The sequence below is a fragment of the Electrophorus electricus genome, chromosome 12, assembly GCF_013358815.1.
Source record: "Electrophorus electricus isolate fEleEle1 chromosome 12, fEleEle1.pri, whole genome shotgun sequence".
NCBI lineage: Eukaryota > Metazoa > Chordata > Actinopteri > Gymnotiformes > Gymnotidae > Electrophorus > Electrophorus electricus.
Genome location: NC_049546.1, coordinates 17,519,639 through 17,660,766, shown reverse-complemented (window position 1 = coordinate 17,660,766; position 141,128 = coordinate 17,519,639). Strand labels below are relative to the sequence as shown.

Sequence of the window (141,128 nt, the reverse complement as noted above, 5' to 3'; positions counted from 1 at the left end):
TCCAGCTTTTCTCCTTGATTCCCTCCCTCCCTTCCCTGCGAGCTCACGTTGGAAAAAGTCGCACCGAGGGCTGACATCCTCCCCACAAAGAGGCCGCGATGACGGCCGCGGGGGCAGAGTCGGCTGCCTGAGGCCAGGGCTCGCTGCCTGGGACCGGGTCTGTGATGCAGCCCTGACTTGCTCCTGCGCTTGTACCCTCTTATCGTTTTGCAGGGTTTATGCATTTGGACTCGCCGTCCTGATTTAATTAGGCAACCCACATCGAGTCCAAATGAAGGATGCTGCTGTAGACCTGCATGCTTCAGCCACATGCATGCACCAACGCGCAGCTCATCATGTCTTCGTCTTTTTCTCTGTTTCTCTCTCGCTCGCCCTCTGTGGGTGCCGGCACGCCTCTGTTTCTCCTCCCCTCCCCCCCTCTGTGGGTGCCCCCCTTTCTCTCCCTACTCCTGCAGGGTTACGAGGACTGGTTGCGGCACAAGGCCGACAGCGAGGTGAACAAGTACCCAGTGAGGGTGCTCGAGGACGGCCAGCCTGCGCGTAAAGACAGCGAGAAGATCAAGGTACCGCAGCCGTGGAGCACACCCCCACGGGTGGGCAGGTGGGTGGTGTGGTTGGTTGGTGGGTGGGTGCGGGCGGAGGAAGGAGAGCGACTGAGAGACGGGGAAGGCACACGCATGTGTGCTGGGTTGCTGTTTTTAGATTTTCAGGTTGTCTTTAATCATTTTCACGGGGGAGAAAGTTTAGCTCGAGCCGCGACGCGGGAAGCCGGAGGAGCCGCGGCACGCTCCTCGGCCGCCGGCTTGCTGGCTGACGATGCTGTTCGCCGTGCAGGTGGGCGACATCGTGGAGGTAGTGGAGGACGAGACCTTTCCCTGTGACCTCATCCTGCTCCAGTCCAGCCGGGACGATGACACCTGCTTCGTCACCACGGCCAGCCTGGATGGCGAATCCAACCACAAAGTGAGCGTGGCCCCGCTGGGGCCCTTACAGAGGGGGCCTCGCGCCGCCCAAGAGGCTCAAATGTTTGCACTTGTCTAAATCGTTCCACTGCTTAAAATAGTCGACCCACATCCTGTAACCACCCAGTCACTCACCATCTTCCTGCAGCCCCTCATGGAGATTTATGTGGGTGTGGGTGTATTGTAGTTTTGACCATGGCCTGGAATCTTTACCCAATGTTCCTCTCTCTCTGTGTTAGACACACTACACAGTACCAGACATGGAGAAGGACCTACAGTCTCTCAGCGCCACCATTGAGTGTGAGCAGCCTCAGCCTGACCTCTACAAGTATGCACTCATCTCTCTCACGCGCGCACACACACACACACACACACACACACACACACACACACACACACACACACACAGGCTCGGGCCAGACGCTTTGAGCGCTGAATGTTTTGAGTTAACCTCAGCTGAACCTGGCCTGTCCTCTTGGACGTTAGTTTACGTTCTAAATCAGAAACGTGAGCCAGTAGGCTGTCAGACAAAGCACGCGTCGGAGCCCCACAGCTTGGCTGCAGCTCCGGCAGAACACTGCGTTTATAGCCCGTCGTCCCGACAGCTGCGGTGAGTGCAAGCAGTGGCGGGCAGGAACGGGCGTGCTCTCCTGCACCTCCTGTTGGCCGCTCACTCCCAAGCCTCCTTCATTCATGAGCGACAGGTGCTGTCCAAACACCCCCCCACAGCAGCATGAAGAGTGCCAGCATGAGGGAGCCAGACTGCCAGGTCGCCACCAATCAGCGTCTCGCCTGTAATTGGTGCATTTCCCACGAGGCTTATTTGCATGCACCACATCTTTGGAACACAGATACTGTCAGAGGGTCTAATGGATGCGCATAAATGCAGCAGCACAGGCTGGCTTGCTGCTCCCTGCCAGCTGTTTACACCTCTGATTTCAATGATATTGAGCAAATGGCCACATCTAGTGCACTGATTGCCCATGCTCTCTCTCTGTGTGTGTGTGTGTGTGTGTGTGTGTGTGTGTAGGTTCGTGGGCCGAATGCACATTTACAAGCCTGAGCATGATCCAGCAGTGAGGTGAGGCTCCTCATTGGACCGCTGATCTGGTCCAAGCCCCGCCCCTCATTCTCATCACTCTTCCATTGGCCCCAGATGAGCGCTGAGGCAGTACTAGCCAGAACACCTAACGTGGCCTGCAATAATACAACTCATGCTTGTGTCTTCTGTTTAGATCTTTGGGCCCAGAGAACCTGCTCCTGAAAGGTGCAACCCTGAAAAACACCAAGAAGATTTATGGTAGGTGCGAGCTTCCCATGGCAACACAAAAAACGGAGGTTTCCCTCACCTCATGCCTTCTCGATCAGCCAAGACGGTTGATGTCTGTAGCTGGATTCTTTCGATTTGCACCAAAGCCGCAAACAAGGTTTCCTTGTTAGCCACATTCCCCTTTGGGATAAAACCAGGGAATTCGTTTTCCCCTGAATTACGGCCTTAAGTGAGGGAAGTCTGGTGTGCCGCTGCCCTGCTTTCACTCGCTGCTCGCTGTCTCCGTTCGCAGGCGTGGCTGTGTACACGGGCATGGAGACCAAGATGGCCCTCAACTACCAGGGCAAGTCTCAGAAGCGCTCCGCCGTGGAGAAGTAAGTAGCGGCAGAAGGCAGACCACCAACTCCCGCCCGCTGACTGCTCTTATAGGCCTGTGTGTCTCGCTCCGCAGGTCCATCAATGCCTTCCTGCTGGTGTACCTGTGCATCCTGATCAGCAAAGCAGTGGTGTGCACGACCCTGAAGTACGTCTGGCAGAGTCAAGATGGCCAGGACGAGCCCTGGTACAACCAGAAAACCGAGAAAGAGAAGGGCACCATCTTGGTTAGTAGGGCATATCAAAGTACCTCTGTGGAACCAGCATGTTCTGAGAGGAGAGAGCGATCGTTGTACCTTATGAAGATGATCAGGGCTGGAATCTTGTAGGAGAGGGAAGCTCCTCCATTTCTTTGTTCACTCAGGCACTTCATCGCTGGGTTTAGGGAGATGAACTCGTCTTCTGTTTCTTAGTTTCCTCATTTTTGCTTTCTTTTTTTCCTCTTCATAGTATGTGAAGATGTTCACAGACTTCCTCTCCTTCATGGTCCTCTTCAACTTCATCATCCCCGTGTCCATGTACGTCACTGTGGAGATGCAGAAGTTCCTTGGCTCCTTCTTCATCACCTGGGACCGGGACTTCTTTGACCCCGAGATCGAGGAGGGGGCGCTGGTCAACACCTCGGACCTGAACGAGGAGCTGGGTCAGGTACGGCCTTCCTCCTTTAGCGTCCCTTCCTCATCGTCCAATAGCTCGCAGCCTGACCACTAGGGGGCATAGTGGCTTATACTACAACTACTATACAAGGAAACCCAGCTGAGTAGTTCTCATCAGAGTGGGCGTCATGGGCTAATACACCTTTAACTCTAGTAATATGTACTGTATTTAGCTAATATATATTAACTAGACCAACATAAGGGCTCATCGCAGAATCAGCGGCTTGGGCTGAGGGCGGGGCTTGGTCACCAGCCTGCGAGTTGAGCACGTCCATGGGTCAGTCGTGGTTGGTTGGACTCATGATTGTTCCAAATTGGGTGACGCTTTGTTAAGCTGATTTGCATGGACGGTTTGTGGGAGTCTTAAATGTGTGTTTGTGTTTGTGCGTGTTACTCTCCTCTCCCTGCAGGTAGAGTATGTCTTTACAGACAAGACGGGTACGCTGACCCAGAACAACATGGAGTTCATCGAGTGCTGCATCGATGGCTTCCAGTACACGGCCTTCAGCAGTGAGCTGGACAGCTTCTGCGTCACGGACGGCCCAGTGAGCACGTTCCAGGAGAAGGCCGGTCGGGTGAGGGCACGTCTCTTCCACGCGCTGCACACTTGGCATGCGTACGCCTCTCCTGTGCTGTTGTAGAGTTCAGAAAACGCCACCTCTCTGTTAACTGGGAGCAACTCTCACCTGTACCAGTTCTAGAGCTATAAGGATCTTCCCCAGGTGTGAATTTATACTTTTGGCATACACGCCCCCTTCTGACACTCACTGGTGGTTCTAATCAAAGTCGTTGTATGAAAGCCCAGGGGCAGAATGGTTCAGGTTAACGGCTGAGCATCTCACCTGGTGTCTTTCCAACTCCCTGTGCGAGCCGGCCACCCGCACCGTAATGCCACCAGCCACACACTCTCAGAGCTTATTCTGCCGTGAGGTTTGCGTGCGCTTACGGCCCGTGCATGGCATCTGCCGTGTTGAGGGTGCATGTTTGACACATTCCCTCTCTCGCTCTGTCAGGAGAAGGAGGAACTCTTCCTGCGGGCCCTGTGCCTGTGTCACACGGTGCAGGTGAAGGAGGCGGGGCCAGACGAGCTGGGTGGGGACCAGGTGGACGGGCCGGCCAGCGAGCCGCTGCGGCCGGCCGAGCAGAGGGGCTTCATCGCTTCCTCGCCGGACGAGGTCGCGCTCGTCAAAGGCGCCATGAGGTGAGGGAGGGGCCGGCCAAGGGGCAGACAGAGCGAGTGAGCGCCGGCAGGAATAACACTCCCCTCTCTCTCTCTCTCTCTCGCTCTCGCTTGCTCAGATACGGCTTCACCTTCCTAGGATTGGAGAGTAAAACTATGAAGATCAAGAACTGGCAGAACGATGTTGAAGAGTGAGTTGTGTCCTCTCCCCCAGGGAGCTGGAGCGTTTTCCGAGCCCAGCCTGAGGGCTTCCTTCACCGTGTACCCACGTTAAGCTTTGGCTTCTAAAAGTGTGGCGTGCTGGCGGTTCTGTGCTTTCTGGGGCAGGGGGCAGCCGATGTGGAGGCATGGTGAGTGTGTTCATGGTGCGCCTTTGTATTGAATTGCGCAGGTACGAGTTGCTTCATGTGCTGAACTTTGACCCTGTGCGGCGGAGAATGAGCGTCATAGTCAGGAGCAAGTCGGGTGAGTTAATGTATCATGAGTGATTTGTTAATCATTGACCTTGAACATGTTGACCTCTGACACTGGGTGGTGTTCTGTCTCTTTCCGGTGGGGGGGGGTGCGGCTTCAGGGGACACGCTGCTGTTCTGCAAAGGTGCAGATTCCTCAATATTCCCCCGCGTCAGGCCAGAAGAGGTGGAGCGAATTCGCATGCATGTGCAGCGCAGCGCCACGGTAACCCCCAACACCCACCCCCGCCCCATACCAAAAAAAACCAAAGTTGTTTGCTCACTGTGTGTGTGCTTGTGGTCAGGAGGGCTACCGGACGCTGTGTGTGGCCTACAAGCGGCTGAGCGTGGACGAGTACGCAGCAGCGGATGCCGGTCTGCGGGAGGCCCGTCTGGCCCTGCAGGATCGGGAGGAGAAGCTGATGGCCGTCTACAACCAGGTGGAGACGGCCATGAGTCTGATTGGTGCCACTGCGGTGGAGGACAGGTGAGTGGGCCCGGCCTCCACTCTCATCACCTACTCCACTTCTCGCCGTTGCTGGAGATGGCCGGGGTTCTCGCCGGGCTACACAATCTAGATCCTGCATCCTTGTTTAAATGGCAATCCTCACTGACTCTTGTTTGCAAGAAAAACACCCCTGTTGGGTCTCTTTGGTCTGCACTGCTCCTCACTGACAGTGTTGTACAGTGTGAAAGTAGAGACCTTGGATAGACAGCCAAAAAAATCCAAAAAACCCTGATAACAGCTGAAAATGAAGTTGTTGACCTAAAACCTTGATTTTTTTTTTTTTTAGGAAATGGGCCATTCCACCTTCCCACTCAAAGCGTTAGCGTCACAGAAGCAGCCCGTGCGCGGCTGGGGGATTTCCGGGTGGGCGGGCGGGCGGGTGGGCTTGACTGGGTTACGGTATTCCGTTCCATCTCGAACCAGGCTGCTCTCCGAGGCAGGGACGAGCTGCTCCCTGACCTGACGTACACTTGCGCCCTCTGCAGGCTACAGGAGGAAGCGGCGCAGACCATGGAGGCCCTGCAGGGTGCCGGCATGAAGGTGTGGGTGCTCACCGGCGACAAGATGGAGACGGCCAAGTCCACCTGCTACGCCTGCCGCCTGTTCCGGCGCAGCACGGAGCTGCTGGAGCTGACGGTGCGCACCCTGGAGAGCGGCGGCCGCCGGCGCGAGGAGATGCTCCACGACCTCCTCTTCGACTTCCACAGGAAGGCGGTGCAAGACGCGCCACCGGCCAGAGCAGGAGTCAACAGGTCGGCTGCCCCACGGAATAATGTGCCGCTTGTTCCGTGGAGCCGTCAGGCTGGTTTCACAAAAGAAATTTCTAGAGCTTTTTTTTTTTTTTTTTTTTCTAGAACAGGGTTTAATAGTGTTTCACAGGGTTTAATTGGGCTTAAATAGGGTTTAATAGTGCTTTTAATGTAACCCTGCCCCCGCTGGCCTTGGGGAAGTGTTTTCGTCAGTGGTGTCACTATTGGGCCTTTTCTAGCCATCTCTAGTCAGATTCCTGTGTTCAGTGACCTCGTTATCAAGAGCTAGCAGATACAGCAGGATATGAACGCCCCTCCGTTCTGGCACGGGCAGTTGGTGCTTTTTTTTTTTTTTTTTTTTTTTAAGGTTAGTTTCCGGGAAGTGGAGCTTTAATCTGGTAGCGGGCGTGTTTTGTCAGGAGCTGGTCCTCGGCGAACCCGGAGTATGGCTTTATCGTGGACGGGGCGGCACTTGCCCTGGTGATGAACCCCTCCCCCGACACCAACTGCAGCCGCTACAGGAGCCTCTTCCTGCAGATCTGCCAGAATTGCACGGCCGTGCTCTGCTGCCGCATGGCGCCGCTTCAGAAGGCTCAGGTGAGGCCTGGCGCATGTGCACGAGCGCGCGCGCGCGTGCACCCACGGGCTCCCGTACACGCACGCGCACCCGCTTCATTTCTTCGCCCTACTCTTCACAGATAGTGAAAATGGTGAAGAACTCTAAAGGCTCTCCCATCACGCTGTCCATCGGCGACGGGGCCAACGATGTCAGCATGATCCTGGAGGCACACGTAGGCATCGGTAAGATCCCCTCCGCTCTACTGGGAGAAAAAAGTGGGCGGTGTGGGGGGGGGTGTGCCCGTGTAAGCGCGTCCGTGTGCGCTGCAGGTGTGAAGGGCAAGGAGGGACGACAGGCGGTGCGAAACAGTGACTACGCCATCCCCAAGCTCAAGCACCTGAGGAAGCTGCTGCTCGCCCACGGACACCTCTACTACATCCGCATCGCCCACCTCGTGCAGTACTTCTTCTACAAGGTGCGCAAGGGGAGCGGGTCCCTGGGGGTGGGGGGTCAGGTTTGCCTCAGCACCCCCCCCAACCAGATTCTGACGCCTTGCTCCTCTGCCGTTTTCGCTCCGTAGAACCTCTGCTTCATCTTACCTCAGTTCCTGTACCAGTTCTTCTGCGGCTGCTCCCAGCAGGTGGGTGCCAGGAGCACACGATGGCAGACGCTTCCTGAGTGCTCTGCCCCATAAAAAAAAAATATATATATATATTATGATTACTCTAGAAAAAAAAAGGCACTTCTAAATATAGATTCTAAAAAGGTTCCTGCTTTTCTCAAACACAACGATGTTGCCAGTTTCTCTGATATGCAAATGTTTTTAATATATATATGTGGCCACACACCCAGAGATCCTGCTGACAAGTTATCTTGAGTATCTTGCTGCTAAGTTGGCTGTGTGTGTGTGTGTGTGTGTGTGTGTGTGTGTGTGTGTGTGTGTGTGTGTGTGTGTGTGTGTGTGTGTGTGTGTGTGTGTGTGTGTGTGTGTGTGTGTGTGTGTGTGTGTGTGTGTGTGTGTGTGTGAGAGAGAGAGAGTGTGCGCGCGTGCCTTCTCCATGGCATTTAACCCCTCCATGCCCTGCTCCTCCTCCTCCTCAGCCCCTGTACGATGCAGCCTATCTGACGATGTACAACATCTGCTTCACCTCCATGCCCATCCTGGCCTACAGCCTGCTGGAGCAGCAAATAGCCATCGAGGTCCTGCTGGATAATGCCACCCTCTACAGGCAAGAGATGGAACCGTGCCGCTGTCCTTCTGTAGGGTGCATCTTGGCCTCACATTGACCTGCGTTCAGCTCAGCCTGGGGTGGTTTTAAAACATTCCTTCAGCATATATTTTTTTTTTCCTTTATATTTTCTAAGGGTGCGAAGTCTAAGTAATATAAAGTTTAGACAGCCACAAATGGTTTTCTTGCAAACACCTGTACTGCATGGAGGTGTGGCAGGAGTAGTAATGGAACGTGCTCGGTACATGGGTTCACGTAGATGTAGGTCTGGGTTTGGTCGACCACCTCTGGCTAGATCACGTAGATGCTGCGACTGTGCCCACGCATGTGAATTTGTCTAGTGACAGCAGGTGTGTAGTGAGACCACGGACATTCCGCGTTTTCTGCACCTGTAGGGACATAGCGAAAAACGCCATGCTGAGGTGGGGTCCGTTCCTGTACTGGACTGTCCTAGCGGTCTTCCAGGGGCTCATCTTCTTCTTCGGGGTCAAATATCTGTTCAGCAACCCAGCGCTGCAGGACAACGGCCAGGTGAGCATCCTGCCTCTCCCGCTCCGTGACGGGACTGTTGGCTGGGAACGTGGAGTCTTCTCACCACCCATCCCTCTTCCCTAATTCCAGGTCTTTGGGAATTGGTCGTACGGGACAATCGTCTTCACGGTGCTCGTCTTCACGGTGACACTAAAGGTCGGTGTGGAGGGCGAGCGGACGCGCCTTGGTGTGGGTGAGTGTGACGTGTGAGCATGCGGCGTGTCTGACTCCGAGGTCCCTCGTCTTTTCCCTCCAGCTGGCCTTGGATACGCGGCACTGGACCTGGATCAACCACTTTGTCATCTGGGGCTCGCTGGCCTTCTATGTTGTCTTCAGTTTCTTCTGGGGCGGCATCATATGGTGAGCACCTCCAGGAAGGGGCGGGGACCGCCGAACCCTCACGCGCACACTACAGGCCAGGAGACTGGAAATAGCACTAGCTCGGCATTCCTCAAAAAAACCCTGCTTTAGCTTCCCCAGCCTTGTCAGATTGAAGGTGTTCATTCAGCAGGTCTGTCAAGGGTAGGTCTGCTCTCCTCCTACACTTAACTATGTTTGGTTTCGGTCTGTGGTGTTTTCATGGTAAAGCCAGTCTGTATGGCCCACAGACCCTAGACGTTGGAATGCACCTCTCTAATCTCTGACTCCATTTCATCTTTTAGCCTATCTGACAACATTTATCTTCACGGTATTCTTCCCTCAATTTTTATAATTTTTTTTTTTTGGGGCACAGTTTGTAAAGCAGCCCTTGGTGACAGAAGTGTGATTTATAAATAAAACATTGCTAATACAGTCTGGATAATTGCTACTTCAATATTTTGGCCTGTAGTGTAATAGTTAGATATAAAACCGAGTTGTGTAATTAATCAGCCCGTGTCCCTCCGTCCCGGCCGCTTGTCGCCCCCTGCAGGCCGTTCCTGAAACAGCAGCGGCTGTACTTTGTCTTTTTCAACATGCTGAGCTCAGTGTCTGCCTGGCTGGTCATCATCCTCCTCATCGTCCTCAGTCTTCTGCCAGACATCCTCCTGGGAGTCCTCCGCAAGCCCCGAGGCCCCCACACCCAACAGGTAGCCCGCCTCCTGGCCCGCCCCTCGCCCTGCCTTTATATTGCAGCACCTCCCCCAACCCACCCCCCCCCTTTTTTTTTTTACACAGTCCGTTTTTTTCCGAGCCCTATTGCTGCAAGATCGGTTCTGCCCTATTGAACTCCTAACTGTACAGCCTTTTACAGCCATCATCAAGCGGAGCCTGTTTATGACTGGCCTTGTGTGTATCTTTCTTTCTCTCTCTCTCTCTCTCTCTCCCCCTCCCCCCTTTGTACACCCTCCTTGTCCATTTACTTGGACATGCGCAGGCCTTCCTCCTCCCTCGCGCGTGACGAATTGCGTTAGCCTAATGCTTCCCGATAAGCTCCCCGCCGTGCCGCCGTCAGCAGGCTGCCCCGAGCCCCTGATTGGTTGTCGCAACAGGAACCTGGTTGGCCCGATCGCAGACGCTGCTCTTCACCCTTATACCAAAAAGGGATACCCCCCCGGTTAACCAAGCCCCCCCGAGCTGTGGAAAAGGGCTCTGCTAAGCAGGCTGCCCCGGGGTCACGAGGTCACAGGATGCCATACGACCCTGCCAAGCTGATCGAACAGTCTGTGCCCCCTTATTAATTACCTGGTTCAGATCTTATTTAATAACCTGGCAGGGCTGAAATTGAACTGTGAGCAGAGGAGCGCGCGTATGCCGGTGTGCGACTCACCGGGCGAGTGATGGTAAGCGTGCGTCGCCTTCCAGAAGAGTTATTCACAAGCGCCGTTCACAGCATGATTTAACAGTTCCTGTGTCGAACCGTATCTTAAAAATGTTTCCAGTACCCTTCATGGATCAGTAGTGGATGTAGTGTGTGCGTGTTTAGTGTTGATGGTGGCACCACACACGCTGAAGTCAGGCGTCGTCTTCTCCTTCAGTCTACTGACGTGCGCTCACGTTCTGCTTCAGGCTGCGGTTCTTGCAGCGTCGTCGGTTTCTGGTTTATAGTCTGGCCATTTAGCCTTTGGTCACCGTTGTTTATGTAGCATTACGATCTGCGAAGTGGCGCTTTGAGGAGCGTTCGTGTTAGCAGTGTAATGGTGTACTGGAATTGGTAACGAGCTGTATGGGACGCAATCTGGCAAAATCCCAAAACCTCAGCACACTGGGCAGCATCTACAAGACGCGCACACACACACACACAAGTCTTCGTCTCCTTTGACCTCTATGAAGGCATGTTTATTCCTGATCTCTTTTCTCCTGAACAATTCCAGTAGCTCTACACGTCCTGAGGGGTTTGGCTCTTCCATCAGACTTTTCATTGTAGGAACCTGTTTGTCCAGGTCTGGTGTCCCGAGAATGAACCTGCAGACCTGTCATGGCGCTCTCTCTCTCGCGCGCTCTCTCTCTCTCTCTCTTGACTTTTTCTTTTCTTACTGGTGTAGTTCCACTTTTCCTAATTCTATTATGTTAAATATTTAACCCTTTGTTTTTCCTCTCTTTGTGTCTCTCTTGTTCCCTCCCTCTCCCCTGCTTTCCCCTTACTTTATACTCTCTCTCTCCTCTCTCTCTCTCTCCCTCCACCAACCCCCCCCCTTTGCGGCCGTGCTGCTGTAGATGAGGCGGTGTCTTCCCTCCTCTGGGACCTCCACGATCTTCGTGCTGTCGCAGACCACCAGCACTCACAGTTTTTCCTGGAGTGACTGAGGTCTGTGGGTGCGCTCCACCTTTCTCCGCCGGGCTCCCCTGCCTGTCTCCTGCTCGTGCTGCGCACGTCTCCCCTCCGCCCGTCTGTCTCGCTCCGCCTCCCTACCCCTCCCTCTGAGAGGTCCCCGGTGGCAGGCTCAGGCCGTGACCTCCTCTCTGCTGCGCACAGGGTGCGCTCCCTCTTGGGTGAGGTCTGCGCGGGGCACCGTGCGGGCCTCGGGCAGTGGTGGAGAGCTGCTCTCTGCGTGTAGGAGAGTGTGTGTGTGTGTGTGTGTGTGTGTGTGTGTGTGTGAGAGAGAGAGAGAGAGGGAATGCAGCAAAATGTGTTCAGAGTTCCGTAAACTGCTCAGTTCCCGGTGGCCTTGCCTGCTCTCTATATGTCCAGTCAACCCAGCTCCACCCAGCCCACTCTGCACTCCATGCACTCCTGTGACACAGAGAGAGAGAGAGAGTGAGTGAGCGAGCGCGTGTTAGAGAGACAGACAGACAGACAGGCTGTGTGTATGTGCATGTGTCTGTGTGTGATGTTACCAGTTCGTGTGTGTGCACAAACGAAAAAGAGGGGCAGGGGGGGAAACATTCATATAATTTGTTGCTAATTTCTGTGTATTCATCACTGTTCACTGAAGTTCATGACTGTTTAGTTAAATGGCTCCGTTTCCTGCTTTATTCTGTAATTAATAAAGAGACGCAGTCGCACTGTACTGAGACATTCACACGCTTAGTACACAGCAGAGACGACGTCCAACAATTAATATAGACACAAGAAACGGAAGGAACTGTTTGTGCGTGTGTCTGTGTTGAACACCTTTAACATGCTGTCCTGAGTGTGTCTCATCCCCCCCCCCCCCCAGAAGAAGCCGGCTCAGTCGAGTGGTGGGCATCACCAGACTTCAGACAGGCCTCTGCTCATGAGAACCTTTTCAGACGAGTCCAATACTGTCATGTGACCAGGTACCAGACTCCACACCCGGAGCCTTTATCACACTGCTTTAGCCCTCTGAACCCCACCTCCTCACACTACGGCCCACGGCCAGTGGTACCCCTGGGATACTTGGGCTCTGTCTTTGGACCCCCCCCCCCCCTGACCTGTATAATTTTCCCTGCTTACTACAGTTGCTCTCTGTTGCCATAGCAGCCCATGTGGATTGGCTGAAAAGACTTTGTTTTGTTTTTTGTTTTTTAAATCATGGCTATAAGTCACGTAGCAAAGCTATCAATGAGCCCCATGCTACTGAAACATTTATATTAACACCACCTCACTGGAGCTTGCGAAATGATCCATTAACACAGGCCTGGTTTTGCTCTGGGAAAGCTTTTAAAGTTTGGAAAGGATTGTAAAGTTTTCCGCTGGTATTATGCTGCATATGGAGGGACGTGGCACGTAGCAGGCCTGGAACGTTTAGAGGAAGCTTCCCGACACATGCCAGGTGGGATGTGGGAATAATTGGCTTCAGCAGGCAAATGGAGGATGTTCCTTTCAGCCTCAGAGGGAAGCCCCCTCTCCTAATATCCCCCCCCCCACACACACGTGCTCCGGGAAGTCTCCTGGGTTGCGGGATGCAGTTAATCCACTAAAACTCTCCAGCCGTGTTTTCAGGGGACCCTTGTTGTTGTCAGAAGTGTGTGTGTGTGTGTGTGTGCGCGCGCACGTGTTGCACATTATGTCCGGATATACTCCATTTTGTCTTTTTGGTGCTGTGGCGTTGACTGATGATGGTTGTCCTCTCTGTGCTGTCGCCGTGTGTCGCACGTCCACACCTCTGGGGTGTCTAACCTGCCTTGAGCCCCTCAGTGTGGTGGGTGTGGCCACTGCCCCTGGGCGTTTACCTGAAGCTTCAACCCTGCCCTCTCCTGCATGCTGCTACATGGGGGGTGGGGGTGGGGGGGGGATTAATGGCACCATTCCGTTGGGGACGAGGCCGTGCGCTGGGCCTGTCTGCCGGCACTAAACCCTCTTCTCTGTTCTTCTCAGCTGTCCAAGGAATCCCTCCTGTACGTGGACAGGTACGGTAATGGAGCTCGTCGCTTCCCCCTCGCAGTAACCTGCTCCTGGCGCCACTCGGGCTAGCAAAATCACAGCAATGCTCTGCTCTCTTCCATCCTAACCCAATCGAAACCCCCTAAAAAGTGATCAGTTTCAGATGGCATTATTTTTGATTTGTGGTGTTGGTGTCTTACATTAAATTGGACCATTTGGAAAGGGGTGTGTTGGTGGGGATTGTTGTTTTGGTTTGGTTGTGGAGGGGTAAAAGTTACCTTCTGGTAAAATTCAGGTGTAATGTACAGAACATTAGATTGGGGCTTTGTTTAGTACCTGACATCTGATCAGTTATTAAATAACGCAGTTATCACACATTGTAATGTAGCTGACATCTGATCAGCTAATAAGCCCAGCAGTTACACTCACTGTTGGATCCAGGGTCAGTGTGTGGGTTTACATGAACTCTGCTGGTGTTTACTCACAGCTGGGAGAGTCGTGCCCACTGTGGCGGGAATGTAACTGTCCTCCTGTGTTTGGTCTCTGCTACAGATCGCCGTGGTAACCCCACTGTCCTACAAGCACCTGAGAGAGCACTACTGAAGGACGCCTCCAGAGCCTGGGGGAGACTCCCGGATGGACCCATAACTGGCAGCAAGTCTGCCGGTGCCCCTGCCTGCTCAAAAACCGACAAGAAAATGGGATCAACCAAATGAGGACACACACAAAAAAATACCCAGCTCAGACCAGGCGTAGACGCAGTAGTCTGCCAACCCTGTGTTCTCTCTCTCTCTTTCTCTCTCACGCGCTCTCTCGTGCTCTCTCTATCTCTTGCTGCCTCATCCTTCTCGCTTGTCTAACATGATTTCATGCAAGTGTACTTCATCAAAGCACGTGACCTTTTTAATGCATTTATTTTTTGCCACCGTGTCCCGCCACGACCCTGTGCATTGCTGAGGCATGGGGTGCTCCTCCGCCCCCCCCTCTCCACCTGCACGCGCACACCGGCACCACGTTGCTCTGCTGACCTGAACTGCCCGGCCCACCACCGTCGTAGTGTCGTCTTTTGTGCCCTCGCACTGACTGCATTTGTCTGCGAGGTGCCACTCCGACAGCCCTGACCCTGTGGGTGAAAAGCTGCATTCCAGCTACGTGCTGAGCACTGAGCCAGGCGGTGTTCACCACTGGTGCACGCGAGATTGGGTGGGTGCTTGTTTGTATGGGTGGGGGTGGTGTGTGTATGGGTGAGAGAGTGGTAAAGAAACATCTTAGTGTTGTAACTTTTTTCTTACAATGATGCAGGGATTCAGACATTAGATTATTGATTTTTTAACTACATGTGTGTGATCTGAGCTTGATAGAACCAAACGATGATAGAAACATTGTCTGCTTTCCGGATTCTGTCCTGCTATGGGCATCCGGGTTTTGTTTGTTTGTTTGTTTTTTGTTTTTGTTTTTTGTTTGTGTCTGTTTGGGGGCACTCCCTTATGTGGACCAATAGTGAGGACGATCCCTTGTGCTGCCAGATGGCTGACTGCTGAACCTGCGCTGACCTTGTCTGCCAGTACATGGGGAGGGTTGGGCGGGCGGGGGGGGGGGGTGTCGTGAGCGTCTCTCCGTAGCCTCGCCCCCGCTTCCGGCCGGCGCTCACCGGCCGTGGGACATGTACGCGGCACGTGCCAGTCCACGCACGCGCTTTGCTTTAACGAGCCCGGTGAACCAACCGGGGCGGTGGGAGTCGGGGGATGGGGGTGAGATTCCAAGTGCCAACACTAGAGCTCCTGGACACCAGAGTTCGTGCCACTGTGAGGCAGTTTTTTTTGCCCTCTGTTCATGCCAGCATGGTTGCGAGAGCTGCCACACTTCTCCACTTCCTTCTGTGCATTTCTTCGTTCATTCCATTTTTAAGTGTTACTCTTTCAGTCTCTGTCTAAGTTCTTTTTAAAATTGGTTTTGGACTGTGTGGTTCTATTTATTGTGGTGTATATCAAAAATTATATTTTTATGACAGATTTTTTTTTTTTGTGTCTGTTTATTCGTCAAGGGTGATTGGCCAGTGGCAGTCAGTTTTCACCTGTGACCCTGCCCACTCAGCCTGCAGCTGTTGCTCCTGCTGTGGGGCGGAGTTCCCACACACACACACCCACCCCCCTCGGTTTAAGGCTGGAATGGTGCGCTCCGCCCAATTTCATTAATCCCTTTAAACGAATGCTGTTGGTCCATACCTGCTTTTTTTTTTTGTACCTGCTAGTAGCCCAAAATGGGCGTGGAGAACCGCGAGTTTCGGCATGGCTTGTGAATGGGTAAGTGTCTTTCGTGAAATCCTCTGGCCGTGACGGGTGGCGTGCCCCGTTCCAGCGTAAACCCCGTGGGCACGTTCATGCAGGTGCAGTGGGTTAGACCTCTGACTGTGTCGAGCATCATACACCGAGCTCATGTCATTTGCCTATGAGCACTCTCAGATTCTACAACAAACCATTATTTTAAGAGAGTATATGTAAAAGCTCTATATTGTATTTTTATTTATCTCTGTAAAGGTTTTATGTGGAACTGTCCAGGTGATTGCTTACACAACTGTATGGCAGTGATGTTTTGAGCTAACACTTTATCAGAAATTTTGTCTGTCTTGAATGGCGACACTGTTATTCTGAGCAACACACACAGTTACTAAGGTGTTTGCAACGGGTGTGTCTCTCTCTTTGGGGGGTGTTTGAAACTCAGAGTGGAGAGGGGTGAACAGTACCTGCCTGCAAAGTTTCAAATCCCCAAACTGACATGTGACGTACATCACAGATGCCATTTTCAAAACCTGTGATGATTCTTGGATTCTCACGTTTGCCCGAAAATAACAAACAAATAGTTGATTTGTATTTTTACTGCAAACCTTTTTTCGAGCCACTTTTCTTTTTCTTACAAAAAAAAAAAAACAAACATAAAAAGCATCAGCGTGGGTGGAGGCGGGGTGGTGCAGCAGGGTTCCACCGGGCCGCTGTGTCACAACTCCGTCTGCACACTCCGCCTCCAGCCTGCTGGCCGGAATGCACCAGTCTGTTCCAAATGAAAACCGTCTTTATCTAATAAAATTGTTTTAAAAGAGACTGCTTTCTGAGCTTCATTGTGTGTGTGTGGTAGTTATACAGGGAGCCGCGTCTCCTTTGTACTCCTCCCAGACACAAGCAGCCGTGGGGCGCTCAGGGTCCAGGCTGTGTTGAGGACGGACCAGTCCCCCGCACCCTGCAGCTCTTGTGATGAACGCCGCGGTGGCTGGCTAAGGGATGCCTGGAAACAGGTGCTCTACAGCCGGCGAGACGCACGTCCATAAAACGCGCCAAACGGTTATGTCTTTCCAACGTGTCCCATGAAGTGGCAAGGTAGTTTCTGGAAGGAGGCGAGGGCCGGGCATATATTCGATAGAGCAGGGGGTAGTTTATTAGCTTGGTTGCAGTAGTTCAGTGCGACACCGAATATGGAGCAGTCAATGTCATACAAAGGCCTCCAGCTATGCTCGATGTTAACTCGCACAGCAAAAACTGGTTTGACTGGTTTGTGTGTGAACCAGAAGGAGACAGGCACGTCTCCGCTCGTGCTCTGAACGGTAAGTGGGCGGGAGAGTAGGAAAGGGAACGTGCGTTCGTTTCCTACGGTCGCGCTCGAACCGCATGTGCGCGAGCGTCGGAGCATCCGCGTGGGACGTGGGCCAGCGTGCAGGAGCACCACGGGAGCGCTTTAGCCACATTGACCAATGAGGGGAGAGCCGGAAGGGGCGGGGCTTATGCGCCGGAGTTGGCTGCGCGCCTGAAGCGCGAGCTTCACTCGGGGGCTGCAGCACTGGCGCGCGCGCGCACACACACCCTTCAGTCAGAGAGGGACGAAGGAAGGTTTCTGTTCTGGCTTGGCCGATCGCAAGCATCTGCAGTTTGTGATGGGACACCATCCTGGCCGTGTGTGAGGAGAGCCGCGTTTTTATCTGCGTCGCCTGCAGATTCTCCTGCATTGCCCCGCTCTCCGGCGGAGCTCGGACCGGGAGCGTCCGCTGTTTACTCCCCTTTCCCCACTGCTTAAGGTGACTGGGGTGACAGCCGGCCAGGCAGAGCCGAGTCCCGTCCCCCCGCTCTGCTTTTGGGGACCTAGTGAGGACCAGGGAAGGATGTGAGGGTCCAGCAGACCTTGCGGCGAGGTGCTCTCCTCGGGTACGGCCAGGGGATGGACCCAGCCTCCCCTCATGAGCCCCAGGACATGGAGGGCTATTACAGCCTTCTGCAAGCCGGCTCTGAGCTGGAGAGCACGCTACAGCGTGAGTACACACACACTCTCTTTGTGGTGAAGTTTATCTGGTGTGTATACTATGGGGTCCCACAGTTCCTGTTACTCTCTAGGTTGTACACCACCAGGTTTTGCTGTTTATTAGATGCTGATTGCTGTCAATTCAAGTGCCATCCAAATTGTGCTGCTTTCAGGATTACTTGGGACCCTACTGAAACACTTTTGTCTTTTGCCTGGATTTGATGTTCATAATGGTCTTTATGATATATTTTACAGCATGTAAAAAACATTTGCAGTGATCCTTTTACCCTAATGCACATGTTCAGATGTCACATGTATAGTTGTTGCATGCTACACTGCATTAAAAATAGCCTTCACTGCTTTTTTTTTCTCCAAAAACCTAATCTCATAAGTAGACGTTGGCTTGTGGGTACTGTGCAAGCCGCCAGTCAGGCTCCAGATTCCGGTCAGCTTGGTGAACGTGAGCTGGGACGACAAGATCCCCGCCTGACTTCACGGAGGAGTGGCTCCCGCCACCCCGGCCGCTTCCTCCGCTAGCGGCAACCTCTTCCCCAATGAGTGACTCAGCATTTTTGTGCTGCGTCCGTGGCCTCTTCCTCCCCCTGAGGCCTCTCCTCCTCCTCACCCTGCAGGAGGTGCTACAGTACCTCAGAATAGTCGCCTGTAACTGTGTGATGGCTCTGTCCTGTGATCTATCGCTGTAAGTAATTATACAGGGGGCCTGAACGTGTTGACACCAGTCTCCATGGCGACACAGGGATGCCCGTGTTGCGTGCACACTTGTGCGGAGGTGGGGTGGGTTTGATGCCCCGTTGAGAGGGCTGTGCTCTAGGAGACTCCGTGAGCTGCTGCGTTGTCTCATCCACAAGTGTCCTGAACGTGCAGGAGCTCGAGTCTTCTGCACTCTTGCAGTTTTCATGCCATCTCCATTGGTTATGAAGTTTGCATGTAAATTGTGGTTGTGAAGAATACACAATGTTTTCTGTACTCCACAACAGAGACTGCATGAATTCAGACTGCCTTCGCATGCCGACCTTAACCTTTCTGTTCCATATACACTCACATCTGTGTACACACTGTACTTACACCAACCCTGTAACTGTAAACACACACACCCCTGCGACTCCACACTGTGTTTAAAGCAGGTATATTGAATTTGCAGTATTTTCTGCTGTATACTTTCATTTCCATTTTGGAATTATGGGTTTTACCTCATACTAAACGTAGGGTTTTCTCCAAAGTAGCATAAGATACGATGCCCCTTATTTATGTAATACTCATGTTATAGTATAACACAGTTATGAGAATGAGCTTCTTGGATCTCCATACCAATTCTGTGCAACGCGTGATGAGGAAAAATGAGATCAAATCAACAGTTCATTTAACATTTAAGTGAAACAGCACACTAGACAGTTAAGTGATTCTGTCTGGTGTAGCAGTTTTAAAGATAGATGAACACAAGCTTTCTTTAACTGAATTCGCTGTTCACACGCTCACAGCACTAATCCCATTTGATGCCAAGGTCCTTTGGTTTAAAAAAAAACAAACCTGCTGGCCTCAAAAGAGACCTAGATTTGTGTGTGTGAGTCTGAGCACTTGCATGTGACACATTGCTTTACACATTGCTTAATTTCAGCCAGTGCAGTTTCAGGAACAGAATACACTGTAGGGATGTAGTAGATTAATGAACTCTAATCTTGCCTGGATTATCACAGTTTAAGCATACACACTTCCGGTTCCAAACTACACCAGAGCATTGCACTTAGATAATGTGAATTCTGCTCTTATGATAAAATTGTGACCTTATCTGAGATGTGGCGTTTTTGATTCAGCTACAGACTCATGCACACTTGTTGATACAGAGCAAATACCCACTTCTGAGTGCAAACAGCCTCTCTGCGCACACACACACCCAGTACTAGACTGAGAGACTGACTCTCTTGTGTGCACTAGGATAGGCTGCGTATTTAGAGAAGACAGTGTTGGGGTTTTTGCTGCAATGTTTGTTGAATGGGATCCTGGAAGAACAAACAAGAGATCAATGACACGTACCTGCGAAAACGTGCGCTCACGTTCCGCTCAGAGCACCGCATAGCAACGTGATATTTGACGTCTTTCTGTTTTCACACGCGTGGAAGTCATCTGATATTTAAGTTGCACACGGCCATTTTGCATAGTTTACATACACCTCATTGGCCCATCTTAGCTATACGGTACGCTTTTATTGCCACGGGGTGGATTTCTAAGGGATTTATAAAGAACTGAGCGTACATGCAATTCTGCAGCCTGCCAAAGCTGCTTGGTCTCTTATCTCCTTTCATAATAGCTGCCTCGTGATAGAGCAGCTTGCTTTGGCAGACCATCCTGCATTCCAGAGGCTTTGACTATTAGCACAAGGCTTCTCGACTCACTGCTATGAAAATGCTTTTTTTTAATGATTCAAACCGTTAAACCCTCCGCTGATCACCACATCATTAAATATCTACCGCAATATTAAATATCTGAAATGGTTCAGCGAAAGGAATGGCGCCGTAAGAATGAGGAATGAACCGGCGGTTACGTAAAAAAAATAAAACCATTGTGATGTCTAACTATACATCAGTAATATGTTTCTAATAAAACATGTTGCTAATAAAGTGGGTGTAAGCTACCTACTAAAGCTTAAAGATAATTAATATGGAAAATGTTCGTGGCAAACCGTTCTACTGGTCCCAGCACCCTGCTACACACAAACTATCACTTTTCCTTCATACACTCATACAGTTTTAATGTCCTTCATTTATTATTTACAACCGAGAGAATGTTATATTGCCACCTGTTTTACAGGCTAGGAGTGAGCTGCATCAGTATTAAAGGTGACATACAAGCATAAAGGTGCTCATATAGGATAGATAGGTGCATATTACAACCCCATTACACTGGTAAGAAGTCAACCCGTGCAATGGACTGCTCTGGACTGTATCGTGCTGCTGGCGTTTCTGTGTCTGAAATGTGATCCGCACGTGAGGGCATCGTTAGGTCCCGGGTTGTGGAGCCAGCGCTGATGTATTATGAAACTGGACACCCGTCCGCTGTTGTAGGCCTAGTGTCATGAAGCAGTAGCAGGCCACCGTCCTCGGGGCGTCCCGGTGGCTTTGGCAGTCGGTCCGGCCGCTTCGTCACCACGTGACGCTTCTCGCCGCGGCCGAGAATATTCGGCCAATACGCTGCAACCCGCTCAGCCCATCACGCTGCTGACTTGTGCTTGCAGATTACGCCTACTAACTTCATCTCAGGTCTTCATGACCAGCAGAATGTGACGCGTTACCAGTTCTTCACCATCTGAGTCGGTTTGGTTATGCTTTGCTTCACAAAGAGCCGTCTCCTCCATCTCAGTAAATATGATATGTCTTTTTATACCAATAATGCCGTAGTTCTTCCACGCGAACACTGGATGGCGCTGTAAGTCATACGTTGTTGGATTTAGGCACCTGGATTGTTGCATGGCTCCCATCGCACATCACACCAACTAATTCTCATTAAGATGCATTGCATATCTCTTTGTATCCTCAGAGGTGACTGTCCCTGTGAGTATGAAAGAGGTGGCCGGCTATATCGAGAAGCAAGTGGCTTATTTGTCAGGTGAGGGACCGCTTAGGTTTGCTTTCGCAGAGCTTCACTGGCTCTTTCCTGTAACTGGCTCCGAGATGGAGACTTCTCATGCCGTGCTTGCATGCAGAAGATAAATGTTCTGTACCTGCTCATGACTTTCTCATTTCCACCTTTGCCAAACATTCAGTGCTCACAGGCACTCGATGCCCAGAGCTCTGCTTGGTTCCTGCGGAAAACGTACTGCAGCGTCGGCCCTGTCTGCGACATATTTGCCGGACAGAGGCCCGCTAACCTTGTGGAGCGGTCTTTGCAGGGGGCCGTGGTGCGGAATCCAGTGTCATCATCACTCTGCCGGAATGCTCGGATTTCAGCGACATCCCAGAGGAGGTTCTGGCTAAGGTCCTCACGTACCTCACGTTGATCCCACGGTGTGTGCCTGATTCATCCCACCCTCCCTGTTCTCTCTGCAATGCAGCACCCCAATACCGGCTTATGCATTCCAGCCACGTAAAAAGCCTGTGTGAGCTACCTCTGCTCACACATGTTGCCCCAGTAATCTTCATACCAGTAACCAGCTAAGCACTTTAAGGATCTTGGCCATTTCTATGACATGCTGTTTCTGTTCTTCTAAGCTATGCCTCTGATTTGCTGTATAACGCACTGCTCATGTTTTCAGAGCACGGCAACCTGGTGTAAAATTTATCATCATTTTAGACCGAAGACTGGATACTTGGACCTCCATCAAAACAGCACTTGCAAGAATTGCGGTGAGAGAACAGTAGTTAGGAAAATAGCAGGCGAGCCCCCACCCTACCCTTACACCACACCTCTGTTTGACAATATGCACAGATTGTCACCACTGTATCAACATATGGCACACTAATGTTAATATTTAACGCTGAGTCGTTGCTACCCACAACGTGCAGGGAAACTTTGGGGTTGGGGGGGGGGGTCCTCTGTCACCGTAGCTGTCCATGGTGCTGAACTCGAGTCGCATACGAACTATTGATGCAGTAGTCGTGGTGCAGTACGTTATGTTCAGCATGAGGAAAAGCGTCAGGGGGAAAAAAAACAACTCCATGCCGGACCGCTGTGTGATGCTGGCATCCAATAGCCCACTCGCTGCGCAGGGAACGTAACCTAAGCCTGCTGCGAGGGTACAGAAAGGATCCAGGCTCTTGGATTCGAGAGCAAGGGCAATGGAAGAGACTGGGCAGATACGGACTGTAGTCGCCGCTGTCACCCCTTCGTGGTCGCGCCGACGGACCGCTGACTACAGCGGGTATCGCAGAGGCGGGATGTGCGAGGCTCGCAGTGTCGTCTGTCCTTTTAAGACCTCCAAGAAGACGGACGAGCGATGCTGCAGCCGAGGGCTGCCCAGGATTCGCAGGTCGTCGGTAAACGTCCCTTCCCTTTGCTTTGGGTCCCAACCGCGCCGGAGAGTTTGGCTAAAAGTTGAAATGCGGTTTCGAGGCGATCCCGACACTGCGGAGAAGGCTGAGTTCAGCTTGGTTACGCAACTGCTGCCGTTAGGGCGACGCTTATATGCTTGAGTTAAATCTTTGCGTGGTTTTGAGGCTAACCGACTGATGAAACGCCGGGTGTTATTACCAGTAAAACAGAGGACGGATCAATGTCACGTGTGACGTATAAGATCACCGTTCCCATCCTCGCGAACAAATACCGTGCGTTTTGTGTCCGTTTAGTGCGTTTCTTTCGTCTCTAATATTTAGTCGTACATCCAGCCTGTTTGTTTTGCACATGTGTGCAGTGAGAGTAAGTGGCGGTTTGGTAAAGCGAAGCACCGGGCATCTGTCGGTGATCATCCGATAGTGAGACCGTTTTTACTTCTCGTTTCGTTCTTATACATAAATGTGAGACTCTTCCTTCCTGGGTTTTTTTTATTTTTTTGGACCTGCGAGCGGTTAATCAATAAGTTCAGCGTTCTGCAAAGTCAGTGTACCTGAGCTGACAGCGGGGGAAAGCGAGGCTGCTTTTAGCATATACAAGCTCCTTGGGATTTAAATTTAAATTTAGATTGAGTAGGAGCAGCATTTAAACTTAGATTTAATTGCATCTAAAATTAGGATGCGTCTCCTCTGCAGCTGCGATTTCTTTAACTAGCTGTGGTGTGTCAGTATCCGTACTGTCACTGTGAATGACGGGCAAGGCTAATAGATAGGCTAATAAGTGCCAGGGATGACCGGAAAGATGTTATCAGTGAATAGTGCATTGCTGGGATACCCTGGAATGCTTTTCATTGGTTGGCAATTTGTCAGAGCCCAGAGCAGGTTTGTATGTTCAAAACGTTGCATTGCAGTTCAGTCCCTGTTGATTCTGTGTGTGATGTAAGTTTGTTAGCATAGTATGGATCTTTAGAAGCAAACACCTTTCCAGCCTCAGCAGTGAAAACCATAATCGTTCCATAATTGACTGTTAAACCTGCTACACTAATGCTACTGTTCTCTGTCAGGCCTCTTTTCCAGGGAACCTTCACCTGGTGCTGGTCTTGAGACCAACCAGCTTCTTCCAGCGCACCGTCACCGACCTCGGCTTCCGCTTCAGCCAGGACGATTTTATGCTCAAAATGCCGGTACGACTGCACGGCTGCTGTGGTCCGAGCCGGTCCTGGAGGGTCATGACCCTGCACAGTTTAGGGCATTTCCTGGACGAGTCCCAAAGGGCCTGGCGCGTGGCTGACGTTAAAGCAGGGAACACACTGTACCGTTCAGTGCCGAGAGCCTTCAAGACTGCATTTGAGTTGTGCTGATGACATCAGAACTAGCCACTGGTCAAAAACCATGTGTGTGTGTCTCTTCTCAGGTAGTAATGCTAAGCTCTGTCACTGACCTGCTACGCTACATCAGTGAGAATCAGCTGACCACTGAGTTCGGGGGCACCCTGGACTACTGCCACAGTGACTGGATCGTCCTTAGAACGGTTCTGACCCACACTACCCCTCCACCCACTCATGGCCCTGCCCCTCATCCCTCGCCCAATCACAGCCCTGCCCCATATCCCTCACCCTTTCTGACAGGCTCTGGTACCTGGCGTAAGCCGCTCTGATCGTAATGCGCGTGACGTGCCCTCTCTGTTCTCTGAAGGCCATCGAGAGCTTTGCAGTGATGGTGAAGGACATTGCGCAAATGCTGCAGGCGTTTGGCACGGAGCTGGCCGAGACGCAGCTGCCGGAGAAGAACAGCGCCGTGGAGCTCTTGCTCCTGGCCCACACTGAGAAGTACAGGAGACTGAAGGTACTGACGAAAGCCAGGAACACCACCTGTCCCGCAGGCCAAAAATACCTCTACCTCTAAATCTTAGGCGGTGTCACTTTGTTTACATTTCGTGCTGGTCGGGTCTGCATGCACGCTCGCGTGCTTTTCCTCCGCACCGCGCTCCTGCCTCTCGGATCGCGTTAGCCCGCTTCTTCCTGCCTCCACTGCAGACAGACAGACAGACAGACAGACAGACAGACAGACAGACAGACAGACATGGCACGTGTTGTTTGTGTTGTGGTTTGTGAGTGCAGGATGCCATCAACTCAGTGATGAGGGAGGGCCGGCACCTGCTCTCCAGCCTGGAGGCTTCTGGGAAGGAGGAAGACCAACACGTGCACTGGGACATAACACAGGACTGGGACACCGTGCAGAGGTATGCAGCACTCAAAGAAACCGTCCCCGCCGATAAATACGGACGCAATCGTGTTTGCGGTCTGATCGTTGAAGACAGAGCTGTTTCATGTCGAGAGCCGAATTGGACTGTTAGTGATACAGAGCGCGGACGAGACCAGCTCTGCTTTGGCATGCTCCCGCAGGTTGATCGCCCAGCTGAGGGACATGGAGATGGCTTTCGACGGCTTCTTCGACAAGCACCACCTCAAGCTGCAGCAGTACCTGCAGCTGCTGAGATACGAGCGAAGCTTCCACGAGGTGCGTCGCTTCCCCGAGCCCCCGCACGAGGGTCAGAGCTCCCGCATTTGCTGCTGCCTGTGCTGTAGCTTGCCTTGACTCTTCCAGGCGACGAGCGCATTGGAGAAGCTGGCCAGCCTGGAGAGGAAGGTGGTCGCCACCGGAGACACGCTGGGCCTGATCGGGCAGGCCAGCAGGGAGCTGGACGTCCTGGAGGACCGAGCCCTGGTATCTTCCCCGTCCCCCGCGTCTCGCTCCCCCTCACCCACGCTGTGTCTGGCCATGTGTCCACGTGCGTGAGAGTTGGTTCTGGTTCTCCAGGAGGAACTGGGTCGTGCGCAGGTGATGATACTGCAAGGGCACCAGCTGGCGGCTGGACACCACTACGCCTCGGCGCTGGTGGTGCAGCGGTGTAACGAGCTCCGGTACCACTGCGACACTCTGACCTCGGCGATCAGGGCTAAACGCAAGACCCTCGCACAGATGCAGACCTTACTGCAGCTCCTGGAGGAGGTCCGCCACACACACACACACACACTCTCCCCTTCAGTTCCTTTCAGCAGTCACGTGACACGAAGGCTTAAGAATAACCTGTTCGTGTTTCAGATCAATGATCTGAGTATATTTCCACAGTCACGAAAGCCTTGTTTTTTTTAAAGGATGTTTTCTTTTTCCTCCGCTGTGTTTCCTGTCGGACAGGCCCAGCAGTGGTGTGATGAGGGCACTTACCTTTTGGCCAATCAGCTGGTAGATAAATTACACTCTAAAGAAGTGGCTCAGGCAGCGCTGAGAGATATCCAAAAGTTCCAGGAGGGGGCGCCAGTGCTCCTCAGTGCTGGCCCAGACGAGCTCATTGTGGAATATGAGTCTGTGCTCACTTCTCACCTACAGGTAAACTGTCACTGCAGAACACTGTAATTTTTGTTTCCCTTTCTTACAGTGGCTTGCAAATAAAGGCATTTGTTAGTCCACAGATGTCTATAAGGTATTCCATTCTTTGGTGCTAATTAGGTCAAAACAAATATGATTATTTTGTTGTAATTACCTCCTGATATTTGGATCTAATTATAGGCCGAGCTTGGCATTTTCCGCATCTATTAAAACAAAATATATTTAAGTGTCGTTAAATATGCGCCGCGTTTGGGCTGTCAAGACTCACATTGAGAAGACGTTCGAGAAACACGGCTCGGTGCAGAAGCTGATCCAGGCTCGGCAGAGCTGCCTGAAGAAACTAGCAGACAAACACAAGAGGCCGGTCCGGACGGTGGCCCCCCGAGCGGACCACCCGCCCCCCGCCAAGTCCCCGGTCTTCTCCCCGAGACACGGTACGCTGACACCGCCACACCTGCCCAAGGCTTCACTTCCACGGTCCATTTGCTGGGAATCTCCCGAGCTTCCGGTTTGTGAGTTACAAGGGGCGCTGAGTGCGGTATGTCATTAATTACTACAGCGGTGGCCTTTGCACTGCTGGCATTTCGAAAGGCTCTGAGAAGTCCTCCGACATATCGTGCATTTTATTACAGTGTCTCGTGCACAGCACAACCACAGTAATAAGACGGGAGGACATAATCACAGGAATATTTTGTCCATATTGTGCTGCTATACTAGTTAGTGCCCCTTAGTAGTATATCGCCCCCCCCCCCCCCCCCTCCGGACCCAGACCATCATAAGTGCTCCCTTCTGTGGACCAGACCATCATAAGTGCTCCCCTCTGTGGGCCAGACCATCATAAGTGCTCCCCTCTGTGGACCAGACCATCATAAGTGCTCCCCTCTGTGGACCAGACCATCATAAGTGCTCCCCTCTGTGAACCCAGTGCCCAGGCAGTTGACCTGAATGTAATCAGGTCTTCTGACGCACTCATAAAACACACTGTAATCCATTCCCACCGCACTCCCCTGCTGATCGAGGTGACCTGGTCCCAATCAGGGTCTTCACTACTGTACTCGGAAGACACACTGCAATCCTGCTAGGGTTTCCTGGCAACCTCCCTCTGGAAAACACATCAAAACCATAAAAAAAACCTCCAAAACAGATTTTCTTTTTAAGGGACATATCTACAATCACCAAGACTCTAATGATTCCCCTCCTACACATTACCTTGTAACGTATACATGAACAGACCTGTACACAAACGTCTCCATGACAGACGTGACATCACATGTCCATGGCGTTCCACACTTTGATCCCAGCAGCTTGTGTCGCATCCTTTCATGTGCTCCTCCCTCACCTTGGAATTGATTCTGTTCTCTGGCTTCCTAAACTGGTAATCATCCTATTGATATTTCCCTGCTCCACAGATTTCAATTCCAGTTTGAAATTCACCTTTGACCTCTCACTACCAGGCAAAAGGGCGTCACGGAAAAGCCTTACATCCCGGAAGGTAACGTGACACCCTAGATGACTTCACACAGTCAAGACTGTCTGCGCCTGCATTCGTCATATTACTTTGCACTTCCTGTTTTACGGTGGCCATGCAACTTGCACTGTAATTCACCGTGTGCCTGTACGTGCGTGTGCCTGTATGTGTGTACGCGCGCGTGCGTGTGTGTGTGTGTAATAATCGCAGTGTTTTGGTGTTCTGCTGGCTCAGATCGAGGTGATGCACGAGTACCAGAACCACAGCTCCCTCTTCTCTGCTGTAGACGGGGAGGACAGTGCAGAGCTCCTGAAGCGGTGAGTCAGCCTCCTGAAGAGGTGAATCAATCTTTTAAAAACCCTGTGCTTTACATTTGTGGTTAACAGCTTGCTCCCTCATTCATTCTTTACATTTGCGTTTAGTACTGCGTTTATTACTGAATGTACGAAGGACACACGGGAGATCAAGTGCAGTGTTCATATAGCTGTGTGCGTGTGTATGTGCATATGTGTGTGTGTGTGTGTGTGTGTGTGCCCTCACCCTTCTCTAGGCGTGTAATGAAGGAGCTAATTGAGACTGAGAGAACATACGTGGAGGAGCTCCTGGCTGTGTTGCTGGTAGGAACATTCACACACACACACACACTCTGCTCTGCTGGTTTTCAGTGCATCTGATGATTGTCGTAATACTGGCGGGAGCGCTAAGGTGCGGCTGCCTTCCAGGGTTATAGGGCGGAAATGGACAACCCCTCCCTCTCGCCTCTCCTGCCCATCAGCTTACGCAACAAGAGGGACATTCTGTTTGGAAACATGCCTGATATCTACAATTTTCACAGCAGGCAAGGACACGCGTGCACACACACACGCTCACACACACACACACACACACACACACACACACACACACACACACACACACACACACATTATCTTGCCACTGAGAGTAATAGCAAAGTAATACAGCACAGGATAAGTGATTCTTGTTTCCTGTGAGATAAAACGTGCTTGAACCAACCACCTTACACACGCACACACACACAATCACAGTAGCTAAGAGCACATTTTCCTCCCCCCACTTCCAAACGCAACTCATCCGGATTATGTAGCACCATTTGCTAACCTCTCCGGAATCACTTCTGCCCGCTGGGTTTTCGGTGAAGCTGCTCCAGGTCATAAGCCATGCTGCCAATTAAAGCACCTTAATTACCCCTGTGTGGCTTTGTGCCAACACGAATGTATGCACTCACTGGATCTCTGTTACTCTGGGGGTCTTGAGGTGATAGTCAGCTTCAGTGCACCTGGGATGCAGGGATCCAGAATAGCTTCCCCTGTGTCTGATCAATGACCTCTGATCCCCAGGGTCTTCCTACAGGATCTGGAAAGCTGTTTGGACACACCGGAGGCTGTGGGTGCACGCTTTCTAGCCAGGGTGAGTGTATTCAAGTGTTTGGATCCAGAAAGCAAGTTTTCCTTTGCTTCAGTGATGCAGTGTGTGTGAATAACTGCACGTTTCCTTTCAGAAAGAGAACTTCCAGGTATATGAATGTTACTGTCAGAATAAGCCACGCTCCGAGTCTTTATGGGGACAGTTTTCTGACTGTGCCTTTTTCCAGGTACTGCACATGTCATACTTTCGTCACTGTTTGATTTCTGTGTTGACTGTGTGGATGTTCTGTTGAGCATTATGCCTGTGTTGAGGCGGAACCTTCTCTCCATGGCCGTGGTTTTAGGAGTGCCAAAGGAGACTGGAGCACAAACTGGCTCTGGATTCGTACCTGCTGAAACCGGTGCAGCGCCTTACCAAGTACCAGCTCTTACTGAAGGTCAGCCCAAGTAGAGATAACACACACCTGCTTGTACACAACACCAAACAAGGCGAGACACTGCTTGGCCCCCGGAATCCTCCAACTGTTAAACTACAGCAGTGGCAGTGTGCAAAGTTTGCAATGATGATATGACGTCTGAATTCCCAAAGGGTATTAACTTTTTGACATTAGACTCATAACATCCTGAAAGTATATATATCTAATTTTATATATATATATATATATATATATATATATATATATATATATATATATATATATATATTTGTAGCTACTACACCTGATTATCTCATTTGTGGCTAAATGGCTATTATGTAAACCTTTTATTCTAGTAACTTTTCAATTGCTTTGAAATGCTTTAGAGTGTATATTGCTTTATATTCTTTTATAGTGTTCAGATATTAAATGTGTTTTGGCATTAATTCCGTCCTTTGAAAGTGTACACTGATTTGTATCAGGTTACAGATGCCTTATATGTCTTTCCTCTGTATGCCCACGTGTGCATGTTTGTTACCCAGGAACTGCTGAAGTACAGCTCAGGCTGTGAGAGGGTCTCTGAACTGCAGGGGGCGCTCTCTGCCATGCTGGACCTGCTAAAATCCGTTAATGACTCCATGCACCAGATCGCCATCACAGGATATGAGGTGAGTTTCAGGGCCGGAGGCTTTGAAGATATTACGGCTTCCTCCGGTGCCTCCGTGCTGGACTGTACCGTATGCGGCTAGTTTAGCCCGTTGCTGTGTGATGTTCACGTGTCACACCCCACCCCCACCCACCGTCCTCCAGGGCGACCTGAGCGAGCTGGGACGTGTTCTGATGCAGGGCTCGTTCAGCGTGTCTATCAGCCATAAGAGGGGCACCACGCGAGTGAAGGAGCTGGCGCGCTTCAAGCCCATGCAGAGGCACCTGTTCCTGCACGAGCACGCGCTCCTCTTCTGCAAGCGGCGAGAGGAGCACGGCGAGCACGCCGACAAAACCCCCTCCTACAGCTTCAAGCACTGTCTGAAGGTGGGGAGCAGAGAGCACACACTGGGGTGTGGGTGGCTGGCTGGGTGTGTGTGTGTGCCCAGACACACAGGTGTTGGCCCTTAACAGATGGTTTTATGGCTCATCTGTTGGAGTTTTGTTGTTAATAATAGCTTGGCAGGGGGTCATTACAGACCTCCCCAAATGAATCGCGTCTGTGTCCCGCGTTTGGCTGTGCGCGCGGTTCCTGCCGCGCTGTGGGACAGAACGGGATGGGTGGGTGTGGCCTGTGCAGCCCTACTGTGAGAGGGTCTTACCACCGTTTCCGCTTTTCAGATGAGCGCGGTGGGCATCACGGAGAACGTGAAGGGAGACGTGAAGAAGTTTGAGATCTGGTACAGTGGCCGAGAGGAGGTGTATGTGGTGCAGGTGAGCTCCTGGTGGGCTGGAGGTGTGGGCTCGCCCAGTTCACTTTCGAACGCTCACGCCTTCCTTCTTGTGCTGACTCCGTAGGCACCAACAGTGGAGGTGAAACGTGCCTGGTTGAATGAGATCCGAAAGGTCCTCACCAACCAGCAGAAACTCCTCAAAGGTCTTTGTTACGATGGGGGATAAAATCGGTATAACAGACTGCCTAGTTTATTTTAACGCTTGTCAAACTTATTTTACTCTCTTCTCTCCAACCCTATGATTGGCCCAGAGGAATTGCGTCAGTCCAGCTCACTGGCCGACCAGATGCAGCTGTCTCCGCCCTTAACCCTCTCTGAGAGGTAAGGGATTTGGCTAATTGAGTGTGCGTGTTTGTGTGTGCTGTACACCGAAGCTTAGCAGCACCGCTAGCGGTTCTCGTTAGCCTTTGCTCCTCCCTGCCTAAGACACCCTTTATTTGAAACGCCCGCGTTAAACCTACGCATCCCGACTACTGTACTACGGCCCAATCCCATTTATTAGTTTAACCCCTAGCCCTTGTATTTTGGTTGTCCCCTTGGTTGAAATCTTCCCCCGCGACATGAGAAATAGTTCAAGAACCTCATAAGGCGTAATTAGTCCTTGATGGCTTTTACAGAAACACCCGGGCTGTCATAGTCTCCCTTGCATGGGCTGTAGGCATCAAATTCCACGCATGAACCGGATTAAAAAAGAAGGCTGCTTCGCCCAGGCTGTTATCTGCCTGCACGCCTGCCAGTCTGCATGGCTGTTAGAGATGCGGGAAGGTTAAGCAGCTGCAAGGCTTCGGTTACATTCTGGGCACTGTGGGCCTTCAAAGGGAGGAATACGACATGAAAACATGCCAAAATGTGGGCTTGTTCGCTAACTAGCTAACTAGAGATACTACTAACGATTTTTTATGCTTGTTATGGGAAAAAAAAAAGCATCATAACGCACTGAAATGAGGTTTAGATAATACAATATTGTAATTTTGATATATTTGTGAACAGAGAAGGTACTCACATTTGCAGGTTTCTTTGGCCACTCCGTTTTGCGGGTGATTGGGAAGACATTCTGGGAAGTTTCTCACACCGCACTGTTTGTGCCTCTGTGGTCCATGCAGCCTTGATGCTGCACAGGCCTGAAGAGGGGAACTGGGATTGGGCCTAATAAATACACCATTCCAGACTGCCAAGCACAGTTTATCAGCCCTGATTAGCCTGGTCACTGCTGGTCAGTTTCTGACCATGAGACTGCAGCGAGATGGTCTGGTTTCAGTGCTAAACCGTACACCTACACGGGGTTTCTAATAATAAATGAGTGTTTCTAATAAAGTGGGCGGTAAGTGTGCATTTACAGCAACTGAGCTCAGGTGAGTGTGTGACTATGATGATGCCAACGACGATGACGATGGTGGGTGCTTGTGGTGGAGATGGAGAGGGTGAAGCCACTGTGTGTGGATGCCTGTCCCCCCCACAGGGCTATCCGGCCTCCCCGCGGCGTCCTTAAGAGCTGCCTGCCCCGTCTGGACCTCATGTCCCTGTCGGTGGGCGCGTGCGTGTGCCTGCGCGCCCGGAGTCCACACTTCGCTCGCCCCTCCCAGCGCCAGTGACGTTCCGTGGTAAAGCGGGCGGGCCACACTCTGACCACCATCTCAGCTCTCGCCATGTCATAGCTAACACCGCACGCCCCCACACACACACCATTGCGTGCCTGTCCACAATGCAGGGAACCTCTTCTCAGCCCCATTGCGCCATAACCCCTTCAACCACCCCCTGGAATTGCATGGAATGAAGCAGAGACTGAGTGCAGTGGGTTCCACCCCATGATTTTGGCTCTGGAAACCATGTTTTTCTAAAGGGATAGTTCAAACCACGCGTGCTAGCGGGTCTCCCAGTACAGGCTCATGTGGTGGATGGGTGACGTCACGTAACCGTCAGCTGATCCCAGCCTAGCGACCAGAACCGTGTGAAGAGTTGGTTGAAGTATCCCTTTAAGACAGGGCTCGCTTGTTCAAACAGGTGAATGCACACGTTTGTTTTTGGACGGAAATGCTTCAGTCGCACGAAGACGTGCGCTACGCAACGCGGCTCGGACCTTTGGTTCCATCTCCTCGCCGGCATGTGCCTGTGCTCTAAGAGGCAGTCGGTCACTCCATCCCTATGAATGCAGGCTTCTGTGTGGTTTCTGCTGGGCTGATGGACACTGTGGCTGGCCTGTTTCACAGAAAAGTTTGTCTTTTTGCTTGCGCGCGTGCGCGTGTGTGTGTGTGTGTGGGCATGTGAGAGAGAGAGAGTGAAAAATTACCAAGCAGAGTGCGAGTGTGTGTGCGTGCACGTGCACGTGTGTGTGTGCATATGTGTGTGCGCGCGCACGTGTCCAGTTGCCTTAGTGTATTGTCGTCCTCTGTCCCAGCAAGCTGCAGAGAGCGTCGGTCAGCTCGGAGGGGACCGAGTCGGCCTGCGGCAGTCCGGATCGGTGCAGGCGCTCTCCACGACATCGCCGCAACAGGCGCAGTGTGTACTGCACGTGCATGCACACACACACACAAAACAGCATGCACACATGATCCCGCTGTGAAATCAAGATGCCCGCCCCCGCGTGCCTTGTGGTATTTAGGCCGAATATTAACACCGCCTACATCCGTACCTTATCGAAGACACAGTCAAGCACACGAGTTCTCCACTCACACATGTGCTTTTCCTCTGGGAACTCTCAAACAAGCTCAAAACAATCAAAGAATGTGTGCTCTTAACACATTACAATAGATAGTACATATATCTATGCCAGTTCATCTGTTTTAAGAGAGTCTCTAATGGGTGTGTGTGTGTGTGTGTGTGTGTGTGTGTGTGTGTGTGTGTGTGTGTGTGTGTGTGTGTGTGTATCAGGCTGGCCAGGTGCTCCTCACTCTGTTGATATTTGTAAGGGTCTGGAGGATTGGAACAGAGCAAACAGGTTCTCCTACCTGTCTGATACAGAGGGGGAGATCGCTGCTCATTTGGTGAGTGTGTTGGATCTCACACCCTTGCATCTCATGCCCTCCTCAATCGAGGCACGATATACCCACCCAGTCTCTACCCCACTCCTCAATGAGCTCTCCATTCCCATCAGGCCCCAGGCAGGTACAAGGCCTCAGCCGACTACCTCACACATGAGCCGGATGACCTCATCATTAAGGGCGGTGATGTCATACAGCTGCAGCTGGAGAACGATGGCCGATGGTATGTCCCCCACCTACTCGGCTTTGATTACAGCTTCAGGTGTGCAGAATGTTCCAGAATATAGTACCATCGATACTTAAGAATAACTAGTAGTTTTAAGCGTCTTTGCTCCAGTTTGCTCTTCTACAACCCATCCCGCTGTCCGCCATCTTCCCATTGAAGGATGAGTGAACTATCAGGGAGCGTGGGCTCTCAGAGAGGACGTGCCGTGTTTGCATGGTGCCGTTGTGAATCGCAGCCCTGGTGTCCCGCAGGCTGGTGCAGAACCTGAGCCGGAAACAGGAGGGCAGGATCCCCGCTGCCAGGCTGCAGGTCATTCTGGGAGACGGCAGCAGAGGGCGTTCTAGCCAGCAGGGAGGTGAGGTCGCCATTCAGCGACCGGCAGTAGAGACACATGTGGAGTGTGTCCACAGTACTTCCGAACCAGGGGCAATTATGCATCTAAAACATGTAGTTAACTGGGTCAAATCACCATTTTTTGTTTGTTTGTTTGATTGATTGATTGTTGATGTTTTGCACAACACCAAGCATATATAGAGCTGTTCCTTCTTTAACTCTTAAATAAATTCTTAAATAAATACATCTTGTGCATGTTCAAGGCTTTTTCACTGTTACGGTAGTTCTCACCGTGTTCCATCCTGCTACGTGGTCCCCACAGAGCCAGTGAGTCAGAAAACGCGCAAGCTCAGCTCTCCGTAGAGGACCTCTCTCCCAGAGGCTGTCGCTCCCAGCGCTTGGTCACCCGTCCGGCCAGCTAACCATAATGTCTGAGCGTTATGGCTGATCCACCATGCTGCCGCGCCAGCCCTGTAACGTCTCAACGTGACGGCCTATCGCCCGCCAGGCCCGCCGTAGCACCCAAACGTCACGGCTTCGCTCTGTTTTCCGTTCTCCAAACCCAGACTGTTTCCAGGGAGTGTCTCCAGGAGTCTTCCGACATCAGAGACTGACAAAAAGACTGAAGCATAATAGACCTTTCCAGCATTCGGTCAGTGCCGCCCCTCCGGAGCCGTCTCCCAGCTGTGGACGCTCTGAGCTGTGACCCGGCAGATGTTTGCCCAGATGCACCCGGCCTTCTTCTTTTGGCACGCACGCAGATGCCCTGTGGACCTTTTCTGTGATTGCTGTTGAGAGAGGCTTGGGTGTTCAGGCCGGACTGTGGCCTCCCTCCTGTAAAACTGCGTGCGTTTTGAGGTGCGTTTGGTCCTCAACTTCTCCTGTCCTGCTTTGGCCCTTCTCTGTCTCAGAGCCTCCCTCTGTACTTCATATACTAGCTTTTCTCCTTCATTTTATTAACAACGTGTGAGAGTGCTACTATAGCTTTCCTGACCTCAGACATTATTTTAAAAGCACTTTAAACCAACTGTAAGTTTGTGGGGGGGGGGGACGCACTTTTTTGACTTACTGAAGTTGGTTGTTTTAAAAACAGCTGAAGATGCCGGTGGGCTGAGTTGTCACGGCTGGGTCTTAATCTCCGTGACGACAGTTTCTTTTGTGACGCAGACGATGGTGAAGTCATGAGTTATTCTGCAGGTTGAATTGCGCACACAGGGGCATGCGGTCAGCTCACTCGGTGTTTCGCATGCATGGCGTTGTGTGCACCCAGCCAATCAAAGTTAATCAAGGTTTCCTATCTGAAGAGATCATACCTCAAACATGAAATGTACCCACAGTGTCAAGCACTTAATTAAATATTGACTGCAGACTTATATGAATTTAGCACATCAAATCAGGCTCCCAGTTGGAGGGCTGCCTTTGATATCCCAGCCTTTGAAGTGGAAATGAGTTCCGCGAGGCAACGGAGCATCTCCAATGTACACATATCTTATGGTAGTTATTTATTTATTTTGCTATCAAGTTGTTCCCTCACGGCACAGAACGCTGCACCAGATTGTCGAAGGCACGTCTCCGTAATTCCCCAAATCATTTCGTAATACCTCAACGTTATTCCCATATTTATATGCCTAAGGAGCACTAAATTATGTCAATAAATTAGTCATGATCTATGGGGGAGGGGATATTTATGCACATTGACTTTATTGTGAATGTGAATGTCATTATATGATATTGTTTTTTACAGTCCACTGGTAATTGTGTTTACATAAATAAATTGTTTTCTAGACATTGATGATCGGAGACCCCTACATCCTTCCCCCGTTCCTCTCTCTCTCTATCTCTGTCTCTCAGAAGTATATTTTAACTGTACAACTTAAGTCGTCTTAAGTCATGTAGGATAACGGAGATGACCCAAACACAGAGGGAACGCTACTGGACGTGCTGAGAGGCCCAGGCAGGACTGCTATCAGGTTTCCTGCGGTTTTTTTCCTGAACTGGGCCACTTTTCGGGGCCACGCCGAAGCTTTAAGTAGGTTTGAACCTTCAGATGTTCTCAGATCTCCCTCACCGCTCCTCGGTGCGGACTTGCTTTTCTCGCTCCGTGAGATTCAAAACGGAGGCATCTGAGCATCACACGAGAGCACCTACGACAATTGTGGAAGCTTATCACAGTCATATTATTACTTACATTCCATGAATATGCTCGTATCCAGAGTGCCTTACATATGTTTTATCTGTAGACTGTGCGCGCTCCCTAGGAATCAAACCCATAACGCGTTTGTCGCGATCGCCTTACCCTTTTTTTGCGTGCACTACATGAGGTGCACATGCACATGAGGTTTGCGTGCACACGTAAAGGTAAGGAGATGAGAAAACCTCCAAATTAAACTCTCCATTTGTGCCAGTGTGTCAGTCAGAGTTTTACCAGCCTTCTTCATCTGTTGATGGCAAAATTCATACTGAAAAATGTATTTTATTTTATTTTATTTTATTTTATTTATTTTTACTAATGCAGTCAAAAGAGAATCAGTGATCAGAACTGCAGTCCTTGTAATTACGGCTCGACGTCGTTATACGGCATTTTTTTGGTGATCCCCATCACGTACTGTATCCATTTGTAGTAGTTGGCCACGCGCGTATACACGCCGAACTTGCCCTTCTTGGCGCACTCCTCGCCCCAGCTGACGATGCCCGTGAGGAACCAGGTGTCACGGAAGCGGCTGGCGTGCGGCCCGCCGCTGTCTCCTTGGCACGCGTCCTTGGCGCCGTCCGCGTAGCCGGCGCAGAACATGTACTGCGTGATGCGGTCGCTGCTACTGTCCTTGCACTCGGAGCGCTCTACGTAGGGCACCTCGATCTTCTGCAGCGCCCCAGCAGGCCGTCCGTGGAAGCGCAGCCGCCCCCAGCCGCTGACCATGGCCAGCGTGTCCGAGTGGAGCAGGGCGTCGGTGAAAGCCTTGGGCCCCAGGCACACGGGCCGCACCTGGTCCGAGAACAGGACGGCGGCGCGCAGGCGCAGCAGGGCGACATCGTGGTTGTACGCGCTGACAGCAGGGTCATAGCGCGGGTGCAGCACGGCCTTCTCCACCTCCAGGTCCTGCTCCGTGCCCTCGCTTCTGGAAACGTCGAGCTCGCCTGTGGGGCGGGACGTTAAGCCTGAGCGAAATAGCTTGCTTAGTGTCAGCCAACCTCACTTAAATGCTGCAGACTTAATTACAAAGACCCTGAGGCACGTGTCCCGTTTTAGAAATAAGCTGTTCGGCAGTTCAGTAGATCTTTTCCTGTTAATCGGAGCCCACTCTTACCCACTCTGACGAAGAAAGCATCCTTCCTCTCTTTCAGACAGTGCGCTGCTGTAACGACCCACAGCTCACTCAGAATAGACCCTCCACAGAACACCTGCTGCGTGGAGCGCACGACCAGCGCCACCTAGAACACAGCAGTCTGCTCGCTTAGACGCAGCATAAAACACACATCAGCTTTTCCGCTCACGGAGACTGCGGCGAGCCTGCTCAGACTCACGAAGAATACCCTGAGACTGCTCTCCTTACCTGCCAGGGAATTTCTCCAGGAGATGCCTGGCTTCCGCCAATAATCCGGATCCTTGTGTTGGGCTCCTCCGTGGTGTTATACGCCCATGTGTGTTGTCTAAGGCGAGAGAGCCGGAGCCCCTTGCTCCTGGCCTGATCTCCTGGGCTGGCAGTCACGTTGGTAGCGTTGCCTCCGGGACTCACAGCTCTGGTGTGACGGGTCTCTGTACTGTTGCCTGAGAGGGAACCTAAAGATCTTGCGAAGCTGCCCATGCTCAATTTTCTTATTCCACATGGAAATTTCACTGGGAACACACAAAAACAAACAACGGATCTCCGAAGGCCACCTCATCAAAGGCTTTGTCTAAGGTGACATGGATAAAAGATGAAACTACGGAAAGGCAAGAGGCAGAGGGTTCAAACATATTCAGTCTCATTTGGGGGCACAGCAGGCGTCGATCCGCGGACAGCAGTGTAAATCGCTCACCATCAGGTTGACATTTGACCTCCCCCACCAGCTTGTAGCCAGGAGCGCAGGAGCACTCGGCTCCGCGGGGCCCCCCGGGCGAGCAGAAGTGCGCGCAGCCGCCGTTGTTGTGATCGCACTGCCTCAGGGTCACTGAAGTGTCAACAGAGCATGACTGAACCTGAGGTGCTGTTGTCAGAATCGCGTGGGGAGTTGCGCCAGCTGCAGGGCTGATCCTGGGTCAGTCGTGTGTGGTCCTCACCTATTTCACAGTTCCTTCCAGTGAAGCCTGGCTGGCAGTTACACGCGTATGTCCCCCCCTGGTGCTCACAGGCACCCTGGTTCTTACACGGTAACGATCTGCACTGGTTCCCCTCTGAAGGACAAAACACAATGTGTAGTAACAAAAAATGTATATCAATATATCCTGCTTTCACATTTCATCTCATGTCCTTCCAGCTGATCAAATGCAAACAAATTGAATATTTGAGTCAATACTGCAGTAAATGATTAAGCAGAAAACATACCAGCATAACCTGCCCAAAACTCCATCTGAAAAACAAGGCACGAGACGACATTTTTCTACACGGTTGTGAAATGGACATCGAGCAGTAGAGGACTCTGGGATTACTGGGACTACTCTCGTTTCTGCCGCGGCACTCACGGTTTTCTCGTTGTTTTCGAAGGCCTCCCTGGCCTCCTCCAGGGAGCAGCTCTCTTCCATGCACTCCCTCTCCACATTGCCCTGAAGAAACTCCTCGAAGGCGCCCGTGTTGGCACGCTTGTACCGGCCTAGGACATCGTCCGCCTCCTCCCCGCCCAGAAACACCAGCCCCGGAGCTTCAGGGAGACGGAGAGAGGGAGTAGGGGACCGAATGCCGCATCCGATCTCTCAAAGCTAAACGTTCAGCGTAGACACTTTTCAGGTAGATAAAGATTCGTTGCCCAATGCGTATCTGTTTACCGGCGGAAAGCCTAAAGGTCACTTGGAAAGCGTGGCGCTCGTGTAGGTTCTCTCCACCTTTTATGCCAGTTTGCGTGGCGGCGAGCCGTGGCTGTGTGTGACGTGAGGTGCGGGAGGGTCATACCTGCTGAGGTGCGGAAGCCCTCCTGTAGCAGCGCCCATGAGAGCAGAAGCAGAGACAGTGGCGCCATGCTGCTCAGAGCGGACCTATTCCTTCAGCACACTTCAGTGAGGGCCAGACCACCTCAGCCAGGACTCCAAAGTACAACAGAGTGTTTGTTCTACACACGCAGCCTGTTTTGCGCTTTTAGGACATGTGTGCGTGTGTGTGTGTGTGAGACAGAAAGAGAGAGTACGTGAATATGTAGGTACATGAAAGTGGCGTTATTACACGCTCCGGTAAATATGAACAGTGCTTCTTTTCCCTGATTAGGTCTGGCAGTGGATTGTAACTACACCTTTATTTGAACTAAGCTTTAATTGGGCTTTAGCTACTTGAACTCAGGTTATCTAAACCCAGAGTAACTAATGCACCTTAGCAAGTACAGGGACATGAACAACAGGAAAAACACAAATAAACACAAATAAATCCATCAGTTCATGTAATGAGTGTTTGATCATTTAAACATCACATGAATGCTTTTAGTAACCTATTTGCATATTTTATATATATATATATATATATATATATATATATATAGTGTGTGTGTGTGTGTGTATATATATATATATATATATATATATATATATATATATATATATATATATATATATAAATATATATATATATATATATATATATATATATATATATATATATATATATATATATATATAATTATTATTATTATTGATCTGATTAATTATTTCTCCTCATTAATTCCTATTATGGTATAATAAAAAGTTTACAACGCAGAGTAACTGAATCTGTTACCTTGCCGGCATCCGTTAATTCAATTTTATGTTACATGACATTATGTGCCACTAGATGGCAGTCGTGGACCAACTAATGTGTCAAAAGCCTTGAAGGTTTCAAGGAAGTAAACAAAGTGAAGTAAACAAAGTGCGGTTATTGGAAGGAAAACCTCTGAACTTTGAAGCTTGGCTGTGCTCTGCTGCTCTCAGACTGGAGAGTTCTGGAGAGTCTCAACACTACTAAATTTCAGTGTTTGCTGTGATGGAAACGCTCATCCATCTCCCGTTTGCTTCATTTTGCCCATGAGCGATGCGAGTTCCTAACCTACGCTTCCCCCCAGTGCCAACCACCCGAGAGAACTGAAGGTTAAACACGGCCAGCTGAGCCGAGCTCTCCGATCCGCCTCAAAGACGTGCCATTAAACCACAAGTACCTGACGTATGAAGGGCAAGTGAGGGGGCGTTGATGCTGAGGACACTGTAGGAAATCTGTTCAGTTCCACTCCCAGCCTGTGGCTTTGGAAACCTCTGCAGTCGCTCCCTGGCTGGACCCTCCAGATCCAGGTACCTCGGGGAGCCCCCGAGCTCCTCTGGTGGAGCAGGCATATCGACCGGGCGCTTTCTCATCTCAGCTAGTCATTACAGGCCTGCATTATTCATGCTTAAGTAACAAACGCTGGCCATCAGGCCCACCACGTGACAGCCACTTGATCCGGCTAGGGCACATCGGCAGAAAGTTTTTAGGCACGAGAGGGGGTGTTGATGAGAGTCTTTCATACAACACAATCAACAAACAGCGTAATTGTAGCCCAAGGCCAGTTTGGAGAGCGTGAATAATTATGACTACACCACTCCAAACTTTTTTAATTTGCCTCTGTTAATTGCCACAAGAGCTGCTGCCCTTGGATCAGCCTTTAGCGGCACGTCCACGCCTTACGCAACGCAATGAAAAGTCCATTTATTCTTCTTCACCTCGGCCAGTTCGGTCGTGGCGGTGGGGGCTTTAACGTCTCTGTTAGACCGACGGCGACGTGCAGTGTGGTCCTAATCCACGGACCTCTCACCTCTTCTGCGGGCAGAAGGCCGTGAGGCAGCTGAATGCTCTGGGAGAGACTGATGGTCTTGTACAGGCGCGAGGGCTGATTCAGTCAGTGGCTCATTGATCTCCGGTGCCTCGCCGGGGCTTGGGGGAGGTGTGGGGGGGGGGATGCAGCTGGGAATCGGTGCCGTACCCGATTAGTCCCCTGGACGCGGACGCGGTGACAGCTGGATAAAAAAAGAAACTGGGATCGATAGTGACGCCCTTTGTCACCTAATGCCTAGAGCGGTGCCTTGCCTTAGCCGGGCCTCGCCTCACTTCCCCTGGCCTTCTTGAGGCACATCGTTAGGTCCGCATTGTCTGCTGCGTTCGACCCGATCCTGGGGCTCCCTGCCAGCGGACCGAAGCCTGTATGAGGGTGTGAGGAGACCTAAGCGTGTACGCTGTAGGGAGAGACTGCACGGCCCGATAGTGCAGCGGCGCTCTGACACCCTAAAGCCTTCGTTGAGGTGCAGCCCATAACCTGCCCTTCTCTTCCTGATCCCTCACAGGTGGTACCTGTAGGTAGATATAAAAATGATCGTAGTTCAAGGCATATTTCTGTATGTGCACACTCAGTGCCACTGAAAAGAGGCTCAACTAAATGTTTTCTTTTGTGTGAACTGATGTCCTCCTGGTCAAGGTGACTGAGCCTTTGGCCATCCATCCCTGTCTCACCTCCTCTTTATTATTAGATGTAACTGCATTATCTGTCGACTTCCACCCACCCCTGATGGATGCAGACAGCAACAGGCGGGACTCGTGTGTGCGGACCAAGTCGTAAGCGTTACTATTTGGAATATCTTAAGAGATCCTTCGCTACTGCGTCTGCGTTCGTTTATTTATTGTCTCATATTTGACGAGGACACAGGCTGGTGAGTTTCTGTTCTGCTTAGGAGAAAGCGACTGGCCTGTGGTGAGTGAAGAAGGACAGATCGGGTCACGAAGATCAACCTAAAAAACTGTGAACTACACAGAAAGTGCAGCAAAGCACCAGAAAACCTTCGCGGTTTGAAAAGCGCGCCAGCACCAGAGTCTTTGTCTCAGTGTCCCTGGTCTTAGGAGTGAAATGTCTCTCCCTCTCTTATGGGAAGTGTTTACTGTCCCACCGCCGCTGCTGCTGGACCCCGGAGCGTCCGTGGGTGTGTTTTCAATCCCAGTGCCCGAATAAGCCAAACTCCTTATTTAAGTTAATCAAATGTCATTTTGTGCATGGATCGCCTGCCGTCTGTGTGCCTGAGGTGCTGGGTGCTGCCAGCACTAACGTTGCTTTTGAGGGTTAAAGAATGTTCTGGAACGTTCTGGAGAGAGTGGATCTCAGCGTCACCAGATGGTCTGCTGGCGTATGAGATGGGTTGCACCCAAAACTCTGTCAGGGAGTGAAACATGCAGCCTATACACATGTGCCATGGTTAGTGTCGGATATGCTCGCGTTTTAACCTTGAACATGTGCCTGGGCTGGATTTGCATGTCTGGATTTGTGTGTTTCGGGGTCAGCATTTGTTAAGGTTAATGCTTGATACATTCTCCTGCATTTATAGGTGGTTTACAACATTTTTCCATTTTCTTAATGAATATTAGTATGAATCATGAGGTCCGATTGAAGCAAGGCCCTGTCGTGATAAAGGAACGACTACCGCCCTGTTCGACGACTACCACTCTGTTGCCCTTACATCGGTTGTGATGAAGTGCTTTGAAAAGCTGGTCAGAGACTTCATCACCTCTTCACTGCCAACCTCCATGGACCCACTGCAGTTTGCATACCGCCACAACCGCTCCACTGACGATGCAATTGCACATCTGCTCCACACCACACTGACCCACCTGGACAAAGGGAGGGGTAATTATGTTAAAATGCTGTTTGTCGACTACAGTTCAGCATTTAACACTATCATCCCCTCCAGACTCACTACCAAGTTGGAGGATCTAGGACTGCATCCATCCCTGTGTGACTGGATCTCCAACTTCCTAACAGGCAGACCACAATCAGTACGGGTGGGCAACTGTGTCTCATCCACCCTCACCCTCAGCGCTGGAGCTCCTCAGGGTTGTGTCCTAAGCCCCCTGCTCTACTCACTGTACACCTACAACTGCGTGGCCACTTCCAGCTCTAGCACCATCGTCAAGTTTGCTGAGATATGGGCCTGATCTCAGACAAGGACGAGACGGCCTACCTGGAGGAGATTAAACACCTGGAGAACTGGTGCCATGAAAATCGCCTCCTCCTAAATGTCAGCAAGACAAAGGAGGTGATTGTGGACTGCAGCAAGAAGCAGGAGCGGCACTACCAGCCTGTTAGGATCAATGAAACCACGGTGGAGAGAGAAAACAATTTCAGGTACCTTGGAGTTCACATCTCGCAGGACCTGTCCTGGTCCCGCCACACCAACTCCCTGGCAAAGAAGACTCGTCAGCGTCTTTACCACCTCAGACGCCTAAGAGACTTCAAACTGCCCTCCAAGGTGCTGTAGAACTTCTACACTTTCACTATTGAGAGCATCCTCACGGGAAACATCATAGTCTGTTTTGGGAACTGCACCAAGCAGGACAGACAAGCACTCCAGAGGGTGGTGTGTTCAGCAGAGCGCATCACTCATACAGAACTTCCTGACCTGCAGACCACCTACTACAAGCGGTGCCAGACCAAGGCCAGGAGGATTGTGAAGGACCCAACCCATCCCAACAATAGGCTCCTCTCTCTGTTGAGGTCAGGGAAGCGCTTTCACTCTCTGAAGACCAACACAGAGAGACTAAAGAGGAGCTTCTTCCCACAGACTATTCAGGCTCTGAATCAGGGCAACTGATGAAACTGTTAGGACTACTCTGCGTATGATGTCCACAATAACATCATTAAAAAAAAACTGGAAAAAACTGGAAATTGTACATTGTATATATGCATAGCATACATCCCCTCTTCATTCATCATCACATATTTATTTATTCATTAAACCACATTCCATTTCCCTGCATCTCTCCTCAGTCACAGACAGAGCAGTTACAAAAAGCATTTCACTGCCAGTTATACCATATATGACTATGTACGTGACAAATAAGCTTTGAACTTTGAACTTTGTCATTGGTCCAGCTCCTCTATTTTATAGCACCTTCACTCCTTCGGTTCCAGCAGTTATAAATGGAAAGACTGCAGGTCTCATAGCTCTGCCCCATGGTCTCAGGCCCCCTGGATGTAGCCACTGACATTAATGTGGCATTTGAAAAAGTACACCTCTGTTAATTAGCCCAGTCATCCTGCAAGCCAGAAAGGGTAACGTTTCACACCCACACGGTCAACCCAGCCCGGGCTGCTGACGTTCGAGGGGTCCGTTTCCTATTTAGTCAGAGGACGAAAAGAAACAGATGCTTTATATGTGCTGCCAGCAGACCAAACCATTCTGGTCACTTCCTTTATCACACTCTTTTTCCCTTTCTTGTTTTTGCCCCTCACTCTCTGGTGGTGCACTGGGACTTTGCTCTCCTGATGAGCACGATCAGTTGTGCAGTGGTATCGTATGGGAAGGAGTGAGAGAGAGAGGGAAGGAGTGCAGGAGAGAGGGAAGGAGTGAGGGAGAGAGGGAAGGAGTGAGGGAGAGAGGGAAGGAGTGCAGGAGAGAGAGGGAAGGAGTGCAGGAGAGAGGGAAGGAGTGCAGGAGAGAGGGAAGGAGTGCAGGAGAGAGAGGGAAGGAGTGCAGGAGAGAGGGAAGGACTGCAGGAGAGAGGGAAGGAGTGAGAGAGAGAGGGAAGGAGTGCAGGAGAGAGAGGGAAGGAGTGCAGGAGAGAGGGAAGGAGTGCAGGAGAGAGGGAAGGAGTGAGGGAGAGAGGGAAGGAGTGAGGGAGAGAGGGAAGGAGTGAGGGAGAGGGGGAAGGAGTGAGGGAGAGAGGGAAGGAGTGCAGGAGAGAGAGGGAAGGAGTGCAGGAGAGAGGGAAGGAGTGAGAGAGAGAGGGAAGGAGTGCAGGAGAGAGAGGGAAGGAGTGCAGGAGAGAGGGAAGGAGTGCAGGAGAGAGGGAAGGAGTGAGGGAGAGAGGGAAGGAGTGAGGGAGAGAGGGAAGGAGTGCAGGAGAGAGAGGGAAGGAGTGCAGGAGAGAGGGAAGGAGTGCAGGAGAGAGGGAAGGAGTGAGAGAGAGAGGGAAGGAGTGCAGGAGAGAGAGGGAAGGAGTGAGGGAGAGAGGGAAGGAGTGCAGGAGAGAGGGAAGGAGTGAGGGAGAGGGGGAAGGAGTGCTTGCCTGCAGGCCAGAATTCCATTCATGTCTGTGGTTTTATATTCCACATTTGAGGTAAACAGAACTGTGTGCATCCAAAACACAGACGCTAATGGCCAAGCCCAAATGAAATGATGCACAGTGTATTTAAAGTCTTGTGAACACTGTGAACGTTTGGGAGTGTGTCACGCAGTTCCTCTTTTGGCCAAAGTCATTCATCATGTTGACATTTTCTATCATTTTTCAGTATGGAGAAAAGGCAATGTCTGCATCACAGTAAAATGTTTCGCAAGACTATGGCCTCTGGGTCTACACTAACATGGGTGAACTGGAAAAGGCCATCATTGTGTTTCGGCTTCACCAGTGTCAAGGAATTAAAACCACAGTAAACAGAGTGATAACAGCCCCCAGCGGAAAAGGTCACATGACAACCCTATGTCAGTGTATTCTTAAAGCTAAATTTCCCCTTAGCCACATCACAACTCCATGGATGTGCTTTTAGTATCGCTCACTTTGAAGAGCAGTGGTGGAAAACGCTGCTATAGTGATGAATGGGCAAAACATATGAAAACAGATGCATTTTCCACTTTGCTCTTTATCTGGCAGGGCAGGAAGTCTTGCCTGAATGGCTCCCAAGAGCCATCTGGAAGCTCCCAGAGCTGAGAGAGGGACGTGGGAGGAAGGTGGAGACCTTCAGATATTTCCACGCCCCTGGATATTTGCGGAGAACTGTGTTCGGACGAAGCCACTGGCAGCGAACACTGTCTGGTGCCACTGGAGTCGCATCCGTCTCCTTCCTGAAGAAAGGTCCACGTCGGCGCCTCCACCGAGGAACGCCACACTTCTGCACGCGCTGGGAGCAGGAGCCGTAGAGGCTTGCTTGTCTTGGTGAAGAGTTTTTACACTGTACACCGTGCATCACTGGTGAGTAATGAAACATTTCTTACCTGCCATACCCTGCTGTAGACTGGATAATTGCCTGGTCTGAAGACATCCAGGATGGCCTATCAGAGGTCACATGTGAATGGAATTGGAAATTTAAAAACTTAAACTTGGCCAGATGACTAGAGCCTTTATATACCTGTGGCAGAAGCACAGAGCAGGAAGGTAATGGGTCCAAATGAATGCCACAGGAGGTTCCACCTTAAGGCTATTGTGTGCTGCCGGTTGATGAAATATTAGGTTTGAAACTGCAGACTTGATCTAAATGTGCCGAGTCCAGGAAAAGTCCAGGAAATATAATTTATTGCCTGACCCTGTCAGCATATAGATGTCCTTTAAAATGTGCTATTTTAATATCGTTACTTCAATATGTGCTACACGATGCTGTCTTTAGCACCACACACACGGGTTATGGTGCAATTTGTCTGATGATTCAGTTTGGTTTTCTTTTTCCGGTTTAAACTGAATAGACTTAAAACTGAATAGTAGTTATAAATTATGAATATTAATTGGAAAGCTTTTATGGATTGTTAACTGTGTTGAGCAGACACAGGTATATATAGTTCAGATTATGTCAGATTAGCAGAGTAATAATCATTCCTTTCGCCAGAATGCATATTATTCTCTTATCAGCCTTCTCCAGTGAGCTGTGCACGTCCAAATACAACAGGCACAACAGTGGTTCTCAAACCTCGTCTATTCTTTTCATTCCTAGAAGACTTTTCTCTCCGTCCTAGAAAATTATTTTAAGCACAATCCCATACGGTGCCAGAACTGGCCCTCTGAAAGCAGCACCTGAGTGCTTTTTGAGACGGGACAAATCGATTCATCCGGGTCCCTGTCTTTCTTTGAAAACAGTCAATAAATTACCACTCAGTGGGACTTTGGTGACGCAAACTCCCATTTGGACTTCACCTTAAACGAGATCAAGTGTCAAATTAAAACCCGACGCAGTAGAAACCTTTTTTTAGTAATCTGGAGCACCTCGCAACCATGACATTAAATACCACCATATAATGTCGGCATAGTAAAATGAGACTTGAGCACAGCGCGATATAGCCCAACCTCCAATAATGATGTCTGGGTAACTGTCAGAGTGCCATGTACCTATCAGGGCAATGCAGAGCAAGGGGTGCATATGAGCACAGCATGACTAACCCATCTAATGGCGGTACAGCCCTCCCTCATCTAAGTGAAGTGCACTCTGTTCTGGAGTCAGCCTGGCTCGGGACTTCGGTTGCAGCCGGTAGGTGTGCAATTCGTGGATGCTATGTGGGGAGCCAGCTGGACTGTGTGTCGAAGGCACTCTGAGGCCAAAACCTTTTGCCTCCGTGACCCTGCAGAACGTGGCTATTCGGCCAGTCGGACGACTCGGCGTTGCCTCGATGCCTCCCCAGGAACGGGGCAGAGGACAGCAGCCAACTGGGAACGTCAGAGCCGGAGCCGTGCGTGCTGCATGACGCCAGTGCCACCGACAGCCACGCCGTCGTTTGCGGTGTCACGGCTGGTGCTTTTATTAGCAGTGTGTGGTGCTGCATGGAAAAGAGCAAAATGATACACACAGCTCAGAGGAGCGGCCCGGAGGATTCTGGGAAATCTCAAAGGTGCTACAAGTAGAGTGATGCGAACCAGAACATTGATCTCTTTAGCCGAGCGTAGTTTGGGCCTTAAACGGAACTGGATCCTTTTTCATCCTTCAATCGGTTGAGTTTAGGGCGTTGTAGCTCTCTGTGTACCATGTTACTCCACCATTCTGTCTTTTAACTTTACCTCTCATCTATTTATTTATCTATCTATCTATCTATTACTTGATTTGATATTTAATTTATCTTGTACATGATTAAATAACTTTTTTATATTTAAATCAATTTTATATTTAAATCAATATCTTTCATATTTAAATCAATTTGCTTTTCTATTTTTATTTGTAAAGCAGTTTGAATTGCTGTGTATATGAAATGTAGCACATAAATAAACTTGGCTTGCCTATTAATACATATCATATGTGATTAGTACAAGTTAGGGTCATTCTGAAGGACTAATTCACATAAATAGGATGAAGAAAATACCTCATTTCCACAGGTGTGTGATGTGGGGAAACAAACCTTGGTGTGACTCATGTTTCCCGCAGTGGGTTTGCTACAGTTAGGAGCCTACCATTACTGACAGCTGCAGGAATGACCGCATGCTTCTGACAGCACCCTTCATCAGGTCAGCCTTCTGGTGACCTCAGAGTTCATTGATCAGAAGCAGGCTGACATGCCTGATCTCCTCTTACTGAACGCGCTCGGTGTGTATTGATTCGGCGTCTCCGCATTTCTGACCCGTGTTCGCGCGTTCAGCAAAGGCATTGCTTGTAGTCTTCATCATTCTCACAAATGCCAGTGAGTCAGAGGAAGCAGAGGCAATGTCCTGTTTAAAAGTCCTGAAGGTAACGTCCTGAATGTGCACAGGCTCGGCAGGACATGGGATGTATGCTGTATGAGGCTCCCTGTACTCCCAGCGGCCCACAGTCACACCTCCCTAATAGACCCCCCCACCGCCCTGAAATATGTGAGCATGAAATATAATCCAAAATGAAACCAACGACTGGTAAATGGGCGGGATTTTTCCAATTATAATCCCAACAGACCGTTATTCATCGCCACATTATTTTCAGTTTTCCGCCTCTTGGTGTGTATGTATGTATGTGTATATATATACATACACACACACACACACACACACACACACACACACACACACACACACACACACGCGTTTGTGGTTTCATGAGGTGGTTCCTCAGGTTGTGTGTGTGTGTGTGTCACAGCTGACGTCGGCTGACACTCGGTGGAACTCCCTCTCTCCTCTTTTTGTTCGCTCGCTCGCTACAGCAGAGAGGGCTCGTGATTTTCCATGGCACGCAGCGACAGTCGCGGTGGATGCGCCTTTCTCTCTCTCAATGTGCGTTAACGCGGGAGGAAATGTGAAGGGGAGAAGGTAAGACCGCGGAGCTTGACGTTAGAATGAGGTCTACATCCATGCATATACGTAACCGCCGCCAGTCTCCGTCGCTGAAGGATCCTGACGGACTTGTAACTAACGCGCGCTTTTGAAAGTGGCCGCTTTTGTTCCCACGAAAGCTGTATCCGGCTGCATTGCTCAGCGATGCACTGACTGCAGACTGAAGTCGCCTTTGCTCTGCTCTTGAATTCAACAAATAAATGATCTGTATAATCTCTCGATGGTTTCTTGCAGAGCCCTTACCTCAACACCTGGCTCCTTTGTTTTGGATTTGGCAAGGACCTCATAGAAAAGACAGTGGGCAACCTCGGAGCCAACGCTTCAAGTCTAAACCGGGAATTAGACAACCAATCGGGGATCTATGAGCGGAAAAGTGGATAAGCCTAAAGAAGAAAAGGATGCTTCCAAGGGTAAGAGGCTCGCGATGCCTGACTGCTGCCCCTCCATCTGGTTTAAAGCGACCGTCCTCATTCACCCTCCCCATTCATTGCATTGTCCTTTTAGCCTTCTGCACACACAGAGAACCAGTTCTGCTCAAAGCACGAAATAGTCTGCAGGCTTTTATTAGCGGCACCATGCTTTCGCATCGTGGAGATATTTTTACGTAGTACAAACTTGTATTTTGCGTGTTTAGATAAATCGATAAAAAAAAAAACGCTCTTAGAAGACCCCATCCGGTCTGTGTATGACGGATGGAGATCTCCGAGCTGCCGCGTTAACATCGTGGCCGTAAGCCTCATGTCACAGGTACCCTGTTGGATTTCTTACGTCAGCCTTATAAACTTGCACGTAGGTAGTTCTTGAAAGAACAGACTCATCCGGAAATATTCGCTCCACAGTGGCCGCAATCTGCGACGTGTGATGCCCCGTACACGGTTTTGTTCGGGTCGCTACTGCGCTAATGACCTATTGCGTAAAAACGAGCTCTTGCATCTCGGGAACAGAATGTAAACTGGCCAACCATTGCCATGGAGACAAAGGGGATACAGGGTTGCCAAAGAAACGTTTGCTGAGGGGTTTTGTACGATAGCTTGCAATGGCATGCATTCTCAGTGCTTGCTTTTGTTGACGGCATCATGAATGCATAATTCATAAAACATTCAAATGAAAACCTTTTTGTTGTAATTAATCAATGTTTAAATTGTGTTTGATGATTATATTAATGCATTACTAGTGTCTAAGAAGTTTTTAAATCTTGGTTACTTAAAAAATAATAGTACGAAAACAAATTTGTACAAATGTTCTAATTTAAAAAATGGCACATTCTTAAACATTCTGAACTGTCAGTTATCCATGATTAGAGTCTCTATCATATTTCTCTTTAATATTGCAAGTCAATCTTTCTGTAATAGGTGAAAGCAAAGTACTGGTCAAAGACTGGGCCTTTGTTTTGGGTGGGAAATGAAGAGAAAAACACCACCTTACTTTGCACATCCTGTGTAACCACTGTATCTGAATCCTGAATATCGAAATGTCTGAAGTGAGTGCCTATATGCTTTTCCCATCGTCCTCCTCTTTAAATATCACACAGAACTTGATATTTGGTTTCATCTGTTGCTTCCAGGATTTATTAAACTTTTTATATTGCAAACTTTTTCACTTTAAAGTAAGGCAACAGGTTTGTCGAAATGTTATTTGCTGTAGGGGCGAGACCAATCGGTCCTCCCTCCCTCATAAATCATTCCGATATTGATAGACTTTTCTGGTCCTTTCTTTCTATGCTGGCCCTAGATCAGTGTGATTGTGTCTATAAATCTACTGATAATGATCTTGCTGCTTTTGTGCCAGTATCTACATTCTGTACAAACTAGTCAGAAAATAGACTTCTGAGAACACAGAACGTCGTCTAGTCAGAACACGGAGTACTCAGAACATAGACTACCCATAACATCTGTCGTTTTGTCCACGACTTTCTTAAGGGGTCTGGTGGGGAGTAATAATAATAATAATAACACATTTGCATGATATTTCTTCTTCTGTCTTTTTACCTCCGAAAAGGACCACCATGTCAATAATTTGGAGTTTTTAAAACCTTTGTCTTAAGGACTTTGGTCTACATACAGGCTACGCAACATAATTTTTTTCGAGTATACTGTCATATCAGCATTACGGTCGCATTTCTCTGCTGAAATGTATTTTCAACCGCGTTACTTACTTTGTTTAGAACCACTTGACTTATGATCCATCGTTTGTAATGAGATCCGTTTGCCCCTGTAACCTGTGTACTCCGTGGCCCAGCGAACCCCTAGTGGCAGACGCTAGCATTGCAAGCGCGGGCCACTTCTGTCTCGTGTAATCTTTGGGAGATTTAGCCCCGAGCCGGCCACCGTTCCAAAGTGACAGAAATACGCAGCGCCATTCGCAGAGGCTCCGGCACTGGAGCGCCTTCTCTTCCTGCTCCGAAGCCCCCGCGGGCCCCTGGAGCGCTGGACGTATCCTCTGAGGCTCTTAGTGAGAGTGTCACCTGAGGTGAGATGAACTTTGAATCCACACTGGAGCGTCGAAGCGATAGAGTGAATTTGATCATTTTGTTGCTCTATTTTTTATTTATGGCTTTTTTTTTTTTTTTTTGGGTGGTGTTTGTTGTGTGTTGTTGTTGTTTACAACCTGCCACTTCAAAGTGGAAATGCACTTAGTTTAGGTTTAAAAGGTACATGTGATAGTGAGCTTGTACAGGATCTGAGCAGCTACGCTTAAGAAGTCTGCAGGTTTGGAGGCTCTTCCACTGGCAGTGCACTGTGCGGATGGTCTCTAATGTGGTTGCGTCTTCCGGACTGTGTAGTAAACACGTGTAGTAAACGTGATGGCACGAGGCTGTTGCATGCAGCGCTGTAGAGCCCTGGAGGAAGACTCCATCTGCACCAGTCTTCATCCCAGCCAGTCCTCATCACTGCCCTGTTTACTGAAACGGGTGACCTGCATTCTAGGCCTGTCACCGTTGCTTGTCTCTTGGCCCCGTTGCCGGGGCTGCGCCGCGACTTTTCTCCTATTGGTAGCCCGGGTCCTGGCCCCGCCTTTTTCCCGATTGCTTGCAGGCCTCCTTACGTCTCCCGCGTGGGCTCAGAAGGTTCGTCCTACCACGCGCGAAAGGAGCGGCAAGGACGCTTAACGCCCACGCATCACAGGACCAGTTGTCATGTGTGCTTTCTTATTTATGGTGAACTGCAGTCAAAAACGGAACCAAAACCACATTGTTTGTTGTTCTAGTGTTTAGTGGGATGCAAAGAGGCTGAGGGGTCACGTAGGGACTTTTAATTATTTTGTCATCTGGCTGGAAAGCAGGTGGCTTATTCGTAAACTCCGCAAACACCTGCCTGCATTGATGTGAGTGGGGCGGTAATCCTGACAGCTCTTGAGCAGTCTGCTGATTGGAGCTGTGATGTAAGATGCCCTCACACCGACCTCAGATGTCTTCTGGAACTCAAACCCACCTGAGAAGGTACAGCACACTTTGCCGGGCCTTCGAAGGCCACTGCTTATTATTTCCATCTCCTTCACTTTGTTTCTTTCTCTCTCTTCTTCTTCGTCACTCCCTCCTTCTCTGCTTCTTTTTGTCCATCTCGAAACCGAATTTTTTTTTTTCCTTTTAATGTTCTGAAGTTCTGTGGGTAAATGTGCGTGTGCAGAGCTGCACTATTTATGGAAAACAAACCAGATACTCCTATAAAACAGTCATGACATCATTTCATGCAGAATGTGCCAGAAAACACAGAGTCTGCATGTTATAAAGCATGCAGAAGACTTGTTGAGACTTCTGCTGCGCGATACCAATGTTTGTGTCTCAATTTCCTTTAAAGGAGACAACACATCAAGATTTAGGCCAGCGTCTGCTTCCCAAAGTGCCTAATCTCAGGACATTTCCATCAGTATACTTAAAAGTCACTAAAAGTAAGTTAATGAGGAAATAATGATGCTATGTTTGTTTAGAAGTAGTGCTCCCGTAAGGCAGCAGAATGTGGGTGCAGCGGTGTGAGGAAGCCACTGGTCAGGGTGCAGGGAGCCCGGACAGGGTTGGAGCAGGACTGGTGTACACACAGACCACGAGGATTAATCCCAAAGAGCACGTGTGTCGTACAGGAAAATGGGACGGCAATATAAGGATTGCAAATACGCACCACTCAGTATGCAAAGTGAAATTCCCACTTTTTACAGCAGAAGTAGGATATGAGAGAATCATTCAATCTGAACAATTTTATGTACTTATGTACACTTAAATTTAATAATGAATTGTTTGTTGTTATAGACCTAGTTAGTCTTGTGGATACGATTATTTTTGTAGTTGCATTCTCCAAGATTGCCTTATAGGTCATTTTATGTGGAGGTGTGAGATTAAGGCATTTAGGGATTTTCAGGATTTCAGGATTACAATCTGGGTGGATTGGTTTGTTTCTGAAGCATACTCCATGCTATTTGTTTGTGTGGAGATAAGGTGTCTCATTTGGACGAATTTGTGGTATTTCACTTATGTTGCCCACTTATGTTGGAAAACGTATTACGGAGGTAAATCTCAAATAGCATCGATAGGCATAACGAGGTGGCATTCGTGATACCCCATATCATATTCATAATGTTGCTAACACAGATCTGCTGTTTCTTACTCGCTTAGAGCATAAATCAAAACAAACTTATACCGCAGCACTGTGTGCTACTGCTAGACTGAAATAACACTGCTCCTAGTCTAGGGACCTCAGCTCTAAGCATCCTAGATCCCAGTTTTTAATTCAGTTCAGTCCAAATTCAGTTATTTTTATAATAGGCACTGCCACAAATCGAAGGCGACAGCATGTAGTATGACAAAGAATACAGTCAGCTGTGGAGACGTAGATAGAACCACGCTGATCACGCGCAGGAACCGCGATGTGCCACTAACCGTGTTCTTGGGGAAGTGTTACTGCTGGAATATAAACAGGATTTTCCAAAGGCAGGGTCCTGGGCAGTGGTGGCTCTGTGGTTAAGGTGCTTCAATTGTAATCGGAAAGTTGCTGGTTCAAGCCCCACCACTGCCAAGTTGCCTCTGTTGGGCCCCTAAGCGACACCCTTAACCCTCAAGTTGTATTCAGTCATAATTGTAAGTGGCTTTGGATAAAAGTGCTTGGTAAATGTACGTTTTGTGCCTGTTTTTTTTCCAGAAAGGTCACGCCCAGTGCATGTGTAGCATAGTGAGGCGTATACGCTACGTACAGCCCACACAGCGCAGTGCACATGCTCATTTTAGAGCAGATTTGGCGTGTTTCCTTACTATTACTGGGGTTGCTGACAATTCACAGTGAGTGAAATCCGACACTGGTGAAATGACTAAGAACTGCTGTGGTCAGAGGTTACATTTAAGTGCAGTATCCTTCTAATTATGCAGTGAGTCAAGTCAGTTATGCTGTGAAAATGACTACCTCTACCATATCAGTATTACACGTAACTTGGCCTTATTGCAATCACACGCGGGATAAGACGTCAAATATCCCGTGTCAAACCATTAGAGCTTCAGAATGAAATCTGAAGTCTGCATCAGCCGCTTGGCCTCTATGTAGCGACAATGAGCCCGTGTTTGCTGTTCACTCCCGAAGGAGATTGTGTTTCTCCCTCAGGGACAGCAATTACACCCTGTGATGAGATCTCCGTTTTGGCCGCACAGATGGCGAACTTTGCGAGGTGCGTGTGAATAGGATTGCGTCGAGTCGGCGTATTAGTGCAAGTTGGAGGCTCTTCGCAGCCAACTGAGCACTAGGTATGGGGGCACGGGGCTCAGTTTTATTCACTGGCTAGTGTTTCACTGTCTCTCGGTTTACTTTAACCACTTTGCCAGGTCTGAACCTGTTGGTAAACACTTGTGCGTTTGTTTTTTGGCCATCATTTTTATGCAAAATGAAAAAAAAAAAAGTTTATTACATCCACGTTAGTGTATATTTATGACGCGTTCACATTGATCATAGGTATAAGTTGCAAGTTAAGGTACTTGAGCATTGAAGCATTATTGTATGGATGAAACTGCTCTGAGTGTGATAACACTATGCTAACACCATACGCGTGTTTCTAAAATAGCACCCTGATTCCTCCCTTAATGACAGAACAAGCGGCCTTCTCCTCTTGACACAGACTTCCTCTGTGGGCCACACTGAGAGTGGTATGGACTTCCTTCACTCCTGTCTGCCACAGTTCAATACAAGAATCAGTAAATCAGCTCCATGCTTTAATAGGCACTTCTCACTTGCTGCTGGGTCCATGAAGCCCCTTTGTTGTGTTTTATGATGCTCAGCTCTGTGTCTAAGGGCTGCCTGGGGATTCTTTCCATATATAGAAGGGTCGGCTGAGGTCGCGGAATTGATTGCTTTCACCCACTTCACGCCCTTGGCCTACGAGAGGGAACCCAGGACATGGAATGAACCCCCAGCTGCTGTGGGAAGCAGGCAAAGCTACTGGGACAGGTGCAGTCAGTGGACAGATGGGAGCAGTGTCCACGGACAAGGGCCAGGGACTGGAGCTCTGTGCGCCATTCTGCGACAGTGACCCTTGGAGGGGTTAGTGGAGGGTACGACTGTGTAAAAGGGAACCATAGCTGTCCCAGGGTGAGATCGGCCCCAGGAGTCTGCTTAACCAGATCGGTAGCAGAACGACAGGTGTAAGTCTCCTCCACCCATTACAAGCCGGCTGGCAGGTTGGGGGGACCTGTTCTCTTGTTCCAGTTAAATAAAAACTAGGGTCTGAGCTAGGGGCTGGGCCTCGGTAGCCCCGCCCCCATCATTGCTCAGCCTGACACCAGTCTGGCTTAAGCAGGGTTTGCTAAAATTTATAGTTTACGTTCCTGGCGCGGTTTCAAACAAGGCTCTGAGACAAGCCTAATTAAGTACCTCTACGCAACTCAATATTTGCTGTCTACTGGCTGGATTTTATAGCCTGGCGAAAAGTAGAAAAGATTCTCGGGGTCCGGCTCAGGCTTGCACCGCACGGTTGGTCGCTGCCTTTGCCGGGCATGGTTCTGAGGTTGACGCTATCGACTGCACCGACCTGCGGGTTGCTCATACCACACTTTCATGGCTCTTTCAATGGGACTTGCTCAGAGATCAGACTCATACGTGAGATCAGTGTATCTTCTGTAAGGTAGTCGAGGTTTTGCTAGCGCCGATTAACTCGGTTCTAGTCGCCCAAAGTCTGATTTTTCCTCCCTAGCGAGCTCACGTTCAGCTCAGCTGGTTTATACAGCACATTGTCTCAAAGGAGCTTTACGGGAACCAAGACTAGACCCTTCAAAGCCAAAGACGGTGGCGAGGAAAATCTCTAAAGGTAGCCTAAAAAAGGAAAAAGGATTAAAAAAGAATACGTCCTCATTGGGCAACGCTGGATTGCAGTGTTCATAAATAAACTGGGCCTGCCAACAGTTTATGACCTGCTGTTTACCTCACTTCTTTTAGAACACTGTTAATAACCACACCAATTTGTAACATCCTGTAAGCACTGGCTAAGTGGGTGTACCCTTACAAGCATGTAAACAAGTGCATTTTTGTCTGTGTGCTGTTTGCCAGCGTGTGAGGGTGTGAGTTGCAGGCGGGCCCTGCGTGTGTTGCGGGCATGCAAGCAGGACAGGGTAGGGCGACCTGCTGCAGTGGTTGCACTCTGATGAACAGTTCACATTTTGCTTTGGTTTCGGTCACATCTTTAGCTTTCTAGAGCCCAGTAGAGCCCAGGAGATAAAGGCACATCAGCGGTGAGGCACCACACAGCCTGATGGGACAGTTCTAACTGGTTCCACTTCCTTGCCCAACACTTGGAGGCCCCTGCAGTGTGTTTGGCTCATCCTTTTCGATAAGACAGCCTTTTTTGTTTGGGCCAAAAATGCCTTTGCACCACAGACCGAGTGGACTCCTGACTGAAGGTCATGATTGGTCTGTTTATTTTGTCAGAGGCGCTGGAAACTCTGCGCTGGCTGTGACACACACAATTCATTCTTTATAAATGATGGCTGTTGGTTTCCAGCCTGAAGGGCGAGCGCGTCGTGCCTGACAGCTGCATCGGGGCTGATTTCACAAGCGGCTTTAACGTAGACGGTGGCACGGCATAGCCAGCCAAAGCCTGCAAGGCCTTTCACAGGGAAGTGACAGCACCCGAGCTAATGCTCACTGACAGAGAGGCGCAGGCTAAGACCATTTGTTTGTAGCACGCTGCATTTAAAACGTGACGTGCGTGTGTGTGTGTGTGTGTGTGTGTGTGTGTGTGTGTGTGTGTGAGTCGAGGTGTCCCTAAAGCAGAGAGAGAGAGAGGCTCACTCTAGTTTGTCCATCTGTTGTTCTGCATGATCAACTTTTCTTTGTCTTCTTTCCTCTTTTCCTTATCTCTCCATTCGCCGCGTCTTCACGTGCACGTTTGCGCGCGGAACAGTCCTGGCACTGGCGAAGGCCCGGGCTAATCCTCTGGGCTTTGGCGTAATTGAGTTTTCAGCATGCAGCATCTGTCTCTGCCTTTCTGCTCTCTCCCATCCCCTACCGCGAAAGCGAGATGGCGGGGAGGAAAAAGACGCTCGCGCTTCGGCCAGCTGGGAGGCTCGTGTCCCACGTAGTGCTGTGTGTTGGAAACCCTCCCACGAGGAGCGGTTCGCGGTAGGGGTCAGAGGGAGCCGTGCTCGTTCTGTAAAGGCCAAAAAGAAGGTGCACGCCGGCGCGACTCCCGCCCATCCCAGCAGAGTGGCCGCGCGTGTGTCCGAAGCGGCCCGCCCGCATGGGCTGTCATGTCATTTGAAACATTGCCGTGGTTCGGGACCAGCGGCTGAGCACGGCGCAGAAGTCGGAGCAGAAGGCTGAGTCTCCGAGCCCGTGCCCTTTAACGTGACAGGCGGCTTGGGAGGCCAGCGCTCCAACAAGGTTGTTTATAGTCTAATGACTGACGGCCCCCTTCGGGGCGAGGGCGGCCTGTGTTTGGGGTGTGCACTGGCAGTGGGCACATTTCTCTGCAGGAGATCCTCATTAATGCACCTTGGCTCCCAGTTTGAGGACAAGTGCGCACACAGACACACCCACACACACACACACCCACCTGTCCACACATACCAACCTCAGAACACTACTCTCCCCTCGCTGTTCTGAACATTTTGCTCAGACACTACGGTCTGCAAATTCACTTGCCACCACTTTACAGCACCCACAGTAAAGGTTGCATCTATAATCAACTAACCGCACACACACGCCCATACAGACGGCAATCTTTTGTTGTGTGTACGCTGTGGTCTGGTCTCTATCCCAGTAATGTGCGCTCTGTTCTGGGGACAGATGGTCCTCCACCTCCCCCCCGCTGCTCTGTCCTTCTTGGTCCTGGCACACGCCTCACCCGCGGTCACCAGCGCCGCTCATCTCCCAAGCCCACCCCGCCCCACCCCGACCCCGTGAGCTGCCCGAATGATGCTTCCGCTGCCCTGGGTGACTTGACCCACATTAGTGCTACAACCTCTCTCCCCTTCTCTGCTCGTTCCTGCAGGGAAGCGCGCCGCCGTGCGAGGCGTGTGCCTGGCTGCCTGGGTTCGTACACACCCAGGGCAGAGGCGCATGGTTTATTCAGACGCTCGGCGTTCGTGGCCTACAGAACAATCTGATACCGAACGCCCATGTACACCGACCACACCCAACCAAACCCCAGGCTTTACCGGCCCGACCCAACCCAGCCGGCTCGGGTCAGAGGAAGAGAAGGGCCGGCAGCATGCAGATTATGTCTTTGTTTCTCCTTCCCACTCGCCTGTATTTCCACCTCTCTCTCTCCCTCCACCCACCCCCCCTCTCTATACAGGAGCAGGTTCCCACTGTGAGCTGTAACATGTTTTTGCAGCACAGCGTCTTCTATCTCGGCCTGTTCGGCCCCCTTTCAGCTCCTGCAGTGAGAGCGGATCTAGCGCTCGGAGACGCTCTCTTCAGGTGGAGAAGTAACAATCTCCCCTGGTTTCTGTGCCTCGTTTAGACTGTTGAACGCCATCAGTTGACTGTGATCACACCAAGCAGCACATGGACAGTTCCTCGCTAGGATCTCACATTGCATTTCCACGATTACAAACAAGACAGACTCCCCCGTTTTCCTTCCAGTAATTGCTTGTTATGTCACTGGTGCCTCCTGTAATTGGTTCACCTGTGTATACGGGTAATTGTCCCCTCCGCAGTCTTGATCGTGGATGGGGTGTGGGCTTAATCGCTGTGACCCAAAAAGCAGCATGGCGCTTTGTAGCAGCGCTCTGGTCCACACTGCGATCCACAGGGAGGCGCGACACCTAATTACGTCCCCCCAAAATAAGCGCGTGCCTGAAATCTGTGCGGGGGTGTGATTAAAGGATCGGCGCCGTAATGCTCTAAGCAGCATTTTTAAACTATCTAAAGCCAAACCTAATAAAGGCTGCGCTGGTGCTAATTAAGCTGTTTGTCTTTGAAAAGCGCCACCTCCGCCCGCTCCCGCGTGCTAACGAGCGCGGGCGCTTTCCGCGCCGGTGGCCAGGGGCAGAGCCGAGCGCGAAGGCGCGCCCACGGCGCCTTTTGTGTGTGTGTGTGTGTGTGTGTGTGTGTGTGTGTGTGTGTGTGTGTGTGTGTGTGTGTGTGCGTGCGTGCGCATGCTAGACGTCTCCCTGCCGAGGCGCTCTGTGTTCGGCGACTTCCGGCATCAGCCCGCGAGCGTCGAGGGAGGGTGCACGTGTTTGCACGGTGCACTGGATGGAGCAGCGCTGGGTGCCAAAATTCTCCGAGTTAGCGCAGCTGTGTTTCTAACTATACAGTCGGTGTAAGGGAACTCTGCCAGTTCATACACGGGGATTGTGGGAGAGGGAAGTAAAGGATTTATCTGTTGCTAAACCTGCCTTCTGAACGCAGCGCAGAGGTGTCAGACTCCATTTCTGCGAGTATCAGCACTGCAGAAGCCATAGCAAAGTTTTACTGCTCAAAGACTGATCTTTGACAATATTTCTAAGATAAAGGGACTCAAAGTGGATAATTTGGCTTGAGAAACAGATCAGGGAGATCGCTTTCTTGTCTCGCTTAATCTATTTTAAGACTAATTATTTAGCAATGGCACTATAAAGTCCCCTAACATCATTATTTAATTAAACACACAAGAATGTATTATATTGTTATACAATAACTGTTTTAAAATGTATAGTATTACTATACGGTAAGTGTAGTGTTTCTGTTTTTCAGACACACTTCAGACACAAAGAAAAACTACAGAAATATTACAGAATATATCTAATAAATTACACGTGATCTTATAGTAATTATAATGAACAGTATGTGGTAACTTTATAGTATGTGTATAACATACTATAGTAATTATACTAGGTTATATTATTAAAATAATAATATAATAACATGAACATGATTGGTGTAGGATTACTAATAAACTGGTTATTATATGTGCATAGATTTTTATCAATTTGAAATAATCAGGGTATGGGAAGGCCAGCTTTTCCACAGTGGTTTAGTTTTGTCCTTATGAAAAACTGTTTCAGGGTATAACATGCTGGTAAGACAACAGAGGAGGCACTAAACATCTGTGTACTATTTCCTAATGCAGTTACTCCAGGTACTGTAACATAGTTGGCCAAAAGTGTGACATACTAGACAACTTTGCAGACCACATAGGGCTTGGTTGTCTGACATATGAGGCAGAAGTCTTGTCTAAAATAGTTCTTTTTTCTTCTTTATGGGAACAAAAAGGCTTCTGATGAATACAAAATACAATGTTTAAGGATGTAAATATTGATAAAAATATTTTTAAGAAACATTTAATAAACCCTATAACACACCATGTAGAATCTACTGGTTTTAAAGGCTGATTCTATTTAACGTACTTGCATGCTCTAGGAGTTTAGACAGTGCTGAGATCCCATGCAATTAACTAAGTAACTTAATGAACTTAGATCAGCACATAGTTAATACATTAAGCCAACATTACTGACTAGCTCACGATTTTCACAAGTGCACGACTGTCAGCGTCAACATCAAAATTATGCCTGTGATTTCTCAGCATGTTGTAAACCTTTACGGGCAAATTTGTTGCGTGTGGTGGAAATGAGTAGTACCATGGAACATCTGTATTCCGTCTAAACATCTGTAGAAATTGTCATGACACACTGAATACTGAAATTGTTTACACTTCAGTTATTTAGGTTTTTCTTTGGATAAGTAGATAAAACAAACTTTTAATAACGAAAATGTTAATGACATATTTTCATGTTTTAATAGTAAAATTCTGGGTCTGCGACAAGCGATAATCACTGAAAGGTGATGGTGACTGACAGTAAAAATCCATAAAAATGGACTTTTCTGAAAAGATTGCCAAGTAGCGTAAGCCTGTCGCTGCTTTTCATATTGAGTCATTAGACTAGTCAATGATTTTGCTTTCTGCAACACACCAGCAAACCCTATTGATAGTCAGCTAGCTTAATTATCTCATGACATTAGTTGAAGTTACCTGAAAACTGTGCATCTGAAGATACTGTAACTCGCTCACTAACATAACGTAGTATAGGAGGAGTTTATAGGCAACAGCTTACCATGAACAGCCTCAGGAAAAAAACTTCACAGTCAGGAGACTTAATCAAAAGTCCATGTTCTTTCCATCGTGTCTCATTTGTCTCCAGGACGAACAGCAGAGATGTGTAGGATTTGTGTTTTTCCCTGATTTTCCTTTCTTATGGGAGTTGGCTTCATGTGTTGACCTGGAAATGTTAAAATGCAGAAAGTACTGAAAGTTGGGGCCATCCACGACCAAGTTGGACATCCCAGATATAGAACGATTTGAGAACATCAGGCTGATATTACAGGCCTTAGGGCCCAATTCTGGTTCCAGTGATCCAGTGATCCAGTGAATTGTGCAGTGAAGTGGAGAAGAAATGCACCCAAACTGACAGTTTTCACTGCAATCCTAAAGCTACGGATCAGTTGTGTATCCAGATTAGGACATAGTATACGTTCATACAGACAAAACAAACAAAAAAAAACCATAATCATTTATGTCATGTAGGCAAAAACAGACACTTGTTCCACGCCCACACTATAATATGAACGTAGTCATATTGGTCCAGCAGACTTGGCATAAATACACTTGTAAACATTGAGCCTGAGCTATTGTTTGTGTCTGCAGCTTGTCTGAAGTGGTTCAGGCTGTTTAAGATGCCTCGTTCGCATGGTTCTAACTGTGAGACACTCCTGTGTTAGTGTGGACACTTCTGTGTGACTGATCACCACGCACTAACTCTGCCCTCTGCGGGGACGTGGAGGTGAGAAAAGTGTCTTGTCCTTCTGTTTTTCTCTGGTCCCTGCTGTCATGTCGTGTGGAGGTCACTGCAGACTGTCCACAGACTCAGTCCTGTACCTGCATGTCTCTGTGAAGGCCACTGATTCTCAGGGGCTTTGCACACACTCTACACATGAGAAAGCTACTGCTCACAGTGCTGTTTCTGTGCACGTATGTGTGTATTTGTTTGTGTGTGTGTGTGTCTGTGTGTGTGTGTGTGTGTGTGTGCACGCTTCTACAGTCTGCAAGAGAATGTCACTGGAGAAGACATCAGCTGTTGACCTGATGCAACTTGCACACACAAATGCACACCTACACACATACTGTCTCTCTCAGACACACATATAATCACACACCCCTACACTATCTCTCCTGCACACAAATGCGTGCACGCACGCATGCACACACACACACACACACACACACACACACACACACACACACACACACACACACGCATCGCATTCATACAACCTCCTGAGGTCATAAGCTGAACCAATGCTCTGATCCCAGTCATATATACACAGCTTATGCCATGTAGGTAATTTTGGTAATTGATATGTATTCATATGGATCCTGTCGGTTAGATGGTGCTCAGTGAACGCAGGCATACTGGCTCTGTGTTGTGCCACGTGAATTAGGACGCAGCACACGGTTGTTGGTGTGTGTGTGTGTGATGCAACAGCACCCTTGCCACTGTGGGGCTGGTGGGGAGAACATGCAGTCCTGGTCGAGCTGAGTCGGGACATGACATCCTGGGTGTAGAGGCGATCTGTTCTGGGTTCCAACAGTAGGGCACCGTTTTGCTTGCGGCACTGCTGACGTGTGCATTCCCACGCACCCACGGCTGTCCGCTGTCCTTCCACTCCAGAACCTCGTACCTCTGTGACATGTGCTGTAACACTTCCTGCCTTCCTTCCTGGCCAGCCGGAGCGTCCTATCCCCATCTTCATATGCCGGTACAGAGGGGCGGAGGGGGTGAAGAGGAGCGGTTGTAGCAGGGGACGCTGGATTACTCCTGTCAGACTGTCTTTGCATGCTTCATTAATGGGGGTCTTTTGTATAGCCTGCTCTGACTCCTCCCTAAAGACCCCCCCCGGCCTTATTGTATGGCATGTTTACTTACCACCGTCAAGGGAAACACGCAAAGCTTATTCTAGTTCAAATGAAGCACTGGACTGTAGGCAGGCTGGGTAGTGGATTGGCAGGCTGGGTAGTGGATTGGACAGTGTAGGGTTCTATGTTTTTCTTTCATCAAGCTTGTGATTCAGCAATCATTCAAGGACTCTAGAACTGTAAGATGCGTTTAATGATTTAGCACCGTAGTCACTTTTGCTCATGTGCGAGAGTTTGGCCTTATGAAAACACTGTTGATACCAGAACTAAAGCTCTCATAGAGCATTTTACGTGTGTGTGTGTGCGTGTGCGTGTGTGTGTGTGTGTGCGTTTTGCCCATATGGTTCGAGAGTTCTGTTATAAGGAGAACAGAAGTGCTCTCTGCAGGATCCTAAGATCTCTGGAACTCTGGTAGATTTATTTTATTTATTTATTGAGCTGATGAGCTCATGTTTAATCATACCTATAATATTTCCACTGAATTATTCATGTCCAGGCATCTAAATCTAGGAATTGAGATGAAGTTTATTAGGAGAATTATAATGTCAAAAAAAAACTTTCACATGTCCAGATGCATTGACAACAAATACTGCATCTACTCCATGTGTCCTTCAGACAGACATGAAGGAAAGACTCTTTGACTGAAGGAAAGACTCTAACTGAAGAATATAATCTAACTGAAGGAAAGACTCTAACTGAAGAATATAATCTAACTGAAGGAAAGACTCTAACTGAAGAATATAATCTAACTGAAGGAAAGACTCTAACTGAAGAATATAATCTAACTGAAGGAAAAACTCTAATTGAAGAATATAATCTAACTGAAGGAAAGACTCTAACTGAAGAATATAATCTAACTGAAAGAAAGACTCTGAAGGATAGACTCTTTAACTGAAGGATAGACTCTTTAACTGAAGGATAGACTCTTTAATTGCCATCTTTTGTACAAGCCAACTCTAATTAAGATCTACTCTGCCTGCAGTAAGTGCCATATCTGTACTTACTACTGCCTTCATATAATCCCAAACAGAATTACGGCTTACGGCAGAATTACTAGTGCCCATCAAAATTATTGGCACCTTTGGCAAAAAGGCTAAGAATTAGTGCCTTTGTGGTTTCTCACCTGGATGTTACACTGCAAACGCAAGAGAATTCCTTTTTTTTTTCAGCAAGGCAAAAGTAACCAAAGGAAACGAAATCCCGAGTCCCTTGGTGCAGCCGCATCTTTGCGTCTTCGCTTTGAATACGGAGGATGCAAAGCAGATTGCTTCCCAAGAAATCTCGCCCCGTCCCCCCGAGTCCTCCGACCTGGCTTTACTTCACGGTTTAGGTCCGAGTCCTGCGAGGTCCACTACTAGCTCGACTCTGTGCGGTGCAGAACAAATGGAGAGAGAAAAAAGAGGGAAAAAAACTGTCCAACAATCGCTTGTTCGATCTCGGGCTCCCAGCAAACATGTCGATTTTGTTCCACATGGACTGGGAACACATCACCAGGACTGCTGCAACACCTCACACCTCAGAGACACGCATTATTATAAAGACATTCAAAGGGCATAAATAAAGACTTCTACTTACCAAGAGAGGATTGTTACAGGAACGCTGGTGCATTGAGCCTGCTCCTTTCTGGAAGAATATTGTAATATTGTAATATATATGAGACATCGTTAGCTCATGCTAACTGAATTATTAGACGTCTACACATGTTAGATAAGTGTACTCGCTGGTGCATTGGAAAGTGGCCATAATGTTGATGGAGATTGTGTACATGCATTGTTGTGCTCACTGTGTGTTTAGGTTTAAGTCGCTTCCCGGCAGTATTTGGAACGACCCAGATGTGCGCGGGATGGGTTTTAAAGAGGGGAAGGCACTGATGTTGCGCTTGATGCTAAACCATGAGCACCCTCTCAGCCCAAGTCTCTGAGTGAACCCAAATAGCTTATAGTCTAGATTTAGTCCAGTGACGACTGCCTGGTGTCGCCTGCAGAGCTGACACAGTCGCTGATTTACAGTGTCGTTTTGAACTCTTTTCTTGTGAGTGTAAATTCGTTCTTTGTGTGGGACTGTAATACATGTATGCGCATTGGGAAGCTGGAGGTCAGCCTGTGAGTTTGGGGGGCCTCTGCGCCTGTTATTCTCCACTAGCACTAAAAGTTTCCGGACACGTGTATTTATGTGGCGAGTAAATCAATCGCGCAGCTGCCTGACCGATCCGGGCATCCGGAATGACGGACCGCCTTGACTCTAAGCTTCCGTGTTCTTTATTACCGTGCTGGGTTTTGTACCGCATCCTCATCCCCGGGCCCGTAATAGCTTTACCCCTTATTGAAAGGTTCATGGTCAGCATGAGCAATTACTCCCTGTCTGTTCATAACGTCCTGTAGGCTGTCCGGTACATCAGGAGCCATTAATGTGTCTCAAATAAAGTTCCAGGCACCCAGGGCATGTCAGCTCAGGCATGTGCATTTCAGAGATGGTGTCTGTGCTCCCGTAGCACGGAGACATCAGAGCGAAACTTGGGTTCTCGTTATCTCCTAGTCTTAAGAACGCATGTCAGATGCACGGCCAGTCCCCTTCACATGGGCATCGTGTGGGGTTTTTATGCGGCCCAGCTGCTGAAGGTGTGATGGGAATGACGCAGAAATGCAGGTAGATGATGGTGGTTGGGGTGGTGAGTGTACCAGAAACGGGACAACCCGAGTGTGGAAGCAATATGTCTCACTGCTCTCGTCTGCAAATCGGTCTCTTTTATAGGGAAACCTAGCCCATGGCCTGGGATTCTTGCTTTGTGTGTGTGTGAGTGTGTGTGTGTGTGTGCGTGTGTGTGTGTGTGTGTGTCTGTGAGCATTGGCTTGTAACTCGCTGTCACACAGGATGCTAAAGTACAGGCAAAGAAGCTGACACCTATGATGGACTGAAGAGGGGATCAGAAATCCATTATCAGCTCTCTGTTGCGCTGTATCAAAACCGACCGCGCAGTGTCTGACCTCTGATTTAACCTCTTGGATCCTTTTGCAGTTTTGTTGAACAGATATTTTTGTCTGGAAAAGCGGGAGGGAATTCCTTCCTCTCTCGTAGCTCCAGGTGAATCTCTCCTGCTGCTCCCTACTTAACCTAGAAACAGACCTGTCTCCCTGCTCTGTCAAATGGGAGTTGTTATCTGATTGTCAGTTCCGTTCTCTCTCTCCCTCACTTCGCTTCCTCATCCTCTGCTCTTTCTATCTCTCTCTCTCTTGTTCTCGTTGCCTCTCTCCCTCCCTCCCGCTCCGTTTAGCTTGTCTCCCTCGCGACGCCCGTGGCAGACACTTGGCAGGGGTCGCCTCGGAGCTTTGTTCCCACCACCTGTAACTGCCGGTCTCCTTTGACCTGCGATCATAGCGTGCACTCCTAGCGTACTAACATGCGACGTAAGCAGCCTGACACATGGCACTCGTGCGGACCGCAGCAGCAGATATGGGCAGGTTTTCCCCGTTAGGCTGCAGTGGCCTACAGTTATTTTGTATCCCGGCGTAAATGAAGTAATGACCACATGTTTGGGACGGCATGAGCAGTTGTTTGACTTGATAATGTGTACTCTTGCTGTCTGGTGTAAACAGTAATCTCTTCTAGTCTTCCTTTGTGTTTGTGTGTGTATGCGTGCATGTGTGTGTGTGTGTGTGTGTGTGTGTGTGTGTGTGTGTGTGTGCGCGCATGCATTTGTGGATGTGTGCCTAAAAAGCGTGCACGCATGTATGTCTGCGCGCGTGCGTCTGTGTATTCATTGTGGGTAATGCGTCACCCCTGAGGTTTAAAGGCCTTAATTTAATAAGGCGGGTGATGTAAAGTCATGACGTGCGTCTGGAGGGAGGAAGTCACACACCTGCCACAGATCGACCGAACGCCTCTCTGACTCCACTGTGCCCCAGGCAAAGAGGCTCTTCTTTCTCTCCATGCTGGAGTTAATCCCCAGATGACAAAGTTAGGATGGAGAAACACACAACAGAATTTTACTGAATCTTTAAGGCTGGTTACTCTCTCTTCTCCAGAAGGGATGATGTAGGAAATTATATGTTTGCGGAGACTGTTTTTTGACATTGTTTGGTAAGAACTAGTTTAGCAGAGCCATTTATTACGCAACACGGTGTCCTTTCCTTGGGACTTTTTGTCATTTGAAGTGCATTTGATTGAAGTACTGGTAAAGGTGAATGGTCACTTATGGGGGGACACTGCCGTTTGACACTCCCAACACTCTTATAGGTGGGCACAATCCCAACACTCTTATAGGTGGGCACACTCCCAACACTCTTAAAGGTGGGCACACTCCCAACACTCTTATAGGTGGGCACACTCCCAACACTCTTATAGGTGGGCACATTCCCAGCACTCTTATAGGTGGGCACACTCCCAACACTCTTAAAGGTGGGCACATTCCCAACACTCTTATAGGTGGCCACACTCCCAACACTCTTATAGGTGGGCACACTCCCAACACTCTTATAGGTGGGCACATTCCCAGCACTCTTATAGGTGGGCACACTCCTAACACTTATAGGTGGGCACATTCCCAGCACTCTTATAGGTGGGCACACTCCCAACACTCTTATAGGTGGGCACATTCCCAGCACTCTTATAGGTGGGCACACTCCTAACACTTATAGGTGGGCACACCTCCAGCACTCTTATAGGTGGATATGCTCCCAACACTCTTATAGGTGGGCACACTCCTAACACTTATAGGTGGGCACACCCCCAACACTCTTATAGGTGGATATGCTCCCAACACTCTTATAGGTGGGCACACTCCCAACACTCTTATAGGTGGGCACACTCCCAACACCCTTATGTTGCTGTGGGCACACTGAAGCCTTCCCTACATTATACGAGGACAAAATTGGAACAGGCTGACCTATTTGCCCCATTAAACAAAGCCAAAAAAGGGTGCACCGACTAGGGCAGAATGTCTAAAAGTGAAGTGGATGGGTTTTTATATGCAGTCCGCAGTGCAGGGGAATCTTATCCGAATGTTGATCTGTGCGCTTCCCTCTGGCTCCCGGCTCTCTCTAAATTTGCCAAGCCGTAACGGGATGACACGCCGGCAATGGATGAGCCCTTGCAGGAGGCTGTAATGATGCCTGCCTCAGTTCCTGATTTAGGAACAGTGGGGCTGCTCACAGGAGAGTACAGCTCTGACAGGCTGGAGCTGGTCTCAGCGGTGGTGTCGAGAGCTCTCTCTCTCTCTCGAGAGCGAGAAGAAGAAGCAGCTCCATTCAGTGTTCATTCTAATGATGCAGCTGCAGACTTGTTTTTTCCTCACGGATGTCGTTGTTTATTGCTTCATTCATTCCTTTCTGAGAGACGGATACAGCTGGGTGAGGCCCCCCCTCCCCCCCCCCCCACCACCGACGCACCTCCAACTTTCCACCCGCTGGTAGTTATTTGGAGCGCGTTCACATGTTTTTTTTTTTTCTTCTTTCCTTTCCTTTATTAAAAACATTTTTTGGAAGGAATAAAACATTTGCTGAGGCAAATGCACCGTCATGCCATAACACCGGGGTTTCATTTTGACGGAGGCGGGGCTTAGGCGGCTGAGGGGCTGCATGCGAACGCCTGACTGGCGCAGGGCACCTCTCCCGTCTCTTGGTAACGATCGCGCTGTCGCCATGCAGCAAGCCTGCCCCCTAATCAGCCGTGAGCCGGCCGAGCGGAGAAGGAACTTTGTAGCAATTCAGATTGATGCCACTGTTTTCCACTAAACAGCTACTGACCGAGACGGCCATAACCCCCCCCCCCCCCCCCACGCTGCCTGTGATGTCAGCGCGGCACGAGCCGCTCCCGCCACTACGGCCGCTACCCCTCGTGGCAGTCGTCATGGTGATTAGCCGTAACAGCTCCTGTCCTCAGTGTATTGGCTGGAGCCACAGCAACTCTAAAGCTGAGGCTCAGAGGGACAGAGATTCTCTGCGTTCAGTGGGGGTAAAAACCTCTCTACCCCTCTACTCTTCTACGAGTCGAAGATGTCTGCGATTACCTGTTAAGGCAGAGTCACCGTTCCAAAGTATCACGAGCTTTATCCGACACGCTCTCGCGCGCGCCTAAATGTTTTTTTAAGGCGAGACGTAGTGCCAAGCTGGTCTCCTCATACCGCAATCCCTGGCCCCGCTGACATATGCTGGACTGTTCTAGAAGGACGGAAACAGGACGGTAGGGTTGCCAATCTCTCGGCACCTTGCTGCTATGGTACAGGGATCATAAACGCTGCCTCAGGCCTTGCCTGTGGGAGATTACTTGGACAGACAAACACACACACACACACAGACACACACACACACACACACACACACACATAGAGTCCACTGTGCTCTATGTGTGTACCATATCCTGATCTGTTTGCTTTGAAATCAACATACACACACAAACACACACACACACAAGCATGCTTATGCTCTCCACAGTTTTCCCCAGTTTGGCTAATGCGGAGTCAGCACAGGGCCTGTTTTTAAATTAACATGCTGTGTCGTGATTATCTACCCTCCCCGAAGTCCTCGGGCCGCTGCCCTGCCTGTCTGTCAGATATGGACATGTGATGCTAACCGTTCCCATGGTGATGCTTTGACCACTCAAGGCTATTAGGTTCTTACTAAAAGGCTTGCAGTGTGGCTTATCTTGAGTGAGAAAACCAAGGCACAGAGACAACCACAGATACCTGTCCTGGTCCATAAAACTGCTGGAAGGCTTTGTCAATCTAAGGATCAATAAAGCAAAGGAACCAAGCGCTGCGTTTTGACGTTTGTAGATTTGCTTTAAAACTGAAGTGAATTATTGAGTTCAATCAGTCACGCGGAACATTGTTTGATATTCTGTTCAGGGCCATTCCCCCAGTGTGACAGAGTGATTTAACTTGTCCAACAGCCTTGTCCCAGGGATCAGTGCAATAACAGACACTCATCACAGTCCTCTGACCTAATCTATAATATGCCTCTGTCAAAGCATGTGTGTCCTTCAGATTCTTTCAGCAGTGTGTGTGTGTGTGTGTGTGTGTGTGTGTGTGTGAGAGAGAGAGAGAGAGAGAGAGAGAGAGAGAGAGAGAGGCAGGCAGGCCTATAGCAGCCTGCCAAGCAGAATGCTGAGAGAGAATTGTTTTCCTTTGCTGGTGTGTGAAGTGGTCTAAGATCCCTGCTGAGGCCTTCATAAACGAATCTGCTGAAGAAAAGCTAAAGCCCACCTTTCAAGCTGCTCATATTCTGTGCACTATATCATATCGCTCTCTCTCTCACTCACACACACAAACACACACACACATTCATAGACTGGCATTTGGGAGCTGATAGGAATTTTAACCATGATAATAAAACCTTTTCCACAAGCATGGCATCCAGCCAGCCCGGAGAACACTGCTCAACCACTGCACAACCACTGCTCAACCACTGCACAACCACAGCTCAACCACAGCTCAATCACTGCTCAATGACTGCACAACCACTGCTCAACCACTGCACAACCACTGCACAACCACTGTGCAACCACTGCTCAACCACAGCACAACCACTGCTCAACCACAGCACAACTACTGCACAACAACTGCTCAACCACAGCACAAACACTGCACAACCACTGCTCCACCACTGCAGGCTGAGCTATGAGTCAGACTATCGGCAGCTCCCATAAGGCAGACACTGTATGATTTCACTGCACACGTTTCTTAAACTTCAATTATGATGATGTAATCATGACCTGGAGCAGCAAAAGAACATTCACAGTGCGTGTGATGTCAGTCCTCTCTCACCCTTTCTGGTTCAGATGATGGAGTCTAACGCACACCTCTAAATTAGCAGTGCTGACACTGTATAGCTCAGAGCGACAGACGAGAGAGGGTGTGTGTGTGTGGGTGTGTGTGTGGGTGTGTGTGTCCAGGACAACACATTCAGCCCTACTTCTGTCAAAGTCACACACTAACTGATGGAATGGGGTTTGGTATGAATACTGCGAAGCCTATACGTTCATTTTGAACCTTTACAGATGGTTTTACAAATTAGTGACAAATGACGCTAATTAGTACCACTGTTTCATTAGTACCACTTATTGCCATAGCAGGCCTGGTAATGGCTGAGGGAATTAACATCAGGTCCACACTACAGAGACCCGTAAAGGGCTCAAAATATGGTTCAGCCTGGAAAAAAACTCCTCAAAACTGGGCTTTTACTTACATTAGCACATAGTGAGTGGTTGATGGGAGTCATTGGCCCATAAATCTATCAGTCATAAACCAACTAGTCTTTGGAACATTCTGTCTTTTTTTTGGTCTTGCACAACACAAGACCTAATGTTTCATTTCTGTTCCTGTTGCCCCAGTTTAATACCACCAAGACAGAAAAATCAATACCTGCCTAAAGACTTTTACCTAAACCTGCAAATGGGGAAAAATGAATTGGAATGCCGCCTCAAGGTCGTCCGAATGGTTTTCAGCCGGTTTTGTCTGGTTTCATGGGAGTACAAAAAATAAACCCGGCGAAAACTTATTTTCTCCGGAGGCTTTGGATGGACGTAATGGTTCGTGGCAGTTTGCACGTGTGTTTTCATGTGTTCTGGCCCTACTTTGCGCATGTTCCCTGTCCCATGCTTGGATTATCCTGGGAAAGACATTCCAGCTGATTCCAGCTATGCAGTCAGACCCAGTGGGAGATACATACTACATACATAAATACGTACATATGCATGCACGCACACACACACACACACACACAAAGGGCTACTTTGAAGGACTCGGAATGTGAGAGGTATTTGTAAATGGACTCCCCGGAGCACCATTCAAACCACTTAGCATTAATCTCTACAGAGCCTTTATACAAGACTGGCAGACACACGTGCGTGAGTGTGTGTGAATATGCGTGTGTGTACACAGAGGGAAGGTATGTGGATGAGGGGGTCATGGGGGAAGATGTGGTATGTCACGTGGGCTCATCTTCGTTTGTGTCTCTATGACTCATGCCCAAAGAACCTCTCTCTCCCTCACACACCACCTCCGGCCGGTATTCTGAGGGCCCATGCTGCTACGGCGACGGCGTGAGGACATCCGAGGGAACCTGGCTCTGCTATGACCGCTCCCCTGGCCTTCCGGGCCAAGTGCCAGCGTTCGACCGCTCCACTCCCAATGCCAGGCGGTTGGGGTCAACCGGCGCCAGTGGGCTGAGGGCACCAAGCTGATGAAGTCGGTGTGAAGACATGAACCCACTTGCGATCGGCTCGCCTGATGCGTGATCTTTATGGGGTGCGGCTTATACACACTTTGTCTTCTTTCTCTCCCGATCTGACGCACGAGCGGTTGGGCCGCAAACGTTCGGCCAGCTTGCAGCCGGCGGAGTGGCGGCATTTGTAACGGCTAATCACATTACGGGTCCTTCAGTCTCTGGTCCAAATCAAATCACATTTCCATTTGTGGTCCAACTGCTTGTAACCCTGACCGCAGAACACAATTGTACAATGTTAGTGGTTTTGTGGGAATGTATTTTTGGTGTTCAATAGAGGGGCAGCTCTGTGTCAAGTCTTTAGTCTTCAGTAAGGGGATAGTCCCTGCTACAGCAGCAGGGAGCGCTGCTGGGACTCGACGCGTAGAGACCACCATATGGATTGCCACGGGTAGCAGCGCTACTGACAGAGCAGGGCGAGGTCTTGCTCTGGGCGGGGTTATCGTGCACCGCCTGGACTGCAAGATGTTGACTCAGTGTGTTGTCCTGGAGCACGAAATCAATCGCGTCCTTAGCGCCGCTTTGCAGTTCCTGTCGACCCGTTTACCGTCCAGCCCGCCTCAAGAGTCCTGATGCCCACCAAACGGAAGGGGAAAATAAACAGAACCGACAACGGCGGGGCGAAAGCACAAGCTATATGTGACATAGTGGTGTGACTATTCCCAGTTCACCGGCGGTGATGACATTTCTATTTCGACGAGCCGAAGTAACACCTCCCATTTTGCGCCGTGCTAATTTTTGTGTATGATATGGGTGTGAAGTGAGCCGTATGTGCTGCGAGCTCGCGAGCGTCCCCGCTCGCGGTTGAGCTCCAAATGGAAACACTGCTTTCCTAAATACAGTGGGAGAAAATCGCTCCTTCACAATAACGCACTGGGTCGTGTCCACTTACAAGATTGTGACGAGGCATGTGTTAAACGAATTGGCTGTCTGTTTCGTGACAGATAGCGCAGATTCAACTCGTATTTGAGTTTTAGATATGCATGCATTTCACTGGGCCAGATTAGGGTTAGGGTCTCCTCGGTGAGGGCGATTATCGAGACAGGGCCCTTGGTTGCTTCATGTCGCCCGAGCTGAGGTGAGGCAGGGCCCTTGGTGACTGCCTCGGCTCAGTGGGGCGATGGGCCTAATCGCTGTGCTGGAGGAGAGAGCCTCTCTGCCAGCCTTCTGCCTGTCGGACCTGCTCCGCTTGCTGTAATCTCACTGCAGTCAGCTTTCAACGATAACGTGGAGAAATTAGGTGGGAGCAGGCCTGTGTCGAGGCCTGTGTGCTCAGATCTTGTTCGACTTAGCGGGGATGTGTTGGGATGTACTTTACCTTACATTACAAGCTCTGATTATCCCCAAGGGTGCAATTTAAATGGCAGACTAAAGAAGCATTTGCACAGGACACGAGTTTGTAAAAACTGTCACATCGTATAAACTCGATCAGTAATCCTAAAAAGTCAATCAGTAGTCCTTCAGTACACCTTCAGTACTCCTTCATTCAGTCAGAAGTCATTAAGGCAGGGATAAATGTCCCTTATTCAAAAGTAGAACCCCATCGAACAGTCCTGCACCAGTGGCAGTGAAGACGTCGGCTTGATGGGAACCGCTTGAAAGATGAATGCAGGACATGAGAAGGATCATTCAGTGTAGGGAAAGGTCAGCGTGCCTCTGGGGATGGAGGGCGTCCGTTAATGACCGGCATCACGGCTGGATGCAGCCGTGCATGCCCCCGCACGGGCTTCTGGGTAGTCTGAGTCAGGAATTGTGAGGCGCATCGCATAAAGGCAGGGACATGTGCTGATCTGACACTGTTCTCACGCAAGGTGCTCAGTGCTTTCATCTATCAGAGAAAACAAAAAATGTACAGTCAAAAGAAGGAACAAAATCAAAAGAAGGAACAAAAAGCTAAATTAAAGGCCTTGACGTGCGCTTTGTTTGAGGTTTGTCACATTGATCTGCCAGCCGGCATGCTTATGCGTTTAACACACGTTCTTGATACCCATTATAATAAGTCGAGTTGTCGCAACTCCTGGTGTATCCACTGTCGCATGTCATGCACTTATGTGAACACCTGCGGTCGTACTTTTTGCTAAAAGCAGTAACGACAGTGGCCTTGCTATAGCAGGGGGTGCCACGTGTGTCCATTGCGATGCTGGCCCTGCAGAGTGCCACGCGTCCAGCGATGGATGATTCCTCAGCGGGTCCGTGAAGTTTGCTTTTCTGAGTGAAACTAATGGAGTGGGCGGAGCCTCCATCAAACTCTTGACAGTGGCTAGAAAGCACTGGCCTTCTGGAGTGCATAAAGAACGTTTTGCCATTTCTTTCATATCCATGTGAAAGATTTTTTTTTTTCCCGCTAGCTTTTTCCTGCTCAGAGATATTTCTTAGTTTCTTATTTGTTCTTATTTGTCACATACTACCAGTATATCAGAAGGCTATTGTTATTTTGTAGAAATATCTCCTTTGTTTTCATTATGGCCAGAGTGGTGTCCCACTGACTTTGTCAGGACATTGTCCTGCACTTCCCGTGTGCTTGTCTTGAGTCAGCTGAGCGAGCATGCGTGGCTCATCCCTTTGGCTCCTGAGCGAATCCACTCGCACCAGCGGACGGACGTCCACAAGGACCTCACCTTTCCCACCAGTGACCCTTCTCCTCTCCTGTATGTCTCCCCGGTGGGCTAATGTTCCTTTACACTCCCCTGCTTTCCAGCACAGATGAACGAGCGTGTGAGGGATGGCGCTACGCTGACGAGCAGGGAGCCCAGCCCTGAGTGGGTTCTTGAGTGGTGGTGTGTGTCATGAATGGGCTATGCCTGGACCCGCTTTTCTGCTCGCTCTCGCACTCTCTCGCTCAGCGCTGAGAGGATCGGCCTCTCACCAGCTCCCTCCACGTTCTAGTGCGAAAAGAAGAAAAAAAAAAAGTAGGAAGCGTGCACGGATCAAGACGGATTAAACCGATTACATCACAATCATCTGCATGTGCCGCAGGCGACTGGAGTCGGAGAACACTGTGAAACTGCTTTTCCATGATTTTTCCTGTCCATGATCTATGGCGAGATTAAGAAAATATGAAGGCCAAATGAAACGCTGTCTGTCATCACCCGGTTATATATTAGGATTACGTTTTTTTCTCTGAACATGTTGCAGTAGCTCTGTTACTTTACTGGAACTGTAAAAGCCATAAGCGTGGATGAGGAATGAGTTTCCTCCCTGTCTCAGGTCCAAGTTTTTGACCAACATCTGATTTATTTACATTTATGTGCTGAGTCATGTTCGGGCCCTGCTCTCGAAGACACGCTAGTAGATTAAGGCTTTAACAGTGCCAACATTGTGTAGAATCCCATTAGCTTCTATCAGCTGTTGATTATGGTAAACATTGTCCCAAGCAGTAATCCGACTTAACGCTCACATCTGTTTGCTCCCTGAATCAGCTGTGTGTGTGTGTACACACACACATGTGTGTAAGAGAGAGTGCACGAACTAACCGGAGCAGAAAATGAGAGTCTTTTGCTCCAAGCTGACCCACAGATGACAAGCGATTAAATTAATATCAGTTAATGTCTGGATAGTTAAGTCCCCATTAAAAAGAGAGTGATGTCAAAACAGGCTGGTGCTTCTGCAGCTGCCTCGCTAGCTTTTGATGTTGCCTTCAGAGGTGGTGTGGCGTGGGCTTCATTGATGCTTCATTAGTGTGTATGACTCAGCCCTGGTTGGATCCAGCTCTGAGCCTTTCTGCAGCCGCACAGAACATACGCGGAAGAAGCTCGTCGGGATAATGTTCCAGGTTTCGCCCCTGCTCTCATTCCCAGCACTGGCAGCCTTTTCCTGCTTGTCTGGCTGTGTGCCTTGAGCTCAGACTCTTGCCAGTGGTCCCAGCCTTAATGACCCTGGCAATGGTAATTTAGTGTTGCGAACGTGCACCGCTGCCGGTCCCTTGGCGTGCCAAGCTGGATGTGGGCGTGTGGTGCTGCTGTTTGCCGCTACCGTGCACTCATTGCAGCGAGAGTCGCCATAATTAGGTTGCTGTGCCGTTAAATACATCATGCCTTTGTGAGTCATATTGGCCTCAACATTAGGCACTTTGTTTTAGATGAATGTCCTTCTCTGGGCCCCTAATAAAGTTTATTGGGGGGGGTTGGTATAAACTCTGTACTCATCATTCCTGCCAAAGCTTGTACAAAAGGGAGGTAATGCTTTATAATGAGTATAAATCACACGTGATCCTGATGAATCCACGTGAGTTTCTGTCAGGGCACGGATGCACGTGAGCAGAGGTGGGTAGTAACACACATTTACTCAGATGAGTAGCACCGCTTTGCTTCGGTCATGAACAACGAACAGGCGACATTTTCCCACGTGGGACCCAAATTAAATTTATGAAAAGTAGTCTGCAATATATCATTTTCTTTAAGGATCTGTGTGTGAAATCGGTGCTCTCTCCTAATATGCGTTATTAATATGGAAGTAAAGTGTGGTCCAATATCTATAAACTACAACCATCAGAAAAACAGCTGAACTAAACTCATGGTGTGCAGCATTGCACAGACCATTTTGAGGCATATTTTCAAGAATATAAAGGTTTCAAGCTTATAAAAATGAATGTTATTTTTTTTGTCCACATGCAGGCACAGATGTTAGATATCTAGGACATCTAGATAGCTGGTCTGGCTAATCAGTTGCCTAACTGCAACATAACTATAACAAACAGTAAGCTCTCTAGTAATATTCACACATATTGTACAATTGCAATATTTACCTGATATAAAAAAACCTCAGCTTAAACATAACACATGAACTAAGTTGGACAACGACCCAGAGCAAAGAAAAAACGTTATTTATTATGTATTTTTGCATGCTGAATCCAGATATGTTCTCAGGGTTTTGTACCCATTATATTTACATCAATATGTATGACATTTAGTGGACGTGATCTACCAAATTGCTTTTAGCTGTCTATTTCGAAAACTCAGAACCAATTACACTAACATCATTATGTAGAGTAGGCCTATGGAAAATCGATACCAAGAAAAGTGGAGACCCTCTGTGTTGGCAGACAATTGCTGGACACTGAAGAGGTTTCTGAAGCCAAATATTCACGAAATTCATGTACAAGAGTGTACATATTTTTTATGTAATAACAGCCTTATTTATGAATAAATAATAGGTACTTATTGTAAATTTCACTTAAAGCCATGCCAGGAGAGATTTAGAACATTTGAATTCAGTGTAAAAAAACAAAACAAAACTTGGAGGACCACATGTTTATATATAATCATTTAAATGACTACTTTTACTTCTACTTGAGTAATTCTTATTTTAAAGTAACAGTATTTTTAATTGAATACACTTCTTGGCTACCCTACCCACCTCTGCATGTGAGTCAGCTTGGATGTAAATCCGATGGGATTTAGTCCATTTGGGAATACCTAGGAATTCTCTGTCCTTGTAGTGTCTGTTTCACACAGATCTTTTTTCTTTATCTAAATGATGCTCAAAAGTGTAGCAGTGAGGCATGATCCTGCTTTCTCTCTGCACAGCGTGGTTCATGTGGGCAGGCCCTGTCATCTTTAAACGCTCATATATCTGCACCAGCCCACACAGCAGAGGGTTCACTTAGGGTAATGCCATGACTGTACACGAGCTCACAAATACCGTTGGTAGGAAAGTGTGTGAGGACGGTATTCCTTTACACCCTTCCATGTGGACTTGAGGGAAGGTACAAAGAATTTAATTTCAAAAAGCCACTTACAGCACCACTTAGGAACTCCACTGAGAGTAGTAGGGCCCAGTTTACCGCTTTTGGGTACCTGGCTTCCGTAGCAGGGCAGGGGGGAGGAGAATGCCACTCCTTGTTCTCCTTCCTGCACACACATGCAAGTTCAGTCTCAGGTGAGAGCTCTGGCATTGCTAAAACAAAATGAAGCTGTCATGGTGATAAATGAATGTGGACAAGCAAAGGTCATCCCATGTAGGCCTTGCTGGACCTTTGTGTTAGTTTTTGAATGCCGTTTATCACTGTGTCTTAATTAAGCTCGGTCTTCTAAAGAAAAACGGTTCTTACAGACAAAATCCACAGTAGTTTTTAATCTAGACTCAAAGTAAATATCTGGAAGAAGGTAATTGAATATTTCTTGTGCCCACACTAAAGAAGCCACAGATTTCTGTATTCCATATTCTGTGTTACTGCATCTTATTGTGTAAGCCCGTGTACCATGTACTATATAAGGCTGTGTACTGAAAACTTCTGCCCAGTGCTGGTACTTTTAATTAGTTCATGCTTTGGAGGTGCATAAAGCATAATTCTCCTGTCATATGTGCATAATGTGATGCTCTGTTTCTGCTAGTCTCAGTGCAAGACACCTTTCAGAAAGTCCCAGAAAATCCAGGAAATGTAGTGGTTGCATTTGAATAGAGTGGTTGCTTACAGTGGCTCTTGTTGCGTGTCTGACAGTGAAAGCCCCGCATCCAAATTTTTACAACTGACCAAAGTACAATGGTCAAGGCTTGCATGAGCCTGTGATAGCCAGTTATGTAAGCACTTATCAGTCACTGAGTGAAGAGGTTCTAATTCATCACTTAACAACAGTGAATATTACAGGATGAACTTGAGTCCTTTATGAGGTATTTTACATTAAACTGAGTTATTAAGAGTCACTAGCTGGTGTAGGAGGTGGCGTAGGAGCTGGTATACGAGGTGGCATATAACCTGGTATAGGAGGTGGTGTAGGAGCTGGTATAGGGGCTGGTGTAGGAGGTGGTGTAGGAGCTGGTTTAGGAGGTGGTATAGGGGCTTGTGTAGGAGGTGGTATAGAGGCTTTTTTAGGAGCTGGTGTAGGAGGTGGTATAGGGGCTTGTGTAGGAGTTGGTATAGGGGCTTGTGTAGGACGTGGTATAGAGGCTGTTTTAGGAGCTGGTGTAGGAGCTGGTATAGGGACTTATGTAGGAGGTGGTATTGGGGCTTGTGTAGGAGGTGGTATAGAGGATGTTTTAGGAGCTGGTGTAGGAGCTGGTATAGGGGCTGGTATAGGAGCTGGTATAGGGGCTGGTGTAGGAGGTGGTATAGAGGCTGTTTTAGGAGCTGGTATAGGAGCTGGTATAGGGGCTTGTGTAGGAGGTGGTATAGAGGCTGTTTTAGGAGCTGGTGTAGGAGCTGGTATAGGGGCTGGTGTAGGAGGTGGTATAGAGGCTGTTTTAGGAGCTGGTATAGGAGCTGGTATAGGGGCTTGTGTAGGAGGTGGTATAGAGGCTGTTTTAGGAGCTGGTGTAGGAGCTGGTATAGGGGCTTGTGTAGGAGGTGGTATAGAGGCTGTTTTAGGAGCGGGTGTAGGAGGTGGTATAGGGGCTTGTGTAGGAGGTGGTATAGAGGCTGTTTTAGGAGCTGGTATAGGAGCTGGTATAGGGGCTTGTGTAGGAGGTGGTATAGAGGCTGTTTTAGGAGCTGGTGTAGGAGCTGGTATAGGGGCTTGTGTAGGAGGTGGTATAGAGGCTGTTTTAGGAGTGGGTGTAGGAGGTGGTATAGGGGCTTGTGTAAGAGGTGGTATAGAGGCTGTTTTAGGAGCTGGTATAGGGGCTGGTGTAGGAGGTGGTATAGGGGCTGGTGTAGGAGGTGGTATAGGGGCTTGTGTAGGAGGTGGTATAGAGGCTGTTTTAGGAGCTGGTGTAGGAGCTGGTATAGGGGCTGGTGTAGGAGCTGGTATAGGGGCTGGTGTAGGAGCTGGTATAGGGGCTTGTGTAGGAGGTGGTATAGAGGCTGTTTTAGGAGCTGGTGTAGGAGCTGGTATAGGGGCTGGTGTAGGAGCTGGTATAGGGGCTGGTGTAGGATGTGGTAAAGAGGCTGTTTTAGGAGCTGGTGTAGGAGCTGGTATAGGGGCTGGTTTAGGAGCTGGTATAGAAGCTTTTGTAGATTTAGATCCTTTTTCTACCATTGCTGAACTAGATGTGTGTGCTGGGATTTATTGGCAGGTTATGGTAAAAGCTATTGAACACGGTACGCTAAGACTGTGTAATGACCATGACTAGTAGTGCACAGGATAGTCATTTACCAAACAACCATGAAAGATATGAAGATTTATGATGCCCCCTTGATAGCCTTGGGTATTGATTTTCTGGATCTTAGCAGTATTTCTCTCTATGTCCATATTGTTCATCTGAAATGAAATCAAAACCTTTTCAATCTTCTCCTGTTTAAGTGAGCTTCTTTTGCAGGGCTTCCTCTAACCTCTTAAAGACCAGTTGACTTCAAAGTGATCTTGCTTGATGTTGCACTTTCAACAGCGTGATGCTGTATTAGTGTCCATTGCTTAGCCATGGCTGGGACTGCCAGTTTTCTTTTCTACACTCCTGAACAATCTTCTATTTCTGAGAAGGCATGAGAGAAGCCTTGCCTCGTCCTATGGAGGGTTTCTTCATTTAAGTGACCTCAGTGTAGGTTACATTGGCCTGCTGGTTCATCAGTGGTTCACATCGTTAAGGGAGAGTTCCTCTGGGATTAGGTCCTCATAGCTCTCTCCAGACTTATAAGATGCCTTTTTAGTCATGTGGCCCCTGATCCTCCTCTTCATGTTCCATCTGGTTCACTCTGGTTCACGGTTTGACAGCAATTCACACCTCTGGAAGAGGCTTCAGCTGGAAGTGGGTCCTGGCCGCATAGGGCCTCAGCTGAGAGGGGCTGTACCAAGAGGTCAGACTGGGGTCAGTGATTCCTCCTGGCTGCCGTGTTGCTGCGATGCCACCGTATGGAGGGGCGGCGGCTTTGCTCGGCTGCGGCGATGCGGGGCTGGTCTTTTTTGGGGGCCGCTCTGAGCTGCTTGTGGTTCGGAGCGAGAGACTGGCAGTGAGCCTGGGGAAGCCAGTGTGAGGAGTGGTGTGGGAGCTGGTAAGGCTAACGAGCCCCCAGTGATGGCCTGAGTCATGAGTCATGGCCTGTGGGGGAGAGAGGTGTGTGTGGGCCTAGCAGGGCTCATCCGCATGTATGGGCTCTGGTGAAGGAGCAGCGTAGGGTGTGTGGGCTCCAGTGCAGGGAGTGTGCAGGCTCTTAGAGATGCCACTACAGGGTGTGTGTGCTCTCTGCTAAGGGCAAAGCTACTTTGCAAGGTATGGTCAGGTGTGAGCTACATCGGTAACCAACAATACTGCATATCCAGATTTTATTATTAAATGTGTCTTTTTGAAGTTTTTTTCCAGGCCCAGTGTCTTTGCACACACCCTCTGAGTTACACCACAGGGTCACTGGCTAGAGTTTAAGGTCTAAATAATCAAGCTCACTTGTTCACTTACTCTATACAATTCACCATTTAACTAAAAATTCAGGCACAGAGGGCATTATATAGATGCCTTGGTGACAAATATGACGTGATATTCTGATGTTTTCAGTGTCCCTCCTACGCTGTTACTTCTCTCCCAAACTATAGAGCCAGACAAACAACAGGTTCCAGATCAGCATTACAATGCTCCTTGTTTGTTTTGGGCTGACACTGATGGCTTGCTTGTGCAGTGGTTTTCCAATGAGCTCATCAAACAGATCAGACAGCTCATTAGGGTGACCTGGCATGCTCACTCCTGCCAGACTTGGAGCTGCTCTGCCTCGCACACGGTCTCTCAGCGTGCCTGCCGCTTTCATCGCCAGACAGTAAGAGTGCGAGAGTGCACGCGATGGATTCCTCCGGAAAGGCCTTTCATAGTTGGTTTTCTGTAATAAAGAGAACCACAGAATCCTCCAGAGTGCTGCAGCAGAACTGGGAGCAGCAACACCATGCTGCAGGACCTTAGGAAAGTGCTTGGGTGCTGTTTCTGTCCTATTGTTTTTTTGCAGTGTCATGCAAATTGCTACGCTGGGAAATGTGTTCGAGTAGAGATACTTCCCTTCTAAATCTTTCATGCCACTTAAACTTTGTGAGCCCAATTTCCAGACCATTGGCCTGAATGATGAGGTTGCAGCCGTCATCTAGAGGCTTGACGTGAGTGTCAGTCCTATCCCCGAGGCTTGTGTGGTTTGAGGACACAGGGAATTTACTGCTGCGGAGGTTTGACTATAGCTCATGTGACTCCATAGGATGAAGAATTAAGTTCCTACCAATCATTATCATTGACCAGTGTCTTCCCTGTAAAATTTAGGACACCTGTCATCTATTTAAGGGCTGGCAGCATGAGTTGTCACTGTCCGTCATGTTAACTCTTCCAGCATCAGCCACCACTCCAAAGTTCCAGAGACGGCGTTTCAGCACCACGGACAAGGACACCCATCCTCACTGCGCTGATATGGCAGGGGCTAAGAGGCGTAGATTGAGGCCCATCACGCGGCTGGCTGACAGCTCATTTTTGGGAGGCGTGGCTGATGGGGAGCTGGTGAACCACCCATCCATCAGACTCCCCACGGCCCCACCGTACGCTTCCCGTTGGCGGCCAGCCGGCTGCTCTCTGCCTCGCTGGCTGGCAGGCCGTAAAACATAGGCCCCAGCAGGACATATCTCATCTTTATTGCCTCTGATGAGACTGCAGTTAACATGGCCATTAATAACCGTGGGTGGAATTAGGCCTTCAGAGGAAATCTGGGAAGAGGGGAAACTTTTGTAAGGAGTAGCTCCTTTCTTTCAAAGCAGACCCCAGCAGCTGCAGAGGAACAAGTGCAGGAAGATGTTATTATACACTGCATGACAGGGTGTAATGTTCTCTAGACGTATGCGCAGGATTATCAGAATGTAGCAGGCACCGTTCTCCAAAGTGGTGAACTGGGATAAAAACTGCCAGCAGATGATGCTATGGTGAAAGGCATTCATTGGTCGGGTGGAATGGACTGGACAATAGGGGTCACACTCTATACTGATTGGATGTACTGACTATAGCAGATGAAAAGTTCAGCACTGTTGTCATATGAAGATCTCAAAACGTGCCTCACGCCTCGGAAGACCTGTGTAGTCTTCACTTTTCTACAGGTACTTCTGTCATGATCCAGAATTGGGAAACGTTAATGAAATAAACCAACAAGACTTTCAGAGGGCTATTGGTGATTAGCCAGTCGTCTGACATCAGTCCAGTCACTTCCGTCCTCTTTGGAAGATTTTGGACACTGGTGCGGTTTGGAGCGTGATCCTACAGGCCTGAGTCAGCCTTGAGTCAGCAGAGAGCTGTGTGACACTGTATGCCAGGCCTACTGACCCCTGCTGGTTCACCGTGAAATTCTACCTTCTCAGCCTGCAGCACCTCCAGCGTGAGAACTCCCTATGGCTCTGCTCAGATTAACACACATGCCCCCACCTTCTGTGGGTCTCAGCAAAGGGACGTTCATTATGCCAGTCTGATGGTACAATATTTTAAAAATCATTTCTTTATTTATTTATTTTAAAGAAATGTTCTCCTAGTTTCTAAGAATGGTGAGCGAGGCAGCTTCAAGTGTCCTTTCAACAGGGCTTTTGAATGATCTCCGCATCCTTGCTGGGCTCTGAATAGAGCAGTGCACCTGCCAAAGCTCATGCATTTCACACAGAACCAAATTAGCTCCAAAGTATCTGCCTGCGCACGTGTGTGCACGTATGCTCTTGTGCGTGAACGCGTGTGCGCAAGTGTGTGTGCATGTGAGAGAGCTTCTCTTCTTATCAGAAGTTGAACCACGTGAAGGTGACACATCGTTATTTCATCCCCCATTCACATTTTGCTTTTTAATAACATGCCTTTGGGGTATAATTACCACAGCAAAAGAGCATTGTGTCAGCAGGAGGTTTTGTCCTGAATCTCCCTAATGTACTGTATAGCTATAAAAAGTCTTTAATTTCAACTCCCAGGAAGTAGGTTAAGCAACCTGCTGCCTGTGAAGACCTCTGTGCAGGCCTCCTGCTTTAACTACCTGTAGAAATGCAATGAACATGGACCCAGTGCATGTAAACAGGTCTGCAGTCAGGCCTTGGCCCCATCTAGTGTCCTGTGATCTTGGAGCCGGTGCATGTAAACAGGTCTGAAGTCAGGCCTTGGCCCCATCTAGTGTCCTGTGATCGTGGATCCGGTGCATGTAAACAGGTCTGAAGTCAGGCCTGGTCCTCCCGTCTGCTGTCCTGTGATCATGGATCCGGTGCATGTAAACAGGTCTGGAGTCAGGCCTTGGCCCCATCTAGTGTCCTGTGATCGTGGATCCGGTGCATGTAAACAGGTCTGAAGTCAGGCCTGGTCCTCCCGTCTGCTGTCCTGTGATCATGGATCCAGTGCATGTAAACAGGTCTGGAGTCAGACCTTGGCCCCATCTAGTGTCCTGTGATCGTGAATCCGGTGCATGTAAACAGGTCTGAAGTCAGGCCTGGTCCTCCCGTCTGCTGTCCTGTGATCATGGATCCGGTGCATGTAAACAGGTCTGAAGTCAGGCCTGGTCCTCCCGTCTGCTGTCCTGTGATCATGGATCCGGTGCATGTAAACAGGTCTGGAGTCAGACCTGGTCCTCCTGTCTGCTGTCCTGTGATCATGGATCTGGTGCATGTAAACAGGTCTGGAGTCAGGCCTTGGCTCGTCTGGTGACCTGTGAACATGGACTCAGTGCATGTAGGCAGGTCTGGAGTCAGGTCTGGGCCCCATCTGGTGCCTTGTGGTGCAGAGATCTCGTCTGCTCCCACTTGGACATGCAGGCTCTGAGGTTTTACCCAAGTGTGTTTGACCCAATACTGTATGCATGGGAGACAGTTGTTACTAGACAGTTGTTAAGTCATCTTGTGCAACCTTTTTATTTTGGGATGTGTGCGGGTGTGCATGTGCGTGTCTGTGCGCATGTGATTGTGATTGTGATTGTGATTGTGATTGTCTTGGGCATAAGTGCACAATTTGAGGTTTTTTTTTTTGGTTTTTTTTTGCGGGGGGGCCGAATCCCAAAGGAAGACATAAAGAATGTGGAAGTGCATGTGAGCGTGCTTCCACACCTAGCTTCCTGTGCACATGCATGGTCTGCGTTCCAGTGCCGTTTCCTCTCCTCTGCAAGGTGACGTGTGACGGCATATGGGGGGAGGGGCACATTCGTGCACGCCGGTGTTCCTGACGTTCGAGGCCCAGAGGATCACGCTGGAAAACGTGGGGCTCTGTGATGGGCGAGTCCTTCACCACTCGTTCTCCCCACGTTCACCCCCCACCCCTCACTCCCCTCACTGGCTAACTGCTCTCGTTTGGGTTCACTAATTTTTATGAAGTACTGCATATTAATCCTAATAATCTCTCTTTCTTTGTTTGTCTCTTCCTTTGTTTGACTGGCTCTTTTGGTTTGTCTCTCATCCTCTCTTCCTCTCTCTAACAAGCTGCAGGGTGTTGTGTTATTGTTAACTGCTCTTGCATATGAAAGTGTTGTTTACCTTCTTTGCTTCTGCCCCACCCCCTTTTCTGTTCTCTCCACCCCCCCTTTTTTTTTTTTTTTTTTTTTTTTTTTTAAATCTGTGTGTCGCCTGTGGTTCTGTTGCTCTGAGCGCCTCCCCCCCTCCCCCCGCCCGCCCCTCCTCTTCTCTAACCCTGCGTTCGTTTCGTTGCGGCCCACCCGCAGTCCAGGATGACACGGCGCCAGGTACCCAGGAGTACATTATGTTGCGGCAGGATTCCATCCAGTCAGCGGACATAAGGAGCAAAGGCTCCCCGATTCGAGCCAAGTGTCACGAAATCTTCTGCTGCCCGCTGAAGCAAGTCGTCCTGAAAGAGAGCGCGGAGCCCGAAGGTTTGTCCGCAACTCACCCACGCTTTGTTTTTTCCTGCTTTGCTTCCTTTTTGCCGTCGTAAGCTTTGCCAGTGGTCCTCCGATGCGCTGCTTCTCAAAGTTTTAGTTGTTGTGGTTTTGTCTTTATTTTCTTTGCCCTATTGAAGAACATTTCTGTCCCAAACCTCTCTCGGTTGTGCACGTGTGTGTGTGTGTGTGTGTGTGTGTGTGTGTGTGTGTGTGTGTGTGTGTGCGTGTGCGTGTCTCAGTTTGGAGAGTGCTTCAAGCGTACGGTCTCCCTGGGGGGGCATGCCCTCCTCCTGTGTCATGCGCGCCTGTGTGTTTGTCTGCACGCGCCAGGGTGTGCGTGTGCGCGCGTACATGCGTCATCCATCGCGGTCCACTTTTCCCGGAGAGACTGGAGGCCCAGGTCCGTGCTTTCTCAGAAATGCATGCGCTAATAAAAAGCCGCAGAGGACCTCGGTGGGCCGTAGAACCCTCTCCAGTACGGCCACCCTGCAGATTAACAGTATAAATCACAGGAACGGACCGCAGCCGCGCAAATGGCCTGCGCCTTCTCCCACGTTACTGGTGTTAGCCCCGCCCCTTCCAGCCCATGGCCTGGCTCATTGGTCATGTCCCTGTCCTTCTCTTCTGGTTTATGTGCTTAGTTCACCTGCTGGCTGCAGCCCCTCTCTGTCCTGTACCACCTTGTTCCTAAAGGCGTTTCCACCTTGTCTTTGTCACGCTTGACTTGTTAAGATCATGTACATGTACATACATGCGCACGGACATGCATCGCAACTTGCCTTGCCACTTCGGAAAGGAACGAGGGCTTCTATTCCCACCGTCTGCCATCCCCTGATTTCTATCACCTTTCCTTCTCCTCTTCCTCCCCCTACGTCCTCTCCTTCTCCTCTCCTCCCCCTGCTCCTCCCCCTCTCCTCTCCCTCCTTCTCTTTCTCCTCTCCTTCTCCTCTCCTCCTCCCCCTCTCCACTCCTCCCCCTCCCCTCCCCCTCCTTCTCCTTCTCCTCTCCTCCCCCTCTCCTCTCCTTCTCCTCTCCTCCCCCTCTCCTCTCCTTCTCCTCTCTCCTCTCCTCCCCCTCTCCACTCCTCCCCCCTCCTCCCCCTCCTTCTCTTTCTCCTCTCCTCCCCCCTCTCCTCTCCTTCTCCTATCCTCCCCCTCCCCTCTCTCTCTCCTCTCCTTCTCCTCTCCCCACCGGTGTTTGCAGATGCATGAGGCCTGGCTCATGCCTGCGAGTAACTGAGTGCTCTGAGTACGGAATGGGCCCACATCCAAGCTCATGCATGCACCTGGAGGCCACGGAATGGCCGAGAGAGCAGCCTTGGATTTATCTGCTGTCCTGTGTGTGTGTTCTGGAGAATCGTACAGTTTAAGATGGCAAATTTGAAAGCGTTTTTTCCTTTTCAGATCATCGGACCACTTGGTAAGGCCATGAAACCTTCTAAATGAGTCACGCACATAACATCCACTCCTTAGCCTTGTAATGCATGTGCGCGTCATGAACTGTCAGAAAGGCTCTGAAGCACAACCTGGAGCCAAGAAGACATGTGGCATGAAGGATATCAAACCTGTCCTTCTGTATGCGAGGGCTAGCAGCAGAGCTCCAGAGCGTGCGCACGCATTTTGGCAAAGAACAACCCAGTGCTCAGGCAGGCTGCGGGTAAGCTGTTAAAAGCAGATCTTTTCGAGGATGAGACTGCACCACGGTGAGAGGCAGACGGGGGGGAGCGAGAGAAAGGGAGGGAGTCTGTACTACCTACAGATCTAGTATTCAGTTTAAACCGCAGCTCCGCTTGGACGTGACTAAATTTCTAAAGAACGCGCAGACGTCTTATGTAACATGTTCTTGGGAGCATCATTAGGATTGGAGAGAGTGATGCATGTCTGAACACGGGGTCCCACTGCAGCTGCCCGAGCCTGTCTAATCTGGCCAGGCACATAACAAACGCATCCATGTTCCCCTCCTTAGAAATCCATTTCACACACCTTAATTGCTCCTCTGATCACAATCACACCACTACTTCCTAATGCGGTCATGCATACACATGCAAACACACACACACACAATCCTGTATTATTACCTTTATTATTACTGTGATTAAACAATGATATGTGCTAAATAATGTGCGCCTACACCTAAACATGACCTCAGAACACACGCACGCACGCACGCACACACACACACACACACACACACACACACACACACACACACACACACACACACGCGCAGACAGACACACACACACAGACATACAAGTATGCATGCACGCCCACAAGTCTGCACACTCACCCCACACAGGAAGTGCACAGATCAGCACTTCTTCCATTCATAATCCAGATCCACAGATCACATCAGCAGTCTGCAGGTCTTATCAGCTTCTCCTTCTCTCTCTCTCTCTCCCTCCCTCTGCTCTCTTTTTTCATTGTGTTTCCTCTTTTCTGGTCTTCTGAGATCTCAGACTCGGCACTCCGCCGCTACCTGCTGGCATTCTGGGAAATATTGGCTCTGCTCTGCCTCTTCCTCTTCTATCAATAAACGGAGAGCGGCACGGCTTTGGGAGCTTATCTCCCGCCGCATGCTCCCACCTCGTGGGCTGGTTCGACAGGACACGAACTCAGCCCCGGCCAGCCTGCTAGGATATGCGCGGGCTGTTGCAGAGCGTGCGGAGGACCCAGAGACACCTCGCCCGCTGCTCCGCCCGCTGCTCCGCCCACTGCCCTGCCCCCAGCCCTGCCCCCAGCCCCACCCCCCCAGGTTTCAGCCTCCTCACCTAGCACCATGTCGGCATGCAGCGGCACTCCGATTGGATCTCACTGTGCGTCGGCTCATACTCGCAGCCTCAATGTCACCTGTCAGATATGGTTCCCTTATTCATCTCGCCAGCCGTGCTCATCAATAATCCAATTAGGCTCTTCCCCACTTACGCAGCCCATGTGCAAATAGCATTAGACGGGATCAGGAGAGCCATAATTAGGTTACAGTAGGCTCCCCATCCGTCGTGTCAACGTTCTCCTTTTCTGCTCCACTGAGCTCCGCAATCCAGTTAATCCGATGAACCAATCACAGCCGCACGTAACTGCCGAGCTCTGGTGACGGCTTTCTCATTGGCCAGAAGAAGCCAGCAGTCCTGTTGTCATTCTGGCTATTTTAACCTAACAGCCACTCTGGTTACGGCACAGCTCGCGCATGGAACTTTCTGTCCTCCCAGATCAGACAGATCCAACACTAGCATCTCTGGTCCCATCCATCGGACCCACTTTCGGTTTCTGCTTTATCTATGTGCTTCTGTGTTTTTCCAAGATAAGATTCCAGCTATTTATGGAAGCAGGTATACAAACAGACAGCGCAGGAATAATTCATGATTGTGGCAGTGATGGAAGTCTGGGACACCGGAACCACACAGCAGTCCGATAGTCTCAGAGGGTCGGTGTCACTTCATATCGGGTCCCGTGTAAGCAGAGTCCAGACTACGCACCTGCCACCAGCCCCAGACAAACCACATCCTGGTGTTTGGGGTTCCATCTTTACCATTCTGTCATCCTTATGCTGAGTTGTCTGTCAGTCAGACGGGCTTGTGAAACAGTCCGGTTTCAAGTTGCCCTCAGATGCTTTGATCACTGTCAGCACCTGTAAAGGCTGACGGACAGGATGCAGTAAACTAAATGTTGTGTCTACATTTTCCACTGGCGTGCTGGTCGTGCCACTACTTCTTGAACTGAGTAGTTTTTATGTTGGTATTTCCGACCCCCATTGTCAGACTAGCCGAGTAGCATTAATAAATGCTACAGTTAAGTTTTCTTATTGTTAATGTAATGATATATATCTCTATAAATGATTATGCAATATATATTTTAGTCCATCAAGTTATGCAGTTGCTTTCTGGCAGCAGGAAATGGGAGAAATGACTCAAAGGTAATACTTAGTGCTATTGAGACCATTTTTATAAGAGTGTAATCAGTGTGGGCAGCTGTAAGTATCAGAAGACGTGATATCAGTCATGGAGGAAGCTTTAGTTTAGCTACGCTACACTGGATGTGTGTTTTGTAGCTAACTCCACTTCTTTGTATAATAATGCAAAGCTAGAGTTTTAAGTGCGCTGCAGATAGCGCTTAGAAGCCTGCGCAACTCTGATGCATGATTCAGCAAAAGGCACAGCGATCAGCTCGTTCTATAACTTAATGTTAACTCCCGAAAAACCTAAAAGATATAAAAGGGAAAGACGTGGAAAAATAGCAACCAATAACAATCGCAACTGAAAGCAAAATGTTCTTTTTCCAAGAGAAACTTGAATGTACAGCAGTAGAGGCGTGTATATATATAGCTCATAGACATAGCCTTGGCCATAAACTTTGGCAGAAATGGTTGCGTGAACTCGACAAAATAAAAAGGAAGCTAGATTTCCCCAGGGCTCCTGGGAAACCTGTCTGGCAGCGCAGAAAGTGCCCTCCCTGCAGCGATGAAGTCTGACCCACTTCAACAAACGCCCAGCCACCTACAGCTCTTTCTGCTTGAGACAGATGGAACCTCACTTATGCACTAGTTCCCTGTTGCTAACAACGTATATAGACTCCCACTTGTATTTATTTATTTGTTTGTTTGTTTGTTTATTTGATTTAGTCCAAGGCGGTAGGCATTCGTTAAGTCCGAAGGTTGGAAGCGGGGCCGGGTGCGGGCCCCTCCTCCAGGGGCCGGCTTGGTCTCCGAGTGCAATCCTCTGGTTCTCTGTGGACGTCTACCAGAGTGTAAACAGTCCTGCACCTCCAGAAGCAGCACAGCGAGCCCCACTGTGCGGTCAGCACTTTGCCCTGGCTGAGGAGCGTGTGTACACACACACACACACACACACACACACACACACACACACACACACACACACACACACACACACACAGAGCGCTGCCCACTGTGCAGGAAAGCAGCAGTGTCAGAAGAGAATCCATCTTCACCGACTCGCTGTGATGGCGTGGACTAGTTCTTGAGTGTTCCGCAGCCCAGCCCTCCCTCCTGCAGGAGCATGGCTGCCCCTCCCCACCTTACACTCCTCTTTCCCAGTGATGCCCGATAAAAGGTGCAGAAGATCAAGCATTTGATCAAGTGCAACAGAACGTGTGAATTGGACGATGGTTGCAGCCAGTGGCCCTCAGCCAAGCTTGCCCACCTCTCTCTCTCTCTCTCTCTCACTCTCGCTCGCTCTCTCTCTCTCTCTCCCCCTCTCTCTCCTTGTCTGTATCTCTCTCCCTCTCTCTCTCTGTCTCTCTCCCTCTCTCTCTCTCTCGCTCTCTCTCTCTCTCTCTCTGTGTGTCTCTCTCTCCCTCAGTCCATGTCTCTGCCTGGTCTCTCATGCTGAGTCATCTCCCTGTTCGTTCTCAGATGGTTCCCTCATTCCTCAGTCTGTTTCACACCCCCTCTCCTTCGTAGTCTCCTGGTGAGAAATGGAGGAGCACAAGGTGGCAGAGATGTGGTGCTCTTCTGCAGAGAGTGCGCTTTGGCTGAGCGGTCGGCAGACGCGCAGACGCCGCGCTGTTCTCGTTCCGGCGGCAGTGTTCTCCTCACCCACTTGAGCAATGGCACCGACTGCTCTTGAGGTGTCACTCTGCAAACCAGCCGAATGAAGTTTTTTTTCTTTTTCTCCATGAGCAGGTCACCCGCCTGTGTTGTGTGTCTCTGGCATGGCTCAGCTCGGTTCTCAATGGAGATTGTGTGGATGTGTGTACACACACATCTGCACAGTACTTATAGAGGTTGGCCACATCTGTTCTCTTGGCTTAAGTGTATGATCAATATACCAATACACCATGTTGTATGGCCAGTATACCAACAGAAAAGGCACAGGCCATTATCTTTCTCTTTCTCTCTCTCTCTCTCTCTCTCTCTCTCTCTCTCTCTCTCACACACACACACACACACACACACACACACACACACACACACACACACACACACACACACGCACGGACTGGCAGGGCAGAGACATACTCGCTGGGCCTGGGCTGCATGTGACGGGCTGTGTGTGCCCCTGAGAAGGGCTGAGTAGCAGACTGAGGCCTCATCTCCACTGATATGAACACGCACCCAATCTAGCACATTACCTGGAGCTGCCGTCCAATGGGAGCAGAGTGTGTGCGCGCGAGCCGCCGAGCCACGAGGCCTCCCGGCTTCACAGAGCCTGTTCGTGTGGTGACTAATGGCTGCCCGTGTATCATACAGACTGTGCAGAGCAACCATACACAGCAGCCAGAATTGAAATCCCACAAATTGAAGCCTGTTTGTTCTTGCTCTGAGATTCTACATGTTTCAGTAGTTTTCTCCGGCATGCGGGGCTGGAGTAGAACTCGCTCAGGTGCGTTAGGCAGCGGCTCGCTCTGTCGTCCGGCCGGCTCCGCCCTGGCGCTCTGACCCGGAACGTGTCATATCCCTGAGGCCTTCCTCTCCAGGTTTAGCTGCGTGGGCCCAATGAGCTTCAAAGAGAAGGGGCAACAGCACTAGACACACTTCCAGACCTGTTATTGGAGCAGCTATTTATAGCTCACCCTGCAAGTCTGCTCAACTGGGAGAGGAGCTCCGAGCTCCTGATCTGTTGCCAGTACTCACGCTCTGTCCCCGGTGGGAGGGGCAGGGAGGAGAGGAGGCGCAGGACGGAGGAGATGCGCAGGTTCCGCCACACGCTCGTTGTTTCTGCGCCAGGCTGCTGGGATTGCTCCGCACGTGTGGATTTGGCGTTAAAGATGCCTCACTCGGGAGCCCCGCATAGACTTTCATTGATGTGGGATTCATGGTAGCGTCTATCCAGGAATCTGAACTATTAGCTGCTGGAATTCGCTTGCTCTTGTCTGTTGTCTTATCCCGTAACCGATCCTCTACGTTCGGACGGGCTGTGGTGTCGCGCCGAACATTCGAACACAACCCTGCCGTGGTCTTTCCACGCAAGAACATTAGAGAGAGGTGTGACCGAAAGACACGTCCCCACAGCTGTTGCCTCATTTCCAGAAGGGAGATGCACGTTTCCACAGGGAAACGGATCTGCCGCCTTGGTTATCAGTGCAGCAAACCTGAATGGAACCAGACCAGACCAGGAGCCAGACCAGATTCCTGAGTCCCATCGGTCGCGGAGGATGACTGGTGCTTAAAACAGTGACGGTGGGCTCTAGGAACCCTGCGATACACTTCCCCACAGGATCGCCTGAAGCTCTGTCTTCCTATTTCGAGTCCATTTCCTCCAGTCTCCTGTCACTTATATATCACTTGTTTTGTAGGCCATAGTTCACATGTTGTTATTCTGGGTTTTGTTAATATGTGTGTTGCAGCGGCAGTAATTTTGACATTTTTGCTAATATCTGGCAGAGCAGTCACTGGACACAGGCCTTCCCATTCCTTATCTACCCTCTTTATCCACATCTCTCTGCAGAGATGTTGTGCTGTCACAGAGCGACAGCACAGAGCGACAGCACAGAGCGACAGTGATCGTAATATATCAGTATGTAAAGACAGTCAGGCTATGTGTTATTTTGAAAAAATCACTTGCAGCAATGTTAAAATATATTAGTGGTAAAATAAAAATGTTTAATCTTTCTCTCTCTCTCTCTCTCTCTCTCTCTCTCTCTCTCTCTCACTCTCTCTCTCTCTCTCTCTCTCTCTCTCTCTCTCTCTCTCTCTCTCACGCATGCACACACACACACACACACACACACACACACACACACACACACACAAACAAAAACAATGTTCAAGGGGGGGGCACTCAGCCCAGCCTTGATTATACCATTTACATTTAGACAATCTGGCAGACACCATGTCCAGACTGACTCACAGAAGTCCTTTGTTGTCTCTATCAAATACTCGTCCTCATGTGAGCATAGGCAAGTCAGTGTAAGAACACTATCAGAGTAATGCCCCTACTAGAGCGTAAAATAAGACCGTAACCAATCAACACCAAGCTACTCAATCTATTTACTTACTTTTTTAAAATCTATTTATTTATTTTACCATCACACCCACCAAATATGCCCAAGTCAGCCACACTGCTGAATGCCTGTTTTTTTTTTTTTTTGCACAGTGACCCATTTTAATAATTACTGACCCATTTTAATAATGACTATATCTACAGTAATTATTCATCCGGTCAATGATTTTGATCATTGGTTCTTTTTATAGTAGACATGCTTTTTTGGGGCTGTAAACAGGTCAAGCAGCTGTATATTGGTCAGTTTTGTTCCAGTGTACCTTTAAGAGACACCACTGGGCATCGGAACAGCAGCTTCGAGAAGGCGGCGCGTTCACTCAGAGCGAAACGACCAGCTCTTTAACGCTCCGAAGGGAAATGGATCAATACTATATGGTACATCACGAATGGAATGAACACAGAAAGACAGAACCCTCCTTCCCTATGGCTGTGTTTACATCCGAATCACTCGAGGGTTGTGTTCAACTTGAGTGGTGCGTTTGCTATAAAAAGTTGGTGAGGTGGTGTGGTGGCGAAGCCAGTAGCAATCTTGACGCTGTTAATGGACTTTTAGAAAGAGGTTACCATATGGAAGTGACAGCTGGTGTTGAAGAGAACGTTTGATTGCCACGTTTCAAAATGTCCACGCAGCCCGTGTGGAAATGTGGCTGTGCCTCTGGTGTCTTTGACCTCTTTTTGGGCCTTTTTGTGTTGCCGGTTCCGTTATTCAGCAAGTTTACTACCGTACTTTTTTTACTGACAAGAGAAAAAGTGATCATAATAAACCCCGACTGCAAGGCCGAGTCCTTTTAGTGTTGTTCCCATTAGCCTGATGCTAAAAACAACAGACTTTGCTGTTCCAGCGACATGTACAGAGGCAGTCCCCGAAGCTCACGCGCTACACATCAGCCCATTAAGTCAGACGAGATCTTACCAACACTGTGACAGTCCTAATCGCACTCGCCAACTCCTGTCATGCCATATCCAGTAACACTCCTGTGCTGTAGTCGCTGTTTTTTTATCTGATGATAAAGCCTCTGATAGCATGTTAGCACCCTGTTCAGTGGGGTGTGTGTGTTTGTTCTCACACTGTCCAGGCAGAGTGATAGGCTGCAGTCAAAATTTTTTTCAAGATGGGTGCTTTGGGTGATATAATGACAAAGCATTGGGCAACAATGTTAGCTACCACTAATCTGGTCGCTAATGGCAGCAGACATCTGACTAACGCTCTAGCCAAGGCCCTGGTCGCATGTTTACTCTGCTGATCAGCAGGGCAACCAGACGACTGTGTGCGTCAGGTTGCGTGAGCCGTGCTGCTAACTGTGTCCCGCGGTTCCCTCGGACTCCTGCTATTGACCGGTGGTGAGCTGGCTCACATGTCCACTTCCAGTCAAAGTGAGATAACCAGTCCACCACAGGACTGGAAGTAAATCACGGTAATGGGAAGCTTAAGGACAAGCCCTAATCACATCATCTTAGCCTTGAAATGTCTCCAGAAGGCAGCTTGGGTTGGGAATCATGGCAGGATCCTGGGAGTCATCACAGAGAGAGAGAGCCAGTTGGAAGTATCTTCTTAGCTTCTTTCATGCCTGTACCAGGACCTGTTGATACTTTATCGGTTTCTGAATCCAATGAGTCCTGGAGGGGCGGGGCCGCTGTGTGGAATGATGGAACGGACTGACTGTTTGTTTCCCGTTGACCCGTGACCCTTCCGATGCATCGCAGGGGCTGGTGAAAAACATGAGGAAGAAATGACGAGCTATAAAACAGGAGGAACAGAAACCCAGACACGTCCCGCAATGACGCGAGCGGCAGCCGCTGGGGTTCAGCAGCCCAGTGAGAGATAAGCTTGCGCAGTGAAGGAGGGTCGCACTCTGTACCTGACGTGCCGATGCTCAGCACGAAGAGCTTCTTGCGCCTCTCCGCTTCTTCTCTCCTCATTTCAGAAGTGAGAAGAGAGGGCAAACGAAGGCCAAAGGGGACAGGCAGCAAAATGATTCATGCGCTAACGCAATTATTCTCCACACCTTCTGTGCTTCCTGCCGCTGTGTCAACAGGTGGAACTCAAATGGAGCTGGAGGTGAGCCCCAGCAGAACAAAGGCATAAGAGCACACATACTCCATCAATACGCCCAGGGTGAAAGGTCACCTGCCAGGACCACTATCAGGGCGCAAGGATAGAGTCCCTGGATTACTGCTGGATTCCAAACAGCCCCCTCAGAACGATGCCGCTTCACTATGCCCAAAAGTATTCACTGTGAATCTGTGCGTGCGTCTACCTAAACACTCTGATGTGTCTGTGTTCTGTGTGATACCCGTGCGTCACTGTGAAGTGTGAAGTGTTTGGAACCCATGCGGTACTCGTGCGTCTCTCTCAACACTCTAATGTGTTCGTGTACCGCGTGGGGACCACTGATGTGTTCGTGTACCGTGCGGGCCTTGTGTGCCTCTCTCAACACTCTGATGTGTCGGTGCCCCTCCTCTGTCTGCTGGGTGTCGCGACTGTGGTGCTTGGTGCTCAGATTCCATATTCCGTGCCTTCCATGTCTGGGTGCTTCTGTCAGACAACTTATGTTTGCACAGATGTTTTTGGTGCAGTGCCGAGTGCTCTGGATTTGACGAGTATTGCTGCAGCCAGCAGGATGACTGAGCAAGACACTTGTACAGGACTGCTGAGCAGGACGATTGAGCGGGATCACTGAGCAGGACGCTTGAACAGGACACTCGAACAGGACCGCCGAGGACCCCTGCGTGCTGGCTCATGTCTTTTTCCTCTGAGCACCTGTGACCCCCGACACACGGGACAGAAGAGCCTGACTCGACCTCCGCCCTTCTCTGGTCCAGGCAGCGTCCACGGCAGGGTGGCCTGACCGTTCCCACAGACAGCACTGCAGCACAGTGTAGAATGGAAGCTGCACACTGTCTTCGGTGCGTTTTTACACATGAGCCTCCAAAGTCGCGCGGGCGAGCTGAGCGGGTTCGGCTGGCACAGGAATTGCTGGTATCACTGCTACGCTGCACCCCGGGGCTCGGGAAGCAGACGCCGCGGCAACTATTTTTGGTGTTCCGGTTGCTAAGGTTTCCGCCAGTCACACTGCAGTCTTCCGGACCAATACCAATGGGATGGGCACCTGACAGCACAGCAGTTGACACTTCTGAGATGGGGCTGTGGGGTGTCGTGGCACTCTGCTCCGTCCACGTCTGCAGGCAGCCTCCACCTTCCTCCGCCCTCGTCCTCGGGTCTCAGCGTCTGTGTTAATGGGAAGCAGCGTCTGGGTGCCAGACATGGAAGGGCTCGAGTGGACATTTCAGTAAATGTGACTGTCCACTGAAATACCCCTTTCAGTGATTATCGCCAGTGGCGCATCTGACAGTAATGATGGACCACTACATAAATAAAACCCAACAACCCACAGCAAGCTTGTGGCACGTCAGGAATTCTTTAAATCAAACAATTCACTCCTCATCTGTAGCTAGGAATCTGTTTTACATAACACCTAGTGGCATCCAGTAGAAACTTAGGTAGATCTGGTCCAAGTGTGGCCAGCACAGAGTCCTCCCCGTACATGTTTTTTTTTTTTTTTGCATTTTAAGATGCAAAATCCTCTGGTTGGATAAAATCTTTCTTTTCTAATCTTTTGGTGTCCTGCATGCGTGTCCCTGCCAGTAAGTGCTTATGACACTTATTTGAACATTTGAGCAATACTACGTAATATCATTTGGTTTCATTACTATCACACTGTCCATGTTCACCGATGCTCATCGGACTGTGTGCCGTGAGCCACGACTCCTGATATACCTGCACTCCTCTCCCGTCTCTGGTTTGTCAGGGTAAGGCAGTAGTAAAGTAGGGTAAACCAGCAACCCAGAACCAGAATCTGGGCTAGCCTCACTGTGCCAGGCTCATGTGGCCTCATTCCTTGGCCTTCACTACTGAAGATCCTGGCCCACTTTGAGAGAGCCAATCCATTTATTTATTTTTTCATTGCTAGGCTTGGCTAAACTAGTCATGTCGTAAATGACGATGGCAATGTTGCCATTTTTGTTGTAGTTGTTGTCATCGTCATCATCATTTTGTTGTAGTTTGTGTTTATTTATTTATGCCCAGTAACAGTTTTCACATCTGTCTAGCTTCTCTTAGATAAATAAAGGCCGGTTCATGTTCATGATGTCATGCCGGGAAACGCTTCAGTTTGACAGTCGCAGCTTTTTTTTTTTTTTTTTTGACACGTCTTTTACTGTGCCGGCCGGAGCAGCGGTGACGTGATTACTGGGTGTTGGGCAGCCGTAGCCTACAACCCCAGGGCGGCCCCCGGTCCTCCCCCCAGGGAGGAGGGCAGGGACATGTGGCTCCTGTCGGCATGGTGCCGCAGGCCTGTCTCCATGACAGGACAGATCGACTAAAACAACGTGACCATAGTGAGTGCACTGGGAGGGTTTAGCGCTCATTGGTTTGAAAGACACAACAAAGGTGTAAAACCTAGGTGAGTGGCAAATGAGTCAAAGTTGAATTCAGCTGAACTTTAAGTGTAGCAACAGTCCGTACAGAATCTAAGGTCATTAATTTTGCCTCTGGGTTAAAGCATATCGATCTCCTTAGAGAAACAATGGCTTCACCAGCCCAAAAGCTGTTTTGACACATATCATCTGTTCCATATCATCTGTAGGCACACTACTGGTGCATTTACACTGTTCCAGTGCAACTTTGCTTCCCAAAATCTCCCATTCAGCTTTTACAGCAAGCATAAGCTGCACTGTAGGTGGTCGTGCAATTCATGATGGTAGTTCTGTGGCAAATCCAGGCTTGCCGTGCAGCGAGAAGTCGAGTGCAGCTCTTTCGTTTATGCAAATTTCTACGTGAACCAATAGCAGTCAGGGCTCATCACATGATGAGTGTTTACCCAATCAGAAAACAAACAGTATTAGCGTGAACAAAGTCTCCTACAACTGCATGAATGAAACAGTAGCTCTTATCAAATGTTCTGCGTCAATATGGAAGAAAAAATCATTTGCAATGTCGAATTACACCGTGAATTTAAATGAGCATTAACAAAATAGAGATGTTTGGAGTAAGCTCTGAGAATTTTTTAGTGTGTCTAGGTGTTTAAAAGCCAGTCATACGTCATTTTCATAAAACAGGTACAAGCCTACACTTTAAAATCATTATATCCTCTTTTGTTATGCTGTCAATTATGCTTTACGGGCAATGATGTAATGCTGCTGTGGTTATATAAAACTGATGTCCCTCTGCAATTCAGAACCCAAGCAGGAAGGATCTTCATTGTGTGACATCATCTTTGTCATTATGATTGATTTTCAGACGCCCCATTCGCACCCCTTAGCAACAAACGGGAGAGCGACGGGGAGCCAAAAAGCGTAACTGGCTGAAACGCTGTAAAACCCAATGAGAAATGGAGGAAGGGAAAACAGGGCGCAAGTCTTCAGTCAGTTTCAGGACGGCAGCGCCGCATACCAGGACTGCACAATTATCTCAGTTCTCCTCAGGACTCCTCAAGACTACCGATGCTTGATGCTTCGTCTCTGTGACAGCGGCTGTTAAAATTACTCTGTGTTTTTGAGGGGCCACCAGGGACTTTATTTCAAGGTAAATCCGAAGCCCAGAGTTCTGATGAGATGCGAAAAATAGCCGCCATCGTGTGCCGGAGGACGGCGTTAGATCCGGGCTGCCGGGTCTGGCGCCTGCCCCGGCTCGCTCGTACGGGTCCAGAACCGGCGGTGTAAAGAGGACAGCACTGCCGTGTAATTGGGACGGCAGCGGATTAATGAAGGATGGCCCCGCCCGACTTCTTTGCGTCTCAGTAGCTCATGCCTCAGCTGTTGCAGGTGGCCTGCAGACCCGTACCGCACGTGGTAGTGATGCGCAAAGGCTCGCGAAAGAGGCAGGCCTATGTGCGCCGAAGCACAGGTGTAGGTGTACTGGGGTGTAGATGTACTCAGGTGTAGGTGTACTCGGGTGTAGGTGTACTTGGGTGCAGAGGATGTCTCCAAACGGGACCGCCACCTGAAACTCTTCCTGAATCTTTTACCTTTTACCTTTGACCCTCTGCTTCACTAGGCCATTGTGTCACTTCGTGTCTTTTGTCAGGTTTTAATGAAGTAACATTTCACACTCACTGTGGCATCAACCGCACTGTATTATTCTCTCATTCTTTCTTTCTTTTTCGGAGCATAACTATCATAACACACTCCCATCCTCTGACTACTGTTTCTGTACTGTGCAGAGCCCATATTGGACGTGGTTACGAAACTCTTACTCTGGAGTGTGAAGGCCCCGACTTTATCCAGGCTCTTCTCTCGGCCTCCCTCCCCAGGCAGACATGCTTGTGCACCTGGTCCCTGCGCTTGCATATAGATCTCTATGGTCTCTATGACAACCCCCACCATTGCCATGGCACTGGTGACCAGAGTTCTGCAGTGTAAATCCTGTTTATACAGGCATAGCATTGTTGCCTGAGCTCTCAGTAATAGTATACTGACAGCATGTGGTAAAGAAAAGGAGGTGTGTTCATATTCTGGTTTTCCAACACACGAGACTTCCTGTGATGCCTTTAAGAAATTATTCATTCGATCAATCATTCATTTATTCATGGATTTTTGCAGTGTGCACAGCTGTTTTCCGATCTCATGGAAAACTTTGGAGATTTGAAAATGGCAGTAAACTGCAGTTTGTTCTCCTTTGTCTTCTTTTCATCGTTACTGTCTCTTTCAGTGTGCACATACATTATTGTGACCTTATTTTTACCCCAAGAAATATTAAAATATGCCAATGAAATATAACACATTTGCACCCAGGGGAAAGGAAAATGTAAAATTACTCAAGAGAAAACAGATCAAAAACCGATCAACACCCACTGAATTCTTGAGAAAGGCTGTCCCGAGGCCCGTTAACCGCAGCGCCATCTAGTGGCTACAACTGGCAACCACAAGCCTACGCTATCCGAGGTGATGTCATCCTTCCCCGCCAGGGAGCACTGGCAAGGCTGCATGTTGCCAATATTCCAGTGCTGCCAGGCTGACCGAGTCGGGGTGGGGGGATCAGTGTGGCCATCTGTAGGCCTGTGTGTGTCAGCGGGGGACTCGGTGTGTGGCTGCTCCTCCTGGCTCCCAACAAAGGGAGTGCGTGCCCGAGGAGCCAGGCTGCAGCGGCACGCGGCTCTTGGGCGCCGGTTGCGTATGAAGCAATGGTCTTGCGCACGCACACGACGCGTCTCGGAACCACGTGAGACATTTCAGATTCCAATCCAGTATCTCCGAGACGCCTGCGCGTACTGGGTCTCCAAGACAAGGCAGGATTTATATTATAACTACGTTTGCTTTGTTCTAAATAGCCAAAACCAGCGAGGTGTGTCTTTATCTATGCTTTGTTACAGTCTCTCATAGTAAACAGGCTGCAACAGCGATACCGCCTGTGGAGCGATATATTGTGCAGTCAGCACTTTGTTTTGGTACACGTCTTCCCGTTTACCATTTGTGTCCGCTTTCGCTCTCCGTCGTGCTCCGGTGGGTGGGCTGTGCCCGCAGAGAGATCAGAAATAATCTTATCTGAAACGACTGAAGCCGGAGCGGCTGAGACTTCTTTGGGCCCTGTGTACAAGTCATACATCTAATCTCTGTTCCAGCCTTAGTTATTAAAAGCTGTAAAGGTCAAGTGGTAAGAAAAGTTATGGAAGTAAACGGATCATGTAAAAACATGATGGAGAATGGATTTAACATGTTGAGTTGTGGTGCCAAAATTAAAAAGTGGAACCTGAGATGAATTATTTATGCTAATAATAAATCAAACGAAGCCGTACTATTTTTACGTTGAGAGATACGTTTACTAGCACTCACTGGGCTTCTTTGCGAGTACCTCCACGCTGAACTGGCTAATAACGTGATTCATTCGCGCCACCTAGTGGCCAAATGTAGTAGGTTTAAGACCGTCTCGAAAACTTCAGGCGTTCTTTGCGCTCCCCGTGTCACGCCGTTTGTTGCTCCGTTACTGTTCCGCCAAGCGATAGTAATTAGGATCAAAAACAAGTTCACGAGAATGTCTGTGAAATCCGGTCCCCGCAGATTTTACTTCAGAACAATTTCACTCCATTATTTCATGACATGGAAGAAATTCTACAGGACTACAGTACCAGATGCACGCTGATACGCTGCAGTGGGGAGTGAACGGTCCGGCGTAACCGGTTTACGCGACGCATTAAAGGATCGTTTTACAGCCGTTTGTCTGTAACGTGAGAGGGAAGGATGGCCCTCCTGAAGAGGAAACGCAGTTTCAGCGCACCCGTTCGATTGCTCTCTGCAATTTTGACCCAGAGCGCCGCAGTTTAGTGAACACACGCCCTGTGTTGGCCGGAGCCACAGCGCCTCCCAATGAATCTTTAATGCCCGCTTTTGAAGTCATAATGGCATGTCACTAATGTCCATTAATGATTTCTGAATGCAGCAAGCCCCGCCTCGATGGCTTCTCGGCAGTTCCCCTGAGATTTCTTTTAATATAGTTAAAACTTTGAAAACATCTTACTGCACGCATTGAAACATCGCCGGACTGCGCTTCCTTCCAGCATACTGTCTTCGCATTTTGCCTGATAAACATGACTTTTCCTCTTAGAAAATCTATATCAGGTACGGATTAACTTTCATTCTTTATCTATTTAAAAAGTTATTTCAAAGAATTACCCTAGCCAAGCTTATGAAGTTATCAAAGAACAGAAAAATATGTTGTTTATGTAGATGTTAAATCTGAAAGGATATGCATGCATGGCCATTGTGTTGTTTAGTACAATGGTCCAGTGTGACTGTGGAGAACTGTCCAAGGTTCTGAAATAGGTGCTGCTCGTGTATTGCAGCATATAGGGATTCACTGCTATGCATGTAGTCTGAATCTTAGTCTTAATAGACGAGTTTTTAATTCTGTCTGATATGTGTTATTAAGTACCCACGTGTTTACAAAATTCTGATTTTCCGGTTTTTTTTTTTTTTTAACTTCTTAATACTTTAATTAAGGAATTAATCTGAGGAGTAATTTCTTTGTGTAGTCTATTATAATTCTGTAGAATTTGTGACTATGCATATTTAATTTTATATTGTGTATGGATGTTGATTGATTACAAATGGATCTTATGGCCAGTGTTTCGGATTCCAAGTCCTCTTCCCGCACAGCATGCTTTAGCCATTTCATTGTTTTTACACCATATTTATGAATGGTGGTTGTTGTTTGTTTGTTTGTTTATATTTAATTGACTGAGGAGTAAATTGAAAACTAAAATGTGCGATGCAACAATAGTCGAGTACCAGGATTGGCAAACACTGAGCTACGCCTGACTTAAAGTAAATTTTTCATCTAGATGAACGGTCTTTTTTTTTTTTTTAAGGCGGTGATTTAAAGAATTACAGTTGTGTTGATGGGCGCCCGCTTGTGCAGTAGGTGGCGCTATTGCTGAACTTACTGTAGGCCAGTTTGCTGATTGCACTGCGTTGATGGATAGAGTTGGAAGGAGGGAACTGTTCGGCATTTTCAGATGGACGAAACATGTTTTTCTAATCACACAAAAGGTCATGTTGTTACTTTCCTATTCTTCGGTTCTTGTTTTTTTTTTTCATTTCATTTCATCCTATCATCTTTTTTCACTCTGGCACGAACTTTTGTGTTCACGCACGACATTATAGAAACAAGTACCGGAAACCGAAGCAACCGGTGAAGTTAAAAAAACGGGCGGTGAAATTGTATAGTTCTCTACGTTCCGATTATAATTCTGATTTTTGTTCAGTAGTCTACGCCAATACATTTGTAATAGGACATCTGCCATTCTGAAAACAACAGAGCATCCCCAAAAATTCTTGTTAATAAATGCAGGTGGGCCAAAGAACCTTCTCTTCTTTGTAAACTATTCACTACCAGGACAACCAACAATCCTCTTGAGGGGTGCCGTATTTCCTGTCTTATCCTAATCGTAACTCGTCTCATCTGAAAGCCCTGCGAAATGTGAAACTGATATATAACAAAGTGATCATTGGAGCTGTTTTTTTCCATCCGGTGTTTCAAGACAATTCACTCTAACAAACTATTCATCCGTCTGTGAACGTCTTGCATTGACGTGAAACCGTAGTCCTGTTTGCTTCGTTATCTGGTGCCGTCTCCTCACGCGACGGGATGAATCTCGTTCTTACGAGAGCCGGGACCGTCAAACGCGTCGCCTGCGTTACGCACGCCATGCACATGTCATTAAAGCAGAATCTGGGATTCCTCACACACTCCTTTGAGGCGGAGTGTTTAACGCGCACAGCGGTGATGCGCCACTGGATGCTGGACACCATTAGGCTGCTTGAAAAGCGTTATGGCTAACTTAATCCTTTAAATACGCGAGATGAATCATTCACACCCATTTTAACCTAGCAACGGTCGTCAGGGACGATGAGATTAACTGAAAGGGGAGGGGGGGGACTCTGAAGAAAATGCTCCGTCGCTGTCTTTGCTAACAGGTGTGCGTTTTTCTGGCTGCGCTTAGAAGCGCCGTCACTCACCTGCGGACGCGCTGTTCCTCGCATGTGCTGTGTCTGTTTCGTGGCATGGTGGGAAACGCGTTTTTGGGACTTGGAGCAAATAATGCCGAGATAGTGGCATTTGGGATCGCAGCGATGCCGAGATAGTGGCATTTGGGATCGCAGCGATGCCGAGATAGTGGCATTTGGGAGATCGATGTCTCTCGATGCGGAACACTGCGATTTGCTGAACGTGGATGCTGTCTTTTGTACCGATGAACACTTTCTGAAGATAAAATGCAGCGTAGGAGAGACAGACGTGTGAATCTGAGGGCATTTTTGTTTTCGTAATTCAAACGAGAGGAAACTCCTTTTAGACTTTCGGCTTTGGGGGCGCAACTTTTGGCGCCTACCCGTTTTTCCACCGGATTATTATTATTTTTTTTATTTATTTAGTTTAGCTCGAACGATGACTGTCATGAAAACTTGGATGTGAGCGACTGATTTGACGATTTATGTATGTGAATCCCGCGGTGGAGCAGGCGGGAGTGGCGAATCTTTTCGTCTGGAAGTTTTTCGGCGCTGCACCGTCAAACTGGCTATGGCTGCAGCGATTGCCAGCTCCCTCATTCGGCAGAAGAGGCAGGCGAGGGAGCGGGAGAAATCTAACGCCTGCCGCTGCGTAAGCAGTCCGAACAAAGCCAAAGGAACATGCGAGAAGCCCAGTCGACTCAGTGTCTTCTCTCGGGTCAAGCTTTTCGGTTCCAAGAAGCGCCGGAGGAGGCGACCAGGTCTGCAGACGCCTTAAGCGTACCGTGGGGGGGGGGTTCCTCACCATCACCCGCCTCATCGCCTCCATAACCATGATAGCCGGTCATCACACAGCTGTCTCCATAAACTACCATTTCATTAGCCGTCATCTCCACCTGTCCAGTGTCTGACAGCGTATTTCTTAAAGTGGCTGTGAACTCGTAGAACAGTAACTTTCCCATTCCGTTTTTATAGTCTACAGAACATGTGATCAGAATTATGTAATTCAAAAAAAAAACAAACCCAAAACGCACATTCAGTCACTCGTGTATGACAAGAGAACGGGAAAGAAATCAGTCCCGTATGAATATTTGTTTTACAGGAGTTCAAAAAAGCTCACCTGGTGTTTTTTTTTTGTTTCAGATGTATTAGAAGTACCAGGGTGGGCACTCATTTCACTGTGTGTGTGTGTGTGTGTGTGTGTGTGTGTGTGTGTGTGTGTGTGTGTGTGTGTGTGTGTGTGGAGGGGGGGAGCTAGCGTACACCAGGCTGAGCAAGCCTCTGGTTATTCACTCCTAATTATTTGCACAACACGGGGCCCCATTGCTCTTTGAAAGACAACTCAGTATTGTTCCTGCCAGTCTGGAACAGATATCACAGAAATTATTTTTACGCAGGTTTACTCTAGATAATTTAGTCACACTTGAGGTATGCCTGTATGTGTTGTATGCATTACTTTGAACAAGTTATTTATTTATTTACTGAGCTGCATTGTCTGTCTCCCAAGTGACTGCAGGTTGTGGGTACTGTTGGGGTGCCTTCCATTATAAAACACCGCGGTTGAGTCATCTGTCTCGGTGCGTCCAGCTTGGGTTCCTCTTTCTGTGCGAGCTCTCATAAAGACTGTTAGGACAGGGAAGCGCATTTCCACTGAAGCCAGGTGTCCCATTGGGGAAGGATTTCCTATTAATTAGGACCACAGAGAGCAGACGTTATGACTTCCTCCTCTATTGCACTTCTGTCCCTTTGTTTTCGTGTAAACGAGTTTCTCTCCGACCGTTTGTGTTACCATGACGCTGTAATAAATGTGTGGTGTAATAACCAGGCATTTAGTGTGGTGGTGAATATCTCTGGGGCCGGACCGTCCCCATACACCCATCGCACCGACGGCTCCTCACTGGATCATGTTCACGCCGAGTCTAAATGCGTCCGTCAGAAATCTCGCGCCTGCTCCTTGTTCACTCGCTCTTTCCCCGTCATCTCTCCTTTGCTTATCTGTCTGTCTTATCTACTGTCCATCTGTGTGTGTGTCTGTCTGTCTCGCTCTCACACGTACGAGCGTGTGCAGACAGGCGGAGGGCCACACACACACACCTCAGCTCCTCACCCTGCCGAGGCGGAGGGGAGTGTGAAGGGCTTACATAAGACACGTGCCACCTCATCACTGACAGGGGTTTTCAGAGAGATCTCAGAGCAGCCAGCACCACACACACAAACATAACGTAAATATTTAAATTCTGTTTATTCTACTTTTTTAGGATGCATTATGCAGTTATGTTAGGCAGCACATTCCCTGATGCCCAACACCCAGGCCTCCTGTTACAAGTGTGAAGGCAGTGCGGGGCTGCATCCCTGATCCCGCCCACATTCCGAAGGCTCCTCACAGCTTGGAGGCGATCCATCTCTTTCCTTCCCTCCGCTTGTGCCACTAGCCCAGTCCCAACTACAGAGTAATCACCGCAACGTAGGAAAGCCCTCCCTGAAGGAACGTCATGCCTGTAGACCCCAAATCCTAGCCCCTGTGAGGGAACTGCTCCAGGAGAGGGCGTTCTAAACAGGAAGCTAGCAAAGGAAAAAAAAAAAATAGGACCATGCCAATTACCAAGGCAACCTTTGAGGGAGTAAGGAAAAGAGGCAGTGGAGGAAGAGTTGCATGGATGATGGAGTTGAAAGGTGGTGTATGGCGCAGTGGAGAACGTTGATCACGGTGGCGTTAAGGGACACACACCTAAGACTGAACTGGGACGCGCATGGTTAAGTCCTGCAAGCGACCAGTTAGCCGAAGCTCTAGGTGATATCCATCCATTAAGCCATTTAGTCTTTGATGCAAAAGTGTGAAGTGTGAAGTATTTTCACAAATACCGGTTCACATTCGCTGTCTCGGGTGCCTTAAAATGACGTTAAGCATTTCATCACGTGCAAATGAATACGGCGCCCACGATCTCACAAGTTAGGTCTCTTGGATTTTTTTCCCTCCTTCGTCTTGCATGCGGTTTGTGCCGGGCTTCATCGAGTCTCTCTAACAGCAGCAGGTGTAACCTCCTGGGCCCTGCTGCCGGATGTGTTCGCCTGCCAGCGTGGAGAACCCTGCTAAGTCTCCCAGTCGCGCTCTCTGTGGCAATCAATGCCTGTCTCACAGTCTCTCTCTCTCTCTCTCTTTCTCTCAGAGCCCCAGCTGAAGGGGATCGTGACGAAGCTGTACAGTCGTCAGGGCTTCCATTTGCAGCTCCAAGCAGACGGAACCATCGATGGTACTAAAGAGGAGGACAGCAGTTTCAGTGAGTGCACCGGAGCCTTTTCCCTCCAGTTGTGGAATCTCCCTCTGTGCTCCCGGCACGGAATCGTCTACTGTACACACACCTGCTGGATAAAAGTTCAAATGAGAACATCCCTTCCATTTGTTCTCTTGTGTAGTATTGTTAGCTGGCGGTTTTGCCTTCTCTGAAATTGGACTCCTCCTCCAACTCACATTACCAAACACACTCTCTCTGTCTTCCCCCCTTTCGGGGGGGGGGGGGAGAATATGCGTATACGAACATAAGCTACTGGAGAGCCCAGTCTCACTGTAAAATACCGGAAGTGCTGCTGCCACTTTCTGCTTATCAATTTCAAAGATGGGGCTCCAAACGGAAAGATCGATTGGCTTAAGCATCACAGTCCAAAACGGAACTGTGGCTTATGTTTTCAAAGGCCGTGACCTCTGCTAATTTCCTGAAAATTAAAGCAGAACGGTGGTGTTTGAGAAATAACATCTTTGGAAATGTGACATCTTTCAAAAAGTAAAGGGAATATAAAGTTTACTTTGAGAACAGGTTTTAGAAATAATTTAACACTGATTTTTAAGGAATCTACAAAGATAATTATGTCTTTGGATCTTTCGATGCCATTCTGCAACCCTACAGAGCCTTCAAAAAGTATTTGTACCCCTTGAACTTTTCCACATTTGTTCATGTTACGCCTACAAACTTAAATGTATTTTAATGGGATTTTATGTGATAAATGTACACAAAGTAGCAAGCAAGTAATTATGTAGTGAAAAGAAAATGATACATGGTTTTCAAATTTTTTAATAAATAAAAATCTGGAAAGTGTAGCGTGCATTTGTATTCAGCCCCCCTGACTCAATATTTTGTGGGACCACCTTTCACTGCAGTTACAGCTGCAAGTCTTTTGGGGTACGTCTCTACCAGCTTTGCACATCTACAGGCTGAAATTTTTGCCCATTCTTCTTTGCAAAATGGCTCAAGCTCAGTCAGATTGGATGGAGAGCATCTGTGAACAGCAATTTTTAAGTCTTGCCACAGATTCTCAGTGGGAATTAGGTCTGGACTTTGACTGGGCCATTCTAACACATGAATGTGCTTTCATCCAAACCATTCCACTGTAGCTCTGGCTGTATGTTTAGGGTCATTGTCCTGCTGGAAGGTGAACCTCCGCCCCAGTCTCAGGTCTTTTGCAGCCTCTAACAGGTTTTCCTCCAGGATTGCCCTGTATTTATCTCCATCCATCTTCCCATCAACTCTGACCAGCTTCCCTGTCCCTGCTGAAGAAAAGCATCCCCACAGCATGATGCTGCCACCACCATATTTAAATGTGGGGATGGTGTGTTCAGGGTGATGTTCAGTGTTAGTTTTCCACCACACAGAGTGTTTTGCATTTAGGCCAAAAAGTCCAACTTTGGCCTCATCTGACCAGAGCACCTTCTTCCAGATGTTTGCTCTCTCCCCTACATGGCTTGTTGTAAACTGCAAACGAGACTTCTTATGGCTTGCTTTTAAAAATGGCTTTCTTCTTGGTACTCTTCCATAAAGGCCAGATTTGTGGAGTACACGGCTAACAGGTCTCCTGAGGACAGACTGTCCCACCTGAGCTGTGGATCTCTGCAGCTCCTCCAGAGTGACCATGGGCCTGTTGGCTGCTTCTCTGAGTAGTGCTCTCCTTGCCTGGGCTGTCAGATTAGGTGGACGGCCATGTCTTGGTAGGTTTGCGGTTGTACCATACTCCTGCCATTTTTGGGATGATGGATTGAACAGTGCTCCGTGAGATGTTCACAGCTTGGGATATTTTTTTTATAGCCTAACCCTGCTTAACATTTATCCACAACTTTATCCCTGACCTGTCTGGTGTGTTCCTTGGTTTTGATGATGCTTGATCACCAATGTTCTCTAACAAACCTCTGAGGTCTTCACAAAACAGTTGTAGTTATACTGAGAATAAATTACACACATGTGGCCTCTGTTTGCTAATTTGGTGACCCTGGAAGGCAATTGGTCACACTGGATGTTATTTAGGGGTATGAGAGTACAGGGAGCAGAATACAAATGCACACCACACTTTCCAGATTTTTATTTATTAAAAAAATTGAAAACCATGTATCATTTTGTTTTCACTTCACAATTACTTGCTACTTTGTGTTCATTTATCACATAAAATCCCAATAAAATATATTTAGGTTTGTAGGTGTAACGAAAAAAATGTGGAAAAGTTCAAGGGGTATGAATATCTTTTCAAGGCCTTGTAAATAGCGTGTACTAGGAAGGGTTGGTCGAGGAGCTCAGTTTTTCAATCCCACCCCAGAATAACTCCTAGTAAGCAGCAGCCATGTCATTGATAACTTCAGTCATCCCATCAGGTTCCCACGCAGAACGCGTCTCGACGGAGATAAGCCAGTCTGCCAGGGTCCGGGAGGTCTGCACCGGCTCAGCGGAGGCAGGGATCAAATTAAATCGGCGATGCGTTGCACCGTCGCTCAGCGGACGCGACGTCCCGCAGCCTGTAAACGAGTGCAACTCGCTTCCGTTCGTCATTAACACGGGTTGTGAGCAGCGCGGGAAAGGTAACAGAAGAACGTAATCACCCGGGTGTTTAATTACGCTCTAGACCAGGACGGAGAGGAGCTAATCTGACGGACCTCATCAGGTTTTGTGGTTGTTTCATAATCGAGTACTAATTGTGAAGTGATTCGATTGCTTGAGTAATCAGCTCAGGCTAAAACGGTTTGTCGGTTGTGCCGTTTATTTTAAAGCTCCTGTTATTTGCCTCCAATCACGTATAAAACCTCCAGGCTGCGTGCCGGCTTCATCCGTATTGGTCGGCGGCCACGCCCCGGCCTGACACAACCCCGCCCCCGGCTGCTCGGATTGGCCGCTGCGTCCTGCAGGAGGTGAGGTTGCGTAACAGCCAGCCTCCCTCTCTCAACCAACACCGGTTTTATGGACGGATCGAAAACCGTCCACTGGAGATTGGAAGTGGGAAAAACAGGAGCTTCTATCTCTCGCACTACAAAAATAGATTTGTTAGCATCCGGCTGTCCTAGTCTCCATAGCGACGGCGGTTGATTCCTCTTGGTTGACTTGCATGTGCGCGGTGGTGTGTGTTAGGGAGGATGGGCTGCTCACATGCACTCTAAAAGTCTCTAAAAGTCTCTAAGTCTGTCATTTACACATGATGACACCTAATGCTTTTATTTATACTGTTGAGCATCTGAGATAAAGGTCTACTGCAGAAAGCAAATATATCCCATAAGCCTTATTTTCATTGTTTAATTAAAGTTAAAAACAAACCAATTATGAGGATGAAATATTAAGCATTCAAGTCATGTCTTGCTAAGAGAATATCTCTGTCACATTCTCCCTACCAACGTGTGGGACTGTAATCAGAATGGGGCACCTAGGTAATGAGAGTCCAACTGGTGGATCTTTAATAATAAAGATCTTGTTACAATTGAGCCGCTTTTATCTTCAGCTCTGACGAGTTTTGGGCGGGAGCAGGGTGAACTCTAACCTCTTCCCATTAAATATCAGGTTTGGTCCTTCTATGGCATTGTCTCCATGGAGACTTTAATTTGATTCCTTATCAATGTGTCTGGGCTGGAGACCTTTGCTCCTGTCAACCCGAGAGTTTATTGGCGCTAATGTACCTCCTTTACCTTTTATAGTGTCGCTGTATGTTCCAATCAATTTTATTTGAGTTCTAGACTGAGAAGCTCCACCCCTAAGGCAGTATGTTAATGAGGTATTCTACTTGTTAGAATGCTACCAGATGATATTTAGCCTGATTTCTGTAAAAAGAAATCTCTCTGTACATAAATTAAATACTCACATAAATTAGTTTTTACTTGAATAACTGAAGTATAAATGTATTGTTGAACTGTACATGCTGTACTGCAGATGTGATCAGCTCTGTGAGTGTGCAGTGCAGCCCCTTTAGAAATGCCCGAGCTGCAGATCTTGGGTCAGGGGCTGTGTAATCTCTAGAGGTTCAGACTAATTTCCAGTCTTATTCAGATGGATTCTGCCCAGGAATGTCTGCAGTATCACACCTCTCGGGGATCTGGTTCCATGTAGCCTCCTCTCCTGGGTGCAGGCTGCTGTACTCCCAGCCTGTGCAGGCGTGTTGGCAGTGTTCTCCCCTTGATCTCCTGAGATCCCGCTGTGTCTGTGCTCAGGTGCTCGATTAGCCGCAGGTAATTGACTATCCGCTCCAATCTTACAAAAGTCCAAACCGTGATAACCACCACGGAACAGCTTCTTTGTAGTGTGTGTGTGTGGGTGTGTTTGTGTGTGTGCGTGTGCACATGCACTTCTTTGCATCTGTGGCGGGGGCAGGGAGGCATGTCAGAACACAGCAAATTTCTCTGTATTAAATTTCCCCTTAACTGTAAATGTACACTTAACTGAATTGAATCAATCTGATTGGGCATTAGAGCGACCACTGCCAGCCAGGCACCGCTGCTGGGCCACACCCCCTACCCTTCCTGGGCCAATGGTTTTAGAGAGTGGTGTTTCCACCCAGCCAGAGCAGAGCAGGGGCTGGGGCAGGGCTAGGGCGGGGCTAGGGCCTCAGAGCCACACACAGCTTCCCTTAATCATGGCCGGCGCAGGGAGGACTGCATGGAGCCGTGGTATTAGCCCCACAACAGTTAGATGTTCGTCAGCACTGCCCGTCTCTCTGGGGAAAGCTGGAGGCACACACTGCAGGGGTGGAGGCTTACCTGACGTAGCTGTGGTACACAGAGGTGGTGAGAGAGGAAAAGATCCCTCTTTCTCTTACTTGGAATGCACATTATCAGATAAGATCAGATCTTGGTAGGATTTATTTTTCTTCGTGATTTGTTGATTTTGAACGAAGCTTGTGCCAAGAACTTGGCTGTTAGCTGTAACACTTTATATTAAGGTTCCCTGAACCAACATCACTTGCGTTACGTAACATTAATAAACGATAAAATTCTGTAAATATAAGAATGTTAATATAAGTAAGGTGAGTATTTATTGCCAGTGTTAATATTTTCAGTGCTGCCTACAACCAAATAGACCATGGTGGACATAGCTGAGAAGAAATAAAGCATCTTATGTCAGTAAACTAACAAAGGTAACATGGTGACACAAAGGGATTGACCCTGAGTTTGGAACGTCCTGATGGCGTTACTGACTTTGATTACATTGCTTATGGTTTATTAATGATTATTTCATGTTAATTAGTGTTGTAAGTAATGTTTGTTAAGGGAACCTTAACGTTAAGTGTAACTGAGTTGACCAGAGGCTGGGGAAAGGATGAACTCTGAAAAATATTTTTAACTCGTAGCAAGGTAATAAACTGAGTAACAGAAGAGGGTCTAATCCTGAATGGATTCCCTATTGTGTGGCCACGTGTGTAGCTGAGTGTACTGCTGTGGTTCCTGAGTGTTTCAGAAGTGCATCGAAACGCATTTTCTGGTAGAAATGGTAGTCACGGGACAACACTCGGGTGCACGCTGCTGGCCAAACTGTGATCATATCATATTGCGATGCGCGTGAGGAGGCAGTTTTTGGGGAATGCGGTGAGAACTCGGTACATCTGAGCAGAAAGAGCCACCTTGTCCGTACACACGAGTCCAAAACTGAGCAGGGAAGCACCAGGCAGCTTGGCTTTACAGAATGAGAAAATAGCAAATAGAGTGCAAATAGTCTAAAAATTGCTCTGTTGCAAAATATTCATAAATATATTCAGCCTGTGCTGGAAGTTTGGCTAAAACACAATGTCATGGTGCACATCACATATAATCTTTTATTTTCCTCGTGCAAAATCCACTAGTTTTTCATGTGTTAAATATAGATTCAAATATTAAATCTAGATCATTTGTTGGCGTATTTACCATTAGCATATCATTGGGTATTTAGATTTTACTCTTTTAATCTATAATATATATGATCCTTTAATCTAATATTTAGAATTGTGACTCCCTTCCACATCTGCATCATCCTGCACTCTTAATGTGACAGAACAGCCGTCTGTCAGTGGGGAACTCAGTTGTGTATGTGCACATGCAGTCAGTGCTCAGAGGCTTTCTGTCGATCTGGCTGTAAGCCCCCTCGCTGAGTCTGGTTTGTGTGTTAATGGATTATCATGAGACACAGAGGCACACACGCACGCTCCCCACTCCGTGCTGTTATTAGTGCTGTCCTTGCTTTTGCTCTCTGTCGTGACGCGCCAAGTTTCCGCTTCACTTTGTTTCTAACACCAGAACGTTACGTAACAGGTGACTGGACGCTAGTTTCGCCGTTTTCCTCGGAAAGCCGCAGCCAATCGGACGCACTGGCTGCGGTGCCAGTGGTGTGCCGGGCAGCCGGCCCCGGAGGGGGAGATAGACAGCTTTCCGGCTCCCGGCAGGGCAGAGGGACAAAGATGTCAGGCGCTTTGGCAGCGGCAGGGGCCGGCGGGCGCTCCGACGGCTGGCGCTGTTCAGCCACTCCATTCAGCCCCACACAGAAAGGAACAGAATGGCAGGAGTGACGTTTAACAACACAGGGCCGAGTCCATTCTATTGCCTTTGTCTGTTTAGACCTAATGTTCCCCGTGATGCAAGGGCGGAATCCACAGAAAAGCGGCACGAAATAAACCAGCACACAGCCGAGAAGCGAGAAGTGCTCATTTGCACTCATTTGATTAGATAATCCCCGAACACGGGGAAAGATTGCTGGAGATCACAGACGTGCACGTTTACACCCTATGAACAGACTGTAAGGAGCTTTGCAAAACCTGTAGGGTTTCTTCAGGTGAAATCTCGAAACAAGGCGCCCTGAGCATTAAGCCTCCGACTGATTCGCAAGTTGCCGAGGACTTCGCCGCACTGTGAGAGATCGGTTACTACCCTGGATACGGAGCTTTTGTTAGGTGTGTTCTTTATGCTGATTGGTTGGTAAGTGTCTCTGTGTGTCTCTATGTGTCTCTTGCACAGCCATGTTCAACCTCATCCCTGTGGGTCTGCGAGTAGTGGCCATCCAGGGCGTCCAGACCAAACTCTACCTGGCCATGAACAGTGAAGGCTACCTTTACACATCGGTAAGTTTAGGAGCATACTGTGCATGTGTGTGTGTATGTGTGTGTTGAATAGGGAGTCTGCTGTGCTGTTTTTGTCGCTGTAAAAGGAATGAAGAAATGAAAGCACCCAGTGCAGCCGCTGCTCATACTGCACTCGACCTCCATCTACACACACACACGCACACACACGTGCTGTGGCTTTGCTTTGACTCTACAGCTGTACCATGTTTTCTCTCTCATAGTGGACAGCCATTAGTTCTGCTTTGGTAAGTGAATTGCATTAGAAAACGCACTAGAAACTTTCTGAAAACATCACTGCGTTCACAACCTGCCATTGCCTACCGAAACCGTTACTCCTTCTCTCACTCTGCTCCCACACACATACGCACACACACCCACACACGCATACAAACACACACACACACACACACGCAGTGTATTCTTTCTCATCTAATTCGGCTCCTTCCTTCCATACGGTGGCCTCTCACAGCCGGATTCTGTGCAGCTGGGACTATGAGTCAGGCTCTGGATGTCTAACAAGACGTTTTTGTAACCTCAACCCCACAAGCTTCGCTCAAAACTAGTGCACCCCGTCCTAGCCGTATTTAAAGTAGACTACACACGGCTCCCTCGTGGAGGTGACGGGCCTGTGGTGTGCGCTGTGGAGGTGGGTGGTGTTTACCAGCCGCACCTGCACGCACAAATCCACCCCCGCACAACCGACCTGCCACGCTCCTGGACCGGACCGAATGACGGCTCGCTCTGGCACAACTCCCGGTTGCTATGGCGACGTGGCCAGGCCGGTACGTGGGCTCAGGCAAGCGCGCGCGGGTGTTTCCCGGCCTGGTGCTGCATGCACCGCAGCGGGGCAGGAACACATGTCTCCGTGGGTTTGGCGGTGGACCCCGATTTGTCCCGTGACAGAAGGCGAGCGCCATGTGCTCGTGCTGTAGCCGAAGGGTCCTTAGACGAGCTGCAGGGTTTAAGAGCCCAGGGCAGCTGGACTCCAGTGTCTGATTAAAATGTGTTAAGTCATGAATAATGCAACCAGCCACCTGCCAGATAGAGATGGACAGACAGAAAGAGACAGACAGAGAGACACACTAGTATATAGACAGACACACAAGAATTCCAGCATGCCTGCAAATGTCAGGATTTCACATAAGTGGAGAAAACGACAGCGGCCTGTACTTTCTGGAGAGAGGGAGAGAGAGTAAGTTTTTCAGAGAAAATACCACCAAATGAGCTGCTTGCAGTAGTTCTACAATTATTTCACTCTCTCTCTCCCCATTAAAACATCTCCTCCATGTGGTGAACCAAAGCATGGAGGAGTGCAACCATCTCCTGTCTGCTGTATAAGTGATGAGCAGTGACGTCTCCTCACCAAGACCAGTCACTCCGGTCTCGTTCCAGCATGGCTGCGTATGTCCCAGTCTCGTAGCACGCAGTGGCTGAGCCGTCGTGACTCTGCTCAGGCAGAATGGGCGTGCGGCGCGGGAGAGAGCCAGTGGCGCCGTGGTCCGTCAAAACATCCAGAGGGGTTGGTGTGGCACACGATCAGACCGTAATGAGCACCGCTGCTGCGGGGACCGTACCACACCCGTGGGGAACCAGAGCGGGAATTAAACACACACACACAAGTACGCACGCACGCACACTGACTGTACTTAATGCCACTCGTGACCAGTCCACCACTGGTTAAATTGAATAAAGGTGCTCTAATCTCCACCTCAAGGTGTTTGGCCGTTGCTGGGTAACCTGGGGCGAGGCGGGGCCAGGCTGTATTTGTGTGACCGCTGCTTAGCCTCTCTGCGGCGTAAATCCATAGGTGTTTATGGATTGTTATCACTGCAAACAAGTGGCAAGTGGAGCGGGTACCCACAAGGCTTTGAGGCATTGCCCATGGCAGCTGACTTCATAATCTGGGGAATTCCCGAACGTGTTTGCCCTCGTTTCCATCTGACAAAAAGACTCTTTAGCGGTTCCCGAATTCACGGCCATCTGCCTGATAGATGCGGAGAATTCGTGCGTTGCGGCCTGTGCCGAGGTTGTGTGAAAGGCTCCGCTGCAACAGTGCGGATCAACCCTCCAGTGACACGGGTCTCTTGTGGGGGGGTGGCAGCTTCTGTCTGAGGAAGAGCTGGGGGCTCACCCGGCACCCATTGGCAGGCAGGCGGGCGTGGGCCGCAGCTTGGCTGTGTGTGTTCGGAAGGAGTCCGCTCTTATGGGGCAACCCGACCGCCAGTGGCAGCCAACGGAGGCTGAAGGACCAGCCAATGAGTAGGGGGTATAATGGCATGTGTATTCATCAGAGCACACATGTTATGGTTTGGTGCGTGCAAGCCTGTGGAAAATACACACTAGTCTCCTGTGCGAAGGTTGATGAACAAGATGTCTGACTGAATCAGTCACACTGTGGCGAATGCACATGACACGTTGTGTCGGCACTGTGGGGTATGTGTGCAGAATCACACGAACATGCTAACATGCTGTTCAGAGCCGCACCCAGATGTGCCAATCATTTTCATGCTTGGCTTACACTCTTAACCAGAGCAACTTACACTTTCAGTAATGTTACAGAGGTAAGCAAATAGGTGTCTTGCCCAAGAACTCTTACTGGTATAGCATGGTGCGTTTGACCAGACAGAAGACTGAACCCCATACTCCCCGTGGGGGAGGCACCATTGTTAACCGCTACAGTATACAATCACCAGAGCTAAGCCAAAAAAAAAAAAACAGAAGTTCAACTCCTCATCCCTGCTGCAAAAGCAGACAAGGCCAAATGCAAACGTTGAAGCAATTGGCATTTATATTTCAGCTTATATTTCTGTTGGGCTTAAGCTTGTTGAAATATAGCCTATGTATATATAGCATACACTACAGGCTGTACCAACTACCTCAGGGGGCGACTGTATAACACTAGGTGGAACACACTGTAACTTGCACTACTGTCTGTTCAAAAATAATTGAAAAAGAAAACAAACTAGGTTTATTCATTTGGGGGGTTTGTTGCTTTTCTCCTACTGTACTCAACTCGTTCTGACCCGTCATGTCCAAACTGGTGTGAACCGAACTGTGATTTCTGTGTTCCTTTACAACCCTACCAGTGAGTGGCAAAGAGGTAGCCAGTGACACAGAGTAGTGGCTGAAATGATGGGCTCGTCTGTTTGTGTTAAAGTGTGTGTGTGTGTATGTGTGTGTGTGTGTGTGTGTGTGTGTGTGTGTGTGTGTGAGTGTGTGAGAGGGGTTTGAAGGTATCTTGGTTATAATATTTTTTTCCCCTAATCATTTTTCTTAATATATACTTGTGTTCCACATTGTAACAATTATAATTTAACATTTTAATAGTCAAACTATTTTGTTTATTTGTGCAATATTTTATTTTGGTTTTGTAAACACGTAAACATAAAACAACTTGAGGATCTGAATCCTCACTTGTGCTTCTAATCTCAGTATGTGTGTGTGTGCGCGCGCACGTTTTTGAGGCCATGTACGTGTGAAAGGAGTGCAAAGAGAGAGTACAAGTGAAAGAGAAAATGAAAGCGAGACAGACAGACAGTGTCCATGTGTGGGTGAGTAAGAATGTACCAGTGCAAATGTATTCATCCGTCAGTGCGACACGAAGTGGGAGAGAGCGGGAATCAATTAGAAATGGACTCTTCTCTTTTTGCCTCACACTTTGGAGTTACAGCCGTCCCATAGATGTGGCCCCGTTCTCTCAGTGTGACAGCACGTGTGTGTGTGTGTGTGTGTGTGTGTGTGTGTGTGTGTGTGTGTGTGTGTGCATGCGTGCATGCACACGTGCATCGACAGATGAACAGCTACACTCCCACCAGTAGACTTTTTGGTCTCTAAAAGTGAGACCAGTTAATACAGCTCAGTATCATTCTCTCTGACAGATTTAAGTCTCAGGAAAATATGGCATCTAAAGGAACTGGGGATTTGTGTGCTTTCTGCATTAGGGGCCAGAAAAACAGGATATTGTCCCCAAGAAGGCAGCGTTATAACCCCCGTCGGTCAGCGTGAGCTGTGGCGCACGTAGAGGCGCCTTTGTGTCCTTCCCGCTGCATTGGCGGTGCTTTCACGGTAGTAGGGCATTGCAGGAAGTGATGGGGCATTAGTGACAGAGATGGGGCATTAGTGGAAGACATGGGGCATTAGAGGCAGAGATGGGGCATTAGTGGAAGACCCTGGGATTTAGAGGCAGAGATGGGGAATTGGAGAAAGACATGAGGCATTAGAGGCAGAGATGCAGCATTAGAGGCAGACGTGGGCGGGTTAGAGGCAGAGATGGGGCATTAGAGACAGAGAAATCACGGTGGTCCACCCAGACTCCACAGCTCCCTAAATGACAGCCGTGGGGTATGGCACCCACAGCGTGGTTCATTTAGGAACCCTCTAAACCTTTGGCCCTCCATTCAGTGTTTTGCTCACCCTGACAGCACTTGCCACAACTGGTCTCGTCTTGGTAGAGCTCTGAATAAGGACTTTAATGACAGCATTGATTTTGTTTTTTGTTTTTGTTAGTTTTTTATATGAAGAATAACTGCCCAGTGCATTAAGGAAGTGAAACTAGTGGCAGCACAATTTATCTTGGTGTTTATCAGCATAATTTATCTTGACACATGCAGTACATGCAGCAGAGCCCTTAGTTCTGGGTAATGCCACATGTAGAGAATTTCCTTATCAGACGTGTTTGGCTGTATGTATGCCTTTCTCTTCATGAGTCCCGAGCAAACTAGACGTTACTTAGATTGAATTTGGGCCAGCGCGGTGTGTGTTTTTGGGGTCATGCTGTTGGTGTCAGCTGTGTACACACAGTGTGCAGCAGTAATTACTAAGCAGCCTTACTAAGTACAGTGGAGAGGGTAAGATATCATTGTCCATCACAGGTGCTTAAACAGCAGTCCTAAGCCGTAAAACCATAAAACCCTGGCCTTTGTTGGGCTTCTGCTGTAAGTTACTAGATTGTGTGTGTGTGGCCAGGCAGGCCGGGTCTAGACACAGGCTTAGCCAGTGCTGGACAGAGCGAGAGGGAAAGCTCCTGACTGCAATAGATCCTGTCAGCTTCTCCATTCTGTCCTCCCGTGGCCGGAATTGAAGACGAGGGTGGGGGGGTGCAGGGAAGTAATGAGGTAGAGCATAAGAAGGATGGGGAACAGATAGAGAGAGGGGAGGATATTTAGACAAAATAAATTGTGGGATGGCCAGAGATGAGACAGTGATTAAGGTAACGGGGTACTATGATATTGAGAGACGAGAGGATGTCTGAGGTTAGAGGAGGGGGAAGAACAAGTCAAAAAGGAGTTTAAAAAGGGCGAGTGGAGAACCGTGGCAAATAGGAAATATGGAGGAGGCACCATGGAAACGGAGCGACTCCGTGGAAACACACTGCCGTTAAGCACACATGCAGTATGTTCAGTTCAGTCCACCGGTCAGCACACATGCAGTACATACACGTGCCATACGTTCAGTTCAGTATGCCGGACAAGACACGTGGTGCACGTTCAGTTCAGTAAGACAGTCGGCGCATGTGCAGTACGTTTAGTCCCCTCCAGTCAACCTTGCGAAAACTCTCATACACCCACACACAAACCCTCATTCTCAACAGTCATTATGCTCACTCACTGTGTTCTCGGGGGAGGGGGCAATTCAGGATTTCCCAGGTTGCAAGAGTAAAAAAAATATATAAAAGTCATCACAAAGCTCTCTCCATTGACTGTGGGGGACACAGTTACACAAGCGTGCAGGAACAGCACCATAAGAAAAGAACCTGCTCAGATATCGATGCTACATTCTAAGGAACAAGTGGCTTCAGCTGTCGAGCGTGGTGGACATGGCTCTCTGTGCCGTAGCGCATCTTAATTCTAAGCGTTCATCTTGCGCGGTTTTCACCCATTGCTTTAATATTCATGGCTATGGCTTGGATAGATGGGCAAAGACATTAGTGTCTAGATGACTGTGCAAGAGCCAGAAACAGGAAGTCCAAAGCGGTTTAACGTATGCTGCGCTCACCGCGTCTATACGCCACGCCGCCACGCCCCCCCCCCCCCCCGTTTTGGCTTTCAATCTCATGCAAAGCCTTAATGGCATCGTTTAAAATCCATTTGCTGAAACTGCCGCCCGTCTTCGCTTCCTTTAACGACAAGGATGGGTGCGGGCATGTGACTGGTAGTGCTTGCACGTACACAGCTTCCCTCCATCGCCGAGCGCGCCGATTCGCGTCACAATTTATCGCACGTCTCGACCACGCAGAAGCAATTAGAAAGATGCAGTTTAATGCGCTCGTTTGCATACAGTAATGCATTTTCTGCTGAGGGAGTAGAAACTGGTGCAGGACCTTCTCCACAGATTTGCGTGCAGGCAAACAATTAGCGCACCGCACGTGCAATCACACGTGACGAGTCCCCCCCCCCCCCCCCCCCCCCCCCCCTTTCCTTTGGCGCGTGAGCGGACCTGTTCCTTAAACGTCAAATCATGATGACAGATAGCGGAGCGATCTGTCAGGAACAGGATGTGACTACATCTCTGTGAACAATATAAATGTTTGTATATTTGTTTGTATAATAGTCTATCCATGCCATAATCATATAGTTTATTGCTATTAAATACAAAAAGACCATCTTCACTTAGCATTTACAAATTGCTGTGTGCCAGTAACAGGAATAGCATGGAAGCTTTACTGCACTGTGACAATCAGTGTTCAGTGATCTGACTGCATTTTCAAGCATGGAAGAAAATAAGAAGCCAGAAAGGTGAATTTTAAAAAAGGGGTTTACAAAAAAGAAGAAGAAGAAGGAGGAAAAAGTCAAAAAGTGAATTTCACTGTTCTGGACAAGTGGACAAAATGTAGACAGTGGTGAGGAATGTGGAAGGGGCAGCCCTACAAACAAACCCAGCCGAGGTGGCAGCCTTCTTTTCTTTTGAGAAAACTGCCTCATTGTAACTGCTTAATGTGACTGAGGGGCTGTTCATTTTAAAGAATTGTTGACTTCCTCTTAAAATGTGTTTATAATGTAGTAATATTCCAAGAGGTGGTGCCAAAAAAGCTAGACAGTTACCATTTTGTCTCTGGAGTAAAGTAATTCAGTATCAGAACTTATCTGATGGCAGTCAGTGGGTATGAGTGTTTCTGTCAGTGGCTTCGGCTCATTCTGACACACTGCCGTTAAAAACAGCATGTTTTCTCGGCGATGACGTATGCACAAGAGAGCAAAGAGTGAGACTCCAGCCTGCGATCTGTTTGGTTTTCATCAGAAGTAGTGACACAGCTCTGTGTGAACTCTCTGGTTGCTTATGCAGTGCTCGGCAACACGGGCAACCTCCCAGTCTCCCAGCCATGTCCCCACCACACCAGATTCTCTTGTTTTTGTTGTTGGTTTTAGAATAATTATGATTAATTGTCCTCGGCAAGAGGCTTTAATCCAATCGCTTTTCCAAAGCAGCTCTGCTATGTGCTTTTGTGCTCCAAGTGGTTTTAATTAATATGACCTTCAACCGTGGCATTAACTGTTTCTGTTGACAACTGAGGATTTATGTAAGCGCGAACGGAGTGAGTGGTAATCAGTTCAAACCGTGAAGAGCTCAAGGCTGTCAGAGTCAAAACCAGTGTCAGGGTTTCCTTTAGGCTGGGGAGACCAATTTTTTTTAAAGCCTTTGCATCTCTGACAGTGAAGCTGGCTTTTTCTAGATCTCACCCAACACACCCCAAACTTCAAAGCCACTGACAGCCAACTGGAGACAAGCCCTGGCATCATATAGGTAAACTGACCCGTGGTTTTTTTTTTATACCTGTATTAATGCATCCTTCCCAGAACCCCCCTGGGTGTTGTTGAGCACCTGTTTCCCTTCTGCGGCTAATGATTCAGATCACGGTGCCCCCCTCCTGCAGGATGACTGCTCCTGACCCATCCTAATGTCGAGCTTTCTTAGAAATTCTTGCCCCAAAAATCATCCGTCAGTCCCTTTATCTCCCAGTGCAAGAACTCTGCATTGATTCCACTTCCTTTGCTATAGTGAGACAATGGCGATTACTGCCAGCACAGCCTTGGGCTTTCTCCTCCATCTTAGCTGTCAGAGTTAGTTATGTGCCTTCTACAGCAGCTCAGGGTCTTGCGCTCGAGTTATTAATCAGACTTTCACCAAAGACTCAACTTGGCTAAACAGCACATCACTGCAAAATCAGTTCTTGAGTTCGTAATTAGCCAGGATACAACAGTTAGTCAGATAAAGAGTTTTGTTGACAGATTTGTCTTTTTTTAATTTGACATTTTCTGTGCAGTGTCAAGTGACACTGGCCATCTTCACTATCTCTGTTGGTGTTTTCTTGGGTGCCAGAATGCTCTGACGCGTATGGTACGAGTTGGACAGCCTTTGAAGACTAATTAGCGGTTTTTATAGGCTGCGCGCAATATGTCACGCAACGGAAGCATGGGGAAGCGGGAGGGCACGGGACGTCGCCGTGTGCACTTTCTCTGTCCACCGCGTCTCACCGGTCCACCCACTTCCGCCGTTAGCCGCCGCGCCGTGCAGGAGCCCCTTAGCTCGGGGGTCGACTCTGCTGGGAAGGAAGCTCTCCTTAATGAGGAGTTGCGCGCCTGCAGGCACAGCGCCAGGCCTGGTCACTGTGCCGAAGACTGTCACGCCGGACAGGTTCTCGACAGCGCGACGCAGATGGAGGGAAGGCTTGCAGGAAAGATGGGGAGGAAGGTAGATGCACAGGCTGGTGTAGAGCGAAGGACGAGATGGTGGTTTGTTTAGAAAGGCAGATAAACGGAGCGAAAGGGGAAGACGCACGTAGAAGTGGGGTTGAGATACTTTTTAAGTTAGTTAATGGTGCAAGACCTGGTCTGTCTGTCTTTGCTGGCACTGGAATGCAGCTGTGTGTGTATGTGCATGGATGCGTGTCGATATCCGTATTTACACGTCAGTGGTTGTACACCACCCTGGTTTGGCATCTCACGTCTGTGTGTCTCTCTCCCATCTTGCCACGCAGGAACATTTCACACCCGAGTGCAAGTTCAAGGAGTCGGTGTTTGAAAACTACTACGTGACTTACTCGTCCATGATCTACAGACAGCAGCAGTCGGGCAGGGGCTGGTACCTGGGCCTAAACAAGGAGGGCGAGATCATGAAAGGCAACCACGTGAAGAAGAACAAGCCTGCCGCTCACTTCCTGCCCAAGCCTCTGAAAGGTGAGCCGTGCTTTTATGTTACCTTTCCAGTGGGGGCTCAGTGGTTGAGGTGCTTGGCTTGTAATCGGAAGGTTGCGGGTTCAAGCCCCACCACTGCCAAGTTGCCACTGTTGGGCCCCTGAGCGAGGCCCTTAGCCCTCAATTGCTCAAGTTGTACTCAGTCATAATTGTAAGTCTTTGGATAAAAGCATCAACTAAATGCCATACATGTAAAATGTAGGAGCCTTTCGTTACAGGAGACACAAGAGCCTGAAATGTCAGTATCGGACTATATAGTGGACGGGAGGTGGTGGTTAATATGTTGTAGCCACATTTAATAGATGCTGGCCAGAGTTCCAGTATATACTCTTGCAATATATGCTTGTTTTTTCATCTTTTATTCAATATTTAATGCAAATGGATACAACTGATGTAGCGCGACTGCAAATGTGCAACTAACACAGCGTTTCTTCCAGATTTCTCAAATTCTGGTAAAAGTTTCATCTTATTTAAAACGCACACCCCAGTTTTATGCTTTAACAGAGTTTTTCCCTGCGGAGGTACCAGACAAATTCGCAATAGACCGCCCCCTTTGGCTGGGAGCAGCACGAGCGTGTTGTGTCCACATCCCTTGTGTTGCAGCTATGTACTGCATAGAGTGCAGAGCCAGCCAGTGCTTTATCTCGGCCAAAAAGCGTCGCATGCAGGAGGACCCGTTAGGCTCCAGCGCGTCCGTCTGGGCCTCTGACAGCACAAAGGCCATCTAGTCCGGGGCAGCGAGTCCGGAGAGACACAGGGAGAGAGGGGACATCCAAGCAGCTTTGTTCAACCATACGTGAAAGAACCCTTTCATCTCCAAGCCAAATACTTACTTGTCAACAGAGAGAGAGAGAGAGAGAGAGAGAGAGAGAGAGAGAGAGAGAGAGAGAGAGAAATTCCAGCCCAGTGAAAAGAAGAGCTGTAGGTGCAAATGGCACACGGATGTGGCGATGAGTGTTGTGACATGCTGAAAGTGTCTTCGGCGGGAATGGCGTTCAGCTCCGATCAGGTCCGTCTCCGGAGCAGCGCAAGTGCTGCGGGGACTGGCAGGCTCGTGAATAAAAAAGTGTCCTTTTGTAACGTGCCGTGCAGCCCTCAAAGACAGATTTCACTTTGCCTTTTACACCATAACCTCGATTTAGTTCCCTTGTTAACAAACTGCTAACGATGCAAATATTCCTGTCTCCAAGGATATACACAACTATTTTTGATTTAAACTTGTGGCGAAGTACACAACGTTTCCGAAGAAATAGGGCGTTTCAGACAGAGGTCCCTCATCCTTTATTTCCAAGTTATGCAGCAAAGTGCTGATGAATGACCTCTGTCGAACACATCCTGTTTCTCTGGAATCTTGTGTACTTCACTGCAATTTGGAATCTGTACATCTCTTACATGTATAAATCTTCCACAGATTTATAAATATTTTGATTTATGCTTCAAGCAATTGAAGAAATCAGTTGGGTATCTTTGCTATGATCCTGAATAGCATTAAGTAGCGCCCTGGTTTAAACTTTATGTATCTCCACTCCCACTTATTAAACCACCATATAAGGTATATTATAAACGTTAAAATACACAATTTCCGTCAAAGTTTTTTTCAGTTGTAATTAGAAGGTGCATGCAACATATGAACATGAGCCTGCGTAAAAAATAAATAATTTCCTTATGGTAGTTCCTCTGGAACTGGAGTAGATGTGAACCGGAGAAGGAATCGGGAATATGACCTCCTGCCTGACACAGAATAAAACCACACACTCAGGAGCATCGCTGAGGGGAGCAGGTTATCCAGCATAAACCTTTACACAGAATGAAAACAGAATGCCCGTTTCTGAACATTCCCGATTCAAGAAGTTTTAATTACTTGGAAATATTCCGTATTTCCAAGAGGGCAGAAATGTTCACTGGGCTTCTAACGATCCTGACTAGCTTTTCTTTCCCGAGACCAATTAAGGCGACGTTGGTGCACAGCATGCAGGCGGCTCGTACGTACAGGCGCTCTGAGAGGAGTGTGCAGCGGTGTCTTCTTGTCATGTCTCCTTTGCTTCCAAGAATTATAATAGCACGCATGCTGCCTCTGTGCACTGTGCCAACATCCGCGTACTCGGAACAAGTCTCCCTCTGCAGATGCAAGCAATTTTCCCGTTATGAAAAATCTCCAGGAAAGTGCTTTAAAAGGACGTGGTCAACAGTTCAGCCATTAATTAGCTTGGCTTTTAATTATTTATTTTTTATTTTGTACCTCTGACAGAATCGTGGGCCTCTGGGAGCGTATGGCTTTGCTTTAATGGCCAGGTGCTGGTTGATGAACCTCTGGGGTCGTGTTGCAAACTCGCCCTATAATGATGAACTTCCAAACTCACGCTTGCCCCCACGCCACCCCAACCCCACCCGCAAACCTCCACCCCCCCATCCCCAGAGAGTGACTGTGTGCACTAATACGTCAGGCATCGATTGCTACAGCTTTCCACCGAAGTGCTATATCGATCGGCAGAAGCTCTGTGTGAGGTTAAAGTCTCTCTTAGTGCCGCTGACATTGTTCAGAAGACTAGAAGTCCTTCCGAAACCGGCAGCTACTGTGGCATGCACTGCCCATAGGTGGCATGCAGCAATGCTATCTTGAAAGCGGCTGCTTCCATCCAAGTGGTAGGCGGGTGGTCGAAGTTTTTACTCAGGTCCCCTATCTCTCTCTCCCACTCTTTCCCTCTTCATTCTCCCTCTTTCTCTCTTTTCCTGTCTCTTTCTCTCCATCTTTTCTTGCTCTCTCTCTCTGCAGTGACCATGTACCGGGAGCCCTCTCTTCACGACCTGACCGAGTTCTCACGCTCCGGTAGCGGCACGCCCACCAAGAGCCGGAGCGCCTCGGCCGTCCTCAACGGGGGCAAAGCCGTGAGTCAGCACGAGTCCACGTAGCCCGGCCCGACCCGGCCCCGCCCGCTTACCCTGCGCCTTCGCCGCAACCTCCGGATGCTCGTGACTTCAAGCAGACTCCTCTCCAAAAAAAAAAGAAAAAAAAAAAAAAAGTTGAAAATAAATAATAAAAACAAGAAAAAATGACAAACAAGCTCTTGGTGGTTGAAGACACACAACTGACAGCATATAGCAACATGACTATTTTCCTCTACCTTAGGGTAACATTTTGTTTCGCGTCAGTTCGCTGTAGTTTTTAGACTTTTACACGTGGCAGCAGCGTCTTGCGTGCAAGCAAGCCATAAAAAATTGTAGCCTTGAATTTGACTGGGCATTCGGTACAGTCCCTCTCAGGTTGGTGCCAGCACCACACCGAGTCGGCTCTCCTTTAGCGTTTCATCACTGAGGATCACTAGCTCGACGCGTCTAGGGCCTGGTCAATGGGGCGCATCTGTTAAGACTTCAGAGCAGTGAGTGAGGGTTAGGCTTCCCGGGTGCGGCAGGACGGACACCCCCTCGTCCTCTGCACTTCTCCCGCAAAGCAGCCCTAAAGGTCCCGGACGCCCGCGCTCTGGTGTGCTCGTCCGGATTGGAGGGGACGGCGCCGCCTCTCGGATTTAGCATCAAGAGGTCCGCGGCGCCACCCGGCTTGTTCGCCGTTTTGAATTACCCATGAGCCTTTGTGACCTTCGTGTCCCTTGTGGTCCTGCCCCTTTCCACAATCAGTGTTTTGTTGAGGTTCCCCCAATGAATGCAGATTAAAGCACACCAAAGAAAGTGTAAGAGAGCCCCTTTAAGAAGTCGAACCATGCCAGCGTTGGCATGACAGGGAGTGATGAATTATAATGCTCACATTTCTTTTGGTCTTCTTTTACTTTTCTTTTCCAAGAAAGGCGGGCTGTGGGGAAAGGGGAGGACTCGGTGTTCTGCGGATCGTTTTTTGTTGACGTATGTGGAGCGAGAGAACGTTTTGTATTTTCCCTGTCTCTCATGGGTCTTGTCGTTTCTGTCCCCCTTTCCGTCTGTCCGAGTCCACTCTTCCGTCTGTCCGAGTGCTTCTCTTCTGCCCTGTCTGCCCACATCCACCGTCTCTCCTTCAGCTGAACTTGGTCACCTTTCCCGTGACTGCTAGGATAGGCTTCCCTCCACTCAACCCCAGAACCCTCTTCATGTACGATTAACTTATTGTGGTGATGGTTTTCTATATAAACAAGAAAATATGTGGAATTTTAGGTGGCTTAACATTTTATAGGACGTCTTATTTGTAAAAGTGAAAAAAAAAAAATCTTGAAAAATTAGAAAAAGACAAAAAAAAAAGGAACCTCTTGTACAGGGCATGTACAAACTCCAGTTGTGTACAATGAGGACACTTTTTTGGGACTATTGTATGTACTCGTTCCTTCTGGAACCATAATTACTTCATATTTGCTGCAGGGGGCTGTTGGCTGTTTTCTTTTGAAGTGAACATATCTGTTGCATGGGAGACAGCAGGGCTCGGAGGATTAGAGCTGCATGATGTAGGCTATGTGTATTAACCCCATGTCGGATCATATGTGCCAGACTACCAGGAATAAAGCAGAAAACAGCATGTACCAATGGACACTCTGCTTGGTACCTTCCAGTGGTTTCTTATTTGTTGTATACACAAAATGCACTGAATAAAATATTTATATTAAGCTCTACTTTTAAAACACGCCTCCTTGCTTTATTTACCGTCGGTCTGTTCAGCGCTTAGTTCGTCTCAAGCACACAGCATTGCAGCACACAGCAGGTATTAATGGGTGAAATGGGTAATCAATTAAATGTATTTAAATATCGCTGTTCTGTATTTCTACTTTTTAAAATAACAATCTGGAAAAGTAATCAAAGTACTACTTAGAATAAGCAAAAGACTAAATAAAAATTCATAGCATGTAGCATTTAGCGAGGTGAGCTGAAACAGTAAAGTTAGGTATCATAGATTATAACTCTAGTTTTAAATGCTGAAGAATAGGTTATACTATACCCACTTTAGGGCAACGTGTTAGTGGTATCCTATACCTCTAGCCTGTGACATTTCCAGCACCCAATATTAATACAGTTTATGCTGCGAGGTATCACGCAGAATTTAAATGTTGGCCCATTCACCCAACAGGAGATTAAATGGATTACGCATTCATACTAGGACCAAACCCAAAATGTAGAGGAGTCGGGCGACTCGCGAGAAGAAAAATGTGATTTCTGTGGATTCCGGATTCCAAACACCATTTGCACAGGACGCCTCTTGAGGGAAGAAGAAGCCGGGCCGTGTTTGACAGACTGTGGGTGACAGAGGACACAGGTCTGTTGAGAGAGCATGTAGCCGTGCGTTAGCGCTTTCATGCTCGCTGGTAGAAGGCACTGTAGAGTCGGCTGTATCCACCGCTGGACATAGATGAATCACCCCTAGAAGCCTCTGTGCTTTAATTGCCTGCAGAGACACAGTTCCTGGATAGCTTAGAACTTGCAACGCCGTTTTATGTAATGAATCGATATGAGTGTAGGAAGCCCTGCGGTCCAGACTGCGTCCCGTACAACAACCCTGGCATGACTGTGCGTGTGCAGGGTTGTCTCTGGTAGGCTCCGTTTTAGCGCAAGATCCGCAAACGGCGACAGACACTCTCGCTCCCGCGAGACACTCGCAGACACTTGCAGACACTTTTACGCGTCACTTCACAAGCAAATGATTAAAAGGAGTCACCTTTCCTTAACTGCAATTTTTATAATACACTATACTATATTTTTTAGATCTTGGTAGAATTGCATATGAATGTGCTTTTTATCCGTACAGCAAGGCAGTTTAATTGGCCGCGCTTATGATGCTTCAGCTATGTCTCCACAACTCACATTCATTCCACTGCCAATAAGATTCAAAGCTAGAAAAGTTCAAATGCGGTGAGAGAGAGAACGCAAGGACAAAGCTGGCAGAGGAGCCTTCGTCTCTTATCTCTCTGTGGATTTTGAACTAACCCTCTCTCACACATTCCCCCCTCACTCTCCCATTCTTTCCCACTTTCTCTCTCCTTCTCTCAGGAGATGGGAGTTCCAGCAAGCGCACAGCCATTAACTTGCGGCTTGTGTGACGTGTGCCGCGGACACCAGAGAAGACGCGAGCTAATTACAGAGCTGGGTGAACAAGCCTGTACTTTGCTACGGGCTCGTTCCCCTCCGGAGTCCTGCAAGGCCTTGGCCGAGTCTTGGTCCCCTAATTCATTAGCAAGCACAGTTTCTCCTGCAACTTTCTGCTGGAAGTGTCTAACTGGAGACACTCATACTACCAGCTGTCAGCAGGCCACAGTCCCATCAGCCTCAAGCAACTCTCCACACACAGTACCAGCCATCCAGTCCTGCTTCTACCCCTGCAGCCAAAAGCCAGCACACATGACACACACACACAGTATATACACATATGGCATATACACACTCTAGCAATCAAAGGGTCACAGCCTATAATTTGCTATCATGCAATATTCAAGCTACTATATGTCATGTTGTCAAGCATCTTATGTAAGCTGTCAAATCATGGAGTGCTGTGGCAAAAAGCCAAGGAGCATTTTTTTGTACATATCCAACAAAATCAGAGACCGTTCAGAGGAAACTACAAGACACACTAGACTTGAGTCAAGAAAGTTGAGAATCGAGAGAACAGCTGTACCCCGTCAGGTACATGAAATTAACCTGACTGAAGAGTATATGTGACCTGATATTTAAATTAACATAATTTAGATTTGTGTTTCTTACTCTTTCAAAAATCCTGCTTCAATACACAAGCATGCATCTCAAATATTTCATATTTAGTGGCTCACCCTGTCCAGTTATAATACAGCTGAAGTTTCAGGACCACGGACAGTTCCTCAATTCCCCACTTACGAGATTCTCACAAATGTTTTATTGAGTATCTCAAATCAGTCAGTTAATGAAGACTGCTGCATTCTTACCAGACTCTGTTGCTACTCAACAGTCACGAGTAGCATTGCTTGAAATGGGCAGGTCAGTATATTTATCTTCTCTGGCATGGCATGAAAGCTACTGCAAACATATGAACAATAAGCCCTGGGTCAGGAAGAACACATCAGGGTCAAGCAACGCTGACCACATCTCTCTGCTGGTGTCTCTGGTCCCTCTTCTCCCAGGTGTGCCTTTTCTGCACCGCCGCTGTGAATAGCACCGGATGAGAAAGAGCATGGCAGGGTGATAACAAGAGCGACCTCTGATAAAAAGCCGTTTGATGCTTCGCAGACTATTTGCAGGGAGGGCCCATAGGCGGCGGCCGGCGTTCGTGGCGAGAACGGGTCTGACGTTGCGCAAAAGAGCCAAGAACGCACGGCTATCCGCTTCAGCGGAGGATTGGGTTACGTGCGAGCCGTGTTCACAGCTCTCCTCAGCCTGCTAAGGCGTCCATGCTATCACAAACTGAATTGGCTCTCTGTGTAATGACTGCAAAACAGGTTGCATGGAAAGGCCTATTATTCAGTCTGCAACCAGCACTGCTGATAATGGCATATTGCATCATGAAATTATTATTTAGAAACACTCCAAGTACCCTGCCTATCTTCGACATGTCCAAACAAGGGAGGTTTTACATTCACTGATGACATGTACTGTTTATTCGGAGGATTTTTTTAATTAAATGAAATCAATGATCAAGAATCATTCTTCCTAATGGTCTAAACATTTCTAGGTGGCAGGCTGGCAAGCAGCAGTTTTTAAATGGCCAGAAGTTGTGGAAATACTCACGTGTTTTTTCCAACACTGCCGCAGTCCTGTGTAGTCTGAGTGAATGAGCCGCGGGAATGCCAGGATCCTAATGCCGGCTGGGTCCCGTGGGAACAGCTGCCTATCTGCAACTGTGTGGCGGAGGCCGGAATTAATTTTCAAACTTAATCGAGACCAAATGCACGATCCACCCAGGGGGATAATGCATGGCCCATTTGGCCGTTTGAACTCTCCTGCACAGAGCCTGTTCAAGGCTGGACATGCTACTGTGTCTCAGACTGCAGAACGACCCGGTAAGATCGGAGCCATCCAAGCAAACCTATTCCTGCATTATGCTCCAATGCTGACATAAGGTGCACTGATGTCATGTTTTACATTTTTAATTAAATGTCGTTAATGATAAAAATGCACACAGTAGTCAAAGCTGGACATGTGTCTGCATTGGTCCTATTCGGATTGGATTTGAAATGCAAGACAATATGAAATTGCATGTTAAAGGTCTTGCACTGGGTGCTATTACTTCATCTTAAACCCTTAATCATGTAATCATGGCACTGAAAGCATTAGTAATAACACTGTGTGGCTCTGGTTAAACCCAAGTCTCCTCCTGCTCTATTCACAAGACGTCTATTTTGTCACCTGCACTGATGAATCATACTCCACCTCTCTCTCTCTCTCTCTCTCTCTCTCTCTCTCTCTCTCTCTCTCTCTCTCGCTTTCTCTCTCTGTCTCTCAATTCTGTCTCTCCCTGTCTCCCTCTCTCCCCATCGTACAAATGTCAGAGTAGGACCTCGGCATTCCGTTCTATAATGGAAATTTAATATAACAGAATAAAGGAATTTCTGATGCTGTTTTCTGCCCTTCTCCTTCCTCTCGTACACACAGCCTCTATGTGAAACCCCTCGGGTCCCCCCCCCCCTTCCCCCCGTCTCTCGTGGCGCAGGAGGGAATCCCGACCTGGGTAACCACTGCTGCTGCAGATCGTGAGAGCGTGTGTGCTGTGGTTACGTAACTCCTGCACCGCCCCTCTCCCGCTGCCTGCATCAGGGTTGCGACGCAGCGGTCAGCCAGGCAGAAAGTGTGCTTCCTTCACCCGGCCAGCAGCCCCGGCAGCTAAGACAGCCGCAAACCTTTCTCTCCAGCCTCCCTGCTGCCCGTCACCCACAGTATTCATACAGTATTCCGACACGCCCTGCCGCATCTATGCCTCCCAGCAATGCTCTTAGAAAAGAGAAGGTGCACCGTGCAGGAACACCTACGCTTTCCAGCTTTTTTTCCCCATTAAAATGTTCTTTTACTGTATGCAACGACCTTTTATTTACACACAGGTGTAGTCAATTTAAAATGTGCCTCAAATATTATATAGGGAGAGCAGAAATGAACGCCACTGGCCTACAACAACGAGGGACCTTCATGATTTACTGGGGTGGCATTTCAAAACATTACATGCTGAGCTTAGAGGAAAACAAAAAATTACATTTATCTCCGCGCGCGCGCGTGACACAAGCAAATCACCGGAGCCCGGAGCAAGTGTGGTCTGGAGAGGAAGAAGAATAAACAGGCGGCCCTGCAGGTGCACTGCAGCTGATGAACGATCGGTTGTTTTCTGTAATTGAACTGTTTATAAAGGAGGTCGGGGCTGGTTACGCATCCGATGACGAATGGCGCAGGTCGGCTGCCTTGGACCTGAGAGGGCTTGGAAGAAGGGCTATCACTCCCCCACCCGCCCACTCGAGCAGACGCTGCGGCACTGCCTGGGAGCGAGCCGCAACGCGCTGACTCTCCCTTCCGCGCGACCGCGGGTCAATGGTCCACATGAACGCGCGCTGCTGCTCTGCATTATAAACCTCCGCGCACCTACAGACAAATAATGGACGGGCTCCGAAATGCTTTCCACGAACCACAGTACTGTACTTTGCAAGGGAGCTAGCTGACACGTTTACGTCCATTACTGTGCGTTCCTCGCCTCCGGAAGAGCTAACGGGAAGAGGCAAGACCCGGGGGCTGACTGGACCTTTTTTCTCTGTTTTACTGCCTTTCAGGGCAAATTAACGGACGCTCATAATTCCACACCGCGCAGCCGAGACATGTAGCCTAATGCTTTGGATTTAGTGATGATCCAGTCAAGATACGGCGCGTCTAATGCACTCAATGACAAAGGGCACATGACAACAGAAAATGGATCACAGTGACGCTAGTCAGTGAGAGTTCAGCATGTTTTTGAAGCAGAACATTACTGGAGGCATATATTGCATTTAATGAGTATCGAAAACACACCGAAATAACGCAGAGCGGGCGTTTGGTGTGTCGCTACTCCACTCCAAGAAGTCACATAAAGTCAACTAAAGCTGTTAGATCCGAAAGGTCATTTGGCAGCTTGATGGAGAGCTGGATTTGGAGATGAGATCTGGCTAGTTTGGGGCTGGCTCCGTAGCCGGGCGAGTGGGCTGCGTTAGATGACGACCTCCACTACGCTGCTGAGGTGGTTTAGCGAGTCGCCAGTGGAGCGGTGCGGGGGATTGGACGGACTTGGCACAAGTATAATAAAGATCCCTGTTCAGAGTGTGCCAATTACGCTCCTCAGAAAAAAAAAAACCCAAAAAGCTGCAGCGCGCCTCGGTGTGCCAAGCGATTTGCCTGTGCGGTGCCAAGTGTAATTGCGCTCCTCACAGAGCGTTCCAGTTAAGCGCGCTAAACTCGCATGCAACTGCAGACAAAGCGCATGCTGTCGAGCGAAGGTGTGTTGTGTTTATCACCTTTACAGAGACTGATAATATTCACTCCTGGGAAATATTTTCCCTTTCCCTCGTACTTTATCTCTCTTAGACGTGTTGCGTTACTTAAAAGGTTTTTTTTTTAATTAGGTTATTGTTCTCTTTTTAAAACTAACCAAAGAAAACAGGTTCTGAACACTTTTAATGAATCGACGTACCAAATGTGAGCGCAAATCCAAAGTACTCTCGGATAACGGCTTTGCGAGATCAGTGGTAGGGCAGATAAGGAAAGAGCAGGAGTCTTTGAATGGTTTAGCGGGTGGCCAGCGAAGTTACTCCCTACCGAAGTGTCGCTCTGAGCCCGAGACATGGAGCGGAGAGAGCAGGTTTGTAGCACAGCAGACTGATATAGATAGGGAACTAAAGAGGGGGCACGTTAAAGGCATGTTTGTGTGTATGTGCATATGTTGTGTTGCACTTTCCTGTTTTCTGTAAGTACCCTCCAGTCTGTCAGTGTGTTGGGGTCTTGAATATGGCACCCTGCTGTTCGTTTATGGAATGAGGCATACACTGTGTACATTTTTATGAATTTTTCACAGTAAGATGAGAGTCTTACATAAATTTGTCTGTGGCATATAGAAATACAAATGTTATCATAACATGCCAAGGAATGGGCAGTATGATTAAAATATGGTCAACATCAAAACACAGTGAGATATGCGACTGACATTGCAAATGAAGAGTTAGGTTTAGGAGTACCATTAGAGTCCAAACAGAGATATTGTCTGGTTAGTATGGATTTTGTAATTAAATTATAAGGTAAGGTTCAAATGTAATGAAACCTGAAACAAGCCCTAACCTTAACCATTTACATTTTCATACATATTAGGCCATGCAGATAGCTACAAATTTGCATGTTGATTTTGCATGTTGTTTAAACACATAAAGATGCAAATCAAGCTTTGAATATTGTTCAGTTCGGCTTCTGAGTGCATACCAGTTTGTCTCATTAACTCTGCCTGTATGAGTAACCTCTGGAGCAGAACAGAGCTCTGTGGGAGAGAGAGAGGGAGAGGAGGGTGAGGAAGGGCAGGGGGCAGGCATGACGAAGTGGGCGTTGGGGGTGGGGGGATGCAGATACCAGTTGCCATGGTGCTGGTTACAATGATGCTTCTGTATTGCAGTAGCATTGGAAAAGAGACAGAAGAGGTTGCCTGTAAACTAGTCAGATGGAGATTGCAAGGTTTCCAGGAAGAGAGGTTGTCTTAAGGGCTTAAAGACTTGGAGCACTTTAGCACCCTCCAATCTATTGTATATGGAAACAACAGGGATTTTTGGCTTCTTCAGGAATCCTCCAAAAACAGGAGGCAGTGTTCCTTACACTCATACGCATTGTAAGTATCACAATGGTAGAACTGTAAACATCTGTATGAAAGAATAAATATTATCTTTCCTTTTTGGTCTTCCTTTGCTAGCAAGCAAAGTATTGAATAGGTCTTTGACCTTCTTTAATGTATCAGGCAAGGAAGTTATGCAAGTGTTTGGAGATATATGGACAGTAAACTGAATTACTTAACTCAGCTGTGTGTTGTGTCTGGTTATTTTACAATCCAGTCATTTTGCTTGAACTTAAGGGGCTTTAATGGGCAATTTACAGAATGATGTAAATTTAGTGATGTGGGATAAAGTCTGTAGAGCCAACAGCAAACAAGGTATGAATGGTGACATATGTATAAAGCATCTCTTTCTTTACTCTGTGTTGACTACACTCCCTTTCTTGCCCAGACTCATGCCCCACATGAGTCAGTATGTAATGTGTGTGTGGGGGGAGGGGGTTGTTTGTTTGCTTGCTTGTTTGCATTAGTAACATAGGTATGATTTTATCAAGCCAGTCAGCTATAGGGGTCCTACACATGCTCTACTCCAAAATATATATATAATAGTTTGTTCCAAGTGTGTAAACATGTTTGTTTCTGGGTTAAGAGATTAATTAGGTATTTTAGAACTACGTCACGGAATCCCACTTTCTCAATCTGACGTCATGTCTACCTGAGTCGTGTTCACGTTGGGGTTCGTGATATCGCGTTGAAACGTGAGACTTGTGATGGCTGCAGTGCGAAACACTGACACACCAGCCAGGCGACCGTTCTGGGGAAGAAAACTCGGAGGTGGAATACATATGCCTTTCCCCCAAATAAGAAGGGCCACAAAGAGTTTGACAAAAAGCTGTCGGCTGGCTTAGGTTGCAGCAGTGAGACGTAACTGGAGCTAAAGCTATAACATCTGACAGCTTTACAGCATGGATGAATGTGTGTCCTGTACACGTTCATTCTGGTAAGTTTCTCTTGTCTGGTTATGTAATTTAACGTTAGCTATGTTTACTAAAGTCATTGGAAAGGCAGATCAGCTTTGTGATGCCAAAGTTAGCTAGTTAACGCTAGTTAACTACAAAAAACACTTTTTAACCCAGCTACCTTGCGTGCGTCTGTTTTGCTCGCTTTTGCCCTTAAAAGCATCGTAAATTTCAACATATGAACCTGCAGTTGTGCGATCCTTCGCATTGTTACCGTGGGTATTTCCGCTAGCTAACTATTAAATATGTGAGAAAACAAACCAGCCAGCTAGCTAACGTGTGTGTTGCGAGACAGATTGACTAAATGGCCATCTATAAATTGCCCAGTATTGCGGTACTACTATAAGAACGAGGTCTCCAACGTGAGCTTGTTGTCTGGGACGTGACTGAAAAGTTGGAGAAGCTAGCTAACCTAGCTGCGCTAACGAAGTAGCGATGGGTCATGGTAACTCGTCAAATCTCGCGAGATGTAGCTATAGCACCTGGAACCTTTGACTGTTAAAAATAAAACTTTTTAAACCAGACTACCCAGTTATCACGCACTTTCGTATAGTTTTGTGAGAACATTTTTTATTTTACTCAAATCCTCTTTTCATAAAGAACATTTTAAGGCTGCTTGTGTTTACAGTACAGTTTATGACCTTCAGACTTGTGCTTACAGGTCAGCCAGCATGTGAAGACTGGAAACCATCTTTACATTTGCACCTCAGTGAAGTCAAGGAGACAGACACAGAGCATTATGCCAGACAGTTCAAGAGACGGCGTCGAGAGAATATTCAGAGAGTCGGGGTGGCGGGGTGGGGGCAGTGAGAAGAAAAGGGGACACACCATCTTAATGTGGTAGAAGAATGTCATTTATACATAGATGCCATGAAATCGACTGCCTGCATGATGAAAGTCTGAAGCAGAAGTGTGAATGTGGCGAAAGCAAGATGACATGGTAAATTACTACACTGGATTTCCAAGCTGTGGTGCTTTCATTGCTTTTTGCTGACCCATGTTCTGTCTGGCTTAGGGAAGGAAAATGTTTACACCTTTTCAGATGCTCCTTGTAACCCTCACTGTTCCAGCTGCCTTTCTGGACGCCATATGTGTTTTGCATTCTTGCAAATCCAGTGGCTGGACAGGGTCTGTTTGTGGGTCACTATGTCACCTTAGTTTGCAAAGACACCTGGGAATCCTCTTGCCATTATTGTGGACTGTTTTGTAGTCTTCCTAGGAAGACCACCCTGTCTGTAAGCACTGCCACAAACAGGTTCAAATATATACACACAGGTTTTCCTATATATTTCTAGAGTACATATTTTTTCCTATGAAGAATAAACATTTTGAACAGCACCATATTGCTTTCTATTGCTTTGTTGTGGTTTTCTTCCTTCCTTTAGTAACACTTGCTATTGGGGCTATACACTTCACAATATGCACTGGAAAAAACAATCAAGTGTGTAGTGTTTTGAAACTTTGTTAATTTGTGAGATTCAATTGTAAGTCACTTTAGATTAAAAAAAAAAAAGCTCAAGGCTGAAGACCCTGTTCTCATTCCCAAAATGAAGAACTGCTGCGGCTCCGTTTGTTTCTAAGTGCCGTCTGCCTGTTCCAGAGAAACCTCATCTGGATTTGTTGACAACGTGCGATTCTATTGTAAAGACCAACAGTATTGTTGACACCTGTTTAGTTTATAGTTCAGACCTGTTATGTCTGTAGTTGACTGGCTTGGAGGGACCTTTGGCTTTATGGCTAAAGATCTTGGTGGAAATAAGTTCCATAGGTAAAGTTAACATTAGGTAGGGAAGGAACTGTTTTTGCTACTAGGACTCTTCTGGCAGTCTGACGGTCTGTGACTCTGCAGATACCCCGAAATTACAAAATAATTTTTAGCCTTTAAATGTCATAAGGGAAATAATTTAAGTTATGTGATGGATGGAAAGGTAATTTATGTAAAGAAACATTTCCGTATCTTCAAATGGTTGATGAATGATTTACAGTTAATAAAACTAGGTACACACCCATTTAGACACTATTGGCTCCATTTGGATGGGATCGGTATCAGCTAATCATGGCTGATCTGTAACTATGCCTAATGCTGTTCCTTAGTAACAGTCTGCTTTGGTTTGCATTATTCATGAGCTACATGCTTTGTCAGTTTGCAGTGAAACAGTGAACCGCTTGATGTAAGCCATGACTATAATCTTCCTCTTGAATTATTGAGCCTGAATTGAGAAGAAAGCACCACTGTCTTCCCTCAATGATTATATACGTTTACCTTTTTTGTGTAGGTTCACTAGTCCAAGAAATGTAGTGGCACACAGGAATACCTGTCTTATTTGTTGTAACAAAATGTTACTTTTCAAGCTGTAACAACCATTCTACTTCCCCTGTAACAAAATCAAGCATACATATCTGAGGAGCAAAGAAGGAGACAGCTTCTGAAAATCAGGTTCACGATTTAAAACAATCTGTTATGCTTAAAAGTGTTATGCAGTTTAGGAATTGCAGTGCCAGTTACGAAGGGGATTTTGACAGCAAGTGTTTTACAGAACATAACCTTGTTGGCTTGGTCATGAGAGAGTCCAGGGAAATCGTTCAGCCGCTGCACGCTAACCGGTAGCTTGAGTGACGGGAGGTGCCCTTTCAGAACGCTAATACCGTAAATAAAGCACAGGGTTACATTGTGAGGCAGAGTAGTTCTCGATTACATTAAGTCTTTTCCTTTGTTGTTTTCTCTTGTCAGCGTAACTCATACATGTTTATTCAGTATGTATAAAGCCCTAAATAATGATGCCTGTGGTGGATCCTGGACCTGTAAAGCCCGAGCTCAGCTGAAACGGGGACAAGCTCTGGCATGATTCCACTGTTCTCAAGTTTCCATTGTAAGGGACTGTTTACTCTATGGTGGTCCTTAGTATCCCATTACTGGGCCTTTCACAGTCATGAAATTTTAAATTCATAATTATGTGTCATACCAATAATCATGATTAACCCAAGAACTAAGTTGCATTTTCACTTCAGTCAAGTGCTTCCTCAGTACCTTGGTTTCTGATATGTGAGGTTATAAGACATTAGGATCAAGAAATCATTTTAAACTTTTTTTTTTTTTCTTTTTCATTTTAACAGTGTTCTTGAAGTTCAGCTTGTTTGGATGGTTTTGCTTTTGCTTGAGCTTCACTTTTTACTTCCTCATTTCTAAGATAGAAGAGCTGTAGCTGCTTCCTTGGATTTTGAGTCGAGTCAGTGATTTTCACTGCTCTGGAATGAACAGAAGAACTCAGCTGCCTCACCACCTCTGGCAGGAATCCGCTAGAGGTGGCCCCTTCTCTTCTCCTACCCTTCTAAAGGTAGAGAACAGGAACGCAAAACAAAGATGCCATGTGTTTGCATCTGAAGGCATAGGCATTTTGCCAGAGAAAGAAAGGCAACATATCTTCCGTCTTGGCTGTGCCGGCATCATTTTTGATGACTTGCCCGATAGCAATGAGCTGGATCCCAGACTTCCAAAGGTCTTCCGTTCTAGATTGGGTCCTTTCAGGATCTCTGCAGGACTGTAGTTGATTGCCTATCCTATGCGCTCGTCACATAATTGTACACCCCCTGAAATTCTTAAATCCTAAAGAGAAAGTCACTTTAGAAGTTTGAAGTGATTGTCTGCATCAAACTGCACTATGGCTGTGCGTTAGCTGTTCTGTTCTTAGCAGGGTTGCACCTTCACAATGGCCCAGTATTTTTCAAAGGTTGCAATGAGATCATTATCAGTGTTTTGTGCCGGTATTACACACACACACACACACACACACACACACACACACATTGTGTTATGTCTCTGTTATATCTCTGTGATATCTTTTATCTAAATTCAAAATCTTTTTTTTTTTTTTTTACGCTCATTAGCTGGCTTGTAGATGGCAGCTAATTAAAAAAAAAAAAACCTCGTATTGTTTTTTTGACCTGAATTTTCACGCTGTGAAATATAAGCGAACATCAGAGTCTTATTCATTCAAAGAGCACTACAGG

The 141,128-nt window shown here is 48.5% G+C and overlaps 4 protein-coding genes and 1 long non-coding RNA gene across 21 annotated transcripts in view; 4 read left to right on the top strand and 1 right to left on the bottom strand.

Moving 5' to 3' along the window:
• Positions 1–14,748, top strand: part of atp11c (ATPase phospholipid transporting 11C) — a 39,503-nt gene extending 24,755 nt beyond the window's left edge. Inside the window, exons 5-31 of one of the 10 annotated variants that reach the window (XM_035532124.1) lie at positions 456–563; positions 835–963; positions 1,202–1,290; positions 1,993–2,043; positions 2,198–2,262; positions 2,525–2,606; positions 2,684–2,834; positions 3,058–3,255; positions 3,674–3,838; positions 4,277–4,464; positions 4,563–4,634; positions 4,835–4,908; positions 5,018–5,121; positions 5,201–5,382; positions 5,889–6,155; positions 6,572–6,749; positions 6,851–6,953; positions 7,041–7,186; positions 7,292–7,351; positions 7,813–7,940; positions 8,336–8,471; positions 8,562–8,627; positions 8,728–8,831; positions 9,382–9,538; positions 12,050–12,149; positions 13,171–13,202; positions 13,729–13,789. In XM_035532124.1, coding sequence (XP_035388017.1) covers positions 456–563; positions 835–963; positions 1,202–1,290; positions 1,993–2,043; positions 2,198–2,262; positions 2,525–2,606; positions 2,684–2,834; positions 3,058–3,255; positions 3,674–3,838; positions 4,277–4,464; positions 4,563–4,634; positions 4,835–4,908; positions 5,018–5,121; positions 5,201–5,382; positions 5,889–6,155; positions 6,572–6,749; positions 6,851–6,953; positions 7,041–7,186; positions 7,292–7,351; positions 7,813–7,940; positions 8,336–8,471; positions 8,562–8,627; positions 8,728–8,831; positions 9,382–9,538; positions 12,050–12,145 — 3,099 coding nt within the window. In that variant the 3' untranslated portion in view covers positions 12,146–12,149; positions 13,171–13,202; positions 13,729–13,789. Of the gene's footprint in view, positions 1–455; positions 564–834; positions 964–1,201; positions 1,291–1,992; positions 2,044–2,197; positions 2,263–2,524; positions 2,607–2,683; positions 2,835–3,057; positions 3,256–3,673; positions 3,839–4,276; positions 4,465–4,562; positions 4,635–4,834; positions 4,909–5,017; positions 5,122–5,200; positions 5,383–5,888; positions 6,156–6,571; positions 6,750–6,850; positions 6,954–7,040; positions 7,187–7,291; positions 7,352–7,812; positions 7,941–8,335; positions 8,472–8,561; positions 8,628–8,727; positions 8,832–9,381; positions 9,539–11,105; positions 11,382–12,049; positions 12,150–13,170 lie in introns of those variants that run through there. The other 9 variants (XM_035532127.1, XR_004776724.1, XM_035532131.1 and 6 more) reach the window with 9 other exon arrangements.
• Positions 14,749–16,714: 1,966 nt separating this feature from the next.
• On the top strand, positions 16,715–35,888 carry mcf2a (MCF.2 cell line derived transforming sequence a). 6 transcript variants are annotated; one of them, XM_027019158.2, is made up of 30 exons: positions 16,715–16,771; positions 21,013–21,081; positions 21,365–21,479; positions 21,728–21,818; positions 23,525–23,644; positions 23,875–23,991; positions 24,156–24,305; positions 24,581–24,702; positions 24,866–24,980; positions 25,068–25,187; positions 25,281–25,472; positions 25,659–25,850; positions 26,113–26,284; positions 27,260–27,342; positions 27,553–27,635; positions 27,869–27,935; positions 28,041–28,156; positions 28,677–28,746; positions 28,838–28,930; positions 29,048–29,140; positions 29,662–29,787; positions 29,930–30,151; positions 30,446–30,538; positions 30,623–30,701; positions 30,810–30,879; positions 32,954–33,054; positions 33,427–33,539; positions 33,650–33,759; positions 34,014–34,117; positions 34,418–35,888. In XM_027019158.2, exons 2-30 carry the CDS (start codon positions 21,033–21,035, stop codon positions 34,456–34,458), a joined length of 3,219 nt encoding a protein of 1,072 aa, XP_026874959.2. In that variant the 5' UTR covers positions 16,715–16,771; positions 21,013–21,032; the 3' UTR covers positions 34,459–35,888. The 6 variants fall into 6 exon arrangements, with proteins under 6 accessions (XP_026874959.2, XP_026874963.2, XP_026874962.2 ...); XM_027019157.2 differs by lacking the exon at positions 16,715–16,771 and adding an exon at positions 17,012–17,470 and having other exon boundaries at positions 27,305–27,342; XM_027019156.2 differs by lacking the exon at positions 16,715–16,771 and adding an exon at positions 17,012–17,470.
• Positions 35,889–36,632: 744 nt separating this feature from the next.
• f9a (coagulation factor IXa) lies at positions 36,633–39,523 on the bottom strand. The gene is made up of 8 exons (XM_027019174.2): positions 39,180–39,523; positions 38,756–38,931; positions 38,619–38,643; positions 38,354–38,467; positions 38,113–38,244; positions 37,647–37,930; positions 37,401–37,524; positions 36,633–37,230 (listed from the first exon to the last, which is right to left on the bottom strand). The coding sequence occupies exons 1-8, from the start codon at positions 39,244–39,246 to the stop codon at positions 36,650–36,652; spliced, it is 1,503 nt and encodes a 500-aa protein (XP_026874975.2). The 5' UTR covers positions 39,247–39,523; the 3' UTR covers positions 36,633–36,649.
• Positions 39,524–45,963: 6,440 nt separating this feature from the next.
• fgf13a (fibroblast growth factor 13a) lies at positions 45,964–129,010 on the top strand. 3 transcript variants are annotated; one of them, XM_035531955.1, is made up of 7 exons: positions 45,964–46,169; positions 49,428–49,603; positions 86,265–86,432; positions 108,069–108,179; positions 115,118–115,221; positions 124,196–124,394; positions 127,186–129,010. In XM_035531955.1, exons 2-7 carry the CDS (start codon positions 49,555–49,557, stop codon positions 127,320–127,322), a joined length of 768 nt encoding a protein of 255 aa, XP_035387848.1. In that variant the 5' UTR covers positions 45,964–46,169; positions 49,428–49,554; the 3' UTR covers positions 127,323–129,010. The 3 variants fall into 3 exon arrangements, with proteins under 3 accessions (XP_035387848.1, XP_026874976.1, XP_035387849.1); XM_035531956.1 differs by lacking the exon at positions 45,964–46,169 and adding an exon at positions 48,991–49,169; XM_027019175.2 differs by lacking the exon at positions 86,265–86,432 and having other exon boundaries at positions 45,970–46,169.
• A 7,857-nt stretch (positions 129,011–136,867) lies between these two features.
• Positions 136,868–138,458, top strand: LOC113583058. Its single transcript, XR_003411213.2, has 2 exons — positions 136,868–137,101; positions 137,782–138,458. It is a non-coding gene; the product is annotated as an uncharacterized LOC113583058 (long non-coding RNA).
• The last annotated feature ends 2,670 nt before the right edge of the window (positions 138,459–141,128 follow it).

Coding starts and splice junctions, on each gene's coding strand:
- mcf2a (XM_027019156.2), top strand. CDS start 17,380: ATGGACCCAGCCTCCCCTCATGAGCCCCAGGACATGGAGGGCTATTAC. Junction 27,343..27,552: donor AAAGCCTTACATCCCGGAAG/GTAACGTGACAC, acceptor CTGCTGGCTCAG/ATCGAGGTGATGCACGAGTA. Junction 29,141..29,661: donor AGTACCAGCTCTTACTGAAG/GTCAGCCCAAGT, acceptor TTTGTTACCCAG/GAACTGCTGAAGTACAGCTC.
- f9a (XM_027019174.2), bottom strand. CDS start 39,246: ATGGCGCCACTGTCTCTGCTTCTGCTCTCATGGGCGCTGCTACAGGAG. Junction 38,468..38,618: donor GTTTTGGGCAGGTTATGCTG/GTATGTTTTCTG, acceptor TTTGTCCTTCAG/AGGGGAACCAGTGCAGATCG. Junction 37,231..37,400: donor TGCTTTCTTCGTCAGAGTGG/GTAAGAGTGGGC, acceptor CCCGCCCCACAG/GCGAGCTCGACGTTTCCAGA.
- fgf13a (XM_035531955.1), top strand. CDS start 49,555: ATGAGCGGAAAAGTGGATAAGCCTAAAGAAGAAAAGGATGCTTCCAAG. Junction 115,222..124,195: donor AAGGCTACCTTTACACATCG/GTAAGTTTAGGA, acceptor CTTGCCACGCAG/GAACATTTCACACCCGAGTG. Junction 124,395..127,185: donor CCTGCCCAAGCCTCTGAAAG/GTGAGCCGTGCT, acceptor CTCTCTCTGCAG/TGACCATGTACCGGGAGCCC.